The sequence below is a fragment of the Megascapheus bottae genome, chromosome 25 (genome assembly GCF_031878675.1).
Source record: "Megascapheus bottae isolate mThoBot1 chromosome 25, mThoBot2.hap1, whole genome shotgun sequence".
In the NCBI taxonomy this organism is placed as follows: Eukaryota; Metazoa; Chordata; class Mammalia; order Rodentia; family Geomyidae; genus Megascapheus; species Megascapheus bottae.
Window position 1 is genome coordinate 16,565,789 of NC_143533.1, and position 141,600 is coordinate 16,707,388.

The 141,600-nt window shown below is 46.0% G+C and overlaps 4 protein-coding genes, 2 long non-coding RNA genes and 1 pseudogene across 10 annotated transcripts in view; 2 read left to right on the forward strand and 5 right to left on the reverse strand.

The window, feature by feature from the left end:
- Window positions 1–15,845, forward strand: part of Gnb5 (G protein subunit beta 5) — a 16,730-nt gene extending 885 nt beyond the window's left edge. Inside the window, exons 2-11 of the mRNA XM_090358397.1 lie at window positions 2,757–2,893; window positions 5,037–5,078; window positions 6,096–6,172; window positions 8,607–8,739; window positions 9,660–9,803; window positions 10,821–10,912; window positions 12,223–12,271; window positions 13,567–13,663; window positions 14,397–14,563; window positions 15,283–15,845. Of these exons, the coding sequence (XP_090214523.1) occupies window positions 2,757–2,893; window positions 5,037–5,078; window positions 6,096–6,172; window positions 8,607–8,739; window positions 9,660–9,803; window positions 10,821–10,912; window positions 12,223–12,271; window positions 13,567–13,663; window positions 14,397–14,563; window positions 15,283–15,294 (950 nt within the window). The 3' untranslated portion in view covers window positions 15,295–15,845. The remainder of the gene's footprint in view (window positions 1–2,756; window positions 2,894–5,036; window positions 5,079–6,095; window positions 6,173–8,606; window positions 8,740–9,659; window positions 9,804–10,820; window positions 10,913–12,222; window positions 12,272–13,566; window positions 13,664–14,396; window positions 14,564–15,282) is intronic.
- LOC150046466 (uncharacterized) lies at window positions 14,452–20,573 on the reverse strand. Its single transcript, XR_016539693.1, has 3 exons — window positions 20,428–20,573; window positions 20,268–20,330; window positions 14,452–14,632 (listed from the first exon to the last, which is right to left on the reverse strand). It is a non-coding gene; the product is annotated as an uncharacterized LOC150046466 (long non-coding RNA).
- A 16,069-nt stretch (window positions 20,574–36,642) lies between these two features.
- Window positions 36,643–65,794, reverse strand: Mapk6 (mitogen-activated protein kinase 6). Its single transcript, XM_090358398.1, has 6 exons — window positions 65,638–65,794; window positions 48,539–49,726; window positions 46,833–46,977; window positions 42,472–42,636; window positions 40,521–40,722; window positions 36,643–38,889 (listed from the first exon to the last, which is right to left on the reverse strand). The coding sequence occupies exons 2-6, from the start codon at window positions 49,091–49,093 to the stop codon at window positions 37,812–37,814; spliced, it is 2,145 nt and encodes a 714-aa protein (XP_090214524.1). The 5' UTR covers window positions 49,094–49,726; window positions 65,638–65,794; the 3' UTR covers window positions 36,643–37,811.
- Window positions 65,795–66,950: 1,156 nt separating this feature from the next.
- Window positions 66,951–100,015, reverse strand: LOC150046468 (uncharacterized). Its single transcript, XR_016539694.1, has 3 exons — window positions 99,939–100,015; window positions 97,974–98,124; window positions 66,951–68,752 (listed from the first exon to the last, which is right to left on the reverse strand). It is a non-coding gene; the product is annotated as an uncharacterized LOC150046468 (long non-coding RNA).
- LOC150046469 (U6 spliceosomal RNA) lies at window positions 70,438–70,534 on the reverse strand (annotated as a pseudogene).
- A 304-nt stretch (window positions 100,016–100,319) lies between the features above and the next one.
- Window positions 100,320–120,714, forward strand: Leo1 (LEO1 component of Paf1/RNA polymerase II complex). Of its 3 annotated transcripts, XM_090358400.1 has the most exons (13): window positions 100,320–100,427; window positions 103,498–104,235; window positions 106,249–106,353; window positions 107,259–107,353; window positions 108,232–108,377; window positions 109,435–109,519; window positions 109,834–109,928; window positions 110,378–110,512; window positions 111,661–111,796; window positions 115,426–115,612; window positions 116,313–116,410; window positions 117,274–117,331; window positions 120,475–120,562. In XM_090358400.1, exons 1-12 carry the CDS (start codon window positions 100,370–100,372, stop codon window positions 117,325–117,327), a joined length of 1,932 nt encoding a protein of 643 aa, XP_090214526.1. In that variant the 5' UTR covers window positions 100,320–100,369; the 3' UTR covers window positions 117,328–117,331; window positions 120,475–120,562. The 3 variants fall into 3 exon arrangements, with proteins under 3 accessions (XP_090214526.1, XP_090214527.1, XP_090214525.1); XM_090358401.1 differs by lacking the exon at window positions 117,274–117,331 and having other exon boundaries at window positions 120,479–120,714; XM_090358399.1 differs by lacking the exon at window positions 117,274–117,331 and having other exon boundaries at window positions 100,321–100,427; window positions 120,475–120,714.
- Window positions 120,715–126,196: 5,482 nt separating this feature from the next.
- Tmod3 (tropomodulin 3) overlaps window positions 126,197–141,600 on the reverse strand; it is a 51,703-nt gene continuing 36,299 nt past the window's right edge. For 2 of the 3 annotated variants that reach the window (XM_090358402.1, XM_090358403.1), the window contains exons 4-11: window positions 140,760–140,882; window positions 138,509–138,598; window positions 137,085–137,215; window positions 133,488–133,595; window positions 129,671–129,814; window positions 128,785–128,929; window positions 126,885–126,915; window positions 126,197–126,358 (exon numbers count right to left, since the gene is read on the reverse strand). In XM_090358402.1, the coding sequence (XP_090214528.1) occupies window positions 126,337–126,358; window positions 126,885–126,915; window positions 128,785–128,929; window positions 129,671–129,814; window positions 133,488–133,595; window positions 137,085–137,215; window positions 138,509–138,598; window positions 140,760–140,882 (794 nt within the window). In that variant the 3' untranslated portion in view covers window positions 126,197–126,336. Of the gene's footprint in view, window positions 126,916–128,784; window positions 128,930–129,670; window positions 129,815–133,487; window positions 133,596–137,084; window positions 137,216–138,508; window positions 138,599–140,759; window positions 140,883–141,600 lie in introns of all 3 variants that reach the window. The other variant, XM_090358404.1, reaches the window with a different exon arrangement.

The window sequence follows — 141,600 nt, forward strand, 5'->3', positions numbered from 1 at the left end:
GGGCCTTCCTACCTGTATGATTTAGAAATGTGTCTACTGGTAATTAAACAGAAACCTCCACCGAGTATTAAGCGACCTGACAGTTGGCTGTCTTACATAACAAGAGCAATGACCCGTCATCTCCAGCTGTGATGCACTGGCCCCGGCACCCAACGAGCCACCCAGGCACTCATTCCCACCTCAGAGTCTGGGCGTCTGCCCCATGTCTACAGCATGCTTGCCACAGCAACTAAGGTCATGTCTGTATCCAAGGCAGGAAAGAAGGAAGCATGTAGACATTAGTCTGTTTGCTTCCTTCTTATCAGGAAAGCAAGTTTTCCCAGAACTTTCCCACACCCAAGATTTGTGTTTGCTCTCTATCAAGGCCAGAACTAAGAAAGGCTACATGGCCCACCGCCAGGGAGCCTGGGAAAGGAAATGCCCAAGAGCGGGGAGTGGGTACTGAGTGGTAAGACCCAGGAGCCACCTCTTTTCCTCTTGCAAATTCCTACCCTCTACAGGGCATGATGTTGATGCAGGGCATGTGGTGGTAGTCTCTGCAGTCAGTCACCCACCTTCACCCTTTGACACTTGCTGAAGGACTCCCGCTAATCAGTGCTGCCACCGGGATTGCACCCACCAAAGCCCTGTGAGCCGTCCACAGAATGAGATGAGCACTGTGCTGGGCTCAGTGTGCCCATGTGTCTCCCCACCTTTCAAAACTCTTGTTCCTTTCAAGCCTTTGCCACCCACTATCTTCCCAGACGCCATCTCCTGACCACCCAGCTAGACACCTTACTACCCACAGACTGTGACATTTCTGTATTATCACCCGTGCCAGGTAGAGGGGCACATCCATTGGCAGAAATCTACCCCCCTCCCCTCTTTGTGTGTGTGTGTGTGTGTGTGTGTGTCTGTCTGTCTGTCTGTCCTGGGGCTTGAATCCAGGCCCTCACTCTTCCCTTAGCTTTTTCACTTCAGGCTGCTGCTCTACTATGTCTCTCCTTCTGGCTTGTTTTCTGGTTAAATGGAAATAAGGGTCTCACGGGCTTTTCGGCCCTGGCTGGTTTTAAATCCTACCCCTCAGCTCTTACCCTCCCCAGTAACTAGGATTATCACATGAGCCACTGGTGCCTGGCTCTTGTCATTTCTTCATATTGATGTATCAAGCAAAAGTGACGAGCTACCTCAGCTGGAGGATTTCAGAGTGCACAGTGCCCAAGTGTTCCTCTGGTGCCAGGCTTCGTCGTGCCTACCTGTCCAGGAGAGGCAAGTGGCTGACTTAGCCAACATATCACAGCTGGTTTGCGTCAGAGCCAGGCTTTGACCTGAGCATCTGAGGCCAGAGTCAGGATCCCAACTGCACAGCTTCAGCTCAAACAAGGCAACAGCCCTGACCTCCGGCCACCCACTTTACAGCGGGATTTTCCAACAAGGTACTGTTCTGGCGATAGACAGCAGCCACTGTGACCATTTCTTTGTTCTATCCTCGTGGGATGGTCTATCCGCTCTATCAGAAAGTAAAGGAGATGCCACGTCTGCTGGGTACCAAAGCCCCCCCCCCCAAAAAAAAAGCCATGCAGTGCACAGTCACCTTTTCCTGAGATTTACATTCAGGGAGTTCCTTGTGCCTGGGGTTGTAAGGTTTGGCAGATGGAAACAGGATGGAGTGGGCTGGGAGAGAATCTGCCTGTGGGAAGAGAAAATCTGCCTGTTCATGACAGAGACATCTGCAAAGTCAGTTTACATAAGGAGGGCTTTGATTTAGTTAGGGAACCTTTTAAAAATAAAAAAGGGGCCAGGCGCTGGTGGCTCATGCCTGTAATCCTAGCTACTCAAGTTCAAAGTTAGCCCAAGCACAGAAGTCCGTGAGACTCTTATCTCCAATTAACCATTAGAAAACAGGAGGTGGCGCTGTGGCTCAAGTGATAGAGTGCCAGCCTTGAGCTGAAGAGTTCAGGGGCAGTACCCAGGCCCAGAATTCAAGCCTCGTGACCAAGAAAAATAAAACAAAAATAAAAAAAAGAGGGGCATGAAAATGTTGTAGTTAGGCAGAAAAATGAAATCAGGCACGCCTGGCTCACGCCTGTAATCCTAGCTACTCAGGCTGAGATCTAAGGATCGCAGTTCAAAGCCAACTCAGACAGAAAACTCTGTGAGACTCTTAACCTCCATTAACCAGAAGGAAAAAAAAAAATCCAGAAGTGGAGCTGTAGCTCAAGTAGTTGAGCCACCAGCCTTGTTCCCAGGCCTGTACAAAGCACAGGGGACAGTTAGTCCCAGTGCCTGCTGATAAGGCCCCGTTGGTCAGTGCTCTAAAAGTGAGCTTTCCTGGTGAGTAGAAAATGATAGAAACAAGGACAGAGTCCTGTTGGTGAGCCAGCCCTATGAACTTGGAGTCATTGTAGCCTCCATGAGTTCCAGCCTCTCCCCTGGGGGATGGAGACAGCCAGCTTCCACTAGCCACTTGCCCTGTCCACCTCTCAGCCAGGCACAGCCTGAAAGTGGCAGAATTTGTGTTGTGCTTGGGAGATACAAAGTGGTCTTGGTAATCCTTTGGTTCATGCATTAGAAAGTGCTTGGAAAACCCTAAGGTCGTAAATGCCAGCAGAGAATGGCTACTGATATTAGAGCGCTGTGGTTCTAACTGACAGGTATAGGAGACCCAAGCCATGGCCCACACACCCTTGGCTGCCTCCTGCTCCTCACTGGGCCAGCACGGGGCCTCTCACAGCCTGGGCCTGGCTACCGGACCTGACATGGCATTGTCCTTCCAGTGCACCAGGTGGCAGAGCGGGTGGAGGCCCTGGGCCAGTTTGTCATGAAGACCAGAAGGACTCTCAAAGGCCATGGGAACAAAGTCCTGTGCATGGACTGGTGCAAGGATAAACGGAGGACTGTGAGCTCCTCTCAGGTATGCTCCACCTGCTGGGTCACCACAGAGATTCTGACTGACCGCTTATTTATTTGGGGAAGGGTACTGGGGTTTGAACTCAAGGCTTCATTCTGGTTGGGCTGTCTCGCCATCACTTGAGCCACACGCCCTCCCACTTGAGTCACACCCTTCACTATGCCTCCTGTATAAAGTGAATGGCAGGTCTATGCCACCATGCCCAGCTGATTTGTTCAGAGGGTATGTCACTTAACTCTTTAGCGAGGGCTAATCTGGAACCTCAGTCTTCCTGATCAGCACCTGAGTAGTTGAGAGTATAGGTGTAAACCACCATGCCTGGCTCAAAATCATTTCTTCCAGAACATACTGAAAGGGCTTATTTATGATGAAACTTGAGTTTATTAAGCAGTGCTAGCAATTGAGCCAGTGTCTTTCCCATACGAGACATTTGAGGACAAGGTGGTTAAGATTCTACCAGCTACTGGACGCCCGTGGCTACTCAGGAGGCTAAGATCTGAGGAGTGTAGTTCCAAGCCAACCCAGACAGGAAAGCCCCCGTGAGACTCTTATCTCCAATTAACCACTCAAAAACTGGAAGTGGAGCTGTGGCTCAAGTAGTAAAGCACTGGCCTTAAGCACAGAGAGGCTCAGGGACATCGCCCAGACCCTAAGTTCAAGCCCCATAAGGGAAAAAAAAAAAAAAAAAAGATTCCACCAACACCATCTTCCAATTTAAGAGTTTGTTCCTTCTTAGCTGGGTACCAGTGGCTCATGTCTATAAACCTAGCTACTCAGGAGGCTGAGATCTAAGGATCAGAGTTTGAAGCCAGCCCAGGTAGGAAAATCTGTGAGATTCTTTTCTCCCATAAACTACTCACAGCAATGGAAGGAGGTGGTTCTGTGGCTCAAGTGGTAGAGCGTTAGCCTTGAGTTAGAGCTCAGGTATACAAACCAGACCCAGAGGACTTGAAAAAAAAGACCTAGGACAAAAAAAAAAAAAAAGAGAGAGAAAAGAAAAGAAAAAAAGAAAAAGAAAAGAAAGGGGGCAGGCCAGCTCAGGGCCTCTTCCTCTGCACCCCAGTGGAGCGAGGAGGGGCTAGAAGACTCTGGAATAGACTTTGACTCATCTCCAGCCTTCTCCCTTAAAAACAGATTAGTCACTCTCATCGAGTAGGCTTAGATAGGGCCGTGGGTGGAAGCACAGTCTCTCTAGGTACACAGGCGGCTGCCATATACATCTGCATGGGTGGAAAAGGACCCTGTGTAGTTGGATGAGATACCAGAGTTCATGGGGATGGAGATGGGGAAGGGCAGGCAGCGAGGCGGAGGAAGCTGCTGATGTGACACTGAGTTGATACCCCTACTCAGTGAGCAAGGGCTGTAGGTACAGAGGACCTCAGGGCACAGGCTTAGAGCTCCTTCTCTTCGTGCCTTACATAGGTCATGCCATATGTCAAATTTGGTTATGTAATCTGAAATTAGACCAGCTAAGCTCTGTGTAGCTCATGTCAGTAATCTCAGGTACTTGGGAGGCAGAGATCATGAGGACTGTGGTTTGAGACTAACTTTGGGCAAAATGTGAGACCAATAAGATGGACGCCAGCCCATCTGTGCAGGAGGCCATAGGTAGAGGATTGTGGACTAAGCTGTCCCTAGTACAAGCATGAAACCCATGTGAAAAGTAGCAGAAAGAAAGAGCTAGCTCCAAATGGTAGAGCACCTGCCTAGCAACTTTGAAGCCCTGAGTTCAAACCCAAGGGCTACCAAGGGGGGAGAAAAAAAAAAAGCTAGGCATCAGTGGCTTATGCCTATAATCCTAGCTACTCAAGGGACTGAGATCAGAAAATCTATTCAAAGCCAGCCCAGCAGACACACATGAGAGACTCCCCCACCCCAATTAACCAGCAAAAGACTAGAGGTGAAAGTGTCACTCAAGTGCCTTCAGTTAACAAAAGAAAAAAAGCCAAGTGAGGGCATGAGGCCATGAGTTCAAGCCCCATTACTGCTTAGTAGCCCCCTCTCAGTCTCCTATCCCCAGAATAAAAGGATGTTGGTCATTCTGAACGCTGCTATCTCTTCCCTTCCTGAGCCCAGCAGGGCCTCGGGGCTGTGCTCAATGAGGATGGGTTCTCAGCATCTGAGCTGTGCTCTCTTCTCCCTGCAGGACGGGAAGGTGATTGTGTGGGATTCCTTTACCACGAACAAGGTGAGACTCTGTGCCAGTCCTGAGATGGACTTCAGAATCCCAGCCCAGATTCCAGACCCTCTACCCCAGCCCCGCTCCAGGTCTCCTTTGAATTGCTTACACAACCTCTGTTACTGGAAACTCCTCTACTCCAACACTGCAGGACCATTTATTTCTCCCCTGGAAATGAAGTCCCCCCACCCCGCCCACCCCACCCCCTACCTCCTGCCTTGAGCAGTACCTAGAGCTACCACAAAGGGCACTAATTTACTATTAGCCATCACCAAAATACCCAAATCTCCAGTCATCTCCCTTCTACCTTTACCAGACTCCATTTAACTGGCAACGTGAGCGAGGAGGTGGGGGATGGTGGTCTCATGCTGTGGGGGCCAAGCCCTGCCCACCTCTGCTCTGTGCATGCACATCTCGAATCAGACCTAAGGAGAGACTCTACCATGAGTTAGAGGCTGAAAGCTAGCCGCAAATGCATTCCCATGCCCTGTTTCTGTAATGGTGTATTGTGTAAGTAGGGATTGCAGTGTTTATTCAGAAAACAAATCTTCCTTCTCTCTAAAAAAGAAACTATGCCTGGCACCGGTTTAGAAGGCTGAGATCCAGAGGATCGTGGTTCCAAGCCAATCCAGATGGAAAAGTCTGAGAGACTTTTCTCTAATCTCCAGCTGGACTGGAGACATGGTGCCCGTGATAGAGTTGCCCACCGAGCAAGCAAGCAAGCAAGCAAGCAATAAATGGGAGGCCCTGAGTTCAAACTTCAGTATTGCAAAAAGAAACAAAATATTATATCACATAAAGAAAGAAGTAAAAGAAAAATTTTTTTGCTAGTTGAGCAGTTGACAGTAAGGTGACAATGAGGAGCAAAGTCCCCTCCTCCATCTAAAGCCCACCCTTATCCTACCCACTTCCTTTTGGAGCTCTACCCTAGCTCATGGTTACGCTGGTGCTTTGATTTCGCAAGAGTCAAGTGCTAGGGCTTGGGTAGCAGTGTGCGTCAGTCACCGGGATCATGCTGTGTTGCAGGAACACGCTGTCACCATGCCCTGCACGTGGGTTATGGCATGTGCGTACGCCCCGTCGGGATGTGCCATCGCCTGTGGGTAAGCTTCCCGGACATTCCCTTGGCCACAGAACACTGTGCCAGTGGCCTAAACAAGCAGACCCAGGGCCACTGGTCATAGTTATTATTCACTTGTGAAACTAAATGTCCAGTTCCTCCCTAAGCCTCTTCCATAATGATCCTTACTACAAACTGACTATAGTGCTCCATCCCCAGTATTTCTTAGTATGCATATGCTAATTTTCCAAACTCCAGTGATTCCTGACATCTGAAACTCTTCAGGCCCCAGCGCACTTCTGATACCAACACAATACACGTCAAAACTTTAGTTCCCCATTTAGCTGCTATATAACAAATTCAGAATTGATGACGTTCTTCTGAGCAGCTGACTGAAGGTCTCTTGTCCTGAACAACAACAAAAAAATAGGTTGATGTTTATTTCAGCATTGTTTACCATAGCCATGATATAGAATCAACCCAGATGCCCCTCAGTGGACAAATGGATCAAGAAAAGGTAGTATATATACACCGTGGAATTCTGCCCCTTCATCAGAAAGAATGATATCGTACCATTTGTAAGGAAATGGAAAGACTTGGAAAAGAGTATATCAAGCAAAGTAAGCCAGATCTAAAGAAACATTGGTTGCATTTGTGGCAACTAAAACGTGCCTATGAATCTACAAGTAAACACACTGGATGCTTTTTTTAAAAAATACACTGGAAAATGATAAATTATAAAGGAGATAAAAGAGCCAGGCGCGGCGGCTCACGCCTGTTATCCTAGCTACTCAGGAGGATCAAGGTTCTAAGCCAGCCCGGGCACAAAAGAACCTGAGACTCATCTCCAATTAACCTCTAGAAAAATGGGAAGTGGGCTGTGGCTCATAGGTAGGGTGGTAGCCTTGAGCTGAAGAGCTCAAGGACAGCACCCAGGACCAGGGGATAGGGTGGTAGCCTTGAGCTGAAGAGCACAAGAACAGAGCCCAGGCCTAGTTCAAGCCCCATGACCCACAAAAATAAAGGAGACCAAAGGAGGATATTCATTGAAGTAGAAAACAAAGACTCAATAGCTATGTGTATATAACCAAATAAAATATTTAATGAAATGAATTCCAAGAAATGGAAACAAGAGATTTTTGTTGTTGTTACAGGGTTGTAGTTATTGTTGTTGGGTTTTTTTTGGAGGGGGGCTTTTCTTTTTGTCTTGTTTGTTAGTTCATTTATCTTTGGGAGGGCAAGAGGGCACAGAAATGGGGGGACGGGGTGAACAAACACAGCCATGGTATTCAGTGGACACTATGGAAAATGAACTAGACAACTTGTGGGTGAATACAGGCGGGAAAAACTCAGCAAAGGAAGAAGTGACGGAAGGAAAGAAAGGAAGGAAGATAACATATAACTCTATATCCATAACAATAAAATATATTTCTTTAAAAAAAAGAATAGGTGACAAGTGGGTATGGTGACTCACACCTGTAATCCTAGCAATTCAGGAGGCTGCGATGGGGATGATTCTTGTTTGAGGCCAGCCTAGGCCAAAAGAAATAGAAGAAAATAAAATCTACAAGAGGTCTTCTCAACCAATAAGAAGCAGGGTACAGTGGCACGTGTGTGCATCCCAGCTGTAAAGCAAGCATAACTAAGAAGGTCACGATCAAGACTGACTCAAGCTAAAAGTAAGACCCTATCTCTTCTAAAAGCAGAAGGGACTGGGAGATGTGGCTCAGGTAGTAAAGCACCTGACAAGCAAGCACAAGGCTCTTGAGTTCATACCCCTGGTACCACTCAAAAAAAAAAAAAAGGCTTATGTTTTAGATTTAAAGATCTTAAGAAGAGTACAACAACAAAACGCAAGGTGCGAGCCTTCACTGGGCCCTGGATCTCGAGAGAAATTGAAGACTGGATATGGAAAGTTTGTTTTCTCAGATGTAATTTTTTTTTAATCTAGTAGACCAATAGATAAGAGAATGTTCTTATTTTTAGGAAAGAGAAATTTGCAGGTCAATTTACTTAGAGGTAAAATTTCAGATTTGCTCCCCCAGCTATGATGAAATGAGAATCTAGGAGAAGGAATCTGCCAGTCATTTCTGGAGGGAATTTTAACATTTTTTTTTTTGCCAGTCCCAGTGCTTGTATTTGGGGCCTGAGCACTGGCCTTGGGTTTTCTCAAGGCTAGCGCTCTACCACTTGAACCACAGCACCACTTCCGGCTTTTTTCTATGTATGTGGGACCGAGGAATCAAACCCAGGTCTTTGTGCATGCTAGGCAAGCACTCTACCACTAGGCCAAACTCCCCGGCACTCTGGAGGGGATTTTTGTTCCAGTTTAACTTTGGTGTTGGAGATTTCCCTAGTAAAAGCTGACGGATCTGAGGGGCAGGGGAGGAAGGAGGCAGGGGTGTCACAATAGCAAGAGTTTCTTGCTAGCAAAAACTTGTGAGATGGTGAACCCCACGCTCTCTCTTCCACACCAGGGGACTGGACAACAAGTGCTCTGTGTACCCGCTGACATTTGACAAAAATGAGAACATGGCTGCCAAGAAGAAGTCAGTTGCAATGCACACCAACTACCTATCGGCCTGCAGCTTTACCAACTCGGACATGCAGGTACACCCCACAAGGGGAGCCTCCGGCTCTTCCATGGAGCTGGGGTGCCCTAACACTTGAGCCACAACACAACTTCCAGTCTTTTCTGTGTATGTGGGTATCAAACCCAAGGCTTGGTGCGTGCTAAGCAAGCCCTCTACCACTAAGCCACGCTCCCAGCCCGAGCCACCAAACTTTTAACCTCCAATGGTCCGGTGGGTTCGCAGCCTCTCCTTGCTTAGATGGTCAGTGGGGTTGTTTTTATTTGGCTTCGGGATGGTGACGAGAATGTGTGTCTGGTCCTAGAATTATTTAACTCAGACACAGTGAATTCAGCCCAGTGGTTTGCGTGCACATAAATGTCTTTGTTATTTTGCTAACTTATAAAGGTGTTGTGATTTTTGTTATTTCTCTTTCTCTCTCTCTCTCTCTCTCTCTCTCTCTCTCTCTCTCTCTCTCTCTCTCTCTCTCTCTCTCTCTCGTGGGTCATGGGGCTTGAACTTGGCCTGGGAGCTGTCCCTGAGCTCTTCACCTCAAGGCTGCTGCCCTACCCTTGAGCCCAGCCCCACTTCCCAGTTTCTAGAGGTTAATTGGAGATAAGAGTCTCAGGTCCTTTTGTGCCCAGGCTGGCTTTGAACCTTGATCCTCAGATCTCAGCCTCCTGAGTAGCTAGGATTACAGGCGTGAGCCACCATGCCAGGCTTGTTATTTCTCATGTTAGTTTATCTTGTATGTGAATGTGCAGGTGAGTTTCTGCATTAGGCCTCCATGACAGTGTCATCTGGAGAAAGTTCCGTGCAACAGATGCTAATGGAACATCACCTGTGTGCCAGGCAGATGTTTGAGCTCTGGAGTGAGCATATGTGTGAGAGAGAGACAGACAGATAGACCGACAGACCAACGGATCTCCCTTGACCTTCTTTGTCCCTCTTCCTGGGCAGATCCTCACGGCCAGTGGTGACGGGACGTGCGCTCTGTGGGATGTGGAGAGCGGGCAGCTTCTGCAGAGCTTCCACGGGCACTCGGCGGATGTCCTGTGTCTGGATCTTGCCCCCTCTGAAACCGGAAACACCTTTGTATCCGGGGTAAAGACCTAAGGGGAAGCTCTAGGGGCCCCGAGTCCAGCAGGGAACCATGTCCAGGCTTGGCTGGGTTCCTCTGAGGTCCACAGATGCTTGCCGTCAACACCCCAGCTCCACAGGGCAGGGGCAGCACTAGCTGTTTAGCCATGGTTGACCCAGGGATCTAGAATGTTCTCCTGGACCAGTGCTACAACTCAGAGGTTACATCTGGAAGCGCTGAAAACGAACCGTGGCCCCTGGGCGGATGCGAGGGCTGTGGAGGCTAAGGCAGCACTGGGGGAGCCCAGAGCAGTATTTGCCATCTGGGTGGGCTCCACCTGCATTCATCCAGCTTAGCTGCACTGAGCAGTTTTCTTTGTTCCTTTTTCTTTCTTTTTTTTGGGGGGGGGTTGTAACGTGGGAGTTATGGCACTTCTGGAGTTTGAACTCAAGGCCTCTAAATCTTCCTTTGGGATTTTTTGCTTCTACCACTTGAGCCACACCTCCATGTTTGACTTTTGGGTTTTTGGGGTTTTTTTGCCAGTCGTGGGCTTGAGCTCAGGGCCTGAGCACTGTCCTTGGACTTTCTCAAGGCTAGAGCTCTACCACTTGAGCCTCAGCACCATTTCTGGCTTTTTTCTCTGTATGTGGTACCAAGGAATTGAACCCAGGCCTTCGTGCATGCTAGGCAAGCACTCTACCACTAGGCCAAACTCTCGGCCCCAACTTTTGGGTTTTTAAATTAGAGATTAGAGTCTCCCAAAATGGTCTGCCTCAGCTGGCCTTTAAACTTGATCCTCAGACCTCAGCCTCCTGAGTAGCTAGGGGCAGAGGCCTGAGCTACCGACATGTGGCTTATACTATATTTCAAAACCAATCACATCACTGCTGATGATGTCTTTTCAAGCACTAAGCACCATTCAGTTTAGTACCCAGGATAGATTGGGGGATACTTCCAATTTCCTTGTCCAGGGACACCCACAGCAGGCCTTTATCCCACCCTCTTCATGGAGACTGTAACACTGGGACCTTCCCTTGCAGGGATGTGACAAGAAAGCCATGGTGTGGGATATGCGCTCCGGCCAGTGTGTACAGGCGTTTGAAACCCATGAGTCTGATGTCAACAGTGTCCGGTCAGTGGGTAGTCCGTCCATGTGGCTTTCCTGTCCCAGCAGCTTTCCCTGGGCTAGGGGGTGGGGCTAGGGGTCCTCGACCCTAGAACCCGTGCTGGCATTCAGGCTCCAGATTCATGCCGAAGGGACAACTGATGTGCTCTCTGCCTGTCTCCATCAATCAACAAGTAGTCACTGAGAGTGGGTTTGCCTGACATTGTTCTCAGAACTGAGGTGACACTGGTGAATAACAGACACTGCCTCTCTTGTCCCAGAAGAAGCAAACTAGATAACACACAAATAGACAAGTACAGTTTATTTGAGCTGCTGATGAGTGCCACAAGATGAAGGGAACAGCCTGGCGCAGTGGCTCACACCTGTAATCCTAGCTACTCAGGAGGCTGAGATCTGAGGATTGAAAGTTTAAAGCCAGCCTGGGCACTAAAGTCCATGAGACTCTTATCTCTAACCACCAGAAAAAAATGGGTGTGTCACTGTGGCCCAAAGGGCAGGGCCTTGAGCCCCACGACGGACCAGAAAAAAAAAAGATGAAGGGAACCAAGGTCAGATGGGCTCTCTGAGAAGGTGGCATTTACAGAGAAGCCAGAGGCTGGGCACCAGTGTTCACACCTATAATCCTAGCTACTCAGGAGGCTGAGATCTGAGGATCACAGTTCAACGCCAGCCCAGGCAGGAGCAAGTAGACTCTTCTTTCCAATTAACCAGGAAAAAGTCAGAAATGATGGTGTGGCTCAGCCAGCTTTGAGTGAAAAAGTCAAGCAAGAGTTCAGGGGAGAGCTGCGTGTTGGTGGCTCATGCCTGTAATCCTGATTGCCCAGGAGGCTAAGATCTGAGGATCATGGTTCAAAGCCAGCCCAGGCAGGACAGCCTGCGAGACTCTTATCTACAGTTAACCACCAGGAAACTGAAAGTGGAGCTGTGGTTCCAAGTGGTAGGGCACTAGCCTTGAGCCAAAGAGCTCAGGGACAGTGTCCAGGCCCTGAGTTCAAGCCCCACAACTGACAAAAGAAAAGAGAGAGAATGAGAGAATGCAGAGGCCCTGAGTTCAAGCCCAATGACAGTCAAAAAAATAAAATAAAAAGTCCCATATCCTGCTCAGAAACCCTACAAAGGCGGGGATCAGTGTCTCTAGTCTTTGAAACACTAGCCTGGGCCTGCCACCCGAGACTCCCTCCAACCTCTCTATGTGCTGGCGTTCCTGGGACTGGGGGTTGTGATGCCACGGGCTTAGCAGCTTTCCAGGTCTCCAGTGACACCAAGAAGGACAGGGCCGTCCTGTCTGACCTGCCTGCTCCCCATGCTCTCTCCAGGTACTACCCCAGTGGAGATGCCTTTGCCTCGGGATCAGATGACGCCACAGTACGTATCTAAGTTACTTTAGCTATGTGAACAAGGGATGTGCTAACTTCATTTTATATGTTTCAATTCATTTTTTTCTGGTGATTACAGAGTAACAGGTACTAAATGAAGAAAATCAGGTTGTAAATTAAATTACTTCTCATTTCCCTGCCCAAGAAAAATGGCAATGAAATGAAAGCTTGTCTTTTAGCCAAGCACCGGTGACTCACACCTATAATCCTAGCTACTCAGAAGGCTGAGATCTCCAAAGACAGCCTGGGCAGAGAAGTCTCTGAGATTCTTATCTCCAGTTAACCACTAAAAATCCAGAAGTGGACTGGGAGTTTGGCCTAGTGGTAAAGTGCTTGCCTTGCATGCACTTCCTCAGTACCACATACATAGAAAAAAGCCGGAAGTGGTGCTGAGGCTCAAGTGGTAGAGCTCTAGCCTTGAGAAATCCCAAGGACAGTGCTCAGGCCCTGAGCTCAAGCCCAGGACTGGCAAAAAAAAAAAAAAAAACTAAACTAAAAGTAAAGCCATGGCACAAAGTGGTAGCGTTCTAGCCTTGAGCTACAGAACTCAGGGACAGTGCCCAGGCCCTGAGTTCAGGCCCCACAACTGACATACACACACAAGAAAAAGAATATGAGCAAATGCTTATGATGTTAATAGATATAATAATGAAACATGTACCTCACCTCTATACACATAAGACAGAGTTAGACTAAAGGAAACAGCCCAAACATTAAGAAACTGTTATAGGACTTGAGGTGACTTTTTAAAAAATTTTTGTCTATCCCAGGGCTTGAACTCAGGACCTAGGCACTGCCCGTGAGCTTTTTTGCTCAAGGGTAGCACCCTACATCTTTGAATCACAATACCACTTCTGGTTTTCTGGTGGTTAATTGGAGATAAGAGTCCCATAGAGTTTCCTGCCCAGGCCTGCTTTGAACCAGGAACTTCAGATCTCAGCCTCCTGAGTAGGCAGGGTTAAAGGCAGGATCCACCAGTGCTCAGCTGGAGATGACGTTCCTGTCTGCATCTCTGTATTTTCTATGTTGACGGTGATCTTCGCGGGGAGAGGGGAGGGAGGTAATTTTACTTTCTCTTTTGTATCTGAATACTCTTCCTAGACTTGCCATTTCTTTGAGTCTCCAGAGATCCATGGAGATGAATGGGACTGGGGATGGAATAACAGGAGAGAAAACTAGAGAGGTTTCCTCCTGGGCCCCCCAAAGCACAGGGCCTACCCCGGTCATTTCTGCAGATTGGGGTTCAGGGGCAACTGCTCATCTGTGTGTTTCTTTGTGCCCCAGTGTCGCCTGTATGACCTGCGGGCCGACAGGGAGGTGGCCATCTATTCCAAGGAGAGTATCATCTTCGGAGCGTCCAGCATAGACTTCTCCCTTAGTGGTAAGGTTTATTCCAGAAACTTCAACACTGTAATGCAGCACCTGATGGGAATCAGCTGTCTGCCAAGGTTCCCCCCCAGTGGACTTCCAGCGGGGCAAAGCCCGCGTGTGCCTCACTTGGCTCCCAGACACTCCTCCCTCTTGCCGTCCTGGCCTCATGCTGCCCTTCAAGCCAAGGCGAGGCCAGGATGTCATGGTTACCTAGCTCTGTTCCTCTCTTCCCCATCACCAGAGGCTCTTGCTCTGTCCAGGGCTGGGGGCGGAGGGGTGGACTCTGCTAGTGAAAGCCAGGACAGGCCGAAGGGCTTGGTCACTGCACAACTCTGTGCCCCTTCGCTCTGAGTCTTTGCACATGATGATTTCGCAACTTGTCTGCCCAGCAAACTCCTACTCAACCCTCCAAAACCAACCCAAATGACCCGTTGGTTTTACCTTTGAGAATTTACGTGGCACAGGTTCCTACCTACTGAAAGGTTAAAAAAAATGGCACAGTACCCTCGGTGCCTATAAGCCTTTCCATCCTGGGTCCTATTTGGTGACATGACGTTAAGTGACTCCCTCCTCCCTGAGCCACATCCTCTGCCACTGTGCTGTGTCCTCTCTGAATTCCAAGGGTGTGGTGCCTGGCACACAGTGGTGCTACATGGCTACTGATGAGTGAGTCTTGGGGGAAAGGAGGAAGGGAGAGAGGGAGGGAAGGACAGACTTAGTAACCACCTGTCTCCTGCCACTAGGTCGCCTGCTCTTTGCGGGCTACAACGACTACACCATCAATGTGTGGGACGTCCTCAAGGGCTCCCGGGTCTCCATCCTATTTGGCCACGAGAATCGAGTGAGCACGCTCCGAGTGTCGCCAGATGGGACGGCTTTCTGCTCGGGATCCTGGGATCATACCCTGAGGGTGAGTGATGTTTCCAGATGGTTTTGTTTTCCTCATTGGATGCTCTGTATCGTCCTGAGACCTGGGTGTCTTTAGGAAACATGCATGCATAGGTGTTTGCAAAGTTCCTGAGACAGAGGAGAAAGGTCCCTGTGAGGGCACTGAGGTGGTCCTGGGCGTGCTAAATGTGCAGTGTCAGGAGAGCCCCTCAAGCTGTGTGCGTGTGTGCATGTGTATGTAAATGTTTTGGGTCTGTATACTAGACCCTACAGAGGCCATAGGGGCCTGGGAGGTGATTGGCAAGAGGGAGTAGTGTGTGCAAGCACATGTCCCAGACACATGTGCAAACAGACTGTCCCCATCTCTTTACACTCAAGTCTAGTCAGATGTGAGCAGCTCACGCCTGTAGTCCTAGCTACTCGGGAGGCTGAGACCTGTGAGTGAGAGTTTGAAACCAATCAGGGCATGAAAGCCTATGAAATGCTTATCAGTACTTATCCAGTACAAATGTGGAAGGGCTCAAGGGATAGAGCACTGGCCTTGAGCAAAAGAAAAAAAAGCTCAAGGGGGCTGGAATGTAGCTCAGTGGCAAAGCGCTTGCCAAGCAAACATCCTGGGTTCAATTCCTTAGTACCAAAAAAGAAAAAGAACAACAACAAAAGTAAAACATTCAAGTCTTACTGGTTGCTGACTGCTGAAGAATTAAAAAAAACAAACCTCATCTCTTTGTATCTTCACAGGTGTGGGCTTAATGACATGAAGAGAGACGCATGGGCGGTCACCTGTACATAGCTGTAGCTTCTGCAGGGATGTAGGCTTCTTTGCAGTTTTAGGGAGCAGTCCCGTAGCTCACATTCACCACTCCAAGTATTCTAAGGACTCTGTGTTAGCCGCCAGCACTACAGAAACGCCACCCGGGGCAGGGGTGTCACTTGGAACACTTGGTAAGGTTTGTGTTTAAGGTTCTTCTGAAATATTAGCCTCGATTCATTCTGCTACCAGGAGAACTCAGCACTGAAAATATTTCATCCAGCTACCAATGGTGGCTCACACATGTAATCCTAGCTACTCAGGAGGCTGAGATCTGAGGATTATGGTTTGAAGCCAGCCCGGGCAGGAAAGTTCATAAGACTTTTATCTCCAGTTAACCACCAAAAAAAAAAAAAAAAGCAGTGACTCAAAGTGGTAGAGCACTAGCCCCGAACAGCAAAACTTAGGGACAATACTCAGGACCTGAGTTTAAGATCCAGGACTGGCACACACACAAAAAAGTTTGTATTGTAAAAGTTTATCTTTTTCAGCTTCTTATTGTGTTCTGTTCTTTCTGATAAAGCTTTGTATGTGTGTGTATGTGTGAATTATTCTAGGTGAAACAGAAGAAAGTGTAAAATGGGCAGGATGTATGACTCAGAGACTCTGGAAGAGTGTGAGGTAGCTGATTTTGGTTCAGACAGAGAACTCCCCTCATGGGGGGCTGAATGCTTTTTGGGAGTCAAATGCTTCTGAGCTCCAGCAAAGCCTTTCTGTGTGGGAGCCCAGGACTCCTTACAAACTGACGGGAGCAGTATCGAAAACACTGACGTTAAAGCTATAGAAATTATATTTGTGTGTTTTGCACTGCATTTGTAAATTATATAGATGAGATTGATGTGCAGGACTTGAATAATAATGTCTTTGTTACCAAGAGAATATCTTGTCTTTATTTGAAACACACCAATTCCTTCTGGAAAATGCCAGAATGAATTTTTTTAACAGAACCCCTCTATTCCTATTTTTAATCTTTCTCTTTATTTTTATTTTTTTAGAAGTATAGCAGTATTCTGTGTGTGTGTGTGTGTGTGTGTGTGTGTGTGTGTGTGTATGTGTGTGTGAGTTGAAGCCCCAGTCCTAGGGCTTGAACTCAGGGCCTGGGTGCTATACCTGAGCTTTTTTGCTCGAGGCTGGCAGTCTATCACTTGAGTCACACCTCTACTTTTGGCTTTGTGGTATTTAATTGGAGATAAGAGTCTCACGGACTTTCCTACCCAAGCTAGCTTAGAACCATGAGTCTCAGATCTCAGCCTCCTGAGTGTCCAGGAGTCAGACGTGAGCCACTGGTGCCCAACTAGAGGTTCATTCTTTAAGAAAACTCCTCACGTGGGGCCAGGAGTTTGGCCTAGTGATCAGACCTAGATTCCATCTCTCGGTACCACATACATAGAGAAGGCTAGAAGTGGTGCTATGGCTCAAGTGGTAGAACTCGGGCCTTGAGAAAGTCCAAGGACAGTGGCTGGGCCCTGGGTTCAAGTCCCAGAACTGGCAAAAGAAAGAGGAAAGAAGAGGAAGGAAGAGGAAGAGGAGGAGGAGGAAGAGGAGGAGGAGGAGGAAAGAGAAAAAGAAAGAAAAGGAAAAAGGAAAGAAAACTCATAAGGATGCTATGTAACGGGGTGCCACAGAACACGTTGGTGGTCCCCGCCTCTGAGGAGTCTGAGCTAGGAGAAAGGTTGGAGGCTTAAGAGTTTGAAACAAAACTGGGCAACATAGTTGGACAGCACTTTTTTTTTTTTTTGCCAGTCCTGGGCTTGAGCTCAAGGCCTGAGCACTGTCCTTGGACTTTCTCAAGGCTAGAGCTCTATCACTTGAGCCTCAGCACCACTTCTGGCTTTTTTCTATGTATGTGGTGCCGAGGAATCGAACCCAGGTCTTCGTGCATGCTAGGCAAGCACTCTACCAATAGGCCAAACTCCCGGCCCGGACGACACTTTTTGTAATGCATTGTGTGTTACTTGGCCGGGGGTTAGACGGTCACCTCAGACACTGAGAGACGCTCCTTGGTGAAGGACGCACTGTGGCTGGCCAGGTACTGCATCACAGGGGCTTTGTGTGAGCTGGGTGCTGTCAGGCCTCCCCACCACTACTCCTCCTTAGCCAGCCCCCTCTCCCCAGCTCTGCTCCCCAGACACTCTCCATACCAGCGACTTCTGTAACCCGAAGGGAAGGGGAGCCAGACCCATGCTCACAGCCCCCACATGCTCAAGGCCAGGTTCAGTGCCTCATGCCTGTAAGTCCAGCTATGAGGAGGCAGAGATGGAGAGGATTGCAGTTTAAGGGGAGCCCCAGCCCCCAGGCTGTAAGTCTTCCCATCTCACAGTAGAAAGCTGGGTACTGGTAGATAGCACGTACCTGTTCTTCTAACTACAAGGAACATGGAAATAGGAGGATCACAGTCCAGGCTTCCCATTTCTTCCCCCCATCCCCAGCCACAGATGTGAGATTCTACTTGAATAAGAGTGTAAAGGGATAGGGGGAGGTTTGGTGTGAATGGTAGACTGCCTGCCTACCAAGCAGGAGGGAGGCCCTGAGTTCAACTCCCAGTTCTGACACCAAAAGAAAAGGTGTTGGGGAGATCAAGCACCCTGAAGTCTCTAACTATGGGTGAGGAAGGAAGGAACTCAGCCAATCCCTTCCCTCTGTCCTTCCCCTCCCTGTGCCTCCACCCAGCCGTGATCCAGCCGGGGGTGGAGCAGCACAGGGGCTGTGGGCTTCCCTGGCAGAGTGGGGTGCAGAGGCTGGAAGATGGGGAAGCTCCAGCCTGAGCACCCAAGGCGCCTGATGACGGTTCACCTGCGACTCTGCTCGGCACACACCCGGCCCACGGAGGCTGGGGTGCTGCGCCCTGGGCCGACCTGAGCCCCTTCCGTGGGGTCTGAGGGGATGGCGGCTGAGGATGGAGCCCACAGCCTCACAGGCTGCAAGGGACCCTGCGGAGCTCCACGCGCCCCACCAGAACACACAGTGCCTGGCTGCAGGAACCAGGAGGCCCCGTGAACAGGCAAGCAGCCCTGGCCCCTGGGATGGGGGCTAAGAGACAGGGGTGAGCCTGGAAGATGCTGTGGGTTTGTGAAACACATACAGACAGACAGCGCTAGGATTTGAACTTGGGGGCTTCAAATCTGTGGCTCTACCACTTGGATTTTTCGGCCCAGGCTGGCTTTGAACCTCCATCCTCCAGATCTCAACCTCCTAAGTAAATAAAATTACTGACAAGAATGTCTGACTACTTTTTTTTTGAGGGGGAGGCCAGTCCTGGGCTTGAGCTCAGGGCCTGAGCACTGTCCTTGGACTTTCTCAAGGCTAGAGCTCTACCACTTGAGCCACAGCACCACTTCTGGCTTTTTTTCTATATATGTGGTACCGAGGAATCAAACCCCGGTCTTCAAGCATGCTAGGCAAGCACCCTATCACTAGGCCAAACTCCCAGCCCAAATTTACCCACCTGCCTGCAGTTGCCATTGGCCACTGTGGTTCGGTTTGAGGAGTAAAGGTGAACCCTTACCTCCTGCTTACCTTCCCCTTGTACTACCCCCCTTCCCCCAACTCTATACCTGAAGAGAATATTGCGGGTTCTCTCATTTGTTTGTTAGGCAAACAGGATTTTCCATTGTGGTTCTAATACCCCAGTCTGATGCTGCTGACTTTTCGGGTCAGGTAATAAGCAGGACACTGATAAGCTAGCTGCCTAGGAGATACCCGTCCTCCACTTAGAAGAGCCTGACCCCGTGGCTCTGAGTTCAGATGTTAGTGTCCTGCTCTACATGACTTTGAGGCTTTCTTTGATGGAACAGAGGTTTGAACTCAGGACCTTGCACTTGGTAAGGCAGGTACTCTACCACTCCTGACAAAGCTAAATGATGGTTTGCTTACAAACCCTGATTCAAGAGTTTCTAGTTGCATGTTGGCTTGTGGTTAGAGTCTATCCTGTTTGTGAAATCCAAGCGTTATTTTACTGGTTCATTGGAACTTCTTTTGTGTTGGGGGCAGGGTTGTTTTGTGCAGGGGATTGAACGCTGGGCCTTGTGCAGTACACCTGGGATACACCATGTTACCCAGCCCCTCTTGTGCCTATGCTCAGGTCCTGAGCATAGGAAAGCAGAATGATATATTTCTTTTTCTTGTCTCTCGCAGGACAGCTTCTGTGAATACCTCCACGCAGTGTCCCCAGACACTTTTTGGACAAGAGAACTGATCTGGACCATTCTGTCCAGCCTTTGTCTTATCTTTCCGTAAAAATGACTTCTTAAAAAAATAACCTTCTTTTCCAGCTAGAAGACAATTTCAGAGGAGTGAGCAAACAACATTTCAGGAGAACGTCTGCACTGGAAAGTTTTACCTGCCTGGGATGGGGTTATTTTAGTGATGAATTATTAACTGGGAGATGGATGTGGGTGGAAGGACACGAGGTACAAGACAAGTGGCTTACGTGGTTGTGATTTAGAACCAGTGATGTTAGAGCAGCGTAAGTCCCAGTGCAGGAAGAAATATATTGGAAAATGGTTCAATTCCTTGAAACCTAAATTCAGTTCCTGGGACTGCTGGGTTTGTAGAGGTGTGTGTGTGTGTGTGTCTTGGAACTTGAACTCAGAGCCTGTGCTGTCCCTGAGCATTTTTTTTTTTTTTTTTTGCTCAAGGCTGGCACTCTCCCACTTTGAAACACGGTGCCACTTCTGGTTTTCTGCTGCAAAATTGGAGGTAAGAGCCTCCCAGACTTGCCTGGGCTGGCTTTGAACCGCCATCCTCAGATCTCAGCCTCTAGGGTAGCTGGGATCACAGGCATGAGCCATCAGTGTCTGACTGGGTCTTGGGAGCTGCTTAAGAACCTCCCACCTGCTGGGAATCGGCCTTGTTCTCATCATTGCAGATTGCTCCCCCAGGCCCCCTCCCGAACCTCTCCTCCCCAGAATCTTACCCTGTCCATGAGTTGTGCTTCGCAGATCCGTGTTGCACCGCTGCAGGGACATTATACAGTCTCCTTCAAAGACATTCAGAGGAATAAACACCTTAAATCCGCCCCCCTACACCCACACCACCCCATCCCTGCCTCTCCCGCGCTACGAGGGGCCACGCACTCCCTGTGCAATGATGAAAAGCCTGCTCTGGCCTGCTGAGGTGTCTGCCTTTCTTTCTTTCACTCATGACTCGACTTCCTAACATCTCCCGCACGGGTGGACTGCAGTGTAACCCACGGGTCCCCCATCCACACCGTCCTCGCATCGCCACAGCTGTTACCCATAACGACGGTGAGGCTGATGGTCAACCGGAGCCACGTGCGTGGGGCCATGCGCGCGCGTGCGCACCTCCGCCACCACGCGCGTGTGCGTGAGTGCGCACGCGCGCGCATGCGCACCTCCGCCACCACGTGCGTGCGTGAGTGTGCGCGCGCATGGATTGATCTGCGCACGCGCAGAAGTCGCGCTACGCATGCAGCATGCGCCGTGATGGAGGCTTGGGCCGCCCCCTCCCTCACGTGGGCTGACTCTTCTCTGGCGGTGTTGGGACCCGACGGCACCCCAATAGCACCTCGGGAATACCCCCACCTCCACAGCCGTGAGTAATCGGGTTCTTTTTTCTTGTGCACGCTGGCTCTCACCTCACCCTTCAACGCCATGTGCCAGCCGTCCGCAGGGAGGGTTCTTGTGCTGAGGCCTGTGAGGCCCAGCGCTTGTCCGGCCTCTTCCTTCACCCGCCCCAGCCGAGGCTTCCCGCAGGAGGTGGGGTTTTGTTCTGTTTTTCTTCCTGGTGGTGGTACTAGGTTTGAAGTCTGGGCCTAGTTAGTTAATTGCTAGGCTGGCCCTGGACTACTCTGAGCCCTGCCTCCAGGCCTGTTTGGTTGATTGGTTGTTTGGGACGATTTGGGAGATGGAGTTTATTTAGGAAACCTTTCTGCCAGGTCTGGTTTTTTTTTTTTAAGTGTGATTTGTAGAGCTCGGCTTTCTGTGTAGCTAAGAATACAGGCGCGAGCCACCAGCACTGCCAGGGGGTGGCTTTGAGGATGGAATGGGGCAGTGTGTGTGTGTGTGTGTGTATGTATCTATATACACACAAGAAGTACTTGTCCAGGACGCAACCCATCCAACAGGTACCAAATAAATGCTGACAAAAAAACGAATGGGACTCATCTCACTACACTTCAGCTCCTGGTGCTTTCCCATCTATATAAATGCCCAGTGGCAACACCTGTGACACCCTGCCTTCTTGGACAGAGCTTTGAGAATCAATATGTGGGTGCCTGGGGTTATCTGTGTCCTGCTTCTGCCTTCCTCAGAGTAACAAACCGTGTCAGTACTGCGTTGCTTCGTGTCTTGTGGAGGTGGTTGTATGTTCTTGGTTGCCATAATCTGAGTGCTGGTTATCTTAGCTTAGCATAGAAACTTGCCTTAGTCAAAGTCCCCTTCGAACAGATCAAGATTAACTGCAAAAATAAAACACAGGGCTGGGAGTTTGGCCTGGTGGTAGAGTGCTTGCCTAGCACACACGATGACCTGGGTTTGATTCCTTGATACCACATGCGAAGAAAAAAGCCAGAAGTGGTGCTGTGGCTCAAGTGGTAGAGTTGTAGCCTTGAGAAAACCCAAGTACAGGACTGGCAAAAAAAAAAAATAGAAATAAAACACACACACAAAATGACAGGTGCTTTCAGGGAGAGAGAATTAAGATTCAGCTCACCAGAGCGGCATGGAGCTTCCCCAGGAGAAAGGAGGTGGGGATCTGAACTCAGCTTCTGTCATTGCACCCCAGGTTCCTTGGGTTGGGTGTAGGAGGGGATAGATCAGTCCTACCTGCAGCCACCTTCAACAGCTCCACCGGCAAACAAGTATGCTACTAACCAGGAAAGCATCATGTGATTTACCTTCAAGGCTAATAAACCGAGTGGATGACTGGGAGTCTTTGGCAAAGTGGAGTATGGGCTGATTAATAATGGTCCTTCTGTGGAAGTTAGACCTCGTTTGGGTCATATGCCTGTGTACACATGCATTGACTGAAGTATGATATGGTATGGCAGAGGACTGCATTGGTGTAACTCCTTACACTCTATAACAGAATGAGTACCAGGAAGCTGGAACCTGAAGTATCCCAGTGGGGATGAGGTTAAGGGGAATGGCGATAAAAGAACAGAATGAGAGAATCAATCATAATATTCCATGTACATATGTGAAAATGGAACCCAGAAAATCGAGGGGATGGGTGAAGCTGGGAAAGATGAAGGAACGATGGAAGAGGTGACATGGATCAAGATGTGTTGTCTTTATGAACTGACATGAAGCCCCTCTATATAACTACTTGAAGATAAAAGTAAAGAAGAGGGGAGAGGTTCCATTTTTGTTATTTGACAGATAATACTCGTTCTTTTCACAGGTCTAAAAGTTTCTTTTCCACAAGTCTGAAAGTTACATTTCTCCTTAAGTCAAAGCATAGAATCAAATTGCAGTTTAATTAATGTTTGGGTTTGTCAGCTTGCTGGCTACTCCAGTCTTCTGAGCTGGAATGTCTGAAATCTCTGAGAGTCACTTTACTTACAGGTGGTTGTCAAGTTAAAATGAATGCCTGTGAAAGTTGCCAACTATTAGTAAAGGTTAACATATGGAAAGAAATTTGAATTAAAGACACGTGGGAAAAAGCAGTGTTTTTCTTCAAAATAGTAGATGTGTTCTAAATTTGTGTTATGAGAAATATACCAAATTCCCTAAGAAAATGGTCTTTCCATGTGATGTGTGGGGGGGGGCGGCTTAGCTTACCCCCACTCCCAGTTCTGCAGGACTCTAAATACTGCTGGGGGAATGGTTAAAGCCCTTCTTATTCTGGGCCGTGCCCTTGTAAATCTGCTTAGCTGAAATGCCAGCATCTTGAAGTAGACTTACACATGTCTCTGTGAGAGGCTTTGGGATGGTTGTACAAATAGATTGTGATTGCAAAGGATTCGATCCCATTGAAGAAATGAGAAGCTCTGAGTTCAGACTGAAAGTTCAAAAACAGGAAAGCTAGGGGCCAGGAGTTTGGCCTACTGGTAGAATTCTTGCCTAGCATGCACAAAGACCCAGATTCAATTCCTCGGTACCACATACATAGATAAAAGCTGGAAGTGGTGCTGAGGCTCAAGTGGTATACCTCTGGCCTTGAGAAAGTCCAAGGACAGTGCTCAGGTGCTGAGCTCAAGTCTAGGACTAGCAAAAAAGCACAAAAAAAAACAGGAAAGCTAGTTCTCCAGGGAGTCCTGGTTCCTGTTCTCTCTCATTCTCTTTTTCTTGTTCTCTTTCTTTCTCTCTCTTGGCTTGAACTCTTGGCCTGGACGCTATTCCTGAACTCAAGACTAGCACTCTACCACTTGAGTTAGAGTGTCACTTCTGACTTCTGAATAGTTTATTGAAGATAATAGTCTCATGGACTTTCCTGCTCAGACTGGTTTTGAGTTACGATCCTCAGATTTCTGCCTCCTGGGTAGCTAAGATAACAGGTGTGAGCCACCAGTGAGCAGTTTTTGGCCTTAGTTTTTATGTGTGCTTATCTGACTTTCAAACATTTTGGTTCACAAAGCAGGATTTAATGGGATGGAGCTTAGCTTTTGCCCCCTTTTTTTTTTTTTGGTGCGTCATGGGGCTTGAATTCTGGGCCTGGGCATTGTCCCTGAGCTCTTCACCTCAAGGCTACCACCCTGCCCTTGAGCCAAGCCCCACTTCTGTTTTCTTGAGATTAATTTGGGATAAGAGTCTCAGGTCCTTTTGTGCCCGGGCTGGCTTTGAACCTTGATCCTCAGATCTCAGCCTCCAGAGTAGCTAGGAGTACAGGCGTGAACCGCTGCGCCTGGGATGTATCTTTTATTTTCTATCACGAAAATAATTTGAAAATGTACACTTATGAAGGTACAGTTCAGCTGGCTGTCAGTGGCTTACTGCTTTAAGTAATGGTTACTGTTCGGGAGACTGAGATTCAAGGGCAGCCTGGGCAAGAAAGCCTCATTTCCAACTACCAAAAAGCCAAAAGTGGTGGTAAGGCTTAAAGTACAAAAGAGCTCAGAGGCAGCAACAGCATCTAGGCCCTGAATTCAAGCCCTATGACAGATTCCCTCCCCCCAAAGGGGGGGAGGAACCCTCTAGGAAGAGAAAAAAAGCTCAAGCCCAGAACCAGAAAAAAAAAACAAATTAAAACAATAAAAGGCTATAATTACAATATGGTATAACCATCACCTTTATCTAATTCCAGCACATCCCCATTACCTGGAGAAGAGAGGCCCCTCCATTGGCTGTGATTCCGCACCCCCTCCCCCGGGTTCGGCTGCCTGCCTGAATGGCCTGCTCCGGGCATTGCGTGAGACAGGCTGTGGCTTTGTCTCTGGGTTGTTGGCTTTGGCAGGGTGTCCCAGGTGTCTTCAGCTGTCGCTGGCGTCGGTGTTGTTTCTGCCTGTGTGTCTCTGCTGCTGTGTGTCGCCACCAGCTTAATGGCCATGTGCTGCTTGGTGCTGGCTGTGGAGTATGAATTAGCTGCAATGAACGTGGTTTCCTGGCTGTGGTGTGGACATGTGTCTTGGCTGAAAGGCGTTTCTAGCCCACGCCATCAGTGAGGGTGACCTCCTCTGCCAGCTTCCCGTGTGGTGCAGGCACAGATGCACGTGGGAATCTTCATCCCGAAGCTATGTAGAAAGAAATGCATGTAGCACTAAAGCAAGAATGAATTTGAGGTAAAAGAAATGTATTATGGCTGGGAATGTGGCTTAGTGGTAGAGTGTTTGCCTAGTATGCATGAAGCCGTCAGTTTGATTCCTCAGTACCACATAAAAAGGCCCAGAAGAAGGCCTCAAGTAATAGAGTGCTAGCCTTAAACACAGAAAGGCTCTAGGACAGAGCCTAGACCTTGAGTCAAACTCCAGGACTGGCAAAAAAAAAAAAAAAATGTATTAAGCTATTAAGGCTGAGATTTGACCATCGTGGTTCAAAACCATCAGGGCAGGAAAGTTCATGAGTCTATCATCTGTAAGTAACCAGCAAAAGGCTGAAAGTGGAGCTGTGGTTCAACTGGTAGAGGGTCAGCCTTGAGTGGAAAAACAGCTAAGGGAGCTGGGTGCTGTGGCTCATGCCTGTAATCCTAGCTACTCAGGAAGCGGAGATCGGGAGATCTTGGTTCAGAGCTAGCCTGGGCACTAAAGACCGTGAGACTCTTATCTACACTTGCTCACTAGAAAACCGGAAGTGGGGCTGTGGCTCAAGCGGTAGGGTGGTAGCCTTGAGCTGAACAGCTCAGGGACAGTGCCCAGGCCCAGAGTCCAAGCTCCATGACCCACCAAAGAAGAGCTAAAAAAAGAAAAAAGACAATGTCCAGACTCTTAAGTTCAAACCCCAGCACTGGTACACACCTATGTGTGTATGCGCGCGCACACACACACACACACACATCCCCAATTGTACATCCAAAAAAGCTCACCCTGGCCAGTGGGTAAAATGAAGGGGGACACGGCTGTTGCACTCCCACAGGTTCCTGTGTCCCTTGCGTTCCCTTGAGGGCTGCAGCGGCCCCGCAGGAGAGAGGAGCTGCCTGGCGGCAGCACCTTAGGAAAGGTGGTGGCTATGTGACGTCCCCTTCAGAGGCTGGGACAGCCTTAGAGAACTGACATGACACCAATAGCCTTTCATGAAAACTCCTGAGCCTTCCTTGTAGCAGCTATGTGTGCTGGGAACCGCGGTGGCACAAGGGGCTTAGGTGCTGGGGAAGCATGTGCCTGCTGCCTGCCTGTGTGTGCCTGCTGCACGGGCAGGGGAGGGAGGGAGACACAGTGGAGTAGGAGAAAAACACAGAGAGAGAGACATACACAGAGACACACAGAGAGACAGAGACACAGACATACACACACACACACACACACAGACATACAGAGAGACAGAGACACACACAGAGAGACAGACACATACACAGAGAGAGACACATACACACACACAGAGACAAACAGAGAGAGACACAGAGAGAGAGACACATACACAGAGAGAGAGACACACACACAGAGACACAGAGAGACACAGAGAGAGAGAGACACATACACAGACACACACACAGAGACAGAGAGAGAGACACACACACACAGAGACACACACACACAGAGACACACACAGAGAGACAGACACATACACAGAGAGACACAGAGACACACAGAGAGACACACACAGAGACACAGAGAGACACACAGAGAGAGACACACACACAGAGACACAGAGAGAGACACACAGAGAGGGACAGGGACAGAGACAGACAGAGAGAGACACAGGGACAGAGACAGACAGAGAGAGAGGCATAGACAGACTGAGACTGAAACTGAGACACAGACAGATAGACAGAGGCTGAGAGACAGACAGAGACTGAGACACAGACAGACAGACACAGACAGACAGACACAGACAGACAGGCAGAGAGGCAGACAGACAGACAGAGGCAGAGGCAGGCAGACAGAGGCAGAGGCAGGCAGACAGAGGCAGGCAGACAGGGGCAGAGGCAGGCAGGCAGGGGCAGAGGCAGGCAGGCAGGGGCGGAGGCAGACAGGGGCAGACAGAGAGAGGCAGACAGAGAGAGGCAGACAGAGGCAGACAGAGGCAGGCAGACACTGAGACACAGACAGAGACTGAGACACAGGCAAACAGATAGAGACACAGAGGCAGAGAGACAGACAAAGACACAGATAGACAGAGGCACAGACAGACAGAGACACAGATAGACAGAGGCACAGACAGAGACAGAGAGAGGCACAGACAGACAGAGACAGAGGCAGAGACACAGACAGAGACACAGACAGACAGAGACAGAGAGAGGCACAGACACAGGCAAACAGAGACAGAGAGAGGCACAGATACAGACAGAGAGAGGCAGATAGATAGAGACAGACAGACAGGGACAGAGGCAGGCAGACAGACAGAGGCAGACAGACAGAGACAGACAGACAGAGGGACAGAGGCAGACAGACAGACAGGCAGACAGACAGAGACAGAGAGAGGCAGACAGAGGGACAGAGGCAGGAAGACAGACAGAGAGAGGCAGACAGACAGGCAAACAGAGGGACAGAGGCAGACAGGCAGACAGAGAGAGGCAGACAGAGGCAGACAGAGACAGAGGTAGACACAGAGACAGAGACAGACAGACAGACTCAGACACACTCAGACACAGACTCAGACAGACACAGACTCAGACAGAGACAGACTCAGACAGACACAGACACAGACAGAGACAGACAGGGAGAGACAGAGACAGACAGGGAGAGATGACAGGGAGAGACGACGGGGAAAAACAGAGACAGAGGGGGGGCAGACAGAGAGAGGGGGCAGACGGACGGAGAGGCAGACAGAGAGGCAGACGGAGAGGCAGAGAGAGACAGAGAGACAGACAGAAACAGACAGAGAGAGACAGAGAGAGAAACAGAGAGAGAGACAGACAGACAGAGACAGACCGAGACAGAGACAGACAGACAGAGACAGCAAGAGACCCAGACAGAGAGACAGACTCAGAGAGAGGGACAGAGAGACACAGAGAGAGACACAGAGAGAGGGACAGACAGAGAGAGGGAGATGGACGGAGAGGAGACAGACAGAGAGAGAGAGAGAGGGACAGAGAGAGAGAGGGACAGAGACAGAGAGGGACAGAGACAGAGAGGGACAGAGACAGAGAGAGACCGACAGAGACAGAGAGAGGGACAGAGACAGAGAGAGGGACAGAGACAGAGAGAGGGACAGAGACAGAGAGACGGACAGAGAGAGAGGGACAGAGACAGAGAGAGAGAGAGACAGACAGACAGAGAGACAGAGACAGAGAGAGACGACAGAGAGATCTGGGGCTTGGAAACCCAGCTGTCGTTCTTTCCTTGACATTTTTGCAGTTGAGCCATAGCTCCACATCCAGCTTTTCTTTGGTTGATTGGAGTGAATGATAGATTTGTCTGCCCAGGCTGACTTTGAACTGAGATCCTCAGCCCTCAGCCTCCAGTCGCTAGGACGACAGCTATGAGCCGTGGCTGCATGGCTCCCCGCTTAACTCCTGTCCTGTGCAATTCCAAGAGGACACTCGCAGGCCAATACTCAGAAGGACCTCAACTTGTTCTTACGTAATGCAGCTTCCAGCCAGCGCTGGTGGCTCACAGTAGAACCCTAGCTACTAAGGGGGCTGAGATCTGAGAATCACACTTCAAAGCCAGTCCAGGCAATAAGAAAACCGAAAGTGGTACTGTGGCTCAAAGTGGTGGAGTGCTGGGACAGGAATTTGGCCTAGTGGTAGAGTGCTTGCCTAGCATGCACAAAGACATGGGTTCAATTCCTTGGTACCACATACATAGAAAAAAGCTGGAAGTGGTGCTGAGGCTCAAGTGGTAGAGCTCTAGCCTTGAGAAAGTCCAAGGACAGTGCTCAGGCCCTGAGCTCAAGCCCAGGACTGGCAAAAAAAAAAATGGTAGAGTGCCAACCATGAGCAAAAGAGGTTAGGCACAGTGCCCAGAGCCTGGTTTCAAAGGCCCACAACTGACAAATATAATGATGCTGATGCTGATAATGTATCTTCTGTATTACCTTCTAGACACTTGATTATTTACATATTTTGTATGTGTATGTGTCTTTTAGTCCTGGGGCTTGAACTTGGGGCCTGGGCTCTTCCTTGAGCTCTTCTGCTCAAGGCTAGTGCTTTTACCACTACGCCACAGCTCCACTTCCAGCTTTTTTGGTGGTTACTTGGAGATACGAGCCTCCCAGACTTTCCTCCTGGGGCTGGCTTTGAACAGTGATTCTCAGCTCTCAGCCTGCTAAGTAGCTAGGATTATAGGCACGAGCCACGGATGCCCAGCTCATATTTCCTGTATTTTTCATAGAAACAAAAACTAGGCAAAAATGCACCAAAATGTCAGTGGGTCCATGGCGAGTTTTTGTGCAGATCCTGGGGCTTGAGCTTGAGCCTGGCACTGTCCCTTAGCTTTTTTGCTGAAGGGTAGCACTCTACCACTTGAACTACATCACCCATTTTTTGGCTTTCCAAGGACTTTTCTCCTAGGGTTGGCTTTGAACCATGATCTTCAAACCTCAGCTTCTTTAGTAGCTAGGATCACAGGCATGAGCACGGGTGCCTGAGCAGTGGTGGCTTTTAGCAGGATCTTTATTATTTATTGTACTTGATAAATTATGTTGTATGTGCAGGCGTAGTTTTAATTGGAGCTAAACAACATACATTATTACTTTTTTTTGGTAGGTCATGGGGCTTAAACTGAGCCTGGGTGCTGCCTCCAAGCTCTTCAGTTCAAAGCTACCACCCTACCCTGGGCCTGGGCACTGTCCCTGAGCTCTTCAGCTCAAGGCTACCACCCTACCCTTGAGCCACAGCCCCACTTCCCTTTTCTAGAGGTTAGTTGGAGATAAGAGTCTCAAGTCCTTTTGTGCCCGGGCTGGCTTTGAACCTTAATCTTCAGATCTCAGCCTCCTGAGTAGCTAGGATTACAGTCTTGAGCCACTGTGCCCGCCTGGCTTCATTATTACATATTCTAAGCAACATCAATGCTAACCTAATCCCAGGGAGACTTTACTGCAGCTAATTCTGTGGACTATAGACAAGTTCTTCCACCAGGGGGCGCCTGGGCCTTTGAACAAGGAGACAGATGGCCTGGAGACCTGGAGATTGAAGATTCCAGTCTTGTAGCTGGGTGCTACAAAAAAGCAATCCTCAGCTCTCAGCCTCCTGAGTAGCGAGGATCTCAGGCTTGAGCCACCATGTGGGGGCTGAGGCTTTAGCAACATAATGATCCAGAATTCGTTCCAAGTGCAATCCTAGCTCCTCATGAGGCTGAGATTTAAGGATTGTAGTTCAGAGCCAGCCTGGGCCGGAAAGTCTGTGAGACTCTCACCTCCAATTAACCACCAAAAAGTCAGAAGTGGACCTGTGGCTCAAAGTAATCAAATGCTAGCTTTGAGCACAAAATGCTCAGGACAGGGCTGGGAAGGTGGACTAGTGGTAGAGTGCTTGCCTAACATACATAAAGCCCTAGGTTCGAGTCCTCAGTACCACATACACAGAAAAAGCTGGGAGTGGTGCTGTGGCTCAAGTGGTAGAGTGCTAGCCTGGAGCCAAAGAGGCTGGCAGAAAAAAAAAAAAAAAACTCAAGACAATGCCCAGGCCCTGTTTAAGCCCTAGGATGAGCACAAGCTTGCACACATGCACACCACACACACACACACACACACACACACACACACACACATTATAAACAAGAAAATGCTGTGTTCATTAAAGCTATTGATTGCTGTGGTGACCCTGACAAGAGATAAGCTAGCAGCACCAGGGCTGCTGCAGCGCCCAGCTGAGAAACATGGCCCTGGAATGCCTGGCCACGGGCTAAAAAGTAACAGAAAGAGAAATAAGCCAGGTGAGGGGGCACACACGTGTAATGCCAGTTCTCCGTGGCAGAGACACGAGGATCTGGGGTTCACGAGCTGGGGTTAGCTCTGTCCTGAGGCCTAGTCTCAAAGGGGACAGAGAGGGAGAGGCCCTCTGTAACCATATGTTGAAGGTAGTTTTTAGCGGCTACCTGCCTTCCAGCTCTCCATCACTGCCCTGCTGCCTGCTAGCTGCACTCCATGTAGGGCAGGAACTGGGAATGAGGGCAGAACAGGAGGTAGACACAGGAATAGCCGTAGGCCAGGCTCAGATCTGCAATCCTAGCTACTCAGGTGTCTGAAAGCTGAAGATTCGAAGCCAGCTCAGGCAGAAAAGTTCAGGAGACTCTTTAGTTAACCACCAAAAAAGCCAGAAGAGAACTATGGCTCAAGTAGTATCAGCTTTGCGTGAAAAAAATCTATGGGACAGAACCTAGACCCTGCGGTCAAGCCCTGGGCCTGGCATAACACGGGGACAAGAAGCCTTACGTGTGGAGCAGCTGCATTTGCCTTTGGAGCTCGAGCAGCCCCGGTGGAGGCCCAGCGGGCTGAGGGAGAGCAGCGGCCACCTTGGCTCCGAGCATCACCTTAAATCCACAGATTGTTCTTCTGCAAAAGCAGGCCCGGGTGGTGTCTGGGCCGCAGGTCGTCATAAGATTTGTAATCGTGCCCTGCCTCATTTGGCAGAGGTGGCGCGAGCCCTGTGCCCTGTCCTAACTCGGTCACAGCCACATTGTGCAGCGCTACAGAAGGCAGCGCCAGGACAGTGCAGTGCACATGCCCCCCTCAGCCCCCCTCAGCCTCGCCAGACCCACACTTCCCAGAGTAGGGGGGCAGGGTATTGGAGCTAGAACTCGGGGCCTGGGGACTGAGCCTCAAGACTGGTGCTCTACCACTTGAGCCATAGCTCCATTTCCTCAGACACTTTCCTTCCCAGGCTGGCTTTTTTAACTCAGGGCCTGAGCACTGTCCTTGGGCTTTCTCAAGGCTAGAGCTCTACTACCACTTGAGCCACAGCACCACTTCCAGCTTTTTCTATGCATGTGGTACTGAGGAATTGAACCTGGGTCTTGGTGCATGCTAGGCAAGCACTCTACCACGAGGCCAAATTCCCAGTCCCCAGGCTGGCTTTGAACCAAGATCCTCATATCTCAACCTCCTGAATAGTTAGGAATACAGGCACGAGCAACCTGGAGAGCTGTCTGGCTTTCCCAGAGCTTCTAACTGCTGCTCTTAGAGTTCAGAGTCCCTGTTAGGCAGTTGAGGGATTTGGGAACTATTAGCACTGGAACATCTCCACACTAGCAAGTCCCGTATTGTCAATAGAGCACCAACAGCCACGTGACTACCCTCCTTCCCTGCTTTCATTCAGTAAGAAAGGCCAAGGGCCTGCCATGCAGCAAGCATTGTTTCCTGTGGGACATGCTTCATTAATTCAAACACATCCTTGGAAGTGGCGCTGTTGCTCAGTGGTAGAGTGCCAGCCAGCAGAAAAGCCAAGCCCGAGAGTGAGGCCTAGCGGGTACCATGGCTCATGCCTGTACTCCTAGCTTCTCAGGAGGCTGAGATCTGAGGATGGTTCAAAGCCAGCCCAAGCAGGAAAATCTGTGAGACTCTTATCTCCAGAAGCAGAGCTGTGACTTAAGTCGTAGACCATTAACATTGAGCAAAAAAGCTAAGGGACAGCATCCAGGCTCTGAGTTCAAACCCTAGGACTGGCGTGCACGTGAGCTTGCACACACGCGCACACACACACAAGTCCTAGCCTCAAGGAGTTCATACACTAGAGGAAAAAGACAATCTATAAATGAGGATAACACTGAGTTCAAAACCCCAGTACCAGAAGTGGAGGTATGAGTGACTGAAGTGGATAGCACACTCCTTGACAGAAAGAGCTTTGAGAGCATGAGACCCCGGGTTCAAGGCCCAGTACCTGTGCACATGCGCGCGCGCGTGCGCACACACACACACACACACACACACACACACACACACACACACACACACACACACACACACACACACACACAGTTTAGGGGCCGGGGAGTTTCGCCTAGTGGTAGAGTGCTTGCCTAGCATGCATGAAGACCTGCGTTCAATTTCTCTGTACCACATACATCAAAAAGCCAGAAGTGATGCTGTGGCTCAAGTGGTAGAACTCTAGCCTTGAGAAAGTCCAAGGACTGGCAATATATATATATATATATATATATATATATATATAATGTAACTATATATAGTTATATATATAAGTTGTAACTATATATATATATAGCTATATGTGTGTGTGTGTATATATATATATATATATATATATATATATATAATTGTGTAACTTTGGGGCAATGGGCAACCATTCAAACAGGACAAAGGCTGTGCAAATAAATAGCAGGTCATTATCATGTACTCACCCAGTACTTCCCCCACCACAGGCTAGCTGTGCCCTAATTCTGCACTAAGGAAAGCACTGGTCTTGAATGGCCTGAATAGGGCTGGGAGGTCCCCAGCAGGGTGTGGGAGCCTCAGGTTCAGCTGTGAAATACCAGTACTTAACCATTGTGCAAGAATCGCCAAGTTCAGCGTGGGTGCAGACAGGTGAGGGCGCACAAGGTTCAGCTCTGGTGGGGGGGTGGCTAGGCCAGGAAGAAGCTGAGACTATGTGTGGGGACGCCAGTCCTGGGGCTGGGCTTAACCTGCTGCCATGAGGAATATGCCTGCAATGGCGAGGAAGCCAGGACACCCAGCGCGGCATCTGACCAGGCGCCTTCCATACCACCCGCTGCAGCCGCCCTGGAAGCACTTAGCTAAAGGCTGTGTGAACTCAGGACCTGGGTACCATTCCTTTGCCTTTGTGCTCAAAGCTAGTGTCCTTTCCACTTGAGCCACAGCTCTGCTTCCAGCGTTTGGTGGTTGACTGCAGGTTAGAATCTCACCAACTTTTCTGCCATGACCTCAATTCTCAGATGTCAGCCTCCTGAGCAGCTAGGACTACGGGTGGAGAGCCACAGGTGCCTGGCAGTGGTGTGCCAGGGCCGTGGGGTAACACACGCAACTGTGTGTTGATCCCATCACCATCTCTGTGCGTCACCCTTTATACAAGACGTGCTGCACACCGGAGGTCACATGGCTTCTCCCTGCCTAAGCTAAAGCGCTTGGGGAGTCCCTACTGCCATCTCAAAGACGAACCCCTTGGGGACCACGTGTAGAGATGCATCCTCAGCCTGCTTGAAAGGCAGCTGATTCGCCAGTCACAGTGGCACACACCTGTAATTTCAGCACTGAGGAGGCAGAGCTAGGAGGAATGAGAGAGGCCAGTCTAGGCTGCATAGGAAGACACTCTGAAAACAAAATACTCAGTTCAAGGTAGACATAGAAATTACAGTGTAATATATAATTAATATATGCGATTACAGTATATATTCTGGCAAGAGATAATCATTGTGCTGTTTGAATGGATTAGAATTCCACAACACATTGTCCTGCTCAGACCTTGCACCAAGTAGGCTGGAATAATTCCAACTAATAGCTACCTGTCGTTACTTAATAACATGTAATGGAGTGCTGGTGGCTCATGCCCATAATCCTATCCTAGCTACTCAGGACACTGAGATCTGAGGTTGCAGCTGGAAGCCAGCCCAGGCAAAAGTCCCCATGAGACTCTTACTTCCAAAGAACCACCAGAAAACTAGTAGAAGTGGAGCTGTGGCTCAGTGCTAGAGCACCAGCCTTGATCCACAGAGCTTGGGAAGTTCAAGCCCCATGACCGGGTGGGGGGTGGTAGTGGTGGTGGTGGTGGTCAGTCACCAAGATTGACAACCAAGTAACAATGGTGCGCGTGTGTGTTTGTGTAGAACTGAGTTCCCCTCTCCCAGAGTTCAGTCCTCTTTATCTGGTCAGATGCTGGAGCTCAGTGATAATCACTTGGAAATGGCGGAATGGGTGGAAGTCCAGGGGCGGCCTGCCCTTCCGTTCCCATCACCCCGCACACTGGTTTTGAATGCAAGGCTGACTTGATAACCTGAGGCAGATGTGTTCTGTGTAGTCTGTGCTACAGCATCTGATTTAAACCCCAACAGAACTTGAAAGTAATACAATACAATGAGTTTGTAAGAAGCTGTGCTGTGCAGCAGGTTGTTGAGCCCTGAATCCAAGGGTAGTTTTTCATTTTGAAAACATTAATTCATGGCATTTCCTCTTCTGCCTTAGACACCAGGTCCCGGCATAATTGATAGTCACGCATCTGCTTAATGATGGGTTAGGCGCTGAGAGCCAGTGCGGCTGGGGGGTGCTGTTGTACCAACATCCTAGTGCAGTTGATGGGGTGGAGGGAGCTGTGGCTGTCACCTGCCCAACACTATGCTTTTTGCTGTTTAACTGGTAATGAGTCTCTCATTACTCGTCTGCACAAGCTGGTTTCAGACTTTGATGCTTAAATCTCAAGTCTCCAGGTGTGAACCACTGCCTTGCATATCTGTCTTGGGAGATTTTGGTGATCTTGTTTATGTGGTGATCTGAAAGCCACCGCTTCATGATCACTCCCTCAAGACTGGGCAGTTATCTGCGGCTGTCTCCTAGGTTTTGCACCTTTCTTTGGTTTGCTAGTTCTCCATTGCCTATGATTTGTGAGTGACTTGGGGCAAGTACCAGAGTTCTTACAGGGTTTACTTACCTCTTCATCCTCAACCCCTGACATCGCATCTTCAACTCGTTCCATCCTAATGGAAAGATGAGTTTTATTTGGGTTTGGGGGTTTGTTCTAGCACTTTTTTTTTCTTTCAGGATTTCTGTACCTTTATTGAATTTCTTTTTCTTTTTTTGCCAGTCCTGGGCTTGGGCGCAGGAGGCTGAGATATGAGGATCACAGTTCAAAGCCAGCCTGGGCTGGAAAGTCTGAGAGCCTTAGCTCCAATGAATCACCAGTGGAGCTGTGGCTCAAGTGGTTGAGTGTCAGCCTTGAGCACAAAATCTCAAGGGCAGTGCCTAGGCCTTGAGTTTAAGCCCCAGAACCAGTACACAAAAATAAAGGGAAACTGTTGATGTTTGGAAGAGTCATGTTGCCTTGTTTCTACACTGGACATGGTTTGTTGTTCAAATTTTAATCTCCAGGGTCCTTTCAGTTAAAGTATTCAGTGTTGAGGCATAACTGGATAATGCCTGGGCTGCGCTAAGGGTATGGGTTTGGTAGCTCAAAACGTAATGACGGTACTTGAGACTGGACCTGGTGCCCTGTTTCACTCAGGAAGAGGATTAGCCGAAGACCCAGTCACAGCTGATAAGAGAGTCATCACGAGAATAAAGTAATCCCAAATTAAACCCCATCATTGTCACTCGTCCAGGATCTAAAGATACTGGAATAAAGGAGCCAGTGTTACAGTGGATGTGGTGCTGGAGAAGGGCTGGGAAGGGAAGATGGTCCTGACCTGAGAGGAAGATAGTAAGAGCCACACGAAGGTCCAGTAAGCCAGGAAAAAGTGCTTTGGCAGCCCATTTGCTAAAAATAGACAAGAATGAAAAGTACAGGGCTGGGGATGTGGCTTAGTGGGTAGTGTGCTTGCCTAGCATGCATGAAGCCCTAGGTTTGACTCCTCACTTCCACATAAACACTGGAAGTGGTGGTGTTGCTCAAGTGGTAGAGCACTAGTCCTGAGGAAAGCCAAGTTCAGTCTCCACGACTGGCAAAAAAAAAAAATAAAATTAAAAAAAAATCTCCATAGGACAGGTGGGGGGTTTGGGGGGGGAGGGAAATGGGTATCAAGACATGTGAAAGGGTATCAATGTATGTGAATTAATGCACCTTCTATCTGGCAAATATCATGTAACCCTTTTACTAATTACAATAAAAAAAAATAAAGTAAAAACAAAAATCTCCATAGTAACAGCTAGAGAAAAAAACAAGACAGGAGCCACATGTGCTGGCCATGTTTTATTTGTCCTTTTTCTTCAAACAAGATAACCAAAGATACAGACAGTATTCAGCAAAATAAAATAGCTGGAACCAACTCTAAGCCTGTGCTGTCCATGCTACATTTAACCTAGTTTAGTCATGCTTGCCTTGGGGGCTGAGGACGAGATCATTCAGTAGAAACAACGGTGTCTACCGTGGACGACTCGGGAACTACAATAGTGATGTACCTTAATTACTTCCATGCACAAATCTAACGTTACAGGCTTAAAAATAAACACAATTAAGACTTCTAGGAGCATTTTATAATAAAGTAATTCCTAAATTTTCTTTGTAGATAGATCAAGCACCTCCAAAATACAAATTCCTATACACAGTGAGTACTTACTTAAAATGAACAGGTAGTAGTGGATGAAGTGGAGGCGGGGCTGCAGGACGAGCTGATGGCATAGGTTCAGCTAGGTAGGCAACAAACCAGAGTGCCACGTGGACTAAGTGTAGTTACAAAGAAAGGGTTTATACTAGTGAATTTTTTTATCATTAAATACAGAAAATAGACTGATTTGCTAAAATAAATAAGATGTGATGCGCTAGGAACCGCAGAACACTTGAGAGGATGGCGTGGACGCCGCTACGCAGAGGGCACGCTGGGGGCACGCTGGGGCTGTGGTGGAACTGGTTCTGCCATGGACTTGTTACCTTGAGGTAGATAACACATGTGTACCAAACTCTGCATTCATCTTCAGTTGCTGCTGGTATCATGTGCTTTAAGAAATGTGTACAGTATGAAAAAGTGGAAAATACTAATGAATGAAAAATGTTTTGGAAAAAAATAGGCATTTCATGCAATTATGTACAGTCTCACTGTGTAAATTTCAAGGCAAGGTTTTTGTTTCCTGTAAATCACCTCCTTGTAGGAGAACACCAAGTGTCAGCACACTCGTCTCCCCTCTGGTATTAGCTCACTCTATTCCGTGTGTGCAAAAGACATGCCAGTTACAATGAAAACTCTCACAGGGAGAGAAAAAAAGACGGGGTTTTAAAAACCAAGAACAAATTAATTCCTTACTAAGTGATACCTTCTGATTCAAGTAAAAAAAAAATGACTTAAAACTAGTAATAAAAAAAGACAAAACACATTTCATGAAAAGTACGAAGAGAACTGTCTGCTGAGTGTTTAGTTTAGGTGTTTGAGGATGCTGCTGTAGGTTTTGGGAGGGATCTGAGGGGAGGATTTCAAAGCGGAGGGTGTTAAGGTGGCCTGGACTGACTTCAGGGGTGACCCGGTGGGGCTGGGAAACTGGGGAAGGCCTATGGACTGGAGCTGCTTGCTGAAGAGGAACTCGCCGCTGTGGCTGGCCCCGAGCCCGCCCTCCTCCTCGGGCTCCGTTTCTAGTACTTCAGACTCATCTTTCCTGCTAAAGAACTTGTCCAGGTAGGTGGTGGATGTGTTTTCCTTCTCAGCTTGCTCGTCCTTCCTAACCTCACAGCAGAACTGACTGATGAGGAAGCATTCCTCCCCGCTGCCCACAAACTGGCTGTCCCAGGACGACTGGTACCAGGCTCCCAGCTGTGCCAGGTTCGCCATGCCCTTCTCCTGCTTCTCCTGGCTCACTGACTTTGCTATCAGACTTTTCAATTCTAGCTGGGACACTGAGCTGTTCAAATCATTTAACTTATCCACCACATGAGTGGGCTCGTGCTGCGAGCTGAGCTGAATAGTGCCTGCAATGAAGGAATCGAAATCGAACCCCTGCTTCTTCTCCCTCTCCTTCTCAGCCCACTGCTGGGAGGCTTCCTCTAGCGCTATCTGGGCCTTCACCAGCCCGTTCCGCTCACACTTGGACTTGCCTCTCTTATCTGATTTGTCTTTGCTTTGCTCTTTCCAGTTGGAAAGGTCTATAATGAGCTTGGGCTCGTAATAATGGTTCACCTCGCTCTCTCTCCACACTAAGCTGTCAAGGTATGACGGTGACCTCGTTTTGTAGTTACAGGTGTGGCTACACTCCAGGTCGCAGTACTTGTTCTCATGATGGTCTGGGTACTGCCAGCAGGGCTCTGTGGAGTAATTGGTGTCAAAAGCAGGGTCCTCCAGGTACTTCTCTCGGTCTCCATCCAAGTATTTCCGGGGGTCCACTTGTACCTCCTCTTCATCGGTGACGTCGGACATCGCTCTCGGGTCAAGCTGAACTTCATCAATATCAAAATTGTTATGTATAGGCCAATCATGCTCGGAAAACTGACAATCATGGTACCTGAAAGGAAAAAAAACAGGGTGTTCTGTTACTGTATAACTGACAGTTGTGTGATAACAGTTACATGTTTTTCTTTTCCAAAGGCGTTCTGATACGTTTTTCGATAGCCTAGGCCGACCCTAAACTTGAGACGTTTCTGTTCCAGTCTCTGAAGAATGCCTTTTATGTGAGTGGAGTATTAGGTACACACGAGGACAGCAAGCCCGGCCTCCGTACAACCAACCGGTGTAGGTAAGATGTGCTTCTACAGTGCCAGTGGCCCTCGGAGTACTCAAGTTCGAGTGTCGCATTCTAGATAGACAGGTGGCTTTCTCATTTCTACTCACTAATGATGACCAGGCTGCTGTAGGTCTACGACTCAGCTCTACCAGAGTCACTCACCCTATGCCACATGCCACACCCCTCTAGTCTCAAATTGCTTCTCTAATGGAGGAAGGCAGACTAACGATGAAGAGGTTTAGACCCGGGAGTTCAGCCTAGGGATAGAGTGCTTGCCTAGCATGCAACTGAAGACCCAAGGTTGATTCCTTGGTACCACATACATAGAAAAAGTGGTGCTGTGGCTCAAGTGGTAGAGTGCTAGCCTTAGGAAAGCCCAAGGACAGCGCTCAGGCCCTGAGTTCAAGCCCAGGCCTGCCCCCACCCCTCAGAAGAGATGCTTGGAAGCTGTTTATAAACAAGCACAAAGGCCTGGGAGCCTAGCCTAGTGGTAGAGTGCTCACCTCGCATGCACGAAGCCCTAGGTTCAATTCTTGGGTACCACATACTCAGAAGAAGCCAGAAGTGGCACTGTGGCTCAAGTGGCAGAAAAGTAGCCTTGAGCAAAAGTATCCAAGGACAGTGCCCAGGCCTGGGGACAAAAATAAATAAGCACAAATACCTCAACCCTCAGGAGGAAAGCAGGAGCTCTGACGCATAACTTGAAGCCTTACACTATTTGGTCACATTACTGACTGCTACCTGTAGTAGAAATTCCTCGACTTCCTCAACCAGCTACCATTCTGTTTCAAATTATTTCTACCTCAAATACCCCTGACTGAATCTATGCTATGCCCCCAAATTACCTTCATGTCATTGTGTATTGGGAATCAAAAATGCCCGAAGAGATTAAACTAAGGCAGTAAGTATTAGGGACTATTGCTTGGTGGCACAGTGCATGCTTTATAATCAGCATGCCCACACACAAACATAAGGTTTAAGGCTATGTAAGGTGGCATTAGTAAAGGCAATCCATTAACATGGCTCAGATTTCCAATCTTTGACCCTTCTTCATACTCTAAAAAGCTCTCTTAATTTTCATCAACATGCTACACTTTTTGAAACAGCACTTTTCATGGGTCTGGAACTCAGGGCCTAGGTGCTGTCCATGAGCTTTACAGCTCAAGCCTAGCACTCCATTTTGAGCCATAGTAGCACTGCCGGTTTTCTGGGGTTAACTAGAGATGAATCTCAAGGACTCTGGGTTTGCTTCAAACTGTGATCTCCAGATCTCAGCCTCCTGGGGAGCTAGGACTTCAGAAGTGAGTCACGGCACTCGACTGCGTTTTTCTCTTAAGCTGTGCAGAAGCTTAAGTGAACACAGTTGACTGAATTAGTTCTGTAAGTGTTTTTCTAATTTAGGATTCTTTTACCTTTCCCAGTTATAAATGTGACTGTGAGTTTCATCCATAAGCAAAATATCATCCACTTCATCTTCGATGTGAAAAGGATGGCTTGAAATGGGCTCATCCGTGGGAAAGGAGTAAATGCTCATGTAAGGGTGAGAGAGCGCTTCCTCCGCAGTCAACCGATCCATGGGGCTAAAGGTCAGAATCTGCTCCAGGAAGCCCAGTGCTGCAGAACAGAGAGGAGATGATGCTGAGAGGGGATCTGGACATGCGCAGCTGAGGGCTCTCCCACTCACCAACGAGTACCACCAGTCCACACGCTCATTCAAAAGAAATGGGATCATGTCCGTCGACACAGCAAAACCTGTAATTCAGTCTCTTACTATGGCCAAACGACAGGAAACTGCCATTTTTGGTCAGCCAACAATGCTCAAATAACAGCAATTTCATACAGTTCAACCTAATACCTGGGTCTTATACTATGACTTAGATCTGGGATTTAACAGAGCTGGATAGTCCTCGATTGGCTACTTGAACCTGCTGGATAGTCCTCGATTGGCTACTTGAACCTGCTGAATTGAAACAATACAAGCCTGGCGCAGTGGCTCACGCCTGCAATCCTAGCTACTCAGGAGGCTGAGCTCTGAGGATCAAGGTTCAAAGCCAGCCCTGGCACAGAAGGACCGGAGACTCTTATCTCCAATTAACATCTAGAAAAGGGAAGTGGGGCTTGGTCTAGGGTAGGGTGGTAGCCTTGAGCTGAAGCACTCAGGGACAGCGCCCAGGCCAAGTTCGAGCCCCATGACCCACAAAAACAAAAAAAAAAACGTAATACAACACATTGATAAAGCTTTGTCCTGCCTGTCCTCGTGTGGGTGTGCACCCCACCCACACACCTCTCTACTCACTGTTCACAGCACCCTCAAGCCTGGACCGGCCACACAAGTAAACACCACCCCAAAGCCCCAGCACCTGGGCGGTGTTGGCCGCGGGGAAGCCAGAGCCGTTTGCAGGCGACATACAAGGAACTAAGAGAATAATCCACACAATGCTGATGGTGGACAAAGTGTATTTTTACCAAGTTCCTATTACCTTGAAATGTGCTTTCCAAAATTAGAGCTCCAATTGTAAGAAGTTGGAATCTTTTTTAGTGTGATAAATCTTCACTGAATTAAAATAGTTCTGTCATATGTGAACTGAGCCAACCATTATCAAACATCCAACACCTATCAGAGAGCCCAGCGCCGGCCAAACCCCCAGCTCAATTCGAGGAAGACAATGCAGACCCCACCGAGGACTCGCACCAACTCACATTCTCGTGTTCAGAGTTTTCATCGGGACTATGGCGAGGGCCCTGCTAGAGGAAGCACTCTACCACTGGAACCATACCTCTAGCCAAACCTACGGGAGCTGAACTGTGGTTTTTTCCCTTTGCCAGTCCTGGGTCTGAGCACTGTCCTTACCACTTAGCCACAGCACCACTTCTGGCTTCTTCTATGCATGTGGTACCGAGGAATTGAACCTGGGTCTATGTGCATGCACTCAACCACTAGGCCAAACTCCTGGCCTTGAACTATGTTTTTCTTAATTCCCACAGTACCTGGGACCAAACCTATCTTCATATACCTTGTTTCCCCTTCCATTTCAGCCTGACTCCATTCCTTTGCATAGCCTACCTATTCTGTAATTAGTGCATTATTGCTCAGGGGATTCACACAGCGTGTCCAGCCAGATCAAAAGCATCCCCCTCGCTCACGGGGCTCCCACACAGGCAGTGATCTGATGGTATGCTTGCCTGCAACCAGTGAGCAGGCTGAGTTGGAAGAGGAAAGGGGGTTAGAACCAAGAAGGAGTAACAGTTCCCTTGACTGGAAAATGACTCCAAAGACAAAAAGATCCTGGGCTCAGCTCCTCACACAAAAGGGGATCAGAAGGCGACCAGCATCTCCACACCAGCCCTACCCCGGTTCTGTACCTTCTCGGCTAATTCCCGGAAGCAGCTGAATTAAAGGTTTGTGTGGCTCAGTCATGTCGTTTCTAATGTAAACTGGAATTACGCTGAGAAGCTCCTGACGGTCCTCCTCATGGACAACAGGAATAGACTCTAGAATCAGTTGCATCTGTTCAAGTTCATGTGCACCTGAAAGCACAAAACACCAACCACATTGTACATTCTTGATGTTTTCTTACTTGGGAATAAGCTATTGTTCAGTAAAATACTGTAGTGATGGGGTTTGGCTTTACCCTCCGCCAACAGTTCGGCCGTGAGCAGCTCCGTCTCCTTAGAGCAGAGCGGCTCCTGCGCCTGCCTGCACGTTGCCATGGAGAGCGGGCTCCAAGGACAGCCTCATGGCCGCAGGGGAAGAAAGTGATCCAGTGGACCAACGGCTGTGCAGCAGGAGGACTGAACGTTCGAGGATAGCCTGGGCTACGCAGGGAAACTGTCCTTAGTAAGACGCAGCTTGAGCTGTATCAGTAATACTCATTACAGCTTTAACGTTAAGATCTGTATTGGCATCAATAAAGTGGATTTTATGGTACTTCTCTAGTGGGTGTGAGGTTCCGTTAGCATTTCTAATTCAAGACTGCTCGTACAGAATAAAAGGGGAAACTTTTAAGTTCACTGGGTGAGAATTTCCATTTGCATTTCCACTAGTTTCTAGAAATTCATTCAGACAGTTCTGATTGTGACCAGAGCTCTTAGCCTACAGCTGTGGAGAAAGCAGGGCAGCCTCCTGCCGACACCTCCTCCACAGGAGCCCAGGGCTACCTGGAACTGTGTCCTGCCAGTGGCTCAGCTGCCCGCCCATCTGGCAGGAAAGGAAAGAGGCCTGTGGTGCTTGCTGTCCAACCCCGCTCCCAGGGAAGGAGAGCCGAGCTCAGTGGCGTCTCAAAAACATTTCACCCTTACGGTGAACATCATTAGACACTCAACAGGCAGTGCTAACATACCCACAATCAAGTGGGGTCCTCACCGGCACCCCATAAACATCCCAGTAAAACAGCCATGGTCTTGAATTTGGAATGATTTCTGAGAAACCACTTTTCTAAGGCAAGTGACGAAAGGTAAATTGGGCCTCATCACAAAATGTGTGCATGGACTGGTCCTAGGACCAGTCAACTCAGGACCTGGGTGCTACCCTGCAGCTTTTCTTGCTCAAAGCTAGTTATCTACCACTTGAGCTACAGCGCCACTTCCGTTTTTTTCTATGTGGTACTGAGGAATCGAACCCGGGTCTTTGTGCATGCTAGGCATGCACTCTACCACTAGGCCAAATTCCCACCCCCCCCACTCCTTCTAGCTTTTTGGTGGTTAATTGGACATAAAATGTCTGACTTTCCTGCCCAAGCTACCTTCTAACTGTGGTGCTCACATCTCCACTTCCTGAGTAGCTAGGATTACAGGCATGAGTTACTGGAGCCTGGCCTTAATTTCCTTTGTTTCAAAAGACAGTCAAGAAAGGCAAAAGCAGCTCGAACCTGGTGTGTGAGAAAGTACAGTAATCTGCGTATCTCAAAGAATTTGTATCCAGAACATGTGAGAACTCTCAAAGAAAAAAGTTACAAATGGACAAGAAATCTTGATCCACACTCTGCAAAAATGATGTTCAACATCCTAAATTACTAGGGAGCTGTGAATCCGACCTCCATAACGAGGTATGACTTCACACCGTCACACCTATAAAATGGCGTATGTCACCCAGCACTCCTGCTCCTAAGGGTGAGAACACAGGCATGCAGAAACCTATACACACATCCACAGCGGCCCGAAGAGCTAGCCACCAATAAATGAACTACAAAATGAGGGAAAGCTACAACCAACAAAAAGGAGGTGCTAATGTATGCCACAAGGTGAAGGAACTGCCAACATCTTGCCACATCAAAGAAACAGGGCACTCAAGCCAGTGTTTTACAGTTTTATATTAAATATCTTGACCAGACAAGTCCATAGAGACAAAAACAGATGAGTGGTTGCAGAAGCTAGGGGAGGAAGGACTGAAGTGACCGCTCATGACCAGGGCTGTCTCACAAGACATTTTATATGTGCTAAAGGTGTGCCATTATCAGGATGTAACCTCTCATCATAGTATTAGTCCTAAGAAAAATAAAAATTTCCATCTACTTTGCTTTTCTTATTCTATGTAGCCCACGCTGACTCAACCTCCTAAATGTGGGGTTTCCTAAAGTGAAATGTAATCACTGTCACAGAGGACAGTTCAATAAATACAAGGACAGGGTGATGATGATTTAGTATTATGTAAGCCAAGAGTGGCAACAGGACTTAAAAATCTGTGAGTGCCGTGGTTCTCACCTCTAATCCTAGCTACTCAGGAGGCCGAGATCATGGTTCAAAACCAGCCCAGGCATACAAAGCGGAGAGACTCATCTCCAATTAATCACTAGAAAAAGGTAAGTGGTGTTGTGGCTCAAGGTTTGGGCGGTAGCCTTGAGCTGAAGAGCTCAGTGACAGAGCCCAGGCCAGAGTTACAGTCCCATGATCCCCACCCCACCCCACCCCACCAAAAAATCACTTCGGATGGTTTTTCTTAATGTACTATGGTAAATCTCCTCTCCTTTGCTGCCCTTTGGTTAATCTCATATTGTTACTGTATCTTTTTTACCTGGTAGACTATATATACACTTTTATTTGAAATGGGAAGGGGGAAAACAAGATGATTGGGAGGGGTATAAAAACATGACAAGTAATGCACCTACTATCTAGCAAATATAACTGTAACCCCTCTATACATTACCTCAACAATTTAAAAAAATCTCGTCTTCAACAATGTCCCCCACTTCTTCTGAGAACAGGATCTGCCCCACACTCTCCCTTCTGTACTAAGCACAATCCACAACTAGTACAGGGCCGCCACGTGGAAGACATGGCAGAAGAAAAGTTACATCAACAAAAGAAAAGAACTAAACAGGAGACATTTTTAGCTGCTTGTGGTTTTGGGTTTTTTTTTTTTTGCCAGTCCTGGACTTTGAGCTCAGGGCCTGAACATATTCCTTGGGCTTTCTCAAGGCTAGAACTCTACCACTGAGCCTCGGCACCACTGCTGGCTTTTTTTCTAAGTATGTTAGGTACCACATACTTGCTAGGCAAGCCCTCTACCATTAGGTCAAACTCCCGGCCCCAGCTTCCTGTGTTTCTGACAGTCCTCAGTTTGCTTTCTAAGACACCCTCTGAAGTTTCCTGGCTCCACACAGAATCGTTATAAATATTTATCATTTTTGACACCCTGGATTCCACCAAGCTTTTCTTACTGATTCCTGAATTTACCAGATTCAGACCTTTATTTCTATGTAGTTTTGGGTTTTTTTTGTTTGTTTGTTTTTTTTGGTTGTGGGGCTTGAACTCTGGGCCTGGGCTTTGTCCCTCAGCTCTTCAGCTCAAGACTACTGCCCTACCCCTTGAGCTACAACCCCTCTTCTGGTTTTCTGGTGGGATATTTGGAAGTAAGAGTCTCACTGACTTTAGTGGCTGGGCTGGCTTTGAACAGTTATCCTCAGATCTCAGCCTCCTGAGTAGCTAGGATTACTGGCGTGAGCCACTGCACCCGGCTTATTTCTATGTATTCTTAAATACCTTCACTATTCCTATTAAAATGACAACTCTTCGATCCCACCATTTGCCTTTCTTTCCCGTGGTCACTGGCACGGCCTCTACCTTGATAGTTATGATTAAAAGACTATCATATAAACTCATACTCGATGATAACACTGTTCAAGATCACTCACTGCCCCTCTTCTTGACCAGGTTCTCTCACGTACTTCCTTAGACTCATCACAGCAGCAGCTTTATAAGAAACCTTTCTGGTTAGTTACAGCAGTCAGGCAAAGGGTTCAAACAACAATAATAGTGCAGGGATCAAGACACACTTACTGGACTGGAGGGATAGCTCGGTAGCAGGGGTCAACCATGAGCAAGCCAGCTAAATGCAACCTGGTGGACTTTGAACTAAAAACTACCAGAAAATGAACTGGGTGTCCCTTAACACAGACTAACAAATAGGGCTCCACAAAAAGAGCAAATTAGGTCCAGGAAATAAGATGTCTTCTAACTTAAAACCTTCCATAGATCTCCCTAAAAAGAGAAATACAAAATGATTGCTCTGTGAGAGTGTCTTTGTGTGAGTGTGTGTGTGTTGCTCCTGCAGCTTCAACTCCGGACCTGGTACTGTCTCGGAGCTTCTTTGCTCAAGGCTAGCGTACTACTGGCATTCTGCCAGCCTTGCCTATCCAAGTTGGCTTTGAATCACTCCCCTCACCTCTGAGCTTCTGGGTAGCTAGGATTACCAGTGTGGGATAATTCTCGTACATCACGATACCCACCTGCAAAGAGGGTTTTACCAGTCAGCATTTCAGCAAAGATGCAGCCTGCAGCCCACATGTCAATGGCTTTAGTATAGTTGTTAGGAGAAAGTAAAAGACGTGGAGATCTGTACCATTTAGTAACCAGTCCTTCAGAAAGATGACCCTAAAGAAACCACAAAACATACTTTAATTTCTATTATTTCAGATAAAGAACACCATCCCCAAAATAGTAATTACTAACTCCTAGGGCAGTACTACTCATTTCTAATCCCATCTTCCAGGTTCTCACACTTTTAGACAGACACAGTAAGAACTTGTGCCCAAAAAACACACCAAAAACAACCCCCCCCCCCCAAAAGCCTTGTACAATGCTAGGCCACACATTTCAAAGCTTGTTTTAGAAGAGGGGCTGACCCTCGCTGCTGGGGGCAAATGCCCCAGCCCCTGCCCCACCCTGCTGCTGCCTGGCAGGGGGAAGGGGGGCATGAATTCAATTTAAAAAAAAAAAAAAAAAAAAGAGGGGCTGAACCTTAAATGTGTTTATGTTGAGGCAAGGCCGGGAAAAGCCCCAGAGCCACCACTTACACCAGCTTTGCCAGTAAGGCAGGCATATGCCATTCCTCCTGCACTGACTTGCCAGAGCTGAAATGTGCTTCCGTGTGCAGTCCACTTTATCCCACCCCGCCCTCACGAGGCTGAGGATCTGCGCAGGCGGACAGGCTCTCCATTTTACTGGTGTGCCAACGCAGAGGTTATGGTAACCGCTCAAGATGCCGCTTTCAGACTGCACGGCATCGGGAAGCAGAAACAGAGGCACAAGAGTATTAGAGACGGCCTCAGCTCAGTGCCCTGGCCTCTACATCTCAGTTACTCACTTGGGGAGGATGTGGCATCTACTGCAATTTAGGACTCCAATTTATATGATGAAGAGTATTTTTTTTAAAAAAAAAAAACCGGAGCTATCCTAGCTACTCAGAAGGCTGAGATCTGAGGAATCAAGGTTCAAAGCCAGCCTGGACACAAAAGGACCCGAGACTCTTACCTGTAATTAACCTCTAGAAAACAGGAAGAGGGGTTTGGCTCAAGGGCAGGCTGGTAGCAGTAGCCTTGAGCTGAAGAGCTCAGGGACAATGCCCAAGCTGAGTTCAAGCCCCGGTGATGATGCACCAAAACAAACAGACAAACAAAAAAACCTGGCGCTATTGTCCCTGGCGGTGAGGCACACATGAGAATGAAGAGGTGACTGTTTGGGACATACACTGTGGAAAGGTGAGCAGCTGAACTCGGGTTTCTTTGTAATCAAAGCAGCTCCACTTCTGTATTTTAAACATTAGGGTCCCACTGGAGATTTCAACTAAAGAAAAACCAAAAGACAAGGGCTCTGCTTGAACAATGCCATTCCATCCTCTTATGGAAGCAGATGCTTCTAAGGGAAAGTGATTCTGACTGAACTGCAGCTGTTTATGCAGATTTAATGTAAAATTAGACTTTCAACTACTACTGTACTGTAACTACCGGACAGCACAGATTTATGTCAAAAGAAAACCTGAAAGCTGAAGCAGCCTCCCTTACCCTCTGGGTAGCACTTTGGTTACCAAACATATAACCCCATTTTACTTTGAAATAACTAACTTTACTTCCAGAAAGTCCTGTGCACAAATGGCCGCTGTTAGGAAGGTGTATTCCCCGGGCAAGGCCGGACTCCCAGCTCGGCTTTTACCCACCTTATGGGAATAGTGAGGATCCATGATCCGTGCAAGACCAAAGTCGCCGATCTTCAGCACCAAGTCTTCGGTATTGATGAAAAGATTCGCTGGTTTGAGATCTCTGTGCAGCACGTTTGCGGAGTGGATGTACTTGAGCCCGCGCAGCAGCTGGTACATGAAGAGCCTGGCGTGCTCCTCCAGGAGCGGGCCCTGCTCCAGCACGTGCGCCAGGTCTGTGTCCATGTACTCCTGAACTATGTAGACGCTGTTGAGCTCCGTGAGGGAGCCCACGTCGTCGGCTAAGTGGCTTCCGCTGGGACCAAGAATTTCAAACACTTTCACAATGTTGTCGTGGTCAAGTCTTCGAATGATTTTGATTTCACGGAGGGCATGCTTGACACTCTGGGGGTCGGTAAGAACGATCTTCTTGATGGCAACCCTTTTGTCACAGTCATTGTCTACAGCAGAAAAAACCAAGCCATTGCCTCCACAGCCCAATGGTTTTAAGTCCATATACCTAGAGCCCAGATCAAAACCATGAATGTTCATGAGGCTTTCAAATTTCTCTGCCATTTTGAAACCCTTACTATTGCCTTTTCCTTTCCAATTGTTGAACTTGTGTAAACAAGGAAGAAAACTGGCATCAAAAGGAGAGATCTTTCAAAAAGGGAGAAGAAAAATAACTCTGCTTCCACAGGGAGATGCGTTGTGGATATTCATCGCAGATGCCAATCAGGCCAGGTGAGTTCCCCTTAGATTTAAAGCTCAAAAATCTCTATTCATCTGGAGACTTAAAAAGATTGCAGGACTCATAGTTCAAGAAAGGGGCAGCAACTCTGCAGACAAAGTTGAAAGAAACACTCAAGAAACTCAAACGGAATGAAATGACATACTATGCACTCCGATATACTGTGCTAAACGATTTAACATTTAACAAAAATGGGAATAAATATGCGCACGACAGGCTTCTATGAACATTCTCCTCACAGTGCAGATTCGTTCAGTGTTTGACTGGTCCTGAGCAACATCGTTCTAAGGTGCTGGTAAGCACGAGTTCCGTTTGGCTTCGCGTCTTCCCTTGTTGCTGTATTTCAGCAGGAAGCCCTGGTGGCTGGCGGCTGGCAGAAGAGGTCTTGTTAGTGATCAGGTGGCTCCAGCTCACCACAATCACAATCGAAGCTACCGTCCATCTTACTCTGGTACCACCTGAGGAAACAGAACGAAGAAAGGGAGTCACCATGACAGGAAACACGTGCAAAGCAACACAAACGAGATCCGGAGGGAGAAACTATGGCTGGCGTATGGAAGGAGTAAACTCTCCTTAACCCAAAATACCTTACAGAAAGGCTGGCAGCAAGTCGCCGGCGCTGGCTGCCCAGCCCCCGCATTGGCCTTTGTGCAGTCCTTCGCTCCTTAGCAGGTGCATTTCTCAATGCTGGCCCTCATGGGAAGGCTCTAAGTATCTTTGCACAATCTTTACAAGTAAAGCTTTTGCAGGATAAAACATTAACAGTATTTCTCTCAAAGAACACAGACTAGCTGTTAGTAAGGAAACACGTTCCATAATGAACTATGTCTCACAGTGTCCAATAAACAAAATGGAGCAGTGCCAACAAGAAAGAAAAGAAAAAACCAGCAAGTGTGCTGTGGCTCAAGTGGTAGAGCTCTAGCCTTGAGAAAGCCCCAACAGCTGGGCACAGTGGCTCACACCTGGAATCCTAGCTACTCAGGAGGCTGAGATCTGAGGATCAAGGTTGAAAGCCAACCCCGGGCACAAAAGGACCTGAGACTCTTTATCTCCAATTAACCTCTAGAAAACGGGGAAGTGGGGCTTGGCTCAAGGGTAGGGAAGTAGCCTTGAGCTGAAGAGCTCAGGGACAGAGCCAGGCAGAGTTCAAGCCCTATGATTTCCTCCCCCCCCCCAAAAAAAAAACAAGAACAGTGTTCAGGCCCTGAGTTCAAGCCCCAGGACTGATTAAAAAAAAAAAATTCTATCATGTTGTAAACCAGACAAAATGATGCTACTTTCTGGATGTACTTGTGGGTAGCAAAAGCACATGAGATTCCCAGGAACCACATTCATCCTGACAATTCGCTTGAGGGATAAGAAGAGATTTGGAGTAGGGCAGGAGTAGGGCATCATCCTTAAATGTCACTCGTTTTTAAAAACAAGTATGGCAGATTATTAGGATCTATTTGTAGAACTGCATGGTATGTATAAGAAGGTTCACTGCAGGCCCGGGAGTTTGGCCTAGCGGTTAAAGTGCTTGCCTAGCATGCACAAAGACCCGGGTTCGATTCCTCGGTATCCCACATACACAACCAAGCCGGAAGTGGCAGAGACGAGACTGCAACAAGCGACGGAGAGCGAAAGCAAGCAAGCGGAGCCCAACCGAGTGGTGGCCGGAGCGAGCGGGGCCGGAGCGAGCAGGGCCGGAGCGTGCGGGAGCGAGCTGAGCCAGAGCCAGCGAGGCCGGAGCGAGCGGGGCCAGAGCGAGCAGGGCCGGAGCGTGCGGGAGCGAGCCGAGCCAGAGCCAGAGAGGCCGGAGCGAGCGGGCCAGAGCCAGCGGGGCCGGAGCGTGTGGGAGCGAGCGGGACCGGAGCGAGCGGGACCGGAGCGAGCGGGGCCGGAGCGAGCGGGGCCGGAGCGAGCCTGACCGGAGCGAGCGGGGCCAGAAAGAGAAGGGGGCCAAAAAAAAAAAAAAAAGAAGGTTCACTGTGCCCTGTACAATATAAATACTTCATGATTTTGCAATATCCTCTACAAAGGAAAAAATGGATTCATCTCCAATAAATGATTCCCTCGCTGGTCTAGGAAAAAAAAATCAAGGCAACTTGGTTCTTGCAGCTTAATATGAGATGCTTCAGAAATAAGGTTTCAGGATTCCACACAGATAGAACCAGATAGATGTCTGTGGCAGAAAAAACAATCTAAAAACCAATGATTCGTCCTCTTTTGGTTTTGATGGTAGGAGGGTTTGAACGCTGTGTGTCACTCTCTACCACTTGAGACGCCCTAGCATCCTCTCTTTTGCTTTACTTTTTGGACCCAGTTACTCTCATTTTTGCCCAGGGTTGGCCCTGGACCATGATTCTCCTCCTCCTATCTGTGATGTTCTCAAGTAGTGAGGACTACAGGTACATGCCACCATGCCCTATTTAACTGACTGAGATGGGGTCTCACTAACTTCTTGCCTGAGCTGGCCCTAAACCACGGTCCTCTGGGTCCTGAGATTTGGGCTGAGAATACAGGCTTGAGCCACTGAACCCAGCCTATCATTCTTAATCTATAAATGTAAACTAGTCAGGAACTGAACAGATCCTCAGTAAACTCAACTTACTAACAAGCAAGAAATTAGATTTAATGCACAAGTGGATACATACAATGCTTCAGTTCTCTTAATAGAAATATCTTCTATCTGCTTAATATGGTAAAGGAAATTGTTGGCGTAATAGCTTCCTTTATTTTACTGTAACATAGATGATTTCGTCACATGCAAGTTTTTGTCTACTTCTCAGAAAAAAATTAAAACAAACCACCCCTAGAAATTCTGTAGTGTACCAGTCTATGTGCAGGAAAACATGGAAAAGTTCCGTCTGAGTCAGGCACGGCAGCTGACTGCTGTAATCCCAGCTCTCGGGAGACACAGGAAGTGTGGGCCTGGAGTCTGGCCTAGTGGTGGAGTGCTTGCCCAGCATGCAGGAAGCCTTAAGTTCGATTCCTTACTACCACATACACAGAAAAAGCCAGACGAGCTCTGTGGCTCAACTGGTAGAGCCTTGACAAAGCTCAAGTCCTAGCAGACTGCCGTCCTCCCCCACTGTGCCCCCCCCCAAAAAAAAGAGGCACAGGTATGAGGATCAAATTCTAAGCTACAAAGCAAGACTCCTCAATAAAACCAAGGGGTAGAGATGTAGCTCAGTGGAATGCTTGCCTAGCATGTACCAAATCCCTGGGTTCAAACCTCAGCACCTTATAGTGGGGGAAAGGAGAGTGGAGAAGGGAGAGAAACTGATTTTTAAGGAAGCATTAGAACTTCAAGTACTAATTAGTACTATATGTCCTCCTCTCCAATTCTTCCGTTTGTATTCAAACAGAATACAATATTTGTTCCCTACAAGATACCCCAGTAAAATATTAGTATTTTATTTTGGATCAGTCATGGGGTTTGAACTCAAGGCCTGGGCCCTGGTCCCTGAGCCAGCTTTTTTCTTTTGGAAGTGCTGAGAACTGAACCCTGGACCTTGTATGCTACAAAGCACTCTACTACTGAGTTCTATTGCTAATTCCCCCACCCACACTTAACCTAGCCATTCCTTAAAGCTAAATTGAGTTTTTATTTTATTTTTTGGCAGTCATGGGGTTTGAACTCAGGGCCTGAGCACTGTCCTTGGACTTTCTCAAGGCCTAGAGCTCTACCACTTAAGCCACAGCACCACTTCCAGCTTTTTTTTTTTTCTTCTATGAATGGGGTACTGAGGGATCGAACCCTGGTCTTCGTGCATGCTAGGCAAGCACTCTACCACTAGGCTAAACTCCTGGTCCTAATTTTTTTTGTTTTCTTGGCTTTTTTGTTTCTTGGCTTAAACTCAGGGTGTGGGGAGTCCTTGAGCTTTTTCCACTCAAGCTTTCCTGCCAGGGCTGGCTTTAAACTGTGATGCTCAGACCTCTGCCTCCTGAGGAACTAGGATTAGTGGCACCAGTCTGAGTTTTTACATTTTTTGATAATTGTACATTTTCAAGTTGATTCTATAGAGTTTAAAAACTGTAAAATCCCAAAGTTCTGTCTTAAACTTCTCCTTCAGTAATAGAACAATTGGCCAAAACCCACATCATCAGTATCTGAAAGAAATGGACTGTTTGGGAACCACAGGCCAGTTTCAACAGAAAGCAATGACTGACCCGCTCACGCCTGTACTCCTGGCTACTCGGGAGGCTGAGATCTGAGGATCAAGGTTCAAAGCCAGCCTTGCACAAAAGGACCCGAGACTCTTATCTCCAATGAACCTCTAGAAAAGAGCAAGTGGGGCTTAGCTGGGGGTAGCCTTGAGCTGAAGAGCTCAGGGACAGCGCCCAAGCTGAGTTTAAGCCCCATGACCCACAAAAAAAAGCAAGCAGGAGAGTGAGCAACAAGGAGAAGAGCCCTACCCAAGCCGCCACTGGGTCCTACCGAACCCCGTTCCCACCTACGCCACCAAGGTCCACTGAACAACGAGAAGAGCCCTACCCAAGCCCTGGCCCACCTACACCACCAAGGCTCACTGAGGCCCAGGCCCAGCATGCGACAGATGCAGCCACACAAAGTGCATTTGCCAAAGCCACAACCCAGGGCTCCCTGACAGGGCCCAGGGCTGGGGGAGGCAGGAGCTGCTTCTAGGCTGAGAATTGCAATTATAATCCACTCAACCATTAAAGAAAGACAACAATGGGCATCAGCTAAACTACTGAGCAGGGCATGTTCGCACATGTGTGTAATCCCAGCGGTTGGGGATGCTAAGGTCTTGTCAAAGCTACGTATTAACTTTCAAAACACACACTAAGAAACCCACCAAAAAAACCACCCCAAAACAAAAAGCAAACCACCACAAACTGTACCAGATAGTGCAAACTGTATTGGTCAAAAAGCTTGCGTGGAAGCGGTGCCCACTCAAGATGAACAGTGGCCATTAACAGTGGCAGGGCTTGCTCAGTGATGTGGCCTCAGAGTGATGTGGCCTCAGCGCCTTTCGGCTCCTGGCACGGGGAACACCGCACTCCTGCGGCCGCCAGCGCCCCTGCTTCAGTCCCTCCTCGTTTGCTAAGCCTTCTGTGAAGTGGACACGGGTGAGGCTAAGCGGTAAGCGGTGAGGACGTGCTCAGGTGCTGCCTGGAGGGCTTCATAACAGGAACACAGAAAATGTTTCAAAAGGCTGTGCACTAACTAGGGCCTAGGCAGGGAGCGCAAGCCTCCCGTCTCCAGCTCAGCGGGCAGTGGTACGGCCGCACATCCCAAGCTATGCGTGCCGCTGACAGGAGGAGAGCTGTGGTGCCGGGCCAGGCGGCAAAGTCCCAGCTGCCATCGCCACTGAGGGAATCTGGACAGTGAGACCCCAGTGACCACGGGAGGCCTAACGGGGCAGGACTCACAGCTCAGGCGTGTGCCCTATCCTAAAAACCAGCTAAAAACAGGGCTGGAGGCCTGGCTCCGTGAGACTTGCCCACCTCTCAGAACAACAGAAAGAAAGCAAAGGGAAGACAAGACCAAGAGAGCAAAGAGGGACAGAATGGCGCAGGGAAGGGAGCGCCCAGTGCCCGGACAGGACAGGAGGGCACAGGACAGGGGATGAGCCTCTGGCACCCAGGAGCCCAGCACGTTCATCCTCAGCTCCAGCAGTGCCTGCCTGTGTCTCGGGCGCATGGCTAAGTGAAAGGCAGTCAGCGCCCCACAACCCCGAGAACCAAGCCCGTCATCACCGTTCACCCTAAGTTCATGAGCCAAGTTCAAGGTGTAGACCCAGGGAGGAACAGGGTGGGTGGGGAGACAGCTACAGACAGGGAAGTAACCAAATGACTCCAGAATCGTTCCCTTCTCCCTGCTAGCTGTTCCCAGCAGTGCTGCTCCCCCGTGCCACATCACTAAGCTCCACTAACCACAGAGCTGCCTTTCCGCTTCCCCTTCACTCTCTCCCTGCTCTACCTCGGCGAGGTGGAAGGCTGCTGGGGCATGCTCACACACTCCTCTCTCCTGTCTCCTGGTGTCACAGTCTCCCCCGCTCCCACAACACACACACACACACACACACACACACACACACACACACACACACACACACACACACACACACGAGAAATACAGCGTTATGAGCCCAAGTGCATCGTTATAAAGAATAACCTCACTGTCTCATCTCCCAATTCTACAGAAACTGAACTTTTTTTTATTCTAACATGGAACTACTGGCCTGGGTCAAAAAGGCTGTGTGGCTGTGCAAAGCAGGCCCGGGTTCACAGAAGGCCTCGACAGGCAGCGCCCTTGTCTGGTTTCTCCTCCCCACCATCCCTCTGCAGCTCACGTGGGCCCTTTTCCAGGGTCAAGTGAATAATGGGAATTGAGTGGAACCCAGCAGCCTTGCCTCCTCTGCCAAGAATGTGGGACGTTTGGAGCCCCGCTGACACGCACGGAGGGCTACACCATCGTCACCTGCCCACGTCATCCCCACTCTCAGCAAGCTATGCAGCTCCCAGAGCACGGAGGCCGCAGGGCTAAGCTCAGCTACTTGTTCACGGGGTGCACTCCAGGCCCCTTTCAGGATGAGGAGCTCAGGGCACGCCAGTCATCAGGATAACTCTTAGGAACTCGGAAAAGGATTCCTTGATACCACATACACAGATAAAAGCCGGAAGTGGTGCTGAGGCTCAAGTGGTAGAGCTCTAGCCTTGAGAAAGTCCCAAGGACAGTGCTCAGGCCCTGAGCTCAAGCCCAGGACTGGCAAAAAAAAAAAAAAAGAGCTCAGGGACAGCATCCAGCTGAGTTCAGGCCCCACAAGAGGGGAGGGGGGGAAGGAAAAGTGAGGGGTGAAAGGCAAGGGGAGAGAGATGGGGGAGGAGGGGTAGGGGAGGGAGAAACCCACCTGGGCTACAAAACAAATTCTAGGGTAGTTGGGACTACATATCAAGATCCTGTGTCCAAAAAACAAAAAAAGTCACACCGAAAGGAGAATGTTTCGGAAGTACAACGGCTCAGAGCAAGCTTGGTATTTCACTAGTTCTGTTCCCTGGCACTTAGGAGGACAGGAAACTGCTGCAATGTGATATACAGAAGACTGAACATGCAATTCTACTTAGACTGAAGATTTGTAAGTACTAACAACCAGGCCTAGCATGCACAAAGACCTGGGTTCGATTCCTTGGTATCACATACACAGAAAAAAGCTGGAATGGTGCTATGGCTCTAGTGGTAGAGCTCTAGTTGAGAAAGCCCAAGTCCTCTGGCCCTGAGTTCAAGCCCCAGGACTGAAAAACAAAACAAAACAAAACAAAAAAACAAAAAAAACCCCTAAACTTTTCATTCCCCCTTTTATCTTCTCCCTACAGAAACTTTTTTGGGGGGAGTCAGTGAACTCAGGGCCTGGAAACTGTCCCTGATTATTTTTTGCTGAAGACTAGTGTTCTACCATTTTGAGACACAGCTCTACTTCTGTTTTCTTGTGGTAAGCTGGAGATAAGGGACTCACAGACAGGACTAATAGCTCATGCCTGTAATCCTACCTATTCAGGAGACCTCAGCCTCAGATCTGGGGGTGGCAGTTTGGAGCCAGCCAGACAGGAAAGTCTGCGAATCTCTAAACTCCAATAAACCACTCAGAAAAGACTGCAAGTGTGGAAGTGATGCAGTGCACTAGCCTTGAATAAAAGAAGCTCAGGGACAGAACCTAGGCCCAGGAGTTCAAACCCCCTGACTGGGAGGGGGTGGGGAATGAACAGACTCATGCTTTCCTGTCCAGCATGGTCTTGAATTGCCTCGGTCCTCAGTACCACATACATAGGGGGAAAAGCCGGAAGTGGTGCTGTGGCTCAAATGGCAGAGCGCTGCCCAAGGACAGTATCCAGTCCTAAAACTGGCAAAAAATACAATCAACACTAATTGATTTTAAAAATGAGCCCTCGCCTAACAAGCAAGCACTAAAGCAAATAACAGCAAGATACATGAGGTCAGTCTCTCTCCAACTACCTTTCAACACCTGAGGACTCTAACCAGATGAAAACTACTGTAGCAGTCTGGATAGGCTATATGATCTCCAAACAGCCCCAAGTCTCAATAACTTAGAATTTTAAGCCTTGCTAATGTCCTAATGTCAAAGTCCAACCTAGTTGTTACTTAAGTGTTAGAGCGGCCGCCTTCTCTACCCCCACTTGGTGTACCAGAGAATGAGGAAAAGAAATTTCACTCAAAGTCACTCAATTCATTTACCAGAGGAGTCACATGGTCACACCCGCCCAAGCCAGTGCAGAACTGAGTCCACAGCAGAGAATCAGCATGTTTAACATCTCTGACTAAATCACTCAATTCTTCATTCAACTTGACATGTGTCAGAGAGTGATTCAGTCATTAGGCTAGAACAGAGGTAAACTTTTTTGGGGGGAGGGGGCGTGGGTTGGGGGACTTGAACTCAGGGCCAAGGCACTGCCCCTGAGCTTTTTCACTTAAGGCTAGAGGTCTACTACTTGGAGCCACAGTACCACTTCCAGTCTTCTACTGGTTAATTACAGATAAGAGTCTCACAGACTGGGGTAGCTTTGAACTACATCCTTAGATCTCAGCCTCCTGAGTACCTAGGGTTTACAGGTGTGAGCCACCAGCACTAGGCCACAGGTGAACTTTTTTTTTTTTTTTCCTAATCCTGACCTCGTGGGAATACATGCTGCCGATTCCTCCCATCACTCACCACCATTCAAAATTCTACTCTTTTTTCTCTCTTGAAACATCCTTACCATCCTCTTTGCACCTTTCTCCAAACATCTAATTTAATCTAATTCTTAGGTCTTCTCTCAATTTTCCAAAACACCATTCCTCTTCCCTTTCTGTGTAGCTGTTTGTTTGTTAGAAATGAAAAGGTTTGAGTCTAAGTGGCTTTGGCATTTCCTGAGCAAAATACCTAGCAATTTATAGTTATCCAAAAAACAGTATTGGATGAATGAAAACAACATTATTCTATTTGGTGGAAGTTTCAGATCTACTCTGAGTTTATTCAGAATCATCTGCCCCTGGGAACATCACTGAACATTTATTTTCTAGAGGTGGTATTTTCCTCTCCAGGCTTTCCATCAGAAGTTCTCCCTATGGTGAATATACAAGTCTGCCAACACCATGAAAAAGCAGTTGGTTTCAACCCATTCAGTGCGAGGAAACAAAAACACTTGTGAGCTTTATTACAACCCCTCCTTTATTATGTTGAGGTGGTAAGAAAAAGCCAGAAAAGCCAGAAATGATGCTTGTGGCTCAAGTGGCAGGAGCGCTAGTCTTGAGCAAAAGCAGCTCAGGGACAGAGCTGAGGCCCAAGAGTTTAAGCCTCAGAACTGGGGGGGAAAAAAAAGAAAAAAGACTCACTCCAGACAGGAAATGAGACCCAATCAAACACCAAAACAAGCCAGGAGCAGTGGCTCATGCCTCCTAGCTACACAGGAGGCTGAGATCTGAGGATCGTGGTTCAAAGCCAGCCCACGTGGGCACTAAAGACTGTGAGACTCTTATCTCCAATTAACCACCAAGGGGTAGGGTGGTAGCCTTGAGCTGAAGAGCTTGGGAACAGCACCCAGGCCCAGAGTTCAAGTCCCATGACTGACAAAAAAGGGGGGGGGGAGGGGCGGAAAAAACAAAAACAAAAAAATTAAGAAAACAAAAGCTGGACTTCGTGGCTCATGTCTGCAACACCAAGTACTTGGTAGTAGATGGAGGTCAAGATGATCATGATTCAAAGATAATGGGGGGGAGGGAGAGCTAGCAAGACCCCATCCCATCTCAACAGAAAGCCTTGACCTCTAGCTATAGGAAAAGCATTAAGTAGAAGAATCATGGTACAGGCCAGCCTAAGACCTGCCTGAAAAAGAACAGCAGCAAAAAGAATGGGGCACATGGCTCAGTTCAAATCTCTCCACCACCACCACCACCAAAAAAAAAAAAAAAAAAAGAAAAAGCATACTTGCCATCAGATACATATTAGAATTTGGCGCTATGGAAATAAACCAGGACCCTGGAGCGGACCATGAGATCTGGTGGCATCCATTCCAAAATCTATAGCTAAAACTGGTTAGATAATTCTACCATTCCACCATTCTAGATCTCCCTGAATTTTTTTATTTTATTAGAAGACTAAGGATTTCCACTTTTTTTGAGGGGGTTGGGACATGAGGGTTGAACTCAGCCTGGGCGCTGTCTCTGAGCTCTTCAGCTCAAGGCTATGGTACTACCCTTGAGCCAAGTCCCACTTCCTATTTTCTAGAGGTTAATTGGAGATAATAGTCTCAGGTCCTTTTGTGCCTGGGCTGGCTTTGAACCTTGATCCTCAGATCTCAGCCTCCTGAGTAGCTAAGGTTACAGACGTGAGCCACCACACCGCACCCAACAATTTCTACTTCTGATCAGAATGCCAAAAGCTACATGACACCAATCATTCTATAAGATGCATAAGATGCATAAGCTACAAAAAAAAAATCACCAACAAAAAAAAACAAAACCCACTAAGAATGCAAAGAAACGTAAGCAAGCTACAGTTGAGAAAATGTAAATCCCTTCAGAAAGTTGGAATGATACGACACAGTGGTTGACTCTGCCATCTCCCAGCACTTGGGAAGCTGAGGCAGAAAGATCATGGGTCCAAGGTCAACCTGGGCTACACAGTGAGTGAAAGGCTAGCCTGGGCTATGGAGATAGAACCTGTTTCAATGCTCCTTATCCCCATACCACCCCCGTCCAAAAGAGCAAGGTGCTTCTCATTCCTGAAAGTAGCAGAGGAACGATACATTTTCCACTGACAGGATTAAAGAGAAAAAAAATCAACTACTGTTTTTGGTTTTTTTTGGTCAGTTGTGGGGCTTGAACTCAAGGCCTGGGTGTTGACCCTGAGCTTTTTTGTGCTCAAGACTAGTGCTCTACCACGTGAGCCACAGTGCCACTTCTGGTTTTTGAGAGGTTAATGGGAGATAAGGAGTCTCCCTGAGCAGCCAAGAGTGTGGCCTAGTGGTAGAGTGCCTAGGATGCGCACCACGCTGGGCTTCATTCCTCAGTACCACATATACAGAAACAGCTGCAAGCAGTGCCCAGGCTCAAATGGTACAGTGCTAGCCTTGAACAAAAGCTCAGGGACAGCACCCAGGCCTGAGATCAAGCCCCTGGACTGGCTCGCGCATGCGCGCAAGGTGGGGGGGGGACAACGGAGGGAGGGAGGAGAGGGAGAGGAGGCCGGGAAGAGTGGCCAAGTGATAGAGTGTTTGACTGGCCCTGGGTTCAATTCCCTGGTACCACATACACGGACAAAAAAAGCCAGAGGTGGTGCTGTACTTCAAGTGGAAGAGTGCTGGCCTTGAGAAAGCCCAAGGACAGTGCACAAGCCCTGAGTTCAAGCCCCAGGACTGGCCAAAGGGGAGGGAAAAAAAAGTCTCCCAAGACTTTTCTCCATAGGCTGGCTTGGAGCCATGACCCTCAGATCTCAGCCTCCAAAGTATCTAGGATTATAGGCATAAGCCACTGGTGCCCAGCAGAAAAAGCCAACTTTTAACCAACATTTAACGGCCGCATGAGGACTAAAACAACCTTTAAGTCTTACATGCTAACTTTTGTTTTGGTTGTGGGGCTTGAACTTTGGGCTCGGGAATTGGCCCTGAGCTCTTCAGCTCAAGGTTAGCACTCTACCACTTGAGACCTAGAGCCCCTTCTGGTTTTCTCCTGGTTAAATGGAGATAAGAGTCTCGGGCTGGCTTTGAACAGTGATCCTCAGATCTCAGTCTGCTGAGTAGCTAGGATTACAGGCATGAGCCACCAGCACCAGTTTTTGCCACTCTTTTGCCATTTTTTTGCACGTCTTTAATGAGTGCAGAAGACTAGACCAGCTGGGTGCTGCTGGTTCATGCCTGTAATCCTAGCTGCTTGATCTGAGGATTCTAGTTCAAAGCCAACCCAGGTAGGAAGTCTGTGAGACCCTTGTCTCCAATTAAGTACCAGAACTCCAGAAGTGGCGCTGTGGCTCCAAGTGGTAAAGCCCTATCCTTGGACAAAACGAAGCTTAAAGCAGTGCCCAGGCCCTGAGCTCAGGTCCCACAACAGGAAAGAAAGGAAGTGAGGGAAGGAGGGAAGGAGGGAAGGAGGGAAGGAGGGAAGGAGGGAAGGAGGGAGGGAAGGAAGGAAGGAAGGAGGGAGGGAGGGAGGGAGGGAGGGAGGGAGGGAGGGAGGTAGTTTCCATGCCTCAGGTGCACTATCCACTTGTCAAGTACTCAGCAGTCACACATGGCCGGCTGCTACTTCCCTGGACAGCACGGAACATTACATGATCACAGAAAGTTCTACTGGACAGCAACTAGATCCTCATCTTTCAGAAGGGTCAGTAGGAAGAAGAAATGACAAAACCCGAGTTTTCCAAATCAGTCATTCACCAGCTGAGCAGCCAGGTGTTGCCTCTTGACCGTGCTTCTCAGCTTGAATGTACAATCACATCGCCTGAGAATCTCCTTCAACTGCAGTCTACCTCAGAAGGTCTGAGATGAGGGTCCACACGTCTCACAAAAGCTCCAGTGAAGTTATACCACCGTCTGGAAGTCTATATCAAGGTCTAGCTCTGGCCTCAGTCTAATTGTCAAGTGATGGTACAGGACAATAACATTCCCGACCCCTACGAGTCACGCACACGATTTTGCTTCACTGGGTCTCAGAACACTGAAGGATAAAATCACCCCCACTGCATGCCAGCTGTGGAGTAGCGCAACAGCCATCAAGGCAGGCTAACGCTGCTGAGACAGCACTAATGCACAAAGGATCCAGTTAGTCCTGTATTCAGCCAGGTCATACTTCAGCCTTTAAAAAGCAAGACCAAGGGACTGGGGGCATGGCCTTAGTGGTAGAGCGCATTCCTAGCATGCATGAAGTCCCAGGTTCAATTCCTTGGTACCACTTATACAGAAAAAGCTAAAAATGGTGCTGTGACTCAAGTAGTAGAGCCCTAACTTTGAGAAAGCCAGAGGACAGTGCTCAAGCCCCAGAACTAGCAGCGACAAAGAAAAGAAGAAAAACAAGACAGATAACAGAGGGGCACATCATATTTTCCAAATCTACAACTCATGGAGGTAAAAAGAAACCATGTTGGCTCAACCCTAGCCTAGCTCCCCTGAGGACATGAGCTGCTGCCTAGAGAAGGCTGTCAGTGTCACCTCCAGTATGTGCTTCCGATCCTAAAGTCTTGGAGCACTGAGCCACACATAGAACTGACCAAATGACCATCCTACAGGCTGACTACAGTTAGTGAACCAGCACACAGCACAGGCTACAGGACAGCCAACAGTGCTACAGAACAGACTTCAGACTCATTTCCCTTCTCTTTTAACAGGGCCTCCTGTGTAACAAAAAGCTCAAAGGGGCAATGCAAACTGGAAACTGGATAGCCGAGGTGATGGCTCGGTTTTATAAAGCAATACCTTGGAGAAAAGCTGGTTTTTAAATTCTATACTATGCTCAATAGTTAAGAACCTATATTTTAAAAAATGCTCCCCAAGAAATACACGTCCAACTTCTAAAACATCTATGTAAATATCCTTAATTCTTTTATATTTCCTTCAGTAGTAGATATTTTTTAAAGTCTGAATTAAGCCTTACTGAAAATCCTCTATGTAGAGCATGTAATATAAATTTTAAAACCTCTCCCAAGGTATTATATATATGCATATATATATGCGTATATATATATATATATTTAACAACTGCCTTAAATCACTTTCAGAAACCAAACACCACCAAGAAAAGATGGGTACAAGGTTAGAAAAGGTCTTTCCCATCATTCTTAATCTTTTTCCCTCAATCTTATGTTGAGCCAATTTGTCAAATGCTGGACACTGAAAATCATCTTATCAAGTTTATCAAAATTATCTTCTTATCAAGTTTAATTTAAACCCTTACCCTGAATCTGTATATTCAGCTTGTCCCCCCCCCAAAAAACTAAAAGATTAAAAAAACTGTGCCCATAACAATCCCTATTTCAACTTCTTTTTTTTTTTTTTTTGCCAGTCCTGGGAACTCCGGGCCTGGGCACTGTCCCTGCGCTTCTTTGCCTTCTAGCACTCTACCACTTGAGCCACAGTGCCACTTCCAGCCTTTCCTGTTTATGTGGTACTGAGGAGTGGAACCCAGGCCTTCATGCATGCTAAGCAAGTAGTCTACCACTAAGTCATATCCCCAGAAAATTCCTAATGACAAGACAAGTACACACACATCTTTTAGTAATTCCATCAGAGTGAAATACTCATTTTACAGACACATCTGACGAAATATTAAACTGGCAGCACTCTGAAATACTGGTTTAAATATAAACCAGTAATTTCTAGGTATTACAAAGATAACTTTTACACAATCAATGAAAAAAAAAAGTAAAAATTTCTCCCAACAGAAAAAAGTACATACTGTATGTCCCATATAAATAACCTGGAACAAACAAAACTCGTAGTGGCAGCCAAAGAAGCGCTAGTATTAAGTAGTAAACATTTAAATTCAGCAAATGACCAATTTACCTTTCGGCTCAGCCAGTGCTACACAAGCCCACCTGTAGAGTAGGTCCCAGACTTCCACAAGACAACTTAAGCAGCTACCGAGAAAGATGGGGGGGTGGAGGGAGCGAGGGAGGGAAACTATTGTTCCTCTCCGAGCGGAGGAAAATTATAATAAGAACAAAAATACTTTAGCCTATCATTAAAAAAAAAGAGAGAGAGAGAGAGAGCGAGCCACGTAGCAGTGTGGGGCAGGGTGAGTCACCACCCAACTCCACGCTAGCAGCGCCGGGCTCCCTCCCTCCCTCCCACCCGGCCCGGGCCCCGGCCCCCGGGCGCTGCCTGCCGAGTCAGCAGAGCTGCCAGCTCGTCGGGGAGGAATTCTCACGAGGCCGGGGTGAACTTAGGGAAAATGCACCAACACCTCCAGTGCTACACTTGTCATTACACGACGCGCTCTGCCGACGGCAACGCTCTTTCTTTTTAATCGGAGGAAAGCAGGCAGGCTACCTTTCCTCCTCTTCTGCCAGAGAACGCAACTCCACAATGTCTTCGACGTGTACAGTCTGTGTTTGAACACTTCTCCGCCTTGCAGGGCTTTTCTCTGAACTGTAACATCTAGGATGTACTCGAGGAGCCATCAGCAAGTCTGCGTTAACTGGGTAGCACGCAGGCCAAAGGACTCCGCACGCTGGCACAGAGGAGGAAATGTGTCCCAACAACTGCGAGCTAAAGAGACCATTTTTCAAACGCCAGAAAGCTGACGTTTCTACCAACAAACTAGAGTGGGTGCTTGTCAGGCACCAGGTTCCGTTTCCCGGACGTTCTCCTCATCAGACCATTCTTTTCATCTGTTTTCCAACGTGAAGAGTCAGCATTTAAAAACATAAAAACATAAGCAGGCTTAAAGAAACCAATGACCAGAAATGGATTCCGCAGCTTTTCACGTCTGATGACCCGATGGAGTCATCCTCTGACCAAAATCACCAGAATCCATTAACAGCAACAACAACAAAGTTTATTCCGAGACTGGCGGGCATTGTTCCTCCCCGCGGGCGGGGAGCCGGCTGCTCGCACAGCGGGCGTCGGATTCCGCCGTCCAGGTCCCTCCCTGCGGGATCTTTACCGCCGTCCAGCCGGGCGGGGCGGGGCGGGGGGGGGGGGGCAAACCCGGCCCCGAGGCCCCGGCCAGCGGCGTGCGCACGGCCCCCGCCGAGCCTGGAACAAAAGGCACCCCAGCACCTCCACTTTGCAGCCCAACTCCAAAAAGTCAGGCGCAGCGGCGCCGCCGAGTCCCGAGAGCCGGCTTTGGCGGGCGGACAGGGTCGGCGCACCTCGGGGGGCTTTTCCAGAGCCCTCCCCGCCCCCCGGGCCCTCCCCCTGGACTGCCTCCCTCCCAAACTCGGGCGGACTTCGGGGCTCGGGCCGAGCCGGGGCGGCCGCGCGCGCCGGGGGACTTTGGCCGGCCGGAGTCAGCTGAGGCCGAGTCACCCGGGCGGGAGGGAGAGGAGACGAGCCGGGAAGGCGAGCGAGCTGGGCGGGGGTGAGGGGAGCGTCGAACCCGCGGAGCGCGCGCGGCGCCCCCCGGGCGGGGCGGCGGGCGGGAGGGGCGTGCCGGGTGGGAGGGGCGCGCCGGCCCCACGCGGGGGAGACCCCGGTTTCCGCCGGCTCGGACCGGGGCCGGCGCGCCCGCCAGGCCCGAGCCGGAGCCGGGGAGCGGGCGAGCCGGCGGGCGGGCGGCCCCGCGGACCGGCGGGAGACGGAACAAAAGCGCCTTTGTTGTGCGGAGCGGCCGCCCGAGGGCCCCACGCCGAGGCGGGAGCCGCCGCCGCCGCGGCCCTCCCGAGCCGCCCCGCACACGTACACGCCCCCCCCGACACACGACAGCGACACTCACGGGACTCCTCCGGTTCATCGAGGGGATTCGGGGCCCACAGACAGACCCCACGGTCGGCTGCGGTCTCCGGCTGTGCTGGCGGCAGCGGCGTCTCGGAGGCTCTCGCTTTGCCGCAGTCGCCGCCATGTAACCCCGACCCGCGCGCGCAAGGGAGAGAGGGCGGGGGGGCGGGGCCTCGTTGGGACACGCCCCCGACGCCTCACGTCACAGCCTCACTCCACGGGTTCCCCCCGCCCCCGCCCAGCGCCGCGCGCTCTCACGCGCGGGAATTTCCAACGCCCGTGACCGGGCGCTGCGCGTCGCGGGGGCCGCGCGCGCGGCGAGGAGGCTGCCGCCCCGCCCCTCCTGTAATCGCCGTACTCCCGAGGAGGAGGAGGGGGAGGAGGAGGATCATGCGGCGCCGGAACCCCTGGCCCGCCCGGACAAAGTTAGGGATCCCAGATTCCCGGGGGCTGCCGAGGAGGAGCCCCGGGCCCGGGGGAGGCGGCCGGCCGAGCCGGGCCTGGGTGAGCGGGTTCTTGGCTGGGCCCGCTTCCCGCTTCCCCGGCCCAGGTGACTCTTGGGAGGTGCTGGCCGCAGGTGATGGAGCAGAGGTCTGGGTGTCTTCAGGTTCCGTGGCTCGGATGATTACATGTATAATGCCATTTTTCTTCCTTCTTGAAAAAGGCACACTGCGTAAACAGCCCAACCTGACCTCAAATCGTCTATTCTCTTTGCTCGGCCTCCCCTCGGGGCAGGGGGTTGCAAGCACACAACCCACATCTACCTCTGTGTGGTGGGGTTTTAAGTCCTCCTCGTGCTTGACCTCAGGGCCTGGGAGCTCTCCCTGAGCTTTTTTTTTCCTGGTGGTTAATGAGAGACAGTCTCACAGGCTTTGCTCAGCTCTCAGCCTCCTGAGGAGGTAAGATTAAAAACGTGGGCCAGCGGCGCCCAGGTCCACGTTTTATATTTAAAACCATCCACCTGAGTAGGGGAGTGGGGTGGGTGGATAACAAGGGAGAGGGTAAGCCAGGCACCTGAGGCGCATGCCTTTAATCCAGTTGCTCTGGAGGCTGAGACCTGAGGATCGTAGTTGGAAGCCAGCCTAGGCACAAGAGTCCTTGATAGGCTGTCTCCAGTGAACCACTAGAAAAGCGGAAGTGGTGCTGTGGCTCAAAGCAGTAGAACTCTAATCTTGAGCAAAAGGGCTCAGGGACAGTGCCCAGGCACCAAAAACAAACAAGGGGTATCATCACTACAGTCGGCCAGTAAACACCATCAGAATGACCTGCTGGGACGTTTCACACGCAATGAGACCAGGAGAAGGCAATGGAACAATGCTTACGTGCATCTGATCATACAAATAACATCAAAATGAACTTCAGGAAGTGGAAACAAGGGTTTTCCTTTGTTGCTGTTTTTGTTTTCTTTTTGTCGTGTTGGTTCCTTTATCTATCTTTGGGATTGTAAGGGGAGGCACAGAAGGGGAAGGACAAAGGGTAAACAGATACAGCCGTGGTACTCCCTAGGTACTGTGTTGAGAAAATGAACATACAACTTGTAGTGGCAACTGCAACTGGAGGGAAAACAGGGAGGGAAGAGGTGATACTGTCCAAAAAGAAACGCACTTATTACCTGACTTGTGTAACTCCTGTAATAACATTTTAAAAAGGAAAAAAATACCTACTGATTATGCAGCAGAGCAAAACTTATTGCTTATGGTACTAAAGGGGACCGTGAAGTTAGCAGTCATTCTAGCATTCAAGAGAAAGAGGTTAGCCAGGCCCCTGTGGCTCATGCCTGTAATCCTAGTTGCTCAGGAGGCTGAGATCTGCCCATGCCAGCCTGGGCAGAAAAGTCCCCAGGAGACTTTTATCTCCAAGTAACCACTCAGCAAACAAAAGAGGAGCTGGTAGAGATAGAGCCCTAGCCTTGAGCAAAAGAGCTTATAGATAACACCCAAGTCCAGAGTTCAAGCCCCCCAATCAACAGGAAAAAAACAAAAAAAGGTCAAGGCCAAGGCCAAGATACATATAAGATGTAGGGGATCTGTTTAAGATAGGTTTTTCAGTTGGAATGGTGGTCCAGGCATGTAATTCTAGTGTTTGAAAGGCAGAAGAAAGAGGAGTGATAGTTTAGAGTCAGTATGGGGTACACAGTAAAAGACCCTGTGTCACGCAAGCACACACAAGCAAAAAGCCTTCAATGAGGGAACCTAACAGAACTGGCAGAAACAGGAAAGTTGAAGCAAGCTTAGCAGAGTCCACAATGCTTGTTATACCCAGGGATCTTGAGGAGAGGGACTTTTTGCCTGGATGAGTTCAGTAATACATTCTCTTCCTATAAATGGATTTTGAGGTAGTTCCTGGAACTGCAATGTATTTGCAACCTCGTTGGGCAAGAATTTCTTGGCATTACTGTCTCATTAATGCATGTGGTCTTAGTTCTTATCCTATTCAGAGTATAAACAGTCCAGTTCTCAATAGGTTTGGCTTAGTTTGTGGGGGTGAGGGAGTTAGTTTTGAGACTATGTCTCAAAAACTGTGGAACTTAGGTTGGCTTTGAACTAAAACTGAGATTACAGCTAACACCATACTTGGCTGTTCTCAGTAGCTTGGGGAGGGGAGAGAGGATGCAATTGATAGGATTGTGTGTGCATGCGCGCGTGCCAGAATAGGCTTGAACTCAGCCTAGGCACTGTCCTTTAGCTTTTTCACTCAAGAACTACTGCTCTACCACTTGAGCCACAACTCCAACTTTGGCTTTGTGGTGAATAATTGGAGCTGAATCTCACAGACTTTCCTGCACATGTGAATGTGATGTGATTGTGTGTGTGTGTGTGTGTGTGTGTGTGATTGTAGTGTCATGCATTTCTGCTATCCCCTGTTCTTGTTAGGAGGTGTACCATGTCTATTTGCAAGCAGCAGTTGTAATGGAGACACACAGGAGTGGAGTGTGTCACCCCAGAAGGCAGTGTGGTCACGGCTTCCCAAGCAGAGATGACATCTACCCATTCTTGTTGAGCTGGAATGCAAGGAACATCTGCTGAGGACTGGAACATCAAAAATGATTCAACTAGAAGACAGAGCATTGGAGCTGGGCTGGATTTCATCGAGTCAGCAGGAAAACGACAATTCTGAATGAAAGAGCAAAATGTACAAAGGCATGAGGGTCCAGAACACACTTTGGAAAATGGGAGAAGTCTGGGGGAAGAAGGACAGGTTGGCACTAGATTTAGAAGGCTGATTGCCATACTAAAACTGTAGGCTTTATGTTAAAGGCAGTAGGAAAGGAACTGAGATGATAACTAATGTGTGTGTGAGTGGAGAGAGAGAGAGAGAGAGAGGGAGAGGGAGAGGGAAAGGGGGGAGAAGGGAAAGAAACTAGGAACGAAAAGGAGACTCTCAGGACCTCATGCATCTAAGCAAGTGCTCTGCCACTCAACTGCCTCCCTGCCTGCAGCTAGGATTTTGGAGTGACCCTTCTGATGTTAATAGGAATGGTAGGGGGCTGGGAGCATGGCCCAGCAGTAGTGTGCACGCCTAGCATGCACAAAGCCCTGGGTTCAATTCCCCAGAACCACATACACAGAAAAACCTGGAAATGGCACTGTGGCTCAAGTGGCAGAGTGCTAGCCTTGAGTAAAAAGTGTCCAAGGACAGTGCCCAGGCCCTGAGTTCAAGCCCCAGGACTGGCAACAACAACAAAAAAAATAGGAATGGTAGGCTGGAGAAACGAATAGAGACCCCCTAAGCCAGGCATCAGTGGCTCTCACCTGTAATCATACCTACTCAGAAGGATGAGATCTATGAATCATGGTTTGAAGCCAGCCCAGGGAAAGAGAAGTTTCTGATTAAGCATCAAAAAGAAAAAGGAAAAAAAAAAAGCCAGAAGTGAAGCTATGGCTCAAGTGCTAGAACACTAGCTTTGAGTAGAAAAGCTCAGGGACAGGGCCAGGCCTGAGTTCACACACATCCAGTTCTGATTTTTTAATTTTTTTGGTTAGTCATGGGATGTGGACTCTGGCCTGGGCCCTGTCCCTGAGCTCTTCAGTTCAAGTCTATCGCCCTACCCTTGAGCCACAGCGCCACTTCCAGTTTTCTGGTGATTAACTGGAGCTAAGAGTCTCATTGACTTTACATCGCGCATGGTGGCTCTCGCCTGTAATCCTAACTACTCAGGAGGCTGAGATCTTAGGATCGAAGTTCAAAGCCAGCCCAGACACTAAAGAATGTGAGATGCTTATTACCAATTAATCATAAAAGAAGTGGGGCTGTGGCTTAAGGGGTGAGAGTTCAAGCACCGTTGCCACCCCTCCAGCCCCCCCGCCCCCCCCAAAAAATGTCTCATGGACTTTTTAGTGCCCTGGCTGGCTTTGAACCATAATCTTCGGATCTCAGCCTCCTGAGTAGCTAGGATTGCAGGTGAGAGCCATCGTGCCCAGCTGCCGAAACTTTTCTAACAGGAAAGAAAATAGACTTTTGTTACATAGACTATTAAACATAATGCCAATCCTTGGAAAAATACTGAATATAAAATGATTGGCCACAATATTTCAGGGAAAAACTAACAGGTCATCATAGGTTCTTTTCAAGTAAGACATTACAGAGAAATACCACTTCCTTTCTTGGTAGAGTTACTACATTACCAAACCAGAATGTCATTTTAGGAAAGCAAAACATCTGTTGGGGATACACTGGGGAGATGTGGGTTTAGATTATCATAAAGAGCCCAGTACAAAGAGTGCTGTGAACCTGGGGAAAATTCTCAAGAAGTGGAATTCATATTTGTCTCCTTTTGTCCATTCTCAACTAGTTTCTTAATAATATGAGACACGTGATGAATTTGCATGTCTTTATACAGGGATCATGTCAATCTCTGTATTATTCCAGTTTTGGTACAAGTGCTACCAAAGCAGTATTATGACTAATGTTTTTTATTAATGTTTTAAAGTATAAAAAACACATCAGAGTATTACAGATGCCAAAATAATTACTCAAAGTCATCTCTATGGGTATAAGATGCTCTTTGAGAAAATGACTTTTGACAGCAATAAATATAATGTTCAATATCTCTTTAGAAGAATCACTTGAGCTGGGTGCCAGTGGCTCAAGCCTGTAATCCTAGCTGAAATGTGCGGATCATGGTTCAGAGCCAACTCAGGTAGGAAAGTCCCTCAGACTCTATCTCCAATTCACTACCAAAAAAGCCAGAAGTTGGGGCCTGGAGTTTGGCCTAGTGGTAGAGTGCTTACCTAACATGCACAAAGACCTGGGTTCAAGTCCTTGGTACCACATACATAGAAAAAAGCCAGAAGTGGTGCTGTGGCTCAAGTGGTAGAGCTCTAGCCTTGAGAAAGCCCAGCAACAGTGCTTAGGCCCCGAGTTCAAGGCCCAGGACTGCCCCCCCCCCCCAAAAAAAAAAGCCAGAAGCAGAGCTAGGGCTCAAGTGTCAATATATCAGCCTAGAGCAAATAAAGCTCAGGGACAGTGGCCAGGCCCTGAGTTCAAGCCTCAGGACTGACACCAAAAAAAAAAAAAAAAATCACTTGAAAAGCAGAATTTGAGGCTTGGCTTAACCTAATTATATAGCAAGAAGTATAGATGTTCATGTAATGTGAGCAGCCACCAAGAAAACCAACCAAATGAGTTCATAAATAACCATTGCTGGGCCCAGGGAGTATCAGATCTATGTTGTTTGGCTCAGGAGTTATGAACTCACATGCTCAAATATAAATAGCACATAAAAGGAGCTACTGCAATAAGTAGAAATCAGCAGGAGGAGGAATGTGGGAGCTATCTTCTCTGAAGAAAAGGTAGGAGCTGGGTTCACTTGACTTGCAAGAGAGAACCTGCTAAGGTTCAAATCTAAGACCAAGAAAGCAATTACCAAGAGGGACAGTTGTGGCACAGCATGTGAAAAAGACCATTTCAGATACTGGACCTGAGCCACGGGCTTCCTGTGAAGTGAGCGTTACATCGCTGGAGGCATTCAGTCAGAAGACAGTGGGCACCTGTCAGAGATGCTAGAAAAGGAATTCATGAGAGCAGGGACCAGCAGGGTGTGATTACTTTCAAGGTCTCCATCTTGAAACTTCTCTATTCCTATGTGTATGCTCTTAACTAAGAGGACTGTGTTTTCTTCAACAGTGTGAGTTGATTTGTGAAGACAAAAGAAAAGTTTTCCACTGAAGAAATCCACGGCCAAGGACAGGCGATTCTCACTCTTCATTGCACGTTATGTTTGAGGAAGTTAATTGTGAACCAGGCGCCGGTGGCTCACGCCTGTAATCCTAGCTAGAGGTTGAGATCCGAGGATTGTGGTTCAAAGCCAGCCTGGGCACTAAAGTCCATGAGCTCAGGGATAGTGCACAGGCCAAGAATTCAAGTCCCATGACCGACCAAAAAAAAAAAGAAAAAAAGAAAATTATTGTAAACATGAAATTTCTGGATTTAGAACCATGGCCTCTAGAGGAAATTCCAATGTAAGTTTCTACCAACCTCTCATGACACAGGGCTTTGTTTTATGAGTATTTTTTTGCTTAAACACACCTTATTTAATATTTATTGTGGATTCATTGACATGGAACTCATAGCCAACGGCACCAATAAAAAGCAATATGGGAAAAACACAAACTAAAGTCACTTGTATGTAGTATGAGACGAGACAAAGAAGTCAGATTCTTACCTTAGTATTCAACCTCTGGGGAATTTCCTGGAGGGTACCTCAAATAATTTGTTATTCTATACATATCCAGAAATGACTAACAAGCATGCTACAAGTATTCACAATGGGACTGGAAATGTATTTTGTTGGTTTGTTTGTTTTGCCAGTGCTGGCTTGAATTCAAGGCCTGGGCCCTGACCTTGGGCTTTCTCAAGGCTACAGTTCTACCACTTGAGTCATAGCACTACTTCCGGCTTTTTCTATGTATGTGGTAACCAAGGAATTGAACCCGGGTTTTTGTGGATGCTAGACTAACTCTACCACTAGACCAAATACTGGCCCTACAAGTGTGTGTGTGTGTGTGTGTGTGTGTGTGTGTGTGTGTGTGTGTGTGGTGTGCACACGTGTATTAGCAAATTTAAAATAGATCTGTGAATTAGAATGACTCTATGGCTATAGATCCTGGAGAATAGGGCTCAGGGGTTAGCTTAGCGGTAGAGCATGTACTTGTAAAATGCCCAGGGCACTGGGTTCAGTCCTCAGTGCCACAGGAAAAAGAAGAGATTATGAGGAGCATGTTTCAACTAAAAGTCATCAGAGCTGAATGTGAAGCTTGTTAAGAGGCCAATCACTTGAATGCCTGCAAGGGAAAACCACCAGTACCACAGTTCACTTGCAGGGGCAAGAGGATCAAGAGAATGGTAGTAAGTATTTCTTACCAAGTTTCTATCAAGTGGTCTATTCAGGAAAACATTTTATCACACTTTGATTTTCTTAGCCTGTGATAAATGGAATTTCACAGATAATGTCCAAAATTAAATGTTGTACAGAAAACCTTTGATCTCTGGGCCTCATGCTCCTGTTTGGCTTGCTTACTCGGCTGTCTCTCTGCCATTTGAGCCATGTCTACAGCCTTTTTATTTTATTGGTTAGTTTAGAGATAGGGTCTTGTAGGTCAAGAAATCCTCTAGCTCTTAGCCTTCTGAGTAATGATTACGGGTAAGTCATGGCTTCCCAACCTATTGAGATTTTTTTTTTTTTTTGTCAGTTGGTTGTAGGGCTTGAACTCTGGGCCTGGGCACCCTCCCTGAGTTCTTCAGCTCAAGGCTAGCACTCTTACCACTTGAGCCACACCACCACTTCCAGTTTTCTGGTGGTTAATTAGAGATAAGAGTCTTATGGACTTTTGTGCCCCGGGTGACTTTGAATCATGATCCTCAGATCTCAGCCTCCTGAGTAGGTAGGATTACAGGCATGAGCCACCTAGCTTGAGATCATTTTATAAAGCTAGTGGCTCACACCCATAATCCTAGCTACTCAGGAGGCTGAGATCTGAGGATCACAGTTTGAAACCTTCCTGGGCAGGAAAGTCCATGAGACTGTTAATTCCAATGAACTACTAAAAAGCCAGAAGTGGAGCTATGGCTCAAAGTAGTCGAGTGCCAAGCACTTTAAGCAAAAGAGCTTGGAAATAGCACCCAGGCCCTGAATTCAAGCCCCACAACTGATAAATAAATCAATAATCAATAAATAAATTTCTGCCCTGGGCCAGGAGTGTGACCTAGTGGTAGAGTGCTTGCTTAGCATGCACAAAGCCCTGGGTTCGATTCTTCGGTACCACATACATAGAAAAAGCTGGAAGTGGTGCAGTGGCTCAAGTGGTAGAGCGCTAACCTTGAGAAAGTCCAAGGACAGTGCTCAGGGTTTGAGTTCAAGCCCAGGACTGACAAAAAAAAAAAATCTACCCTTCTAATTAATCTGCCTCAGAAGTCAGAGTTTTCTAGATTGGTCATATTTGTGGAAATAAGAGATTCAAGCTAATATTACAAAAAGGTAGTGCTTCCCTGGCCACCTGCCTACTCTTACACAGGGGTGATACTCTGGCATGGGGAAAAATTAAGGCCCCAGATTTCCTTGTTTGGAATATGTCCCTCTTTCTCCTGATTTGAGAGCCTCCAGTAGTTTATTTAAGACCACTGGAGCTAGCTAGTCACATTGAAAACTCAAACCTCTTGAGATCACAAAGATTTCTAGAACTACCTTCAGATTTTGTTTTAGAACAACCTAGGCACCCCCCCCCCACACACACACATAGTGATCACTGTCAAGGAAAGAAAGAAAAACTATGGAGTCCTTCAGCCCAGGAACAGGCAGTAAGAAACACTCTGAATTATGCACAGGCCCCTCCCCTTTGCACAGAAGTCATCAAACTCTTCTGTCACTAGTGGGGGCTGCAGGGAGGCAAAGGCGATCTTTATCTGTCCCTGCAAACACACACTGGAGCCTGGTTGACACTGGTCATTTTGAGGGCCCCAGCTACTAGGTAATATGGTAAAAATGACACTAACCCCTCTATACATTATCCTGACAAAAAAAAATGACACTAAAAGACTTAAAGCGCTTGGACAAGAGGGAAACCACAGAAGAAAGGGAAAAACACTATTTTACTACTTTTAGCAGTATTTCTGCCTTCTGAACAGGGGCTGGAAAAATTGTGTTGCCAGTTCTTGCTTGATCTTCACCTCCCCCATCCCCAAAGGAGTCTCTCTAGCCTTGAGGAAGGTGGGTTAGGGGAAGACGTCAACTCCTCCACCACTCTCCTGTGCTAGGACAAGGACAGAAGGAAGAGGAGAGAGGACAGCTCTGCTCTATGCACAAGAGTCCAGGGCAGCCTGGACACAGGATCTCCACCCACACAGGATCTGTACTTCCTGTGGTCAGTTTATGGCTTCCTTAATCAGGGAGGTAGGAAGTCAGGAAGGAAGACTTTGTTCCACTGCAGAGGCATTTTCCCATAGAATTAATGTTGGGGGTCACAGTCATGTGGTCTCATAGCCAAAACGTGTTAGGGGTAAGTGAGCTCTGAAGACTTGTTCAGGTCTATGGTGTAAGCTCAGTGGTACAGCCTTCACCTTGCTCCGGGAAATTGTCCTGAGAGCCTGAATGATATAAATATATACATTTATATACGTGTGTGTGTGTGTGTGTGTGTGTGTGTGTGTGTAGATGTGTGTGCTAACATTAGGGCTTGAACTTAGGGCCTGGGCAGTGTCCCTAATTTTTTTTTGCTCAAGGCTAGAGCTCTAGCACTTAGCCACAGCTCCACTTCCAGCTTTTTGGTGGTTAAGAACAGTCCTAAGGGGGCCGGGAGTTTGGCCTAGTGGTTAAAGTGCTTGCCTAGCATGCATGAAGACCCGGGTTCGATTCCTCGGTACCACATATATAGAAAAAAGCCGGAAGTGGTGCTGAGGCTCAAGTGGTAGAGCTCTAGCCTTGAGAAAGTCCAAGGACAGTGCTCAGGCCCTGAGCTCAAGCCTGGGACTGGCAAAAAAAAAAAAAAAAAAAAAAAAAGAACAGTCCTAAGAACTTTCCAGCCTGATTGGCTTTGAACTTCAATCTTTAGATCTCATCCTCATGAGGAGCTAGCATTGCAGGCAGGAGCCATCAATGCCCTACCTAAGCAATATAACATTGATATATCGCAGAAAAAAATGCATTTCCAGTTTCAAAGAAGCAAGTTAGAAATCAACTTCTGTGATAAGAACTTGTTGGGGCCTAGCCTCCATCTCTGAGGCCTGATTCTGGCTCAGCTGCAATTAAAACGCTTTGTCTAGGCATTCGGTCCTTTGCATACCTCTCTTAAGGCATCTCTGTGTACGTGACTCGATTGAACCCTCCGCAGTTTCGCGGGTCTCGCAGCAGCTCAAGTCTCCCGCGCTTTCCTGCACCTGTCCTGCCCACTACCTGAAAGCCCACCCAGACCCTTAGTGGCAGCACAGAGGCCCTCTTCCTATTGGCTAGCTTCCCAGTGCCCACCTTCTCCTACCCCAACAGTATATAACTAATTGTCTGACGCAATAAAGGAGGAGAGCATCAGAGAGAACGAGAGATCAGCAGAGATCAGCAGAGAGATCTGATGCGCTTTCATGGTTAACACTGCTTCTGACTCAGCGTGGTTTTTTCTTCCCCGGTGATTGGGGGAGGGCTGGGTCTTCGACACTTACCATCTCGCTCGGCTCCCGGGGGACTACAGGCTGGCCCTGTGTGTCCCTCCCCGCTCCCGTGTTGCTGCCCCAGAGAGGAGCAACAAGAACTCAATCATATACAGGAAATACCTGTACCTTTCTGGGTCAGAAATGCCAACACTAGGCCAACCATGGTGGGTCATGCCTATAATCCCAGTAGGTTGAAGCCAGCCTGAACTACAGAGAGGGACTCCATGCCCCAACAAAATATGAAGAAAATAACTGCCAATACCAATAGAAAGAGGTGTCTCTAAGATTCAGGTAAACAGTCAGATGCTTGTGGCATATACTTGTAGTCCTAGCTACTCGGGAGGCTGGGATCTGAGGACTGTGGTTCAAACCCAGTTTGGGCAGGAAAAGTCCATGAGACTCTTATCTCCAATTAAACACAAGATGCTGGAAATAGAACCATGGCTCAAGTGATAGAGCACTAGCTTTGAGTAAAAGAGCTGAGGGACAAGTTAAAGCCCTAGCACAGTCACATACAAAAAAACTCAGGTAAACAAATGTAAATGAAAAAATGATTAATAGTAATAACTCCTCATTGACTTCTGAGATTTGCAGCTTAAAACATTTGATTCCAGTTTCAACCAGAGGTGATTATTCAGTGGCAACAACACACACCAGCCATGCCCACAAAGCTGTGTAGCATAAGTTAGTTGCTAATCCATTAACAACACAAGAGTAGCTATGCTGAGTTGGACTAATGATTCAGCCAGACTGGTATTCTCTGAGCATGGTTGTGAAATTATGTTTTCTTTATCTGATGTGGACCACAGTGCCTAAATATGATGGTCTTTTAATAGATGCGTGTAGAAAATGAAGTATTTAACATTATATAATTGCCTGCTGGGTCATAAACTTCAAAGAAGTAAGAAAAGTGAGAAGTGATCCTCAAGATTGCTTTTTTTTTTTTTAATGGGTCATGGGGTTTGAACTCTGGGCTTAGGCACTGTTCCTGAGCTCTTCAGCTCAAGGCTACTGCCCTACCCTTTGAGCCATAGCCCCACTTCTGTTTCCTAGAGATTAATTGGAGGTAAGAGTCTCATGGACTTTAGTGCCCAGGCTGGCTTTGAACTGTGATCCTCAGATCTCAGCCTCCTGAGTAGCTAGGATTACAGGCGTGGGCCACAGCACTTGGCTGATGGCTCATTTTTTAAAGTCATTTTCTTCTTAGGGCATTCTGTTAGTCAACATTCTGTAACTATGACAAAATACCTGACATAAGCCACTTAAAGGGAGAAAAGATTTATTTTGGCTGATGGCTTCAGAGCTTTTAGTCCACTGTCAGCTTTGAGACGCAGAGCATGCTGGTAGTAGGGGCATGAGTCAGAGGACCATGCTCACCTTATGGTGTCCAGAAGCAAAAGCAAAGGAGCCATGGACAAGATACGCCCTTCCAATGTCACACCCTCAGTGGCATGTTCCCCCAACTAGGCCTTACCTCCTAAGGTTTCCAATACTTTCCAATAATGTCATCAGATTATGACTCTATAAATGGATGAGTCCAGTGATGAGTGACAAGGTGAGAATCCTCATGATCCAGCCCCCCTCTCAAATCTTCCTACCTCTCAACACTGCTACACCAGGGACAAAGCCTTCACTACATGAACCTCCAGGGAGACATTCCAGATCTAAACTGTAACAAGCTACTTAGGTTATTATGACCTAGTCTACCTGTGAGATTTTTTTTTTTTTGCCAGTCCTGGGCTTGAGCTCAGGGTCTGAGCACTGAGCTTGGGCTTTCCTCAAGGCTAGAGCTCTCCCACTTGAGCCTCAGCACCACTTCCAGGTTTTTTCTATGTATGTGGTACCGTGGAATCGAACCCGGGTCTTCGTGCATGCTAGGCAAGCACTTTAACCACTAGGCCAAACTCCAGGCCCTGTGAGATCATTTTTGAGTGGTGTCTGGGAAGAATTAAATGTATGATTCCAAATTAGTCTCATTGGTGCTTTGTTGCATATAGGACAAAATAGTGCTTTCAGTTCTTCTTTCCATGCCCCTAGCCAAGAGGCCTCGCATTTTATTGTTATGTGATTTTAAGAAACAGTCAACATAAGTCGTGGTCTTCTTTCTTGGAATAAAATATAGCTCCAAGCTCTTCTTTTTTAAGTGTCCTTCATAGAACAATGAGAAAGGCATTAGCCCAAATCAGTGCACAATGAAGCCCATTTGCCATACTACTTCTGTCCACTACTACAGCTATATGCATTTATCCTTCTGTCCATTTAGACCCATCTGCTTGGTGTTTACTGTACTAAAGACCTTAACAACATCTTGGCCCAGTGACTTTTCCTATCAGAGTTCCCAGGTAGGATGTCAAAAGCACAGGAAACCAAAGAAAAATAAAAATTTGGACTTATTCCAAATAAGCAAAAAGGTACTTCAGACGACAGCATGCAAAAGTGAAAAAGGCAAGAGGATCCAGAGTTTGAGGACAGCCTGGGCTGTATAAGGAGATACTATTGGGCTGGGAGGGTAGCCTAGTGGTAGAGTGCTCACCTAACATTCACAAAGCCCTAGGCTCCATTCCTCGGTACCACATACACAGAAAAAGCTGGAAGTGGTGCTGTGGTTCAAGTGGCAGGGCACTGCCTTGAACAAAAAGTGTCCAAGGACAGTGTCCAGGTCCTGAGTTCAAGCCCCAGGACTGGCAAAAAAACAAAAAAAGGAGATGCTATTTCCAACACCAGCAACAACAATATAAAACAGCAACTCACACAGTGGATGAGAATTTGCCAGGTATGTATCTAATAAGAATCTGTGTGGGGATGGGAGGGAAAAACTGGGAGAGAATGAGGGAAGTGACATTGTTCAAAAAGACATGTCCTCTTTACGTGATATATGTAACTGTAATACCTCTGTACCTCACATTTATAATTACAATTAAAAAAATAATCTGGGATCCAGAATATGAAAACTCTTTGTTCAGCATCAGTAACATATGATAATTCAGTGGTCCTGAGTTCAAGCCCTAGTACTAGCATTACATAAATAAATATCCAGTCTAAAAATAAGCAGAGAAACCCTGGTCCTGGTAGCTCATGCCTGTAAACCAGACTGCTTAGGAGGCTGAGATCAGAGGATTCTGGTTCAAAGCAAACCCAGGCAGGAAAGTTCATGAGACTCTTGTCTCCAATTGACCACCAGAAAAGTACAAGTAGTGCTGTGGCTCAAAGTGGTAGAATGCTAACCTTAAGCAAAAAGAGCTCAGGGACAGTACTCACAACTGACTAGAAAAAAAAAAGGATTCAAGCAGACACTCAAAGATGTATATAAGCAGAAGACAAGCATTTGAGAAGGTATTCCATATTACTTGGAAGCACAAATCAAAACTTTGAGGAGATACCACCTGGATGCCCATGTAAATGGCATAATTTTTTTAAAAAAATGTAAACAATACTTGGGCAAGACATGTGAAAATTGCAGCTTTCATGCATTGCTAGCAGGGCCATACCGTGGAATAGCCACTTATGAGTGCATATGGCCATTACTGACAAAAACCTGACCCAGCAGTTCCACTCCTACCGACATACACAAGACAAGTGACAAGTGTCTCAATAAAATTTTGTACCTAAGCCAGGGTGCTGGTAATCCTAGCTACTCAGGAGAATGAGATGAAGATCATGGTTCAAAGCCAGCCTGAAAACCAAAGTGAGACTTTTTTTTTTTTTCTCTTTCTTTCTTTCTTTTTTTTCCCCAGTCCTGGGCTTGGGCTCAGGGCCTGAGCACTGTCCTTGGACTTTCTCAAGGCTAGAGCTCTACCACTTGAGCCTCAGCACTACTTCCAGCTTTTATCTATGTATGTGGTACCGAGGAATCAAACCCAGGTCTTTGTGTATGTATGCTAGGCAAGCACTCTACTACTAGGCCAAACTCCCAGCCCAAAGTCTGTGAGACTTGTATCTCCAATTAACCACAAGAAAACCAGGAGTGGCGCTGTGGCTGAAGTGGTAGAGCAATAGCTTTGAGCTGAAGAGCTCAGGGACAGCGTCCCGGCCGAGTTCATGTCCCATGACCACCACCGACAATAACAAAAAATTTGTACCTAATCCATCTGTAACACCATTATCCATGACAACACAAAAGCAGAAATAAAACAAATAACCATGCACCGATAAATAAGTAAATAGAACATAACTGAATGTTATTTGGCTGTGAAAGACGGTGAAATTCTGAAAAGTGCTAGTTACAACTTTTGCAAACAGTATACTTGGTGGAAGAAGGCAGATGGAGGACTCTACATAGGTATGGCATGAATCTATCTCTAGGTGCATTTAGAGATCCAGAGCTCCATAGAGGCACAAAGTAAACCCATGGTTTGAAAGGCACTAGTTGTGAAGGAAAGTGGCAAGTGATTGGTTACATTTGCGATAAGGAAAAGATCCTAACGCTTGACTGCAGTGCTGGTTGTACAGTCTTTAAATAGACTGAAGATCACTGTGCTATGTTCTGCAAAATGGCAATTTTGTGTATTTGAACATATATGAATATTCTGTTTGGGGTTGATTAATATTTAAAACTGGTTATGGTATTGGTTGAACAATCTTGAGAGAATGGTGAAATATCAGTAGGCATACTCTTTCTTTTTTTTTGGAAGGGGGATGTTACTGGGGTTTAAACTCAGGGCCTTGTGCTTGCTAAGTTGCTGCTCTGTTTTTTTCGGGTAGTATCTTAATGGTTATGTCCAGGGCTGGAGTCCACAATTTTTCTGTACATGCCCTCCTATTAGCAAATTACAAGCAAAGTTATGAGATGGGATTATAGGCATAAAACCACCACACCTTGTTTATGGATTGAGATTAGATTGCAAACAACTTTTTACCAGGGTAGGCCTCAAACTGTGATCCTGTCAATTTTAGGTTTTCATGCAGCTGGGATTACAGGCATGCATCATCAAACACAACCCTGAAAAATATCTCTGTAACACAAAAGAAGGCAGTAGTAGAAAAATGAAGAAACAAAAAAAAGAATATTTACACAAGAAATGGCAAAATGGCAGCTAGAAATCCTCCAGACATAAAATGACTCAGCTGACTGACTCAACCTCTGTCATGGACTACACCTGTGCTGACCCAACAGATGGGCGTGAAGTGGCTATGGCGGCAGACTGAGGCTACTCTGAGTTAAATAGCATGGGTTTTTGTTTACCAGGACTGAACTACTTATCACCACTGCCAACTCCACAACCTGTTCAATTTCAACAAAAGAGACTCCCACGGAGCTCCTGATATGTCTCCACTCCTTTGGAAATCAACCTGTTAGTTCCAAACCAAAGCTAACTACTTGGGAACCCTCCCTGCCTGAAAGAGTGACTCATTCCGACAGGAATGGACATGGATTCTAAGCCTGAGCATCTGTCTAGCCCTCAGGCTTCATCCTGGGCTTGTGGAATGCTTCTGCCACCAGCAGAAAAATCACAGATAACATTGCATCAGACCAGGGAACTCAATTTACAGCAGAGAGATGGTGAGAATGGGCAGTGGCCCAGCTAGGAACTGATTGTATCACTTTCTGCTCCCTCAAGGGACTGCATCTGCTCATCTGGGAAAGCACCAGTGGGCCTTGCTAAAGGCTCAGCCCAACTGCCTGCTCAGGTGACCTGCCATCCTCCAGGTTCATAGAACACATGGCACCTGAGGTTTCTATAGGGCGCTGTGTGGATCCGGGAGGAACAGATCTGTTTGGCATCATCCTTATGACTCCTTAGGGAATTCATACTTTCCTTCCTGCCATCCTCACTGCAGGGGTAGAAGACCTGGGAAGGTTTCCACCAAGAGATATGGGACAAAGCTCTTAGAATTAGCAGGAAAAGCTGCCTCGCAGGCACTGTGAGATCCAGAGATGAGTGGGCTGCAAAGAGAGGTACAATCCTGATAGAGCTATTTCTCCTGACTGGCAGGAGTCAGGCCTGTGGTCACGCAAGGGTAGAGAAGAATGTGTTTGGGACCCAAATGATATATTTGGATGCCTCAAGCATGGTTGAAAGGGTTAAATGGATAATTTGGCAACCCTGCTCTCAGAAGGACATAGTGACCAGTCACTCAGACCTCTCAGGGCAGAGAGCCCAGATCATGTCCCCAAGTGACTGACCAAAGCTGAGACAGTGATCCTTGAGGATGAGAGGAAGTCTGAAAGGCTGTAGCAGAGGCTGCTTTTTGTGTGAAAACCTTTCCCTTTTAGGATTCACAGGGGGTTGGGGAGAGAGAACTCATCTGAAACCTGATGAAGTTAATCTGTGGATGCACATAGTGAAATTGAATGGAGCACAGGGAACCCATATGGCCACCAAATCAGGTTTCCCATTACAGGAAGATTTGTCTCAGCAGTCTGGACTACTGTACAGTGAGCATACAGCCTTCGGCCTCTGCTCCTATGGCTACATAAAGCCTGATGATCTAAGTTCCTTCATCCTGGGTACTGCTCACCTAAATTCTTGCCGACTAGGAATATAGCTGATCCAATGGCTAATCAAGGTGTGGTTCTGAAGACCAGCCTGACCAGCCTGGCATGGGACTTGAATGACCACTGTTGATCTAGAGCTCCTGACTGGTCAGTTAAGACTGCTGGGCCATCCTTAGAAGCAGCTTGCTTTTTTTCCTCCTGTTTAAACCTGCTTCCTCCTCTTCCCTTCTGTATGTGTTCATTTCAAAGTCACTCCCAGATAAACATCCTGGATATTAAATTCTGACTCAGAGGCTTTTCTCCTAAAGAAGTCAAAACTGAATATGGCTGGGTGTGGTGACACAAACCTATAATCCTAGCTCTCAGGAGGTGGTGGCATGAGAATCTCAAGTTTAAAACCAGCCTGGGCTGGGCTATATATAGTGAAACAAAACAAAGAACAACAACTAAATCCCTGACAAGTACTTTACTGGTCATTTCTTGCTAATAAGAAAATTCATGTAGTACAATTATCAGTTTATTGGATCCTCAGACAATATAATATAGTGTTGCTGTTTCCTTTGCCAATTGTGGGGCTTGACCTCAGGCCCAGAGCACACTATCTCTTTTTATGCGAAAGGCTAACACTACCACTTGAGCCACAGCTCAACTTTTGGCTTTTTGTTGTTGTTGGTTGTAGGGCTCAAACTCAGAACCTGGGCACTGTCCCTGAGCCTCTCCGTGCTCCAGGCTAGTGCTCTACCACATGAGCCATAGCGCCACTTCTGGTCTTCAAGTAGTTGAGTCTCATGGGGAGATAAGTCTCATGGGGACCTTCCTTCCCTGGGCTGGCTTCAAACTTCAATCCTCAGATCTCAGTCTCCTGAGTAACTAGGTTTATAGGCATGCGTCACAAGCACCTGGAAACTTTTGGCTGTGTGTGTGTGTGTGTGTGTGTGTGTGTGTGTGTGTGTGTGTGTGCTTTTTTGGAGCACTAGACTTTCTTGCCCAGGCTGTCTTTGAACTGTGATCCTCTGATCTCAGCCTCCTGAGTAACCCAGCTCATAATACAGGGTTGACAGTGAAAAAACCTTCTCCACAAGCCAAGCTTGCATTCATTGTTCCCCGCTCTACAGTTTTCCTCAAACTTGAAAACTGTCAAGGTTTTCTTGACTGTTTTCAAGATTATACACCACTTACCTTTTATCAATTGTTCTTCCACTTAGGTTTGTTTGAAATTTTATCTGGACTTGACTTGGATTGTGAGTGGTTGGTAGGGCTATCAATCAGGAAATGACAGTGTGCCTCCTACTGCATCCTATCAGGTGGCTGGGGACATCAGTTTGTCCCATCAGAGATGTGGGTAATTTTGATCACTTGAGGATGGCAGCATCTGCCAGTTTCCCTTCGTGACTAAGCAGTGTATGGGGAAACACCTGAGGCTGTGTAAATATCCCATTCCTCACCGCACTGATGATTTATTTATATATTTACATATTTATTCACATCTGAACTGGCTGAGGGATTCCTATTTTATTCAGTGGATTATAACTCTACTTCTGTCATGGTTCTAGATTTGGCCAATGGAACCCCTTCTGACAGAGCATCATTAATGCTTTTGTTCTTCACTCATGCACAAGATCCTCTCGGTTTACTTACTACCTTCTATGCTCTGCCCTTGGAATCAACTATTCTTCCAGGAGCTGTGGCAGAATGACATCTAGAAACCAGGATCTAAGAATTAATTATGTGTGTTCTTTGCTATTTGATTGTTACTGTTCTCAGGTCCTTTTAGTGGACAGAACTAGAGAAAACATGAAATGAATATATATGTACGCATGTATATGGGTGTGCATTGATGTATACAAATCCATATGTCTGTATTTATACCTACACATATTTAGATTTACATTACTTTCTTTTAGTAGTATAGAAATGTAAACTCAGAGCCTTTTGCTTTCTTGGCTAGTACCCTTCTAATTAAGCCACACTCCAAGCCCTGCTTTTTGCTGGTTAGTTTGGGGATGAAATCTAATAAACTTTCTTGCCTGGATTGGTCTCAAACTACAATGTAACTTGCAGCCTCCTGAGTTACTCAGCTTTGGATGATCTAATTGTATATCCGTCTGTGTGTGTGTGTGTGTGTGTGTGTGTGTGTGTGTGTGAATATAATATTCAAAATCATGAATTCACATGGACACCTCCAACTGCAATCTCACCCCAACTAGTTTTTCCAGTTTTTTTCTTTTTCCATACTTGTAACTACTATTGACTTACTGAGTCAGTCATTCTGTTTGTAAACAATCTCCTGTGTCTGCCTATGATGCTGTAAAATATAGATTTGGCCTTTGCCCGTGGTTCCTGACATAGAAATCCCCAAACCCTCATGATTTCCTGAGTAACATGGGTGGCAGGGGGATCTTTTGTTCTATTCTTTCGTCACTGACCCTGGTTCCTCAATCAGGGCTCCTAAGACCTTTGCAATTTCCTGAGTTATAGTAGCATCTGACCCACAGCTGCTCAATCCCATGGAATTTCCTGTGACAAGAGCATCTTTTGTTCTAAGGGTGGGGGGTAACCCTTGATGCGCTCCTGGATGGACTCAGGATAGGGAGCTGGTTGCCCGGGGAATGAGCCCTGTGACTGGAGCACTCCCGGCCACCCAAGAGCTAAAGGCTGAATTGAGTTGATCAGCACTGGCCAGTGATGTAATCTACCATGCTTGTCTAGTGAAGCCTCCATAAAAGTCTCAAGGATAGGTGTGGAGAGATTCCAGGAGGGCAGAGATGGCACTGAAGCCCCTTCTCTAGGCCCTCTCCTGTGGCTGTCATCATCTGTAGCTTGGTCATGGCCTCGGGAATCAGTGGGAAAACCTCAGGGCAGGGTTTCCCTGAGTAGGTGAGCTACTCTAGCAAACTAATGAAACTGAAGGAGGGCTTATGGGAAGCCAGATTTCTAGCCTGTGAGTCACAAGTGAAGTTTTTAACCACCTGGGTCTTGTGACCGGCATGTGAAGCTGGGAAGCTGGTGGGGGGGAGGGAGAGGGAGGCAGTCTTGCTAGACTGAGAACCTCAATCTGTGGGATCGGACACTCTGGCCAGGTAGGGTTCTAATGCAAATTATAGGACTTTTGGTCACACAATCTGGTGTCCTAGTTGCGGGAAGTGACTGAGAGTAGAGAAAGAAAGACACTGATTTTTTTTTCCCCATCTCCCCTGCACCAGGCTTCTGCTTTGCCCTAATACCTTCTCCTCCTGCACAGGCTCTGAAATGCTGAACTGTAGTGCCTTCACATTTGCGATCTTCAGCCAGCTTGACCAATGAATGCACCCACGCCAGGTTCCTCTTCTCCTTCTCCCTATCCATGTGGACAGCTATGCTGCTTGCCTTGGGATTCCTCTCCTGGAGCCAGGTTGCCTTTCTAAAGGTACTCCACTCTCACTTGCATCAGAATACTACATCAATGGCCCTTCCTGTGGTGATCCATGCTCATTCTAGCCAGCCTGTCCTTCTTGTCCCTCTTTGGACTCTGCTCCTATACCAAACTGCTGATTTGCTACCTAGAGCACCACAGCTTCTTGACCTCTACCTGAGTGTGTTTTCCATTGATATGACAAAGTAGCTGAGGTTGGGTACTTTATAAAGAAAAGAGATTTAAAGGCTCACCATTTTGGATGCTCAAAGTCCAGGATCCAATGGCTCTGGTGGTTCTGTTGCCTATCTCACATCGTAGTCGATGGTATGATGGCCAGGATACAACATGGAAAGATGGGACACCAGGTAGCAGAGAGGGGCTGGTTTTGCCCTTTTATAACAACTCACTTGGTTTAGAATAATGAACTCTAATCCCTACCCAGGGCAGCACCCAGGATGATTTAATTGCCTTGCTGTACGCCCCACCTCTTAAAGGTTCCACTACCCTACCAGCATTACCTCACTGAGAACTTCCAACACAGCAACTATTGGCAGATATACCCAAACCATATCCAAACTATAACAGCCCCACACAATGGCTGTGATAGGTTGTTAAACTGAAAGCTTCTCATTTCTATTGTTCCTGATGGTGGTGTTTGCAGGATACTATAGAGGGTCTATCTACCCTGGGTAAAGGGTATTTTATGTAACTATTCCTAACTTCGTCTTCTCTCTCTCTCTCTCCTTAGGACCTGTGCTTGTTAGGTAAGTGGTCGATCACTTGGGCTGTCATTTTTTTTTTCCAGATAGATTCTTTCTTAATTCTTGTCCAAGGGCTGGTCTTACACCATGATCCTTCTTATTCTGTCTCCTGTGTAGCTGGGATTATAGGCCTGAGCTCCCATCAGCAATGTTGTTCATCTGGCTAAATTAGTTTAAATGGAACCTCAGTTGCCGCTTTCTGCCAGAATTTTCCCTCATAGGAAAATGCTTCTCCTGTGTATCTTTACTCACATTTATGCTGCCGATTCCTCTATGGGAGTCATCCTCCCATCATGTCTCTAAAGGTCAAAGCCTTACTATCATTTCCTGTGCTGTCTCCCCATGAAAGCTTTTGCCAGTCTCCCTACTGCTTTCTGACTTCGTGTGCATCTATGACATGCTCCTTTTAAGCTTCAGCTAGCTTCAAACTCTCCACCCTCCTGCTTCGGCTGCCTGAGAGATGACATTACAAGTGTGAGTACCATACCCTGATTTTCATCTGCTCTATATTCTAAGAACTAGTTCTCTTGATGGTTGCTATTTCTTTCTTTTCTGTACTTCCTAGAGGACTTGCACATCGCAGAGGCTCTAAATGAAACAGCATGAAGCTTTTTTTGTTTTTTTTTTGTTGTTATATTTTAATTTCCAATTGGGCTGTTGAACTTCCAACTGTATTAACAGTGTATCAAGTTACACATTTAGTGGGCTATGTTTTCCGCAATTTAATTTTTTTTTTGTGGGTCATGGGGCTTGAACTTTGGGCCTGGGTGCTGTCCCTGAGCTCTTCAGCTCAAGGCTACTGCTCTACTCATGAGCCAAGCCCTATTGCCATTTTCTAGAGGTTAACTGGAGATAAGAGTCTCAGATCCTTTTGTGCCCGGGCTGGCTTTGAATCATGATCCTCAAATCTCAGCCTCCTGAGCAGCTAGGATTACAGGCGTGAGTCACCGCTCCCACTCACAATTTAGTTTTTTTTGTGTGTGTTGGTTGTTTTTGTTTTTAAATACCTAACTCACCCCAAGGATAGTGCTCAGGCCCTGAGTTCAAATCCCAGGACTGACCAAAAACAAAAAAAGACTGAACGGGGTCGGGAGTTTGGCCTAGTGGTAGAGTGCTTGCCTAACATGCACGAAGACCCAGGTTCGATTCCTCTGTACCATATACATAGAAAAAGCTGGAAGTGGTGCTGTGGTAGAGCTCTAGCCTTGAGAAAAGTTCAAGGACAGTGCTCAGGCCCTGAGTTCAAACCCCACAACTGACAATAAATAAATAAACAAACAAACAAATAAATAAATAAATAAAAATACCTAAGTCCAGGAGATGGAAGCATGGCTCAGTTGTAGAGAGCTAGCCAATGAGCAAAAGCATCAGGTACTGAGTTGAGTCCTGGCCTGATTTTTCTTCATGCGATACCTGCTTTCAAACCGTCCTTCTAGCTCCAAGCAGTTCTTCCTGGAATGAAACCTCAATTTTGTACCCCATACAAAGAAAGATTTCTTTTCATCTAGAGGACTAGAAATTCAATGTGTTTATCTGCAGAAACTTGTGTTCGTATACCAAGAGATAAAACCCTAATCTCAGTGCAAATTCCTATTTGCCTGTGGGACTCCATATTTTTATGTGGATTCCAAACTTTCAAAGTTATGGAATATTGACATTTTTCCCTTTTTCCCCAGAAGAGATACAGTACTTTGCATATTGCGTAAAATCATATTTTTCAGCTGCAGAGACCTGGCTCCAATGGAAATTATGTAACTCTAGTAGGAGATCAACTTGTTTCTTTTGTGCTGGTCTCAGCCTGGATTCTCATAATCTGTTCCAAAGTAGGGCATTATGGAAAATCTAGGCCACTTTGTTATGTTTTACCTCCACTTAACTCTTTAGTGTAAAGCAAATCATCAGACTATAAACTTCTGAAGCCAGAGGTGTCTTCTAACTTCTTTGTACCTTTCTCAGCATACTTGGGGATAACAACACTCTGTGGATATGCACTGTCTTAGCAGATAAGACTTAAGAGTGCCTCATTTTTCTAGCCTGTCACTACTAATCTTGTATGAGCATTCAAAAATACGAACATTTGAGTGTTTTTCTAATGCTTAATTGCAGATTTGTAGGGACAAACTTCTGTTTGTCTCTACTGTTGTCTCTACTGGCCCAATAGACATTGTCAGCCAAGTTACTAGAGTTGGCAATTTAGAGATTTTTAATCTCTTAACATATCATACCTTGAAAATAGAAGAAATGATTAGAAAGGGAAGGGAATGATTCAGTGGCTTCCCTGTGTACGAATAGAAACTCTTCCTGTCAAGTATCAATGGTAGGCTGAGTTACAGCTTCTAAAAGATATCCTCACCCTAACCCTGGCTATCTATATACACTGTCTTATATTACAAAATCACATACATGCATATGGGATTAAATCAAGGATTTTGAGACAAGACAAATATAACTAGATTATTTGATTAGCCATACATACAATTGAAAAAAGCCATGGGGAGATCTGACAGAAGAGAAAGCAATGTGACCACAGATATTCAGATTTAGAGCGTTGTGGCTACACGCCAAGGAGCACTGGCAGTCACTAAAAGCTAAAAGAAGTCAGGAATAGATCCTCATCAGCACTTCAGAAGGGAACCGAGCCCTACTGAGACCTTTATCTTACTCAGTGAGCTAGAGGATCTTCTGGCTTACTGAATATAATAGTACTGAATAAATTTGTTTTCCTAAGCCATCAAATGGTGGTAGTTGTTACATTAGCTACAGTATCTAATCTCTCAAATGTTTCCTTTTATTTCTGTTTCTATTTTCTTTTTTGTTGTTATTGTTGCTTGTGGGGCTTGAACTCTGGGCCTGGGTGCTGTCCCTGAGTTCTTCAGCTCAAGGCTACTGCCCTACTGCTGGGCTGAGTGTTGTCCCTGAGCTCTTCAGCTTAAGGCTACTGACCTACCCCCTGGTAAACTGGAGATAAGAATCTCACAGTCTGTAGTGCCTGGGCTGGTTTTGAACCATGATCCTCAGATCTCAGCCTCCTGAGTAGTTAGGATAACAGGCATGAGCCACTGTGCCCAGATCCTATTTTCCTTTTCATATATATATATCTTCATTTTTTTCTTTTTAATAAATTTTCTCTAAGTGTACCTATCATTTGAGCCACAGCTCCATTTCTGGCTTTTTTTGGTGGGCATGGGTGGCAAACACCTGTAATCCTAGTTACTCAGGAGGCTGAGATCTAAGAATCACAGTTCAAAGCTAGTGGAGCATGAAAGTCTGTGAGACTCTTATTTCCAAATAACCACCAGAAAATCAGAAGTGGCACGGAGGCAAAAAAGTAGTAGAGAGGGCTGGGAGTTTGGCCTAGTGGAAGAGTGCTTGCCTAGCATGCACGAGGACCCGGGTTCGATTCCTCGGTACCACATACATAGAAAAAAGCCAGAAATGGTGCTGAGGCTCAAGTGGTAGAGCTCTAGCCTTGAGAAAGTCCAAGGACAGTGCTCAGGCCCTGAGCTCAAGCCCAGGACTGGCAAAAAAAAAAAGTTATCTGCTGTCCCTTCTTTGGGCCGGGAGTTTGGCCTAGTGGTTAAAGTGCTTGCCTAGCATGCATGAAGACCCGGGTTCGATTCCTCGGTACCACATACATAGAAAAAAGCCAGAAATGGTGCTGAGGCTCAAGTGGTAGAGCTCTAGCCTTGAGAAAGTCCAAGGACAGTGCTCAGGCCCTGAGCCCAAGCCCAGGACTGGCAAAAAAAAAAAAAAAAAAAGTAGTAGAGAGCTAGCCTTGACCTGAAGAGTTCAGGGACAGCACCCAGGCCCCAGTGTTCAAGCCCCATGACTGACCCCCCCCCCTAAAAAAAGGAGCCTAACAAACTTTCTTGCCCAGGCAGGCTTCAAATAACAGTTCTCAGATCTCAGCATGCTGATGGCCTTGGACATTTTCATTCTTCTGCCTGAGTAGATAGAATTATAGGGTGTATCACCAAACCCAGCAAGGCTTTTTTTTTTTTTTGACAGTCCTGGGCTTGAGCTGAGGGCCTGAGCACTGTCCTTGGACTTTCTCAAGGCTAGAGCTCTACCACTTGAGCCATAGTACCACTTCTGGCTTTTTTCTATGTATGTGGTGCCAAGGAATTGAACCCGGGTCTTCGTGCAAGCACTAGTGATACAACTAGGCCAAACTCCCTCCCCCAACCCCAGCAAGGCTTTTTAAAAAACTTCAGAAACATAAAAATCACAAGGTAGGACTGGGAGTCTGACTTAGAGGTAATGTATGGCTAGCATGCACTAAGACCCAGGTTCAATTCCTCAGCAGCACATACACAGAAAAAGCCAGTAGAACTCTAGCTTTGAAAAAGCCCAAGGACAGTGGTCAGACCCTAAGTTCAAGCCCCAGGACAGGCAAAAAATAAAATAAATAAAGCTGGGTGTAGTAGCTCACACCTGTAATTCTAGTTACTCAGGAAGCTAACTGAGGATCAAGATTCAAAGCCAGCCCTGGCACTACAGATTGTGAGACTCATATCTCCAATTAACTACTAGAAAACCAGAAGTGGCGCTGTGTCTCGTGGAGTAGGATGGTCGCTTTGAGCTGAAGAGTTTAGGGACAATGCCCAGCCCAGGGGTAGATGTGATAACCTTGAGCTGAAGCGCTCCAGGTCAGCACCCAGGCCCAGAGTGCAAGCCCCACAACCAACAAAAAAATAAATAAATAAAAATAAATAAATCACAAAGTAAAATTCTCCTACTATACTAGTACTCCCAGAGAAAAATACTGCTAACGATTTGAAATATATTCTTCTAGGTTTTTCTTTTCTATATGTATACTAATACGTTTATGTAATTGTTACAGAAATGAGAGCATGCTGTAAATACGCTTTTGCAACTTGCCATTAAAGATATTTGAGTAAAATGGAAAGTCACATCTTAATCCTTTTGGCAATGAGCACCTAGGTCTCCTTTATCCTTTCTAATTATATTATGGTCTGTGCTTTGAGAAGTAATGACAAAAGAGAATGGGGAAAGGCTGTTACAACAGCCTAGGGAAAAATTGGAGTAGGTGTAGCTCAATAATAAATGACTTGCGCAGCATATGTAAGGTCCTGGGTTCGATTCTTTAGTATCACATGCAAAACATTACTTCACTAAAAACAATAATTAAGCCGGGCACAGTGGCTCATGCCTGTAAGACTAGTTACTGAGGGGGCTGAGACCTGAGGATGGCAGTTCAAAGCCAACCCACAACAAAAAGTCCATGAGACTCTTATCTCCAATTAAGCACCAGAAAACTGGAAGTGGTACTGTGGCTCAACATGGTAGAGTGGTAGCCTTGAGCTGAAGAGCTTAGGGACAGCGCTCAGGCCCACAGTTTAAGTCCCACAACTGACAAAAAAAAAAAAAGTATGTTAGGGGCTAATAGTAGAGTGCTTGCCTAGCATTCATGAAGACCTGGGTTCCATTCCTTGGTACCACATACATAGAAAAGCCAGAAGTGGTGCTGCAGCTCAAATGGTAGAGCTCTAGCCTTGAGGAAAGCCCAAGGGCAGCATTCAGGCCCTGAGTTCAGTCTCCAGAAGTGCTTAAAAAAAAAAAGTATGTTAGGGGCTAAAAGGAATTACACTTATTACTGGACTTATGAAATGGTAACCCACCCATACAATACCTTAATAATAACAATAAAATAATATTCTAAAAAATTAGTGCTAGGCACTGGTGGCTCACACCTATAATCCTCGCTACTTAGGAAGCTGAGATCTGAGGATTAGATCTGAGGATTTGATGCCAGCCTAGGCAAGAAAGTCCATGAGACTTTTATCTGCAATAAACTATTAGAAGCTCAAGTGATAGAGTGGTAGTCTTGGGCACAGACTAGGCTCTGAGTTCAAGCCCCAGGACTGGCAAAAATAAATAAATAAAATTAGTAGCAAGTGATGAGGCAGGTAAGGCAGGTGCTGGCCTTTCTTTTTCCTATCATTCCAAGATTTTGGACAATATACACAAAAATGATTTCTCTCTTTTACCTTTGAGAAACAGAAAAATAGAAAATTCTGCTCAACTGTATTCTTAGATTCCCCCAAGGGCAGGATTAAAGTAGAAACAATCCACAAGGGAAGAAATTGCTTCTGAAGCAAGGTTTAGACAGTATTTTATATACACTGATCTTTCCTGATTATGAAAGCACTACACAGTTATGAAAGTATTTGTTGAAATCACTGAAATTAAAAAAAATTGATTCATCCAACCAAATTCTGATTCTGTGCCAAGTAGTAAGTAGATAAGAAGTATATATATCTCCCAGGCCAAGTTCAAGTTCCATGACATAACCAAAAACAAGTACATATGTCTATGTTTGCTCCTGTGAAAGTTGAATACACCAATGAGTCATTACTAACAAATTGTCACACTCACGGAAGGGACTAGCCCTGCCTGTCATTTCCTCGATGAGTAAGGAGACAAATTGCTATAAAGGAAATAAACCATCAGTGGGAAACTTCAGGGGAATTTCCCATTTTATGGAACAAAAAATTTTTTTTCTAAAAATACAGCAGGTACTTTATTTCAAAATGTATTATTTAGCCAGACACAGGGACAGTATGACTATACCCCAACTACTTGATGAGCAGAGATCAGCTGAGCTCTAGGCTCACTCTGGACTATACAGCAAGACCTCCTCTCTCTTACCAAAAAAAAAAAAAAAAAAGAGGACCAAAGGCATGACTCAAGGTAGATCGCTACCTACCCGGCAAGTGAAACGTTCTGAGTTGAAATCCTTCTTAAAAAAATAATAATCAGGCTGGGAGTTTGGCCTAGTGGTTAAAGTGCTTGCCTAGCATGCACTTTAAGACCCGGGTTCGATTCCTCGGTACCACATACATAGAAAAAGAAAAAAGCCAGAAGTGGTGCTGAGGCTCAAGTGGTAGAGCTCTAGCCTTGAGAAAGTCCAAGGACAATGCTCAGGCCCTGAGGCCAAGCCCAGGACTGGCAAAAAAATAATAATCACAGCGCCCTATAGCAGAAAAAAAAAAAATCCTCAGTGTGCTTTCGGGGTGGGAGTTTGGCCTAGTGGTAGAGTGCTTGCCTAGTATATATGCAGACCTAGGTTCCATTCCTTGGTACCACATACATAGAAAATGCTGTAAGTGGTGCTGTGGCTCCAGTGGTAGAGCTCTAACCTTGAGAAAACCCAAGGACAGTGCTCAGGCCCTGAGTTCAAGCCACGACTGGCAAACAAACAAAGTACTGCTTTGTTGTGGTTATGTTTGCTTTGCCTTGTTTTGATTTTGAGATGGGGTCTCTATGCAGCCCAGGCTGATTTTTGAGGTCTTCTTATTTTCTAATCCAGAGTGTTGGAATTACAGACATACAGCCCACCAAGCCCGGTGGTTTTGTTGGTACTGGGAAAAAAGCAAATGGGTGAACCTTGCTCTGTATTGTGATAAAAAGGATATAAAGATAGTGTGTTCCCACTGTCTCGCCTTCACACCTCCACACTCCACACACAGCACTCTCCTGCTCAGGAACCCTGGGTTTGGTAAGGGTAGGCTGAGCAACCTGGCACGTGGCAACCTGGCTTTGCGCGTGACTGACAGCTCCTCAGGGTCGACCATCACCATCTTGTGGCCTTTTGTCATATTACCGGTTGGGATTTTAATCCAGCTGTGCCTGTTTGCGATTGCAGCAGGCAATCCAGCATGACTCCTCCCTTGGAGGGTGACAGGAAATATGCCGAGGCCGGGGTACCAGCTGCAGGGAGTAGGGTGGGAGTTAGTGGAGGGGATGAGGATGGAACTAGATAAGGGGGAGGGTCCCTTCTACATAGATGGGGGCTCTCAGATGATTCTAATGCAATGGTGGAAAAAGAAATTCAGCCAAGATACTTAACTACAGTGGTTTAGTCTTTGAGCTAAATCATTTTTATTTGCATACATTTATATATTATACTTATATATTACTGCACCCACACACACATGCACACACACATACACATATAAATGGGGAGTGTGCAAATTTTGTCTTTTTCCCTGTGTGTTAAACGTGTTCTTTCACCCACCAGTCTCCTTCCCTTTGTGGCTTTAAGCTATCTTTTTCTCTCTTCTTCCCTTCCCACTTTCTTTGGTATTCTGGGAGGTGTGGGGGAGAGATCATTTTTCTCCCACCAGGCCCACTTCAGGTCAATCCTTCCTTTGTTCTCCTCTGGGGGCGTGGCTCTGGGGGGCGTGGCCACGGCAGGGCTGAGTTCCCACCCAGCTCTTCCAGCCCTTCTCGCGGGTGTTGGGTGTACTGACCTCATCTCACCGAGGTCCTCTAAGGACACAGCTCTCGGGTAAACCCTTCAGCTTCAGGAAGTAACCTGAATTCTGCCTGTGCCAGGAAGCCTGCTCCCAGACCCAGCTCTGCATTTAAGACCAGAGCTTTGTAAAGGTCACCCTTTGCTCCTGGCCCAAGAAATGCTTCCTGATGTGTGAGATTTCTTTTTCATTCTTTTAAAATACATTTTCAGTTTAGCTTGTCCAAATTCTCACTTGCACAGGGCATGATTATTTACCAGTGCTTTAGCAGTGTCACTTGAATCTCATAAAATAGCAGGTTTCATGATGATGGTGAGAGGAACAAGGTATAGAAAATGGTTGCTACCACCCCATAACTCAATTATTGAAGATCTGTCTTCTGCCTTTGTTTGGAGACACCCTTTATAATCCCAACTTCCTAAACTGGGCTGGCTCACGTGCGCGGGCGCGCGCTCTCTCTCTCTCTCTCTCTCTCTCTCTCTCTCTCTCTCTCTCTCTCTCACACACACACACACACACACACACACACACAGAGTTATTCTAGGAAATGAGCATGACTCCCAGTTTCTCCTTTATTAAGCCTTTCCCATGATGGACTGTGAAAATAATGAAGGCTTTCATTGGTTCTCCAATCCTACAGGTACTCATTCTTCAGATCTGAAACCCCCTACTCCCGGAGAATACTAGATGCCAAGCTAGTAAGAAAAATAGACTGCAAGGAAGGTTGTGGTACCTAAGCAAAGTCCCTCCCCCCACTGCTTATTTGAATACATATTCATTGCAGATAAATCTAATAACGCCCCACAGAACTAAATAAAAGGAGCTACTTAAGCACTATTGATGCTTTATATCTTTTTTTTCAGCACTTCCAAATTTAATTAAAATTTTAGATACAGTAAACTTAGTACACAAGCTCAGAGGCAGCCTGGAGCATGACCTAGTGGTACACGTCACCTTGGTACCATATACACATTCAAAAAGCTAGATGTGGTACTAGCTTTGAGAAAACTCACGGATAGTGCCCAGGCCCTGAGTTCAAGCCCCAGGACTGGCAAAAAAAAACCTCAGACATAAAAGGTAACTAGGGGAAAGGGAAGTTGCTCTCTTCCATGCCCACACTTTGTGTGCACACATGCATGAACTCTCTCACACACACACACACACACACTCACCCCCCTCCCCCACATTAATCAAACCCAGGGCCCTAGGAAGTGCTCTGCCAGTGAGCCATATCTCTAGCCCTTTTTGCTTTACTCTTCAGATAGGATTCCATGCTTTTTTTTTGCCTGGGCTAAGCTTGGAACAAAATTCTACCTCTGCCCCCTTCATAACTGAAATTATAGATGTGTACCACCAAGTACAGCTTGTCCTTTGAGAGAGTATTCTCACTTTTTTCTTTTAACCTGAACTGGCCACATACCTAGTCCCTAAACACATTTTAATGGTAACTTTAAATATATACTGTACACATACACACATCAGAATTTTTTTTCTTCCATATCTAATTACTTTGGACATAGAGATTACTAAAATTATAGTTGTGTGTATTTGTGATTTTTTTTTTTTTTTGCCAGTCCTGGGCTTGAGCTCAGGGCCTGAGCACTGTTCTTGGGCTTTTCTCAAGGCTAGCACTCTGCATCTTGAGTCACAGCTTTTTTCTATGTATATGGTACCAAGGAATCGAACCTGGGTCTTTGTGCATGCTAGGCAGGCACTCTACCACTAGGCCAAACTCCCGGCCCTATTTGTGATCTTTTAAAGGCAAATTACACTACTAAAGTTTAAACATTTGTGACTAAGCAAAACATTAGCTATATGACTTGGGACAGAGCCATTACTTTTTCTCTATTTCCTTTAAGCTTTTTTTTTTTCTCCCCTGGTACTAGGCCTTAAACTCTGGACCTGGCACTTTTTGATCAAGGTAGCACTCTACTACTTGAACTAGAGTACCACTTCCTACTTTTTTCTTTGATTAATTGGAGGTTAAGGGCCTCAAGAACTTTCCTGCCTGGTTGGCTTTCAACCACGATCCTCAGATCTTAGCCTCCTGAGTAGTTAGGATTACAAGCACAAGCCACTAGTGTCTGGCTTCCTTCAAGCCTTTTACATGTAAAATAAAGGAGTAGAGCTACTCAGGACACTGAGAAGCCAACCAAGGCAGAAAAGTCTTGTCCGTAAGGCTCTGATCTCTAGGGCTGAGAATATGGCTTAGTGGTAGAGTGCTTGCACAGCATGCATGAAGCCCTAGGTTCAATTCCTCAGTACCACATAAACAGAAAAAGCTGGAAGTGGTACGGTGGCTCCAGTGGTAGAGAGCTAACCTTGAGCACAGAGAGGCTCTGGGACAGAGCCCAGGCCCCGAGTTCAAGACTGAGGACTGGCCAAAAAAAAAAAAAAAAAAGACTTTGATCTCCAACTAACCTAACCACACTCAGAAACTGGAAGTGGAACTGTAATTCAGGTGGTAAAATCACTAGCCTTGAGCACAAAGAGACTCAGGGACTGAGTTCAAGCCCCACAACTGAATATAAACAACAACAAAAAGGAGTAGAACCAATCTTATAAGATTGCTGTGAAAACTGAGTAAATAAATCTAAACCACATCCTATTAATCAAATTCTGAAATCCAAATGGAAAGTTCTTTTAAACTCACCTGGAGACAAATGAAAGCCTAAACTGAGGTACAATTATTTAAAGTTTTGTTTAATCCCTTTCGGTTTGAAATTCTCATCCATTTTACCAGATATTTTACTTTGATACTGCTTAGATGCTACTGGGTATGGTAAGTAATAAAGTTTAGGCAAATTGGGTGCTAGTGTTTCATACCTGTAATCTTAGCTACTCAAGCTGCTGAGATATGAAGACTGCACTGTTGAAAGCCAGCCGGAGCAGTGTTAGCTACTCAAGGGGACAAAGATGAGGAGGATGTCTCAAAGACTAGCCAGAGCAGAAGTTGGTAAAATCCTGTCTCCATCAGCTGAGCATTGGTGCCAGAAAAACAAAGGGAGAAAAGAGGAAAGAGGGAAGAACAGAAAGTCTGATACTGAACTTTATTAAAGAACTTTGTTCATCAAAGACATTACAAAAAACCCCCCAAAAACCATGAGATCCTTCCAATCTCGGCCTCTGCACTAGCTACAATTATGGAAGTGAACCACCATGTCCAGCCTACTGCCAAAACTTTTGTTTTTTTGGTCAGTCAAGGGACTTGAACTCAGGGCCTGGGTGCTCAAGGCTATCCCTACCACTCTGAGTCACTGCTCAAACCTCAGAACTGTCCAGTGGGCAAGCACACACACACACACATACACACACACACACATACACACACGCACACAATACATAAAAGAATAATTTTAGTAGTGAAATAATATTGTGAAACAAATGTTTCACTTTTACATAAAGTGTACATATAAAATATGTTAGGATAAAAACTCTAGAAACATTGATGCTGAGCTGGTTAGTAAGAGGTTAGAAGAAGCCCATTTCAGGGAATCTAAGAAAGCCTGCCTTCACCAATTGCATGTTTGTGTGGAGCCAGATGTTTTCCATGTGCTGAAGCCAAACCATTTGCCCACAGACTGAATGTAGGAGGTATGAAAACTGAGCCTTTCTCTCCTGTGTCTCTTTTTCTCCCTCCCCTCTCATTCTCTCTCTCTGTTCCCTTCTCTAGTTTTTTCTTTCTCATGCCATTACTGGGCTTGAACTCAAGGTTTTTGTTTGTTTGTTTTTGCTTTTGGGATCTGGAGCTCTACCGTTTGAGCCTCTCCTTCAACCCAGCTTTTTTTTGTTGTGGGTTATGGGGTTTGAACTCAGCTTGGCCACTGTCCCTGAGCTTTTAGCTCAAGGCTACCACCCTACCCTAGAGCCAAGCCCCACTTCCCGTTTTCTAGAGGTTAATTGGACATGAGAGTCTCAGGTCCTTTTGTGCTGGGCTGGCTTTGAACCTTGATCCTCAGATCCCAGCCTCCAGAGTAGCTAGGATTACAGGGGTGAGTTACCTTGCCCGGCCAGGACTTGAGACTAGTTAACCTCTATGAGAAGTGGGGCTTGGCTCAAGGGTAGGGCGGTAGCCTGGAGCTGAAGAGTTAAGGGACAGGGCCCAGGCCGAGTTCAAGCCTCATGATCACCTGCCTCCCTCCCCCAACACACACACACACACACACACACACACACACACACACACACACACACACACACAAAGAGTGCTAACAGTGAGCAAAAAAGCACAGGGACAGAGCCCAAGATTAAGCCCTGGAGTTTAAGCCCCAGGACTGACATTAGAACAACTAACGACGTAGTTTATTACTACATTAATAATCTATTTACTGATATAGTAAATATCAATAGCCACGATATTAGAACTAAAAGGTCACTGGGCGCGGGTGGCTCACGCCTGTAATCCTAACTAGTAAGGAACTTGAGCTCTGGGGATCGTGGTTCAAAACCAGGGCCGGGAGCCTACCTTAGGTTCAGGCGTATGGCCTAGTGGTAGTGTGCTTGCCTAGCATGCAGGAAGCCCTGGATTCAACTCATCGGTACCACATACACAGAAAAAGCCAGACGTGGAGCTGGTGGCTGAAGCGGTAGAGCGCTAGCCTTGGGGGGGGGGGAAGGACAGTGCCTAGGCCCTGAGTTCAAGCCCCAGGACCAACAAAAACAAAACCAAACCCTAAAAGGGTCTCTTTGAAACCCTCAACAACGTTTCAGAAAATAAAGTTCTGAGATCCCCCCCCCCCCCGCCCAGCTTCTGCTCCTCCCCACCACCCCCACCCCCACCCCCACCCTCACCTCGTGGAGCAGCCCAGGCCTTCGGGCCTGCCTGAAGAGTTCAAACCCAGCCTGAAGCTCCTCAGCCAAGGGATAACCCAGAAAACGGGGTGCCCCGCCCCGAAAACGCGCCCCCAACACGCCCCGCCCTCCCCTCCTCCTCTCTCCCTTCCCCTTCCCTCCCCCACCCCCCCAAGAATCCTGGCCTGTTCCGAAGCGAGGCGGACGGAAGGGCGGAGCTTACGCCGGCGCGTTGGGTGAGACGCAGAAAGTAAGGTCACGGAGGAAGAGCGAGGCGCTTTCCGAGCCAGTTTTACGACAGTGTCGCGCGCGCCACCCCCCCCCACCCCCCACCCCCCACGGTGGGTTCCGTGTGCCGTAAAGGAGGGCGCAGAGCGGCCTGGGGGCTCTGAAGCCGCCGCCGCCGCCGCCGCCGCGCAGCAGCAGCAGCCATGGCGGATATGGAAGATCTGTTCGGGAGCGACGCCGACAGCGAGGCCGAGCGTAAAGGTGCGATGGGCGGGGCTCGGGAGGAGAAGGGCACGGTGGGAGTTCCGGCCAACAGGAACTCTGAGGAGGAAGGCGGGGGCCGGGGGTGGTGCTGGGGGGGGGCTGTATTTTTCTCCTCTGTTCTCTTCTTCTTCCCCAGCGTCCCCGTTCACGGAGCTTGAGGCGCCGGCGTACGCGGGGAGCAAAACAAAAAAAAAGGGGGGGTCGGGAGGGGTCGTGGGAGATGCGGGGAGCCAGGCGCGGGCCAGCCGGTGGGTGGGTGGGGGAGTGAGGGGGAAGCCGGGGCTCCTGCCCCGAGGACCGCGCTGTGAGCGGATGGAGGTGCCCCGGCATGCGCCTCTTGAATGGAAGCCTGGGCCTGGGGGGGGGGTGGAGGTGGGAGTGGGGAGCTGCGGCCGTCAGAATCAGGCGGTGTCTGGAAAGGGCAGCAGGGGGGACTCCATAGAGGGTTAAGGGCAGGTGGGCCTTCAGCCTCTGAGAAGAGAGCAGGGTCAGGTGGAAGCACCCGAGGTGATGAGGAATGAATGAATGAATGAATGAATGAACGGACGGGCGGTGGGGTGGGGCTGGGGTTGCGAGGGGCGTGGAAGCGTTTCTGGCACAGGTTTGTGCCCGGCCTGGGGATGGCCCTCGGGCCTGTGAGCCTTCTCGCCAGCCAGGCCACCAAGCATCACTTTCCGGCTTTCTGAGTTGTTTCTTAAAGACTCTACACGGACTTCTTGCCCCTTGCTGGCTTTAACCGAGGATCCTCAGATCTCAACTTCCTGAATAGCTAGGATTTACAAGTGAACCCTGCACCCCGCTGGAATTGGAAATCTGGACAGAAGTTATTTGAAATCAGAAAGGCCCCCAAGACCAAGTTTGGAATTCTCTATTATCTCTCCCTCCCCCCCCCACCACCTCAGCAAAATGCATTGCTGTATTTGTTCCTCCCCCAACCCCAGTTTAATGGCAATTAATAAACATAGAAGACCACGCTAGGTGGAGATAGAGAAAAGCGAATTCTGGAAAGCCATTACACAGATGGAGGTTGGATTCTCGGTATGTTAACGGTTCCGCTATTTTTGCTAATATTTTAATTTTTCTCACATTCCACCCACTTTCAAAGCAACCTTCTCATGCCTATGAAGTTGCTCATTCATTCCATTCAATAAGTACTTATTTATCATTACCGTATTTCAGCTACCTTGCTAGGGATTGGACATATAATAATATCCCCTCAACTTCTCCAAGCTTACACTCATGCTTAGTACATATTTAATAAATAATTGGATAGTCAGAAGCAATCACTGGGGCCGGGAGTTTGGCCTACTGGTTAAAGTGCTTGCCTAGCATGCATGAAGACCCGGGTTCGATTCCTGGGTATCACATACATAGAAAAAAGCCAGAAGTGGTGCTGAGGCTCAAGTGGTAGAGCTCTAGCCTTGAGAAAGTCCAAGGACAGTGCTCAGGCCCTGTGCTCAAGCCCAGGACTGGCCAAAAAAAAAAAAAAAAAAAAACAGAAGCAATCACTTAGTAGGTATAATTTCCTATTGCCACACTGTACAGGGAAGTGAGGTGTGGAGATGTCTTTTGAACTGTGTGTGTGTATGTATGTGTGCACGCACGCATACATACATGCATACATGCTGCTATGGGGACTTGAACTCAGCACCTTTTACTCTTGCTTAGCTTTTTGGATTACAGCTGTTGCTGTGGTATCAGCTAAGCCTCCACTTCCAGCTTTTTGCTGGTTAGTTGAAAATAGAATCTCTTGCACTTTTTTCCCCCCTAGGCTGGCTCTGTATTGTAATTCTTAGATTTCAGCCTCCTGAGGATTATAGGTTTGAGCTACCCATGTCTGATAGCTTTATGATTATTTTTAACCTCATTTTTTAAGTTCATTACAGTTTTCTTTAATGCTATACTTAGATACATGAACTCATTAGAATTTACATTCTAAGTCTGGTATATTGTCTTTGAAAGCTGTCGTTGGTCCGGAAGGTAGTGGTGGAATAATTCTCATTCTAATCTGCCATATTTTATGAGCCACTGATGTCTGGCTTTATAACTGCATTTTATTATGACTGATTTTTTTTAGCATCACTATTTTGTTTTCTGTCTTTTATCTTCTGGTGCCAGGACTAGGGCTTGAACTCAGAGCCTCATGCTCTTTTTTTTTTTTTTTTTTTTTTTTTTGCCAGTCCTGGGCTTGAGCTCAGGGCCTGAGCACTGTCCTTGGACTTTCTCAAGGCTAGAGCTCTACCACTTGAGCCTCAGCACCACTTCTGGCTTTTTGCTATGTATGTGGTACCGAGGAATCAAACCCGGGTCTTCGTGCATGCTAGGCAAGCACTTTAACCTCTAGGCCAAACTCCCAGCCCGAGCCTCATGCTCTTATTTAGCTTTTTCACTCATGGCTGGCATTTTGCTGGTAAACTGGAGATAAGAGTCTTGGGGATTTTTCTGCCCAGCTGGCTTTGAACCCTAATCCTCAGATCTCAGGCTCCTGAGTAGCTAGGATTACAGGTGCGAATAATCAGTGCCTGGTGGCTCCAATTTTCTTCTTTCTCCTTCTGGGACTCCATTATACTCCTGTTGCTACCTTTGCTGCTGTCCTTGTTCAGGTTTTTCCCATAAGTCTTCTTGGCTCTGTTAACTTCTTATTTTGTTCCTACTAGTAAGGGTACCTGTACCAGAAATATAGGCTGTTATCTCCCAGGTAGTGTTGAACTAGGGCATGTAGGATAGGATCAGGTAAACAAAATGCTGTTTTTTTGTTTTAATTTTTTTTTTGAGACAGATTCTCACTATTTAGCCCAGCTTGGATTATGATCATATGGCACCACTCCTGGGTCACCAAGGACTCTCCTCTGTTTTCTCACTGAGACTAGGTTTACTTAGCTAAGAATACCTTTTTTTAAAAAAAGAAAAGAAAACACTTTAGTCTCCTGAGTACTATTGGGAAGGTTTTATACCAGAGTTTTGTTGTTGTTGTTGGTTGGTTTTGTGTGGTTTCCTTTATGTTGGATTGGCAGTCCCTACTTTTGCATTTTTGCTTATGTTATCTTACGTTTTTGTGCCCTTAAAGACTCAGATTCTGGTTCTGAATCCGATTCTGATCAGGAGAATGGGGCTTCCGGCCGCTCTAGTAACGCCTCTGGAAGTGAAAGCGACCCGGATGAGAGAGGCGACTCAGGACAACCAAGCAATAAAGAACTATTTGGAGACGACAGTGAGGACGAAGGCGCATCCCAGCACAGCGGCAGTGATAACCACTCAGAAAGATCTGACAACCCCTCAGAGGCTTCTGAGCGATCTGACCGTGAAGACAATGACCCCTCTGATACTGATCAGCAGAGTGGCTCAGAAGGCCACCACGATGATGAAGACGAAGGCCACAGATCAGATGAAGGGAGCCATCACTCAGAGGCAGACGGTTCTGAAAAGGCTCACTCAGATGATGAAAAATGGGACAGAGAGGACAAGAGTGACCAGTCAGATGATGAAAAGATGCAGAATTCTGATGAGGAGGAAAGAGCAGCAGGATCCGACGATGAGGAGAAGGTGCAGCACTCGGATGATGAGGAGAGACCTCAGCTTTCCGATGATGACAGACAGCAGCTGTCTGAGGAGGAAAAGGCTAATTCTGATGATGAACAGCCTGTCGCTTCTGATAATGATGATGAGAAACAGAATTCTGATGATGATGACCGACCACAGATGTCTGATGAGGAGAAAATGCAAAACTCTGATGACGAAAGGCCCCAGGCCTCTGATGAAGAGCGAAGGCATTCGGACGATGATGAGGAACAGGATCATAAGTCAGGTAATGTTTTTATGAGGAACACACAGTTCAGTAGAGGTCCCATTGGTCTGTCTTTTCCATATTCCTTACCCTACGTTTATCTCTCTTGTTCCTGCACTTTGACTTTGCCCAACTTTCTACATCTTGTATGTGCGTTTGCAATATGTGCTAGTCCTGGCACTAGAACCTACATCCTGTCACTTAGGTTTAGCGCTCCACCACTTGAGCCCCAGCTCCACTGCCATCTTCCTGGTAGTTAATTGGAGATTTCCAGGCTGAGTCTAACTGGAGTTTCACAGACTCTTCTGCCCAGGCTGGTTTCAAACTATGATTTTCAGCTTGCGATCTCCTTAGTAGCTAAGATTTAGGCATGAGCTACTGGTGCCAAGCTTTATAATATTTTAATCCTATCTTCTTTTTTTTTTTTTTTTTTTTTGCCAGTCTTGGGCTTGAGCTAAGAGCCTGAGCACTGTCCTTGGACTTTCTCAAGGCTAGCACTCTACCACTTGAGCCTCAGCACCACTTCTGGCTTTTTGCTATGTATGTGGGGTACCGAGGAATCAAACCTGGGTCTTCATGCATGCTAGGCAAGCACTCTACCACTAGGCCAAACTCCCGGCCCCCCTTTAATCCTATCTTCTTTCTTTCTCTTTCCCTTCCCTCCATTTCTCCCTCCCTCCCTTTTTTCTTTCTTTCTTTTTTTGTTGGTCGTGGGGCTTGAACTCAGGGCCAGGGCACTGCCCCTGAGTGTTTTTTGCTCAGGCTAGCACTCTAGCACTTGAGCCACAGTACCACTTCCAGTTTTCTGGTAGTTCACTGGAGATAAGAGTCTCACAGACTTGAGCCAGGAGAGTGGCCTAGTGGTAGAGTGCTTGCCTAGCATGCATGAAGACCTGGGTTCAGTTCTTCAGTACCACATACGTAGAAAAACTGGAAGTGGTGCTGTGGCTCAAGTGACAGAGCGCTAGCCTTGAGGGAAGCCCAAGGACTGGCCGGAAAAAAAAAAAAAAATCTCAGACTTTTTAGTATTGGGGATGGCTTTGAACTGTGATCCTTAGATCTCAGCCTCCTGAGTAGCTAGGATTACAGGCATGAGCCTCCTGGCTAATCTTGTCTTGAAGAAATACAGTAGATCTTTCCCTTAGTAAGGCTTCATAAGGTAACATTTAAAATCACATTTTGACTTTTTTTTTTTTTTTTTGTCAGACATGGGTCTTGAACTCAGGCCTGGGTGCTGTCCCTCAGCTCTTTTGTTCAAGGCTAGGGCTCTACCACTTTGAGTGCCATTTGATGTTAAGAGTTTCACAGATTTTCCTGCCCTGGCTGGCTTTGAACCTTAAGCCTCAGATCTCAGTTACTTGAGTAGCTAGGATTACAAATGTGAGCCAATGGTGCCCAGCTTTTTCTATGGAATTTCAATAAATATTAGTAAGTAGTTTGGAATAGGATGGTTTGTAGTATTAATGGAATCTTCAAGGCTCATATAGAACTTTCCTAATAGTAGCAAACTAACTCAAGATTGGGCTCATGGCAAGGCATCTTATAGCTGATTATCTTTGTAGTTCCATAGTGGTCCAATGATATTCATGAAGTTTTTAGATAAATTATTATACTATCCAGAAATTGTAATATACTTGTTTCTTGCTTTTCAGTACCTTCACCTGCTTTTATAATGTATCTTAAATAAATCTGAGCAAAAGTTTCAGTACTATCAAGGTTTTTTGTTTTGTGTTTTCATTTTACTTATTTTTTGAGATAGAGTCTCAGTAAATAGCCCAAGGTGGCCTGGAACTCCTGAGCTTATTGGCTCAGCCTCCTGAGTACTGAGTACTGTACATGTACATATACTGCTACATGGGCTTATTTAGCATAAAGGATTGAGGTTCATCCAAATGGTTATGTGGATCAGCAGTTCTTATCCTACCATTATATGTCTATTCCACAGTTTCTTTATCCCCAATGTTACTCTTCCAACATAAGATTTCAGAATTCTGACATATGTGTGATTGTGCAGAGCCTGTCCTTATTTTTCAGACTCTGCCCGAGGCAGTGATAGTGAAGATGAAGTTCTACGGATGAAACGCAAGAATGCCATTGCATCTGATTCAGAGGCAGACAGTGACACGGAAGTGCCAAAAGGTGCCCTTTCATTTCTTTCCTATGTATGTATGTCTCATGCCTCCTTCTGCATTAAAAGAGTGTGCCCCTTACCCTGAATGGTATCCCACACTGAACTGAGGGGAGAAGCTGCTTGTGCTAACTCAGCTGGATTGTGAATCCATTGTTAGGGGGCTGAGCCTGTGATTGGGATGAAAACCACCAGGGCATCCTAGATTCCTTGGTATTGTTGCCTTAAGTTCTTTTTTGAAAAGAAAAAATTTTGTGCCAGCACTAGGGCTTGAACTCAGGAGCTTAGATGCTGTCCCCATTTAAGCCTTAGCTCCACCTTTTTTTAAAAATTGTATTTTAGGGCCAGGAGTTTGGCCTAGTGGTAGAGTGCTTGCCTAGCATGCACGGAGGCCCGAGTTTGATTCCTCGGTACTACATACATAGAAAAAAGCCAGAAGTGGTGCTAAGACTCAAGTGGTAGAGCTCTAGCCTTGAGAAAGTCCAAGGACAGTGCTCAGGCCCTGAGCTCAAGCCCAGGACTGGCAAAAAAAAAAAAAAAAAAAAAAAAAAAAATTGTACTTTATTGTCTGGGTGATACATAGAGGGGTTACAGTTACATTCGTCAGGTAATGGGTACATTACTTCTTGAACCTTGGTACCCCTTCTCATATTTTTGTCCCCCTTTCCTCCCCCCACCCCTTATTTCCACTTCTGGCTCTTTGGTGGTTAATTTGAGTTTCATGGACTTTTCTGCCCAGGCTGGTTTTGAATAGTGATCCGTTATTAATTGGGAGCAGTAGAGGTGTTGTTCTCCCACTCCTCATACAGGCAGGGCTCTCAGAACCTGCTGCAGTGTTGGGTTCTGGGAATTTTTTGACCCAATTTCAGAAACATTGGCAATACTAATGCAGTGCATTTTCCCTCTTGCACTGCAGATAATAGTGGAACCATGGATCTGTTTGGCGGTGCAGATGACATATCTTCAGGAAGTGATGGCGAAGATAAACCGCCGACTCCTGGACAGCCCGTGGTAGGTAACATCGCTAATATGACCTGCACTTCTTATTCTGCTTGAGGTAACAGGTTCCAAGGTGAAAGAACAGGATGATGCATTGTAACATGCAAAGACAATGAACAGATGACTCTCAGTTTTGTTGAAGAAGCAGAGTTCAATATGTGGTATTGTCATGCCTTAGGTGCCAAGACTGCGGACCCATCCTTTGAGAACCATGAATCGTGATAGGAATTATTAGAGGGACTTCATGTTGGAGCACTGATTGACTTTACACTTCTGTTGATGAATATTTGGAAGGGAGATTTGTCACAAAAAGGGTTTTTTTTGTTTTTCTAATACTGGGGCTTGAACTCAGGGTCTCACATTCTTGCTTGGCTTTTGTGCTCAAGGCTGGCTCTCTACCAAATCCACAGCTCCACTGTTTTCTAGTAGTGATATATCTATACTTGTCCCACTTCCCCTGAGCTATTGGGAGGTAGTTGAGAAGGACAGAGCTTGAGGACTTTGAGATCCATTTTAGTCCTAGCGTGTCATGGATTTTTAAAAATTTTTTTTATTATTATTATTATTTTGTTGATGGTAGGACCTGAACTCTGGGCCTGGACGTTGTCCCTGAGCTCTTCAGCTCAAGGCTACCGCCCTACCCCCTGAACCACGGCACCACTTTTCAGTTTTCTGGTGATTAATTGGAGATGAGAGTCTCAGGGACTTTCATGCCTAGGCTGGCTTTGAACCGGGATCCTCAGATCTCAGCTTCCTGAGTAACTAGAATTACAGGCCTGAGCCACTGGCGCCCTGCTCTGCAGTTTCTTGCTCACCTGAGTAAGGTGTGGAGGTTGAACTAGGCCATTGCCAGGTCCCATGAAGATCTAAAACTCTGATTCTTTCATCAGGATGAAAATGGCTTGCCTCAGGATCAGCAGGAGGAGGAGCCAATTCCGGAGACCAGAATAGAAGTAGAAATACCCAAAGTGAACACTGACTTGGGAAATGACCTATACTTCGTTAAACTGCCTAACTTCCTCAGTGTTGAGCCCAGGTATGGAATTCAGTTATACAGTGTTCTGTGGAAACATTTGGAAATTTGATACTCAGGTACTTTACGTGGAGTTGACTAATCACAGAAATGTATAATTGCTTATATATTTATGAAAAAAACCAAAAACCAAAAAACCAAAACCCATATCCTGAAATAGAAACAATCTGAACTACAGTTGGGGAAACTTTTGGATGCCTGTGCCTCTGGTTTGGTACCTTCATATGAATTAGTGGACATCACAACTCTTCCAGACATTTGGCAGCCATTCCTGTCTTAGAAAAGATAATTATGATTTAAGAAAAAGAAAAAAGATAATTGTGTGATGGATGCTGGTAGCTCACCGCTGTAATCCCAGTTACTCAGGAGGCTGAGGTCTGAGGCTGGAAGTCAAAAGCCAGCCCAGGCAAGAAAGTTCCTGTGATTCTTTATCTCCAATTAGCCACCAAATGGCCAGAAGTAGAGCTGTGGCTCAAATAGTAGCCTTGAGAACAAAAAGCTCAGGGCCAGTGCCCAGACCCTGAGTTCAAGCATACAGGAAGTAAAGAAAGGGATGGGGGGGGGGGGAAGGAAGGAAAGGCAAAGCTAAGACTAAATGTGTTGGACAGTTTAAATAGTACTGTTAGGCATTACGTAGTAAGTTTATTCTCTAAGCTACAACCTTTGTGGCCTGTTATTTGGAAGACTTTATAACATGGTAGGCAAGCAGTCTACCACTCGACCATGCTTCCAGCCTCACTTTTTTTTTTTTGCTGGTCAATTGGGGATAAGATTCTTACAGAATTTCCTGCCCAAGCTGGCTTTGAACTGCAATCTTCAGATAGCTAGGATTACAGGGATGAGCCACAGGCACCTGGCTGGTAGTACCAGATTTTAAGAAATTACAGTAATGTAAATAATTTTTTGAAGCTGACCATGAAGATATTTGACTGTTGTGGTTTTTAAAATTATGCTATGACTTTCTGGTATAATGGCGTATATTAATGAGACTTATAATTAACTAATAGTAATATTCTTTATACAATATGGCTGATTAGTTTACTTTAAAAACAATTTGTAGGCCTTTTGACCCTCAATATTATGAAGATGAATTTGAAGATGAAGAAATGCTGGATGAAGAAGGTAGAACAAGGTTAAAGTTAAAGGTAGTGTTTTCTTTTTACTTCTTGAGTCTTGCTTAATTAGTGGGTTGACAGAGGCCACAGTTAACTAACTACAGACCCACTGAGGCTTTAATTTCATTCACAGTGCTGTTGTGTTCATTTTCTAAACCACAATCTTCAGATCTCAGCCTTTTGAGTAGCAAGGGTTATAGGCATGAGCAAACCAATACCCAGTCAGAAATTCACTTGAGCACGTGTGTGTGTGTGTGGGGGTGTACATATACATATATATTTTTCCCCATTTCCAGGTGAAGTAAGAGGGCTTCATTGTCTAAGATACTTGTATTTTAAAACAGGTAGAAAATACTATAAGGTGGAGGATCCGCCGTGATGAAGAAGGAAATGAAATTAAGGAAAGCAATGCTCGGATAGTCAAGTGGTCAGATGGAAGGTGAGCTTGAATGTGTCTGGAGAGGGCCAAAATACCTAGGATGTGTTAAGTGGGGAGACGTTATAGACTAGGGCCTTACTGGGGAAATATGGAGGAGAAAAGTCCCACTAATTACTCCCTATGATTGTGTAGAAATCCTGAGAAGAACTCAGCTGGAGGTTACGCAGACTTCTAGGGAGACATAAATGTGTGTCAACACATGCTCCTCTGTGGATATGCAGCCTCACCATAAATTACTTACATTTTGATGATTAGGAAAATCTTTCACTGGTAACAGTAGAGGCCGGGAGATGTTACAGTAGGTTGTTCTTTGATGTAGTTGTTTTATCTTTATGAGAACTTGTCTTTTGTCCTTCTGTGTAAAGGAGAGAGTATTTTCAGTGAAATGGAATAACAGAGCGAGAGCTTTTTGACTGTAATATGTGAAGCATCTGTTCTCTCCTCTTCAGCATGTCTCTGCACTTAGGCAATGAGGTGTTCGATGTGTACAAGGCCCCACTGCAGGGAGACCACAACCATCTGTTTATAAGACAAGGTACTGGTCTTCAGGGACAAGCTGTCTTTAAAACAAAACTCACCTTTAGGTACGTGTTCTTTCATGTGTCCTTTGCTTGGGTGAAAGTGGTGGAATATAGTGAAGTGCATGAGTTTCTATAAAGAGGGTTTCCCCACTGACACAACACCACGGTATAGTTCGCTAATAGGAGCACTTAGAGAATGATCAAAGGCTGTTTTGCCAGGGTCTTTACAAGTTGCTTTCTTAGCCAAGCACTGGTAGTTCATACCTATAATCCTTGCTACTCAGGAGGCTGAGATCGGAGGATTGCACTTTAAAGCCAGGCTGGGAAAGTGCATGAGAATCTTATCACCAATTAATCAGCAAAAGATCGGAAATAGAACTACCACTCAAGTGGTAGAATGCTAGTCCTAAGTGAAAAAGCCCAGTTCTGGAGTTCAAGTCCCAGTATACACTAGTAGTACACACACACACACACACACACACACACACACACACACACACACACTTGCCCAGTTCTGGAGTTCAAATCTCAGTATACACTAGTATACACACACACACACACACACACACACACACACACTTGCTTTCTTACGCACCTGGTCATGCTAAGCAGCCCTACAGATCATTGCTATATAAACCAGGAAGTGTACTGATTAATTCCAGTGATTACCATAAACTGTTTAGCTCCAGTGTGGCTCTTTGCTTAGGAAAACTGATCTGGGGAATTGGTGGCTAGAGCTTGGTGTGATATAATGAGGCGCTGAGCTGGTAGAGCCAAGGCCTGGGGCCTCTGCCTCACACTGGTACATCTGGTATCACCGTGGAAAACTCGGCTACCAGCAGACCAGAGCACCAGCCCACTGGCAAAGCCATCAGCTTTCTCCAGACTTTGTTCCTGTTTGTCCTTTTTTGAGTAGAAGCAGAGCATCCTCCTTGGAAAATGCTTACTTTTAGAGAGACTCAGTAAGGCTGATTAGGATTTACTGTTTTAAGAACTGAGGCTTTGGACTCTTAAAAGATCTGTATTTCAATTCTGTCCCCACTCAAGTGACCTTATGCAGCTTTCCTAATGTTTAAAATATGATGATTATCCATCGTGTAGCTGGGTCTGTTTTTTCTGGTGACTCATTAGCTTCTTGCTTTTGTGATGTGATGTGGGTACGATAGGCCAATAGATATAGTTGGTAAACAGTATGGTTCATTTCCTGGCAGGCCCCATTCCACAGACAGTGCCACACACAGAAAGATGACACTGTCACTTGCAGATAGATGTTCAAAGACACAGAAGATCCGAATCTTACCTATGGCTGGGCGTGATCCTGAATGTCAGCGCACAGAAATGATTAAGGTATGTTGGCTAATCGGCGTCGCCAGGTTTTCCATGTATTGAGAAGAGGGTTTCAGGCAGAGCACTGGTAACTCACACCTGTAATCCTAGCTCCTCACGAGGCTGAGATCTGAGGATCATGGTTCAAAGTTAGCCCAGGCAGTAAAGTCCATGAAATTGTGATCTCCAGTTAACCACCAAATAGCCAAAAGTGGAGCTGTGGCTTAAGTGGTAGAGTACCACCCTTGAGCAAACAAGCTCAGGGATAGTGCCCAAGCTCTAGGATAAGCACCCTCCCTCCCCCGCCCCCAAAAATGTCTGTTAATATTGTCTCCTGTTGGCTGACTCTCTGTGACAAGTGGGAGCTGGAATAAATTCCTTAGCATTTGTCACATGAGGACCCAGGTGCATCAGTGAACACAGACCCTGAAAGTTCAGCCACAAAAGTGATGGGTATTTCCCAACTTTTAAATAATTCATCTACATTTGATGCCTAACTCATCTCACAAATCAGAAATGCTAGAGATTAAACTAAAAGAGAACAGACCAGTGACCAGCATGGTGGCTCATACCTGTAATCCAAGCTACTCAGGAGGCAGAGATCTGAGGATCTCGGTTCAAAGCCAGCCTGAGCACTAAAGTCCATGAGACTCCTATCGTCAGTTAACCACTAGAAAACAGAAAGTGGGACAGTGGCTCCAGGGGTAGGGTGGTAGCTTTGAGCTGAAAAGCTCAAGGACAGCACCCAGGCCCAGAGTTCAAGCCCTATGACCAATAATAAGGAAGGGGGGCAGGGAAGAAAAGTAGAATCCAGTGTTTGGTTAATTTTTTTGTCTTTGGGTTTTGTGTGGCTGGGAATGAGCCCAAGGCTTTGTGCTGTCTAATGTTACTATAGCCACTATACCACTCAGGAAATCACTGTTGGGTAGCAGCAGAATTAGTGTTTTTATAATTATTCCAAGCAACTGACTGAAGACGACCTTGGAAAAAATACCAGAAAAGTCCTGACCCTAGTCCCCAACTTCGATGTGAACCTCAAGGTGTGGATGCATAGACGCAAGGAAATGAAGGCTCTGCTGTGTGGCCTGGGGACCATTCCCTATGGGGCCTCCCTGCCCTGCTGTCAGGAGCTGTGGGAGCACTCTGGGTTGAGGGCTGCACTGGGAGAATCTGGGAACCTGGGTAGTTTGATGGAGTCTATGCAGGTCAGGTGTGCACAGCTCAGGGTTGAACAGTGATAGGATCCCTTGGCCAGTCCCAAGGGGGCTAGCCACCTGTGTGTGAAAGTAACGCTGTATGTGTGTACATGAGAAGATAGGAAAGGTGGATGTGATCCTAGACTGGGCACTTACCTGTTTAGAGCAAAGGTAGGCATAAAGCTAATTCCTTTTTCAAAAATGATCAAATGGCTGCAAGCTTAGCCTAGTGGTAGAGTGCTTGCCTAGCATGCACTAAGACAATTCAGTTTCTTAGTACCACATACATAGAGGCCAGAAGTGTTGCTATGGCTCAAGTGGTAGAGTGCTAGTCTTGAAAAAGCCCAAGGACAGTGCTCCATCCCTGAGTTCACGCTCCAGAACTAGCCAAAAAAAAGATCAAATACTGTTTTTTAATATTGAATAGCATCTTAGTTTATTTTCCACTTCTGTAACTGAATTCCACAGATTGGGTAATTTTATAAAAATAGATAGTTCACCACTATAAACCCAACAGTTAAGAGGCCGAGATAGAGGATTACAAGTTTATAGTGAGATAGTCAAAAGAGGGGATGTGGGGAAGCAGAGACAGACATAAACATAAAATTTCTTGAGCTGAGATTCATTTTTTTGTATGCTAAAACAAGGGCTTGAACTCAGGACCGAGGTTCTGTCCTTAGTTGTTTTTTTTTGCTTAAGGCTACCACCCTACCCCTGGAGCCACAGTGCCACTTCTGGTTTTCTAGTGGTTAATTGGAAATAAGAGTCTCACAGCTTTAGTGTCTGGGCTGGCTTTGAACCGAGATCCTCAGATCTTAGCCTCCTGAGTAGCTAGGATTACAGGCGTGAGCCACTGCACCCATCTGTCTCTGAGCTCTTCAGCTCAAGACTATTAGTTACTCCTTGAGCCACAGTGCCACTTCCAGTTTTCTGGTGGTTAGTTGGAGAAGAGAGTCTCACAGACTTTATGACCAGAGCTGGCTTTGAACTGTGACCCTCAGATCTCAGCCTCCTAAGCTAGGATTATAGGTGTGAGCCACTGGCACTGGCACACACTTCTGGGCTGGCTTTGAATTGTGATCCTCAGATCTCAGTCTCTTGAGTAGCTAAAATTACAAGCATGAGCCACTGGTACCTGCATAGCTAAAGGTTCTTAGGGCTGGATAGTCCAAGAAGGCACACATTTAGACATCTGGTGTGGAAATTTTGGCCACCCCATAGCATGGTGGCCAGCAAGACAGAGCAGGAGAGAAGCATTTTTTTTTTTTTTTTTTTTGCGCCAGTCCTGGGCTTGAGCTCAGGGCCTGAGCACTGTCCTTGGACTTTCTCAAGGCTAGAGTTCTACCACTTGAGCCTCAGCACCACTTCCGGCTTTTTTCTATGTATGTGGTGTCGAGGAATCGAACCCGGGTCTTCATGCATGCTAGGCAAGCACTTTAACCACTAGGCCAAACTCCCGGCCCGAGAGAAGCATATTTTTTTTTTTTTTTTTTGCCAGTCCCTGGGCCTTGAACTCAGAGCCTGGGCACTGTCCTTGGACACTTTTTTTGCTCCAGGCTAGCACTCTGCACCTTGAGCCACAGCGCCACTTCCGGCCTTTTCTGTGTTTGTGGTACCAAGGATTCGAACCCAGGGCTTCATGCATGCTAGGTGAGCACTCTACCACTAGGCCATACTCCTGGGTGCTGAAGATTGCTTTTTTTTTTTTTTTTTGGCCAGTCCTGGGCTTTTAGCTCAGGGCCTGAGCATTGTCCTTGGGCTTTCTCAAGCCTAGAGCTCTACCACTTGAGCCACAGCACCACTTCTGGCTTTTCTATGTATGTGGTACTGAGGAATCGAACCTAGGTCTTCATGCATGCTAGGCAAGCACTCTACCACTAGGCCAAACTCCCAGACCCCGAAGCTTGCTTTTTATAACAAAGCCCCTCATGATAATCCACAAGTCTGTGAATTGCAGGCAAATCTACCCCTGAGGACACAACTTTATTAGATCACCTCCCATAGCCTAGCTGTGAAAGCCTCCTAATATAAATAATAATCTCATGTTGGGGGTTACATTTCCAACACTGTAAATGAGCTCTGCACCCATCATCAGGTCTATTCACACAAACCAGTAGAGAAAACAGTTTTCAGGGCCCGGAGTTTGGCCTAGTGGTAGAGCACTTGCCTAGCATGCACAAATACCTGGGTTCGATTCCTCGGTACTACATATATAGAAAAAAGCCAGAAGTGGTGCTGAGGCTCAAGTGGTGAGCTCTAGCCTTGAGAAAGTCCAAGGACAGTGCTCAGGCCCTGAGTCCAAGCCCAAGACTAGCAAAACAAAACAAAACAAAAAAAAAAACACAGTTTTCTCTGTAACATCTGGCACTGAATAAACTAGAAAAATTATTGGTGGAAAAAGAAATCTGGACATACATCTGAGCCCTGGCAAATGGCTTTTTTGTTTCTTTACAGAAAGAAGAAGAGCGTCTGCGGGCTTCCATCCGAAGAGAGTCCCAGCAACGCCGGATGAGAGAGAAACAGCACCAGCGGGGGCTAAGTGCCAGCTACCTAGAGCCCGATCGCTATGATGAGGAGGAGGAGGGCGAGGAGTCTATCAGCCTGGCTGCCATCAAAAACCGTTACAAAGGGGGCATTCGAGGTGAGTGCAGGATTTTATCATGTCAGCGTGCAGAACTTTTTTACCTGTGAGTGACACTTCCCTGGACAGTCAATCTGTATTTTAAAAAAACTGTATTACATGCCCAGCGCTGCTCATGCCTGTAATCCTAGCTGCTCAGGAGGCAGGCTGAGCTGAGGATGGCAAGTTGATGATTCTGATCTCCAATAAAGCATTCAAAAACTGGAAGTAGAGCTGTGGCTCAAAGTAGTAGAGCACTAGCCTTGAGTAAAAGAGCTCAGGGACAGTGCCCAGGCCCTGAGTTGTCCCCCCTCCATTCCCCCAATTTTATGCAAGAGTCAGCTAGGCAAGAAGTGTGGAGACAGGGAAGTATTATATCGGGAAAGACGGAGTCTGTTCATTTCAACATACTTAAAACTTTCCTTTTCCCCCCTGGGGATGGTCTCAGGTCCTCTGAGTGACAAGCAATCCCTCAGTTCTTTTATTTTTAGCCTTTACAGGCTGGCTTTGAATTGTGATCCTCAGATCTCAGCCACCTGAGTAGCTAGGATTACAGGCGTGAGCCACCAGCACCCTGCAAAAATTTTTAAATTATTTGGTTCTTCTGGGTAAAATGTATGAAGGGAAGAGAAGATACTTATCAGAAAGAAAAACCCACACAGTAAATGACAGATCACTCAGTACCCTTGAAAGTAACTCATTTATGCCATTTGCTTTCTAGAGGAACGAGCGAGAATCTATTCCTCTGACAGTGATGAGGTATCAGATGAGGAAAAGGCTCAGAGATTGCTCAAGGCAAAGAAACTCACCAGTGATGAGGTAAGCCACATGGATTCCCGCTCAGCTCAGGAGACAGCTCTAGGAATGAAGCGGCAATAACAAATAGCTCCCAGCCCACTGGGGCACCAGGAGTTGGAAAAGCCCAGGTGCTACAGGCCCTGAGCAGTGATGGAGGATTGGTCCTCAAGGTTGCTCAGCTCCAAGCAGATGGAAGGAAATAAGGGAAGGTTGAATAAGGAAAGGTTCAAACTAAGACACGACTGCCAGTGCAGAGGTAAACAAGTCATTTAACTGGAAGGGTCAGAAGTCACCTCTGCTGTGTCTATTCTAGTTATGAAGTCATTCATTCCTACCTCGGTAAAACTTACTTGATCTTTAGTGTGTGAGTAACTGTTAGGCAATTCAGCAAATTGAATTTATGAGCAAAATGAAGACTTCTAAGTAATTATTAATTACTAATTGAACTCAGGGCCTTGTACTTGTTAGGTAGGCAGGTGCTCTGCCTCTTAAAGCACTCAGCCAGCCCCTACTTTTACATTGGTTATTCTCACAGTCGGGGCTCACATTCTATCATTGCTGGGATGGCAGGTATGTGCTGCTGCACTGAGCTTTTGTGCTCACCCCATAGCTGGAATGACAAGTCTTTGGTTAAGATGACTGGCCTGGAACCATAATCTCTGTCTCCAGCTCTGGATTAGTGAGGTTTGTAAGCTTGAGCCACCGCGTGGCCATTACTTCTTTGAATTTTTCTTTTCTTTTTTCCTTTTGAACGTTCCTTGTATATATATATATCTGTAGTCTGATCAAGTTCATGTTCTCAGGGGACTTTTTGAGGCCTGTCTTTGAGATTTATTCTGCTCCCAGTAGACTTATAGCTTTATAATTAATTTATTTTCTCCTAGTTCTCCCTGGAGAGTCTGCTGGCCTACAGCTTTGCTCTTTGCTCTGAATTTTGAGGAGGTGGGTTTTTTTTCAAGAGTACCTTTGGGCCCCAATTTCTACTGTTTCAAGTAGTTCTCTTGGGAAGAATTTTGGAGCTCTCTTTTCCCACAGTCTGCCTCTTCTAGGCAGAAACCCCTCCTGGCAGGCCATCTTTGTCTTCCAGGGTGTGCCAGGGTACAGACGTTCAGGACCCTTCAGTGTTACTGCACTTGGCGCAGAACCTTCATCCTATGGTCCAAGGCTCGGCTGACTTCCTACGTTCTTCCTGCCTTGGTGGAAATGCAGCTTGGAGCTGGGGAGTTCAGAAAATGATTGTCAGTTTTCCCTCAAAGAATAACTAGTTAGGCCTCGATTGGGAATTGAGAGGAGCCTGATTTGGCCACAATTTCCCTGTGGTAGAGCTTCTGACAGCTAACGGGGCCCTCCCTCAGGGGAGGCAGGGACTCAAGACTCAATGGCACAGATTCCCACTGTTCTTCCAGACTTTCTAAGATTTTGTTGTCTCACCCTCAGGATAATTTCAAGAGATTAAGAAAAAAAAAAATCCAATGCTGGGTGGGGTGGCTCACCTCTGTAATCCTAGCTACTTAGGAGGCTGAGATCTAAGGATCACAGTTCAAAGCCAGCCCAGGCACTAAAAAGTCCACAAGACTCTTATCCCCAATTAACCACTAGAAAGCCAGAAGTGGCGCTGTGGCTCAAGGGGTAGGGTGGTAGCCTTGAGCTGAAGAGATCAGGAACAATGCCCGGGCCCAGAGTTCAAATCCCACAACCGACAAAAAAAATTCCCCCCAGTTTTGCTTGCTGTGGGTTTTGTGCATCTGTGCAGTTCCTAATGCTGCCATCTTGGATATCATTTTTTTCAGAGGGGAGAAGGGGGTTGTTTGTGGGGTTTGAACCCAGGACCTGGTGCTGTCACTGAGCTCTTTCAACTCAAGGCTAGCACTCTACCGTTTTGAGTCACAGTGCTACTTCTGCTTATATATGTATGTATAGTGAGCTGTTTTCCTGCTAATAGTATTAAAACTGCATGGCTTCTAAAATTAGCTTTAGTGGCCGTGTTTGCTGGATGCTGGTGGCGCACACCTATAATCCTAGCTAATCAGGAGGCTGAGATCTGAGGATCTCTGTTTGAAACCAGGCCATGCAGGAATGTCTGTGAGACTCTCTCTTCAATAAACTACTCAGAAAAGGCCAGACTAGTGTTGTGGTAGAGCACTAGCCTTGAGCACAAGAAGCTCAGGGACAGTGCCAAGGTTGAGTTCAAACCCCAGAACTAGCCCCCCCCACCAAAAAAAAAGGAGGAATGGCTGTCTTCTACCTCAGAAAAATGGGTTAGCCTTATCTGATGTACCCAACTTTGGTCTTCAGCCCTCCCTGCTCTAAAAGGCTCATCTTCACATAGTAATCTCTGAGATGTCCTGCTTCAGTGTTTTACTTACCTCTGGGTTCTGGTTTTGAGAGAATTTTTGGCCTCTGATTATACTTTAATTTCTGGCTCCTATATTATTATACTATAATTATAGTAACTATTATTTTGTCAGTTGTGGGGCTTGAACTCTGGGGCCTGGGTGCTGTCCCTGAGCTCTTCAGCTTATGGCTACCACTATACCCCTGGAACCAAAGCACCACTTCCCATTTTCTAGTGATAACTGGAGATGAGTCTCTCGGTCTTTTTTTTTTTTTTTTTTTTTGCCAGTCCTGGGGCTTAAACTCAGAGCTTGGGCACTGTCCTTGGACTTTATTTCACTCAAGGCTAGCACTCTGCCACTTGAGCCACAGCAGCACTTCTGCCTTTTTCTGTGTGTGGTATCAGAAATTGAACCTCCAGGGCTTCATGCATGCTAGGCGAGCATTCTACCACTAGGCCAAACTCCTGACCTCTCTGTCTTTAGTGCCAAGCTGGCTTTGACCATGATCCTCAGATCTCAGCCTCCTGAGAAGCTAGGATTACAGGCATGAGCCACCACGCCCAGCTTGATTTGTTTTATTGACTCCAATTTAGTCACCCTCACAGTGGAAATACATGGCAAAGAGTATTGTGTCATATTGGGGGAAATGGATATTGTGTTATTAACTATGCTTTCAAACTATTTTGCTCATTTTAGCATTATAATGTCACGTGAAGCAGAATTCTGCTCTTTAAGATCATTGAGTACACATTTAGCATTTTCCAATCACTATTGGAAGTAGCATGCTGTGGAAGACAACTAAACAAAAATTAGTCTACACCTTATTTGTTTTAGATGAGCCTTGAGTGAAAAAGCTAAGGGACAGTGCCTATAAGCCTTGGGTTCAAGTTCCACTACTGCATAAAAAAGTAGGCTGGAGGCATGGCTCAGGTGGTAGAGCAGCCAGTGAGCAAAAAAAATAAAGGAAGCGTCAAATAGTGAGTTCAAGTTCTAGTCTTGGGCAAAGAAAAAAGATTTATCAGATCCTTGCCTGGTAGGCTGGGCAATTACAAGCCTGCCCCCTGCAAATGATCTCTCTGCTATCTATCCTACAAAGTACACTTCTGTGATTTGTGTGCTCTCCCCCAACCCCAATGCAAGGAGACTGGTATGACTGTGATGTGCAGGGCACTTTACAGACCCCATGTTCACACAGAAGAGAACCACTGTTGTGGCTAGAGCAAGCCTTAGTGTTGGGGAGGGCCTGTTTACACACAGAGAACTAGGGCTCTTATCTCCAAATAAGCTCTAGAAAACAGGAAGTGGAGCTTGGCTCCAGGGTAGGGTGGTAGCCTTGAGATGAAGAGCTTAGGAACAGTGCTCAGGCCAAGTTCAAGACCCCCCCCCCCCCAAAAAAAAAAGCTAGGCTAAAGGCACAGCAAAGGCACGGCTCAAGTGTTAGAGCACCAACCAAGCAAGGAAGCCAAATAAACTTAAGCAAGGTTCTGAGTTCAAACTTTGGTCAGTTACTTTGTTCTAGGTGTATGGTGTGGGGGAGGGGCAGGGGACATGTGTAATCTGAGTGTAATCCCAACACTTAAGAGGCAGAGCTAGGAATATTTCTAGTTTGGCTCTAGCCTGGGTTGCATAGTGAGTTCCCTTCTACAGAAATGTTACTCTGGATTTGCAGGAGGGCATTCAGCCCTGGGATACTTTTGACAGGCCTTCCTGGAAATGTTAACTTGTAGATGCTTTCAATTTTCTGTGTAGGAAGGTGAACCTTCTGGAAAGAGAAAAGCAGAAGATGATGATAAAGCAAATAAAAAACATAAGAAGTATGTGATCAGTGATGAAGAAGAGGAGGAAGATGACTGAAGTAAAAACCGTGAAAACATTTTATATGTACAGCTTATTTTATAAATACATTGTAAACATGAGTTATTTTGGTTGCAATGAATTGATCTGCCCTTTTGTGTAATTTTAATTGTAATAAAAAAGTTTTAAAAGCAAGTCCTTGTGGTTAAGAAATCAATTTTTACACTTAGGGTGTGGTTGATGTACAAGGGATTAAACTGAGGACCTCCAGCTTGCTAGGCACATGCTCTAACCCTTGCCCCGAGCATCCACCCCAGATTTTATTTATTTTGCCAGTCCTGGGGCTTGAACTCAGGGTCTTGGGCTTTCTTAAGGCTAGGGCTCTACCACTTGAGCCACAGCATTTTTCTTTTCTATGTATGTGGTACCAAGGAATCGAACCTAGGTCTTCGTGCATGCTAGGCAAGCACTCTACCACTAGGCCAAACTCCTGGCCCCCACCCTAGATTTTTTTGTTTTGCTAGGTTTGGGGCTTGAAATCAGGATTCAGACACTGTCCCTGAGATTCTTTTGCTCAAGGGTAGTACTCCACCACTAAGCCTTGGATCCACTTCTGGCTTTCTGATAGTTAATTGGAGATTTAGTGTCTCAAGTGGATAAAGGGGAGAGGAAGACAGGAATGAAGGAAGACAGTCCCTGTACTCATCACACAAATAAACTAATTTACAATTATCCTCTTTCATATTTTTACAGCACAACTTCATGGCTGTAAAAACATTAACATTTACTCTGAAGGAATTTAAGAGACTCATTGAACATAGAGAGGTCCCGGCACAGTTTAGGTGCCGGCTCAGATTCATACTTCTCATGGGGCTGGCCTGGAGGCTCTAGGATGCTTAGGAAATCTGAAAGCATAAGATTTAAAGGCAGAAATATTTGGCAATTTTGGTCTACACGTAGTTAGCCGCGCCTACTGTTGGGTGCCTCAACGAGCAGGGGTACAATTGTGCTATAAAAGTATGAAAGAGGAAGATGTAAATCAAGGGGGTTTTTTTCCCCCTCTGTATGCTGTATGATGAGAACATGGGTTGTCTTTCTTCATCCCTCTCTTCTTTATCCACTGAGAATTTAAAATGGGCTCCTTGAGAGGGCATGACAAAGGCACCCTCCCTTCCCATCAAATCCTCTCAAGACTCCAGGGAACTGCATCCCTCCCTCCCACACATCCAAGCTTCCTGTCTGTAAAGGTTACCACCACCTTCACAGGGCCAGAACAATAAACATTTCAATGAGATTCCTTTATTCCCCTAGGAAATCTGACATTTTTAAATGACTTGGCATCTATTTCTGTTTCCTCAAATCCATTTCCCAGCATATTTGTTTTCTCTTTTGGCTGACAGATACAGGTGAATGATGGAGATGGTTTTGCTCTGTAAAAATTATTTCTCTAGTTTATCAGGACTGGTTTCCATGAGGTATAGAACATGCTTTTTATAGGATCCTGATTCTTCCTAGTTAATTCAATTTTATGGCTAGATAAGACTGAGTACTGACACTATAGGGAATCTTTTTTTTTTTTTTTTTTTTGCCAGTCCTGGGGCTTGAACTCAGGGCCTGGGCACTGTCCTTGGACACTTTTGCTCAAGGCTAGTGCTCTACCACTCGAACCACAGCACCACCTCTGGCTTTTTCTATGTAGGTGCTGGGTACTCAGGAATCAAACCCAGGTCTTCATGCATGCTAGGCAAACACTCTACCTCTGAACATCATCTTTATAAAAACAATTTTAAAAAATAGATTTTTTCAGATTATTCTAAAAATTTGAAACAATGAAATTTTAAAAACTTACCTTTCACTAAGGTGATACACACCTGTAGTGCGAGCTACTCAGGAGGCTGAGACAGAAAGATATCTTGAATCTAGGACTTGGAGGACAGCGTGGGCATAGTCAAGACTCAGTCTCAAAAAAAACAAAATACAAAACCCCAAGCCTGGTGCGGTGGCTCACCCCAATCTTAGCTATTCAGAAGGCTGAGATCTGAGGCTCAAGGTTCAAAGCCAGCCTGGGCACAAAAGAACCTGAGACTCTTATCTCCAATTAACCTCTAGAAAATGGGAAATGGGGCTTGGCTCCGGAGTAGGGCGGTAGCCTTGCGCTGGAACACAAAGTTACCTTATTTTATGTCTGAGTTTATCATATGTGCTTTGTATTAATGAGAACATACTGGCAGTTCATTGAAAAAAATAATGAAACTACTGTGTGAGCCAGGCTCCCAGCTTTTCCACAACAAAGGTTAACACAACAAAGGTTAACACAACAAAGGTTAAAAGTAATGAACACTAGAACAGATTAGCATTTTATCAAAGTGGTTTTTTTCTTTTATAATATTTTATTATAGCACAGGATCCATCTCCTTTTTAAAGGAAAATACATCAGAGAATAGATCAACTGGAAAAGAATTTCAAAAGATATTCACATGTAAATTTCCCAGAATGCACCGCTTGCAAGCAAGCTTGTGAGTTACTTTACTCAGAGAGGAAGTTTTGCAATTTAATGACAATGCTGAAATCACCAATAATCTGCTAATTTATGTAACAGTGTTTATATGGTCTTTGAAATAACAGGCACCCTTAGAAGATGTATCTTTTTAGACTTTTAACATTCTATAGACGGTTAGTAGGCTTTAGCTTCAAAGATAGAGCACCCATGTCTATTTTCATAGTATTAATATTAGCCACTGGTGCTGAGTTTATAATATGTACAATTTCATGTAGACTTATTAGATTCAATCACCTTGATTATACAATTTTATAAAATGGATTAAAACTGTCTTTAAAAAACACCCATTAAAATGCAAAGACTATTCTCTTAGATAACAAAATTTACCTTAAATTTGGACTACAAAGCTTAAGATGTTAGAAAATCTCTGGCTTATTGCCAGCTGTAGTAGTACATGCCTGTTACCACAGTACTGAGGAAGGGAAGCTGAGGCAAGAGGATCATGAGTTTAAATCTAGCCTGGGCTAGATTTATTCTGTTATAAAAATCTTTGAGCAAGTTAGAAATACTGAAAGTTACTAAAAATTTAAGGGTTGCTAGAACTGTAAAGAGCAATTTTATTGTTCTTCCTTACTGGCTGAGTGTTAATGCTTAAAAGTTACTTACATAGAAATATTTTCTTCAGTTATGTAATACATTGCAGCACAGAACTGGAATGGTGTAAGGAAACTCAGCTTATTCATAGTTTGATAAATAAGTGAAAAAGATATACAAAATCCTAGGTAGGGTCACACCTTCAACTCTATTATGGGAGGAAAGCACAGGCTTGTCAATTCTTACAGAGCAATGCAAATGAGAGCAAGGCTGGATGAAAGAAGAAATAATTATTTTTAGTCTTTTCTTTCTTTTTCTTTTTTCAGTTGGTCCTGGGGTTTGAAGTCAGGGCCCAGGCAGGTACTGTCCCTGAGCTTTTTCACTCAAGGCTAGTGCTCTATCACTTTAAGTCACAGCTGTACTTTGTGTTTTCTGGTGGTTAATTGGAGATCTGGTGATTAATTGGAGGTAAGAGCTTCCTGTCAGGGCTGGCTTCAAACCACAATCCTCAGATCTCAGCCCCCTGACTACCTAGTATTACAGCCATCGAGCCACTAACACCAGGCTCTTTTCTTTTCTTTAACTGATCAGGTCTTAGATACCTGCCCTGAGCCTGACTCCAAACCTTGCTGGAACTCTGCAATCTCTGAAACCAAGTACGATTCAAAAGTTGCATAGAAAAATAGAAGAGAAAGAAAATTAAAAGTGGCAGAGGGAAAGAAATGGAGCAAAGGCAGGGATGCAGGCAGGCAGGAAAGCAAACAGGTAAAGCCTTAGCAACTCAATACACAAAATCAAACAGTGTCCTTTAACTGAAAAACAATAATGCAAAGCTATCTTCGGCTCCTTTAAAACATTACATACTGATTTTTTTAAAAACAAACAATTGAAAGGAACACCACAGTTCTTAGAAGGAGGCTTAGCCTGTTAAGAAGGCGGCTTATTACCATACCACACTGGAAGCCTGCCTAGATCCTGAGATAAACTGTCTGGCAAACACCAAGATAACAGACATTTTGCTTTTCCATTTCAAGAAAAAATTTTTAAAAAAAGATTAACAGTAGGGCTGGAATGTAGTTCAGTGGCAAAGCGCTTGACTAGCAAGTACAACATCCTGGGTTCAATCCCCAGTACCAAAAAAGGAAAGACAAAAAAAAAAAACCAAAACAATATTTAAAAAAACCCAAACAAACAAAGATTAACAATAAATCATCTCATCTTTCACAGAAATATTTGTGTGAAGGTTCTAGCCAAACCTGGCCAGTCCTGGGGCTTGAACTCAGGGCCTGGTCAGGCCTTGGAGGACACTTTTTGCTCAAGGCTAGTGCTCTGCCACCTGAGCGACAGCACCACTTCCGGCTTTTTCTATATATGTGGTACTGAGGAATCAAACCCAGGGCTTCATGCATGTGAGACGAGTACTCTACTGCTAGGCTATGCTCCTTGTCCTCCAAACCTGAACTTCTGAGGACAGAGGTAGTAGACCCTTTTCTTCCTTGTCTAGCTGTAAAATGACTCAGTGCTTCTGCTGTCTCTTGCTATGGGTGCTGCCCTGAGACAGGGCACTAATACAGATCCTGGTCAACTATCCAGCATGGTACACATGCACCTTCCTCCCCATCCTCCTGCCACAGTGTGCTACTCCAGTATTCACTGCAGGCAATACTTGGTGAAAAGGACCACTTTGTGACAGTGATTCTTATATAGTATAGATTAAAAAGTGCAAGAGGAAAATGAAGTCTCTACTAAACTCCCAGTTCCTAAGCAGCTTTCACCATTGGCCAGACATGGTGCAGTGGGAGTGAAATACTGTTCATGCAATTTTGCTCTGCACAGATGAACTTCTTATTCTTAGCATACTGTGAAATACTGAGTAAGTTATCAACATGTCAGGCTTTCGCTCCCAGTACCCCTCAGTTCCAGTGGCCATTTTACAAGTTGCTCACACGGAACACTATCTCAGGTAAACTTTCATTTGAGGTGTTCAATAGCAGACATCCTTTTTCCTTTGATAGTAAATAACTGAGAATTGCCTGAGGGGTGCGTGCGTGCGTGCGTGCGTGCGTGCGTGCGTGCGTGTGTGTGTGTGTGTGGCACTGGGGCTTGAACTCAGGGTCAGAGCACTGTCTCTGACCCTTTTTATATCTGAAGGCTAGTATTTGATCATTTGAGCCACAGCTCTACTTCTAACTTTTTGATGGCTAATTGGAGATACTTCAAATCCATTCTTTTTTTTTGTTTTTTGCCAGTCCTGGAACTTGAACTCAAGGCCTGGGCACTGTCCTTGGACACATTTTGCTCAAGGTTAGCACTCTGTCAATTGAGCCACAGCTCCACTTCCAGCTTTTCTGTATATGTGATACCGAAGAATCGAACCCAGGGCTTTGTGCGTGTTAGGCAAGCACTCTACCACTAGGGCTATGTTCCCGGCCCCACTTTTAATACAACTTTCTTGCCCAGGCTGGCTGTAAATCATGATCCTCAGATCTCAGCCTCCTGGGTAGCTGGTTCAGAATGACCTCTTATAAGGAAGTTAATAGTTTTTCTACTCAGATACCTTTTACAAGACAACTTTTTACAAGATTTACTAATAACATTTACTGTAAAAGCCCAGGGCTCTGTGCTGCTGAGATGCTAGGCTACTGTGATGCGCTGGAAACCATCCCAACTCGAACATCCACTTTGACTCCTGATGACGCCAACAGGTTTTACACCTTCTGTTCTTAAACCCTGGCAGAGTGTTCCCTTGATTAGGGAAAGAAAAAAAAAAAAAACAACGTTCTCAAGTGTATGTAGTCTTAAAAAAAAAAAAAAAAAAAAAAGGAAAGGCTAAACGCCATGGAATGATGAAAGCTTAAGTGCCTTATGGCCATAAAAAAATAGCAATTTTGAATCAGAAACGTCCACTTTTGATTGGAAAATGATTTGGTCCTCAAAATGTTGAAATTATTCTACATAAGTGACTTCTGAAGCTTTTTTTTTAAACAACTATCTTTTTTCACCCTCCCCAAAGACTCATAATAAACCATTTAGCAAGACATTAAAAACTGGTATTAGTAGAAAGTAGAAACGTTTCAAAATATAAAATATCACCTACTACCAATTGTACAATTTGAAACTGGTAATAGTTTACACTAGGAAAATAACGAATATAGCTAAACAAATTATTTCCAGTCTTTTTCCCTTCTACCCAGGAAACTTTCATATCAGATGTCACCAACACATGGTGATCTTCTGGGGGCTTCCCAAGGTTATATGTTGGCAGACTCACTGTGGGTCTCCTTCAACTCTCTTCTTACGTACTGTGAAGACATAAAAGTAAGCGTGTTAGAAATCACTATTTGTTTTTAACATTAATGTGCAAGTTTCTGTTCATCTAGTTCAAGTTTTACAAAAATGAAATGTGTATTTCCAGCTCATGTGACTAGCAATGAAAGCAAACATTTCTTGTCATTCACTAGGGTCACTTACATTCTGAGATCCACAAGGCTCTAAACAATAACTATGTGGCATACAAGCAACTGTGTTAAAAGTGGAAAACATATTCTATGACATACAAACCCTTAGCCTAATTGTGATTAAGTTCTAAATACTAAGTCCCAGTGACTGTAAATAGAGATTCCCTCCTTGAACACTTGTTTGTTAAATTTGTCATTTAAAATATGATGTAAAAATCAACGTTAATAAATTCTTTAAAAAAAAAAAAGTCTAAAACAGAATGGTCAGCACTGAAATTGCATGTCATTCTTTTACTGAAAATACCTATACCTAAGTTTAAAACATGATCAGTAAATTATGTAGCTCACATAGTGGGGGTTAGACAGTATTAAAGATATTTGCATGCTCTCCCCATTAAGATTCTGCCATGTATTTCCTTAGTCTGAGTCATTCCCACTTTCCAAATTGCCCTTATCTCCTGCAAAACCAATGAGCCAGGATAGTGGACTAGTGGTAGAGTGCTTGCATAGCATGCATGAAGTCCTGGGTTCTATTCCTCAGTACCACATACACAGAAAAAGCCAGAGGTGGCACTGTGATTCAAGTGGTAGAGTTCAAGCCCCAGGATTGGGGCGGCGGGAGGGGGTGGGGGGAAAGGACAATGAGTGCTGAGCTGAAATGAAGCAAATGTGAATTAAACCTCACACTATGGCAATGTGGAGAGGACACAGTGGGAAGGGGACCATAAGTTTTGGCTGCCAAAGCAGCCTGCCACCTAGATCAGCAGATGGGAGTACAGAAGGTGCCACCCATGTCCGAGGACTTCCAGCCACAAAGTCCTTGCTGTTCAAGGAGGAGAGGATGTAAGGTTTCAGCTTTTTTTTTTTTTTTTTTTTGGGGGGGGGGTGGGTGGGTCATGGGGCTTGAACTCTGGCCTGGGCTTGGCGCAGTTCCTGAGCTCTTCAGCAAGGCTACCACCCTACCCTTGAGCCACAGCCCCACTTCCCTTTTCTAGTGATTAATTGGAGATAAGAATCCCATGACTTTGAATTGCCTGGGTTGGCTTTGAACCTTGATCCTCAAATCTCAGCCTCCTAAGTAGCTAGGATTACAGGCGCGAGCCACTGTGGCTCCAATATTTTTACACTGCTCCATGCTTGTCCCCTGGGTCTGGTTTTAGTCCATGGCAATGAAGAACAAGTTCCATGTGTTTACTAATAAGGGGGAAGCAGCAGTATTTGTGAACTGTTCATCTTATAGAATACATTTTACCCTACCAAACTAGCTCAGCCAATCTGAGGAAAGGAGCAGAGCCTGCAGCATTAGGAATACCAGAGTACACTACCTACTCTGTGTATTTGATAGGTTTGGGGATGATGGCATACCCTTCTACACAGACGTAAATTTTGCCTTGCTGAGACAATTCTTTATTTTCATGTCTATCATTATGACTCCAGTAGTTCTTAGAGAGTATATTTATAACAAGAGTAAAAAGTTGGGACAGAAAGCTACAAAATTGGGGAGAGTTGTTTGTTTTTTGGGCAAGGCTGATCATTGTTTCAACCTGGCTGAACCGCAGCTCAATCAACAGAAAAGGGAATGCAGATTACTGAAACAAACGAGTAATTTCTCTAGACTAAAGCTTCCATTTTAAAAGCAAGAGACATTTTTCCAGCACATAATTTAATGAACAATATGTTGAGAAACTTGATGTGATACTGCAGATGTCTTACCTAAGTCATTGTTTTTTGTTATAGCATTAGCTGCCCTGGTTCGAGGCCCCTGCTGTGTAAACTGATATCCAAATTTCAGGATATTTGTATTTTCTTCCAGCACCTTGGCCATCTCTAACTCTACAGCTGTTCCCAACTGCTGCCTCTGCAAGGATAAAAAGTAATGAGTAATATTTACAAACTAGATGAAAAAACATTTATAGGTAAATCAAGGATAAGATATTTAGGCATATGCTGATTCTATTGAACTCTCAATTTTCCTAATTCCTAAAACATACCTAAAAATTACATTTTTAGGCTGAAGGTATGGCTTAAGCAGTAGAGCACTTGGGCCTTGGTTTAATCCCTAGTACCTTAAAACAAATATGTAGAAAGAGTTGATCTACATACAACTTTCTTTCTTTCTTTTTTTTTTTCCTTTTCTTTTTGGTTGGTCATATGGGGCTTGAACTCTGAGCCTGGGTGCTGTCCCTAAGCTCTTCAGCTCAAGGCTACCACTCTACCACTTTGAGCCACAGCTCCACTTCCAATTTTCTTATAGTTAATTGGAGATAGGAATCTCACAGACTTTTGTGCCTAGATTGGCTTTGAACTACTATCCTCAGATCTCAGCCTTGTGAGTAGCTAGGATTATAGGCCTGAGCCACTAGTGCCCACACTGGACAGGCATGAGCCACTTGGCTTGGATACACCTTTCTATACACATTAAGTTAATACTGTGAATAGCACAAATTTCTTTAGATCCCCTTTCAGCCACTCTCTTTCTGAAAGGGCACCCTGAGAGCCCTTCCCCCAGTCATCCTGGGGCCCCAGGCCCTACATGGATGGGGTGGGGAGTAGGAAGGACAGTGCACTTCCTCTACATTGTTTGTTGTATAATACTGACCTGATTGTCAATCTTAAGCTCTGCCAGGGTCTCATTTTCTTTTAAAGCATCGATCAGTGCCAGAACTCCAGCTGCTGTAATGAAGTTGGACTCCATATTTAAGCTCTTCAAAGTTTTGTTCACTTTCAACATCTCTGCAAAAGCCTAAAAATTAAAGAAAATACTTGGAAATTAAATTTCATCACTGGTGGGCTGGGAGTGTGGCCTAGTGGTAACATGCTTGTCTAGTATGCACAAAGCCCTGGGTTGGATTCCCTGGAACCACATACAAAGAAAAGGCCAGAAGTGGCACTGTGGTTCAAGTGGTAGAGCGCTAGTCTTGAACAAAAAGTGTTCAAGGATAGTGCCCAGGCCCTGAGTTCAAGCTGCAGGACTGGGGGAAAAAAATTGATTACTGGTGGCTTATGCTTGTAATTCTAGCGACTCAAGAGGCTGATACTCAAAGGATCTCAGTTCCATGGCAGAAAAGTGTTTAAAGTCCACCTCCAATTAACTAGAAAAATGTTGAAGTGAAGGTACAGCACCAGCTAGGCAAAGCTGAGCAAGGATGAGTCCTTAATTCAAGCCCTTTAGCAGCTTTAAAAAAAGCTGGCAACACAGGGCTGGGGGTTTGGCCTAGTGGTAGAGTGCTTGCCTAGCATGCACGAAGACCATGGTTCGATTCCTCGGTACCACATATATAGAAAAAAGCAGGAAGTGGTGCTGAGGCTCAAGTGGTAGAGCTCTGGCCTTGAGAAAGTCCAAGGACAGTACTCAGGCCCTGTGCTCAAGCCCAGGACTGGCCAAAAAAAAAAAAAAAGCTGCAACAAGCAGGGCAAGGTAGCTCACGCCTATAATCCGAGCTACTCAAGGCTGAGATCTGAGGATTGTGGTTCAAAGCCAGCCTGGGCACTAAAGTCCTAGAGACTCTTATCTCCAATTAACCACCAGAAAACAGGAAGGTGTCACTGTGGCTCAATTGGTAGAGTGTTAACCTTGAGTTGAGCCCCATGACTGACAAAAAACAAACAAAAACTTGCAACACTTATTTTATACTGTTTAAATTCAAGGCTTTATTCCCTTACTAGGCTTTTTTGTTCACTGCTGGTGCTCTACCACCTGGACTATGCCTCCACTTCTGACTTTTTTTTGACCAGTTGTGGAACTTGAACTGAGTGCTGTCCCTAGGCTCTTTGCTCAAGGCTAACATTCCAACACTGTGAGCCACAGACTTGGTTTTCTGGTGGTTAATTAGAGATAAGAGTCTCACAGACTTGCCAGTCCCAGCTGGCTTTGACCCTAAATCTTTCGGTCTCAGTCTCCTTGAAGGTGCGAGTCACCAGTACCTGACAAAGGAATCATTCCTGATGTTGTGTAAATAACTGCCATAAGAATGGGGAAGACAGGTCTGGAGTTTAGCCTAATGGTAGAGTGCCTGCCTAACATTCATGAAGACCCAGGTTTAATTCCTCAGTTCCGCAAAGCCAGAAATGGTGCTGTGGCTCAAGTGGTAGAGTTCTAGCCTTGAGAAAGTCCTAGGACAGCGCTCAGGCCCTGAGTTCAAGCCCCAGGATTGGAAAAAAAAAATTGGGGAAGACAAAGAAGTTGTTTATTTTAGGGCAGTAGTAATAAAAATGGTGAGAAATAGTTGGATTCTAAAACTATTTTGAAGACAGAACTAAATATACTTAATACTATGAGAAAGACAAGCCAAGGATGATTCCTTTGACTGTTTGCCTGCGTAAGTGGAAGGTGCAAGTTGCCATTTAATAAGAAAAGAATGTGGCACGGCTCAAGTCTGTAATCCTAGCTACTCAGGGGTCTGATATCTGAGGATGAAGGTTCAAAGCCAGCCCAGGCACTAAAAAACCTGAGACTCCTATCTCCAATTAACCACTAGAAAAATGGGAAGTGGGGCTGTGGTCCAAGGGTTGGGTGGTAGCCTTCAGCAGAAGAGCTTAGGGACAGTGCCCAGGCCCAGAGTTCAAGCTCCATGATCCAAAGAAACACACACACACACACACACACACACACACACACACACACACGTATGTGAGAGAAGGCCTAGGATTAAAGTCAGACATTTGGCTGTAAGGCTCTGTAGTACATATCTATATATACCTGTCAAACAGATAGCTCGGCACTATATATCTATGTATACCTGTCAGATAGTGTGGCATGAGTATAGAAAGAGGTATGAGCCAGAGATAAATAAAAACATTGGTTGTCATCAGCATGTGTAGATAATATTTAGCAACAACACAGAATGTTATCATCCAGGAAAAGAAAAAAAAAAGTGTTGTAACAATCAAATGGTTAGGAGATGAGTAGGTACGGAGAGTAGGTGTGAGGACCGAGAATGCCAACTGAAGTTGGAGAAGAATCAAATGGAGTAATATCTCCAAAGCCAAGGTGGGATTTATTGAAGGAATGTAAGGTTGGGTTAATATGCTCCATGAACAGAGTAAAGGACAAAAACCACATACATGATCATCTCCATAGACACAGAAAATGCATTTAATAAAAATCCAAATCTAGGGCCGGGAGTTTGGCCTAGTGGCAGAGTGCTTGCCTAACATGCATGAAGCCCTGGGTTCGATTCCTTGGTACCACATACACAGAAAAAGCCACAAGTGGCACTGTGGCTCTAGTGGTAACTGCTAGCCTTGAGGAAAGCCCAAGGACAGAGCTCAGGCCCTGAGTTCAAGCTCCAGGACTGGCAAAAAAATAAATAAATAAAATTAAAAAATCCAAATCTAGGGCTACGAAAGTGGCTCAAGCAATAAAGTGCCTGCCTAGCAAACACAAAGCCCTGAGTTCAAACTCCAGAACCACCACACAAGCACATGCACACACACTAAAGCTCTGTAAATGGAATCTTCAGATATTGAAAGAATGTAAGCCAGGCACCAGTAGCTTATGCCTGTAATCTCTAGCTACTCAGGAGGCTGACATCTGAGGATCGAGGTTTGTAGCCAGCCCAAGCAGAAAAGTCCGCAAGACTCTGACTGCCAACAAACTACTCAGAAAAAGTCTGAAGTGGCACTGTGTCTCAAGCGGTAGAATGCTCACCTTGAGCACAAAGAGGCTCAGGGACAGTGCCAAGGACCAGAGTTCAAGTCCCAGGACCAGCAAAACAAAAACAAACAAAAAGAATGTAGATCTTCATGTGCTATAAAACAATTTCTAAGATATACTGTTGAGTGAGAAATCCAAATTACATACAGACCAGCATATATTACATGATTCGTGTGTGTGTGTGTGTGTGTGTGTGTGTGTGTGTGTGTGTGTGTGTGTGTGTGTGTGTGTTGTTGGGAAAAGAATCCAGAGGAGTCTCACACATAACAGGGAAGTGGTCTACCATTAAGCTACTCCCAACCACTATTTATGGTTTATTTGTTTGTTTGTTTGCCAGTCCTGGGCTTGAGCTCAGGGCCTGAGCACTGTCCTTGGACTTTCTCAAGGCTAGAGCTCTACCACTTGAGCCTCAGCACCACTTTCGGCTTTTTTTTATAGATGTGGTGCTGAGGAATCGAACCTGGGTCTTCGTGCATGCTAGACAAGCACTCTACCACTAGGCCAAACTCCCGGCCCCCCATTTATGTTTTTAAAACTTTAGATAAGGAAAAACGAAGAATTGAGAGTTAGAAGCCAGCCTAGGCTATCTAGAAAGAACCTGTCTGAAAAAACTAAAAAAAAACAGAGCGAGCTAAAACTTAACAGTGAGCTAAAACACCAGCTAAAAGGAGGAGGTGAGTCCCGGTTATCACAGGATGGTTACTCCTCCAGAACATAGGTACACAGAGAAACGCTCATGTTACTAGCAGTGGCAACTTACCACAGCAATGGGGTCATTGCTCCGGGTGGCTGCAAGACTGAAGTGCTTCACGTGTGTGTTCTTTTCCAAAGACTTTGCAAAATCTTTCAGGGTTGGAATTGGAATATTCTTGAGAGATAATAAAGTGAAACATCATATTTTAGTTTTTAGCAAATTATCCCATTAATCAAATATATTTAGTTTTTTTTCTTTGTCTATTTATATAATTTGCTTTTGGAGACAAGATTTTACTATGTAAGCTTATGCTGGCCTTAAACTGAAGATCCTCCTGCCTCAGCCAAGGGCTGGGATTATAGGCATGTACTACCATGCCCAGCTTACACTCTTTTTGTTATTAAATGCACTCAGAAATTATATAACAAGCCATAGTTAGTCTACAAATGCAAACATCATAGCATTCTCTGTATCATTTTACTTTTTGGTGCACTTGCATTAGCTATTGGTCCAGAACAGAGCTCATACCACTATTTCTCTGGCACTTATGATAAAGTACTCTCACTGTTTTACTTCCCATTATTCTCAGGTCATGTAATCAAACCCTGCAAGGAGAATCCTTTTTTTTTTTTTTTTGCCAGTCCTGGGCTGAGCTCAGGGCCTAAGCACTGTCCTTGGACTTTCTCAAGAATGGAGCTCTACCACGTGAGCCTTGGCATCAATTATGGCTTTTTTCTATGTATGTGGTACTGAGGAATCGAATCAAACCAGGGTCTTTGTGCATGCCAGGCAAGCACTCTATCACTAGGCCAAACTCCTGGCCGAGAATACATTTTTCTAGTGAGTATGATCACTGAAGCAGATGACATGCTATTCTCATCCACTTAGTGACCTTGTATCAAAGAGATTAACTATACTACCTGCAGGAGGACAAGACATAAAAGGGTTCTAATAGCATGACAGTTTAGATCATTAACCTTTACTTAAAAACGAGTACACAGAAACTAAAACAAAAATTTTAACAAAAATTCAAGATGAGCAATGTTAATGATCAACCTTCTCCAAGGCTTTCCTCATAGGAAGGAACACACACTGAAAGAGCAGTACAGCCCTAGGTTTATGTAATTTCCAGATGCTTCCCTTTCCCATACCTCAATGCAGAGAAATTAATTACAGAGAAGATTTTGTGAAGTCCCTATTATGCAATGGACAGTAGTCAAGAGATAATCTGAGTTTAAACCTTGTTAACCATTCTTCTTTTTTGTTTTGTTTTGTTTTTGCCAGTCCTGGGCTTGAACTCGGGGTCTTAGCACTGTCCTCGGACTTTCTCAAGGCTACAGCTCTACCACTTGAGCCTCAGCACCACTTGTGGCTTTTTTCTAAGTATGTGGTAATGAGGAATCAAACCTAGGTCTTTGTGCATGGTAGGCAAGCACTCTACCACTAGGATAAACTTCCAGCCCCTCTAACCATTCTTTTTTGTCGGTAGTGAGGCTGCAACTCAGGGTCTAGGCACTGACCTGAGCTTTTTTACTCAAGGCTAGTGCTCTGCCACTTTAAGCCACAGAGCCTCTTCTGATTTTTTTGGTAGTTAATTGGAAATAAGAGTCTTAAGACTTTCCTGCTTGGACTGGCTTTGCAGATTTCACCCTCCTGAGTAGGTACAATTTACACACGTGAGCGCGGCTAATCACTGCTCTTATGCCTTATGTCTTCTTTCCTTACTCTAAGGGAAAGTTACACGGTTTAAAACCCAACAAGAAAGCCGGGCCACTGGTGGCTCACGCTTAAAAACCTAGCTACTTAAGAGCCTAAGATCTGAGAATCACAGTTTGAAGCCAGCCCAAGAAGGAAGATAACGTTATGAGAGACTCTTATCTCCAAAACTACTCAAAAAAAAGGGCAGAAGTGGTGCTGTGGCTTAAATGGTAAGAGCACAAAAAGGGTCAGGAACAGTGCCCGGACTCTGAGTTCAAGCCCCAGAACCGGCAAACAAAGAAAAACCAAGAAACCCAACAAGATCCCAGAAAGCCTATTTCCAGGTATTTTTAGTAAAGAGAAACCAAATTGTGATGCACGTATAATAACTTTATGTAAATATGTATGGTGGCTACATACATAATGAGCCTAGGCTGGAAGCAAACCCCATGTCACTCAACTGACAAGCAGATAAGCAGCATGGAAACAGAAACTGATAGTTGCAATAGCACAGATGAGGCCCACAGGCATGTGCCAAATGGGAAGGCTACCCTGCAAGGCCGGTACTAAGTCTGTCATCTATACACATACTGGAGGAGGTGAAATGACAGGCTAGGAAACGCTGTTACCAACAATGGTGGAATGGAGAGGACCAGATAAATAGAGAGGGGATGTAGGGCCTGGGGGTGACATCTTTACCGTAGTGGTAGTTATATAACCAAATGTGAGTACTATACATAGGATTGTATACTAAAAGGAGACTTTTCCAAGTAAGTAACACCTTAAGAAATTTGGTCTTTTAAAACAAATGCTGGGCACCGGTGCCTCACACCTGTAATCCTAGCTACTCAGGAGGCTGAGATCTAAAGACTGTGATCCAGAGCCAGCCTGGTCAAGAAACTATGATATATTTTTCTCTAGTTGAAAAAAAAAATTAGGGGCCGGGAGTTTGGCCTAGTGGTAAAGTGCTTGCCTAGCATGCACAAAGACCAGGGTTCAATTCCTTGGTACCACATAGAAAAAAGCTGGAAGTGGTGCTGAGGCTCAAGTGGCAGAGCTCTAGCCTTGAGAAAAGTCCAAGGTCAGTGCTCAGGCCCTGAGCTCAAACCCAGGACTAGAAAAAAAAAAAAAAATTAAAGCCAGCAGTAGAGCTTTGGCTCAAGTGGTAATATGCCAGCCTGAAGTGAAAGAAGTTTAGGGACAGTGCCCAGGCACTAAGTTCAAGTCTCAGGATTGGTACCATTAAAAAAAGGGGGGCATGACCCAGGAGTTTGGCCTAGTATGCACAAAGACTGGGGTTCGATTCCTTGGTACTACCTATATAGAAAAAGCTGGAAATGGTTCTGTGGCTCCTAGTGTAGAATACTAACCTTGAGAAAGCCCAAGGACAGTGCTCAGATCCTGACTTTAAGCCCCAGGACTGGCAAAAGAAAAAAAAAACAAAAAAAAAAAAACTTCAAGGTTCTAAAAGTGGGCAGTACAAGCCAGAGAGATTTAAGGGCAGTATGTAGAACTTGCATTTTTATACAACCAACTTTAAAAAATCTAAACAGAAAATTCTGTTCTGTAATACTTTTGTTTCTAAAAGTAGAAAGAACCTATATTAGCATATTATTCTTTCCACTTTACAGTTTTTGCTACAAACAAGACCCTTTTATCAAAACGGTCAAGCTAGGGCCGGGAGTTTGGCCTAGTGGTAGAGTGCTTGCCTACCATGCATGAAGACCCAGGTCCCATTCCTTGGTACCAAATACAGAGAAAAAAGTCTGAAGTGGTGCTGAGGCTCAAGTGGTAGAGCTCTAGCCTTGAGAAAGTCCAAGGACAGTGCTCAGGCCCTGAGCTCAAGCCCAGGACTGGCAAAAAAACAAAACAAAAAAAACTGTTGAGCTACTACTTGAGGTTCACCTGACTCAAAATGAAACAACTCTATTGGTCATTTATGTAGTATGTCCTCAATACACTTACCTTTATATTATTCAAATTAACTTCAACAAGACGGGCATCATTTTCTTTAATTCTCTTTAAGCTCTCTTCAACATTGGTTGGATTTGGTGGCTCATCAAACACTGGAACAATTGTTTCCCCTTTTACCACATCTGTAGTAACAAACAAAACCAGCAGAGTTGACTGACAAGGCCTTGAACTTCCATCTGCCTATTCCAGCTCCCATGTATCTGGGATTATAAGCATAAACCACCAAACCCAGCCTAGATGTTTTTACTTTTTATTATATATACACTTACAGATTATATAACAATGCTACAAAAGCATATTACCTTGATAATTTAAACACACCTTATAAATAAACTAAAAAACAAAGCAAAACAAAAAAAAAATCTTTGTTTTAGGCTATTCTACTATTTCACACCAAGAGATCTGGGGGTGTTCAAAAGTTTTATAGTTTCTCTTGAATCTGATTTTATAATATAGTATCTTTTTCAGAATTACTATTGATTTGTTAAAAAATCAGTAATCAGTAACACTGCGAGAGCTGGTAGCTGACACCTGTAATCTTAGCTACTCAGGAGGCTGAGATCTAAGGATTGTAGTTCAAAGCTAGCCTGGGCATGAAAGTCTGTGAGACTCATCTCCAATTAACTGCCAGAAAAATGGCATTGTGGTTCAAGTGATAGAGCACTATCCCAAGCTAAAGAGCTCAGGGACAGCGTCCACACCTAGATTTCAAGCCCCACAACCAATCCCCACCCCCCAAAAAAATCAGTAACACTGATGATAAAGTGTCAATAAAAATTAAGTATGACCAGGCACTGGTGGCTCACTGTAATTGTAGCTACTTAGAAAGCTGAGATCTGAGGATCTCAATTTGAAGCCAGCCCAGGCATCAAAGCCTTTGCTAGCTAGCTATTCTTATCTAAAATGAGCTGGCAAAAAGCCAGAAGCAGCCAGGCAAAGTGGCTCACACCTATAAGTAGATATATGGCTCATGTGGTTAAACTCTAATCTTGAGCAACAAACACTAAGGGAATATGTGTATAAACCCTGAGTTCAAGCCCCAATACTAGAAAAAAAAAAAAAAAAACAGCTTTGCTGGGATGGGAATGTAGTTCAGCAGTAAGAATATGAATCTAGCATACTCAAGGCCAGCACAGCAAAAAATAAGTAAAGGAGAAAGCATCCATTCTAACAAATACACTTACCAAGATTTTATACTGCTTAATTAGTAATATTTACCGTGATGAGAAAAGCTTATTTGCCAACACATAAAAGGATAACTGACTATTGTATTTTCAATGGCATTCTCTGTCGATACCATCAACCTGGCATTTTAAGTTGCAGCACATATATTTAACAAACACTGAAACTAAAACATAGAGAAACAAACATACATCCTAAAGAATTGAAATTCATAAAGCATCTTAAATACTCACTTGAAAAATGTTGTTGGTCGACTCCATTACTACTGCCCACTATATTACAAAACTGTGCATTTGTTATCAGATTGTGCATCCCAAGAATAGCTATAAAAGAAAAAGGGAATTAACTCTTATTTCCATCTTTTTTTATTTTTTTGCCAGTCCTAGGACTTGAACTCAGGGCCTGGGCACTGTCCTTGAGCACTTTTGCTCAAGGCTAGCACTCTACCAATTGAGCCACAACATCACTTTTGGCTTTTTCTGTGTATGTGGTACCAAGGAATTGAACCTAGGGCTTCATCATACTAAGGCAAGCACTCTACCACTAGGCCACACTCCCAGCTTCTTCCACCTGTTTTAAACTGTATCTTTTTTTATTTTTTAAAGGCAGAGTCCTGCTATGTCACATAGGCATATCTTTAACTCGTGGGCTGAGCAATTCTTCTGCCTCAGTCTCCAAGTAAGTACCTGAGACTACAAGCATGTATACCACAGCACCCAGGCTGCCACCAAAATTTCCTACCAATGATCTGAACATTCTCTAGTCATTTTCCTGTTACATTAAATATACATTTTTATAACCCTTTGAAAAGGAAGGGGAAAACAGTGATTAAAAATCACCTGTAGGGCCAGGAGTTTGGCCTAGTGGTAGAGTGCTTGGCTAGCACGCATGGAAACCTGGGTTAAACTCCTAGATACCACATACATAGAAAAAAGCTGGACGTGGTATTGTGGCTCAAGTGAAAGAGCTCTAGCCTTGAGAAAGTCCAAAGACAGTGCTCAGACCCTGAGTTCAGTCTCAATTTTATTCTCATCACCACATCCATGAACTTATATTTTTAAATTCAAGACACAGCTTAAGCAGCCTGACCTGAATGGTTAGCTCCATCTAGTGGCTATGCAAGAAAACCAACAACATCTAAATCAGATCTAGGTTTCTAGGAACTTAAGGCCATAGGGAAGTTAGGCTTCAAAACTGTTTTGACTTTTGGTTAGTCACTAAGTTACAGTTGCAATCTAGCTAAGGTTAAAACACTAAAAACACTGTTAAACTTATAAATTTAAGAACAGAGAAGCATCTTTCAAAGATGATACTTCAGAGGGAAAACAAATGTGGTGTTTATTGTTTATATCCCTTCTCATAATTTTGACATCCTTATTTCCACAATTCAGCTCCAGCAATGTCCTGGCCCAGTACATTCAATGAAGGTACCATTTACAAACCCACCAGCACTTGAGGAATAATACGCTGCCAGCTCTAGCAGTGACAACACACTGCAGCCTGTCTCTAACCAGGTCCCTAACCATGTGACTTTTAAATTTATTTGCTCTTCTGGTGTTCTGGACCACCTCATTTTCTCATGTGTCACCTTTTTCCATGAAAGAAAACAGGTGTTTTCCTGGGTAGGTGGGAGATATTGGTCTGAGAGGTGTGGAGCATTCTACATGCACTCAGGAGAGCTGGGAAATGGAGAGTGCAGCTCAGGGCTCGGCGCACCCATTTCCCAGTGATCCATCTCCAAGTCTTCTGGTAACAAGTCTGGGAAAGTAACACAGTGCTCAGTGCTCAGACAGGGCAGATCCAGTGAAGCACCAGTTCATTCAAGTATTTTTTTTTTTCTTTTTAAGAAAAAATTTCAGGGGGGGTGGGAGGGAGGGTAATGGGGAGGACCAAGACATGTGGAAGGGTATCAATGTATGTGAATTAATGCACCTTCTATCTGGCAAATATCATGAAACCCTTTTATTAAATACAATAAAAAATATTAAAAAAAAGAAAAAATTTCAAATATGGCAACAAAGGATAAGATGTCAATAACCTTAATTTATGTAAAAATTTCATCATCAAGCCAGGTGCAGAGGCTCACACCTGTAATCCTTGCTACTCAGAAGGCTGAGGTCTGAGGATGGCGGTTCAAAGCCAGCCTGGGCACTAAAGAACGTGGGACTCTTATCTCCAATTAATCACTGGAAAATGGGAAGTGGGGCTGTGGCTCAAAGAGTAGGACAGTAGCCTTAAGCTGAAGAAGTCAGGGACAGCACCCAGGCCCAGAGTTCAAGCCCCATGACCCACAAAAAAAAAAAAAAAAAAGAAAGAAAGAAGAAAAAGAAAAAAAACATTTCATCATCAGAAGAAATGCATTTGTCAGATTTTGTGTGACAAAAGCCATGTCATGTGGTTACCTATTTACACCTATACAATGTGTATAGGTGGCATTTTCCTTCCCATCACACCCATTCACAAATTAATGTTCGTAGGAGATACCTGCAAGGTCAGATAATTCTGTATCAGTAGCACTCGTCAAAGCTTCTTCTAATTCTGGGTCAAGAGATACATTTTCTTCTGCCAAAGTCTGTATAGGCTTCTGTTTGGGGATAAATATTTTCCCTGTAAAATAAAGCTGACTGTTAATTCACTACTACTGGGACTAACTCATTACCATTTGACTTTTGACAAACATACTAAAAGGAAGTGAAACTAAAGGTCAGATTAGCACCCACAAAAATTCTGCTTCCATGGCAATGAATTGGCTGTACAAACTGAAGGAAAGAGAGCCAAGAAATGTTCCCAGAGGTGTACCTCTGGGGCTGAGGTTGTGGTCAAGGAGTAGAGTAACTTCCGGTTAAGCATACAGCCTTGAGTTCAAACACCACTACTGCATAATTACTCAATTAGTTAAGTCAGTTACACCAGGCACATTTGAAGAGCTCATAGACACATGTGGTTTGACATCTATGTTAACCAGTATGGTTGGGTAGTAGTTAGCAGCAGCAAGTAGATCTGTTCATTTTCCTAGTTGTTATGAATGTCATAGTTTGGATATGGAAATATCCTCCCCCAGATGCTTATGGGTGAAAGGCTTGTGTCTCATGTTGCAGATCTAATCACACATCAAACATAAACTTTTCTGGTTGGGTATTTTCTTATTCACAAAATGCATTTGGGCTGGGAGTCTAGCCTAGGGGTAGAGTTCTTGCCTAGCATGCACGAAGACCCAGGTTCGATTCCTTGGTACCACATACATAGAAAAAAGCCAGAAGTGGTGCTGAGGCTCAAGTGGTAGAAGCTCTGGCTTTGAGAAAGTCTAAGGACAGTGCTCAGGCCC

Bases quoted from the DNA above. Each gene is read 5' to 3' on its own strand.
- Mapk6 (XM_090358398.1), bottom strand. From the start codon at position 49,093: ATGGCAGAGAAATTTGAAAGCCTCATGAACATTCATGGTTTTGATCTG. The intron at 46,978-48,538 runs GTGGGTAAAAGC...TGGTTTCTTTAG, and splicing joins ATCCTCACTATTCCCATAAG to GGTCATCTTTCTGAAGGACT. The intron at 40,723-42,471 runs GTACAGAACCGG...TCTGTTCTGCAG, and splicing joins TCCGGGAATTAGCCGAGAAG to CACTGGGCTTCCTGGAGCAG.
- Leo1 (XM_090358399.1), top strand. From the start codon at position 100,370: ATGGCGGATATGGAAGATCTGTTCGGGAGCGACGCCGACAGCGAGGCC. The intron at 108,378-109,434 runs GTATGGAATTCA...AACAATTTGTAG, and splicing joins TTCCTCAGTGTTGAGCCCAG to GCCTTTTGACCCTCAATATT. The intron at 109,520-109,833 runs GTAGTGTTTTCT...ATTTTAAAACAG, and splicing joins GAACAAGGTTAAAGTTAAAG to GTAGAAAATACTATAAGGTG.